Source organism: Rhinoderma darwinii, chromosome 3 (assembly GCF_050947455.1).
Source record: "Rhinoderma darwinii isolate aRhiDar2 chromosome 3, aRhiDar2.hap1, whole genome shotgun sequence".
Classification (NCBI taxonomy): domain Eukaryota; kingdom Metazoa; phylum Chordata; class Amphibia; order Anura; family Rhinodermatidae; genus Rhinoderma; species Rhinoderma darwinii.
This window is the reverse complement of record NC_134689.1, coordinates 156281499-156414410: the sequence shown is the minus strand read 5'-3', so window position 1 is coordinate 156414410 and position 132912 is coordinate 156281499. Positions and strand designations below refer to the sequence as shown.

Sequence of the window (132912 nt, the reverse complement as noted above, 5' to 3'; positions counted from 1 at the left end):
TGAGCTTCACTGATACAGCGGAGATTCTAAAGGCTGCAAGGATGAAAGGTACTATTGAATTTGAAGGAACAACAATATACCTCTATCAAGATATAGCATCCTCCACACTACAAAAACGGAAAGTTTTCCGACCTCTCCTTGATGCGCTACGCGCCTCCAAGACGCCTTTTCGCTGGCTATATCCGTTTGGCCTGGCGATACAAAAATATGGCCGCCAAATCACCATCAGGAAACACGAGGACCTGACCCATGCATGGGAAACCCTGGGTATACCGCCTATGGAAATCTCGCCATGGATGATGGTACCTCCGGAGCTGAAATTACCTCCATTGCTGGAACCTATGCCGTGGAAAGTGGTGGGGAAACTGAAATCACCTAAGAATAAAAAGCCGGCGCTAAGATCTGGAACGATGGAAAATTGAAAGGTACTGCCAATATTGCGGGGACTGTTCTCCACACGGCTCCAGCATTCGGATTGACGGACGTCACCTCTCCTTTCGATTTGGATTCGTGAGTAGGAGCTAGTCACTGTAGCTGGAGAAGATCAAGAAATAGAGTATACTTTGAAGTGACTTTATTGTTGCTATTGTGGGCGATTCTATCCTATCGCTTCTTATTGTTTTACACTGTTCTTACTTGGGTTTTGGCTGGCATGCGGGTTATGCCAACTACACAACTGTTGTTAACAGTTAACTCCCCCCCCCCCTTCCCAGGTACATGCTCTATACATTGGGGCAATACATACCTTTACTTTAATCTCACTCTTCCCCGTATTACAACCCCCCCCCCCTCCTACTGGTGTTCTGAATACTGTGATGACATATATGCTGATGTATACTATCTTTCACCATGTCTGATATTAAGATAACATCGTATAATGTACGAGGTCTGAATACTCCACGTAAACGATACCAGATTGCCCAACAATTGAAAAAAGATAATACTGATATAGCCCTTCTCCAGGAAACACATTACAAGCATAATAAAACTATGGAACTATCTAGGGCTATCTTCTCAAATGCCTTTCATAGCACCTACTCTACTGCTAGCAGAGGAGTGAGTATTTTGATACGGAAAAACTTACCTTTTAAATTACTGTCAATGCAGAAAGACCCTGACGGTCGATATCTTTTTATAAAAGCTCACATTGGTACAGATTTGTTCTCTATAGCCAACTTATACGCACCCAATACGGATCAGATATCGTGGATTATTCAGACCTTAGAGAATTTTAAGTTGTTTGCGGAAGGTGTTAGAATTATAGGCGGGGACTTTAACATCCCACTTAATCCCATTATAGATTCCACTGGCAAGGTTAAAATGTCCCATCGAGCTGGATCGAGACTCCACAGGGTACTTAGAGACCTACAGGTCACTGATGTGTGGAGACTTCTATATCCCACCACAAAGGATTTCTCTTATTACTCTGCAGCACATAATGTATATACTAGATTAGACTATGTTCTGTTGTCGGATAGTCTCCTCCCGATGGTTCTGTCGGCAGGAATAGGAAACCTTCTCCTTTCTGATCATGCACCGGTGTTTGTATCTATGAAGCTAAATAGTGTTCCGAGGGGAGACAGACTGTGGAGGTTGAACAATACGATTTTGAGTGACCCCCAACATTCCTCTGCAATACAGGATAATATTCAGAAATATTTTGATATAAATTCCTCTCCGGATTTATCGGATGTTATTAGATGGGAAGCGCATAAAGTAGTAATACAAGGAGAACTGATATCGCTATGCTCACATATCAAAAAACAACGGTCAGCAAGACTGAACGATCTGTTCTCGAGAATATCTACGCTTGAGACTATTCACAAACGTACGAAAGCAGCCGCAGCCCAGGTTGAGCTTGGGGAGTTAAGGGAAGAGGTTAAAAATGCCTTGAATATAAAAGCTGCTAAAACATTTCACTATACCAAATTTAAACACTATGCGCATGGGGAAAGGGGCAACAGAATCATGGCTGCACTGCTTAAACAACAACATGAGAAATCTTTTATCTCTGAGATCCTGACTTCTTCAGGTGTTAGAGCTACTGAATCGAAGGACATAGCACAGGCCTTTACTCATTTCTACCATGGCCTATATAATCTTAAAGGTGGGGATAGTCCGCAGGGTAACCTGGGGGATAGCACTAGAAAGTTTCTAGATAAACTTAGCTTACCTCAACTCACACAGGAAGATCAACTAGCGCTTACCGCACCCTTTACCACAGAAGAACTTCATAAAATTCTTAAAACAATACCATCCGGGAAAAGTCCTGGCCCAGATGGTTATACGATTCAGTACTATAAGACATTTAGCGGTATTCTGTTGCCCCATTTCACATCTATGTGTAACTCATTGATGGGGGGAGCTCAATTGACTCGCCAATCTTTGGAAGCTCACATCACAGTCCTCCCAAAGGACGGGAAGGATCCAGCACTATGTGGTAGCTATAGACCTATATCTTTACTAAACACGGATCTGAAATGGTGGGCAAAGGCTTTAGCGACTAGATTGGGGAAGCTCCTGCCCAAACTCATTGGCCCAGAACAAACGGGATTTGTGGGAGGGCGTCAGGGTAAGGATAATACTACAAGAGTAGTTAGGTTAGTTCAACACGCTCGCTCGACACACACCCCAATGGCACTACTTAGCACAGATGCCGAAAAGGCTTTTGACAGGGTGAGCTGGCAATATATGGTAGCTACCTTGTCAAAATTTGGGATCCCTATTGAATTCATACAGGCTATATTGACACTCTATCATAATCCGAGTGCTAAAGTCAGAGTAAATGGCATATTGTCGGATTCCGTTCAAATTTCAAATGGTACTAGGCAGGGATGCCCTCTATCGCCTACACTGTTTGTGATGGTGATGGAGACCTTGATACAAAGGATCCGCCAAGATGACAATATAGCTGGCCTGAAGATAGGTCAATTCACGCATAAAACGGCTGCCTTTGCGGACGATCTGCTACTGTTGGTGACTAAGCCGTCTGTCTCCCTTCGGAACATAACACAAGCTTTTACGGAATTTGGTGCAATATCTAATTTTAAAATTAACTATAGTAAATCTGAGACCCTTAATGTCTCTGTACCTCAACAGGTAGTTGCAGCGGTGACGGGAACATCTCAGTTTCGATGGATTTCTACATCAATCTCGTACCTAGGCATTACCATTTCTAATTGCCCATCACAATTGTATACCCTCAACTATATACCTCTAGTAGCGGCTATTAAACGTCAACTAGATTCCTTGAAGTTCCCGTTTATGTCATGGATGGGGCGGAAAAATTTCCTAAAGACTTTTATAGTCCCAAAAATTTTATACCTGATTCAGACGTTACCACTGTGGCTACCAAAATCATTCTTCCTCTCCCTAAAGCGTATATTCTCGAATTTTCTATGGAACAAGAACAGACCAAGACAGAGGCACACACAACTGATTAACTCGGTTAAAATGGGAGGTATGGGACTGTCCGACATACACACATATTATATTGCTAATCACTTGAATAGATGGGTTGAGCTGCAACATCCCTCTCAGACTTCTCTTTATACGGAAGTAGAGAATACTCTTATGCTTAGCTGGGAACAGAGGGCCCTGTGGAGTCTCGCCAAAAGTTCACACCTTGACCAATACTCTAGTATTCTTTTAAAGGGAACCATCCTAGTGTGGCAAGACACACATAATAGATTGAACTTGCTCGGGATGCCTTCACCACATATGCCTTTACGTTTAGTGCCTTGCTATGTACATCGGGATTCTACACTAATACCAGATCCGTGGGACATACCACACCACATGAAAGTTTCCGTCCTGATGACTGATACTCCGCAGAGAAGTGTCCCCACGGTATTTGATAAATTAGGAATAAAGTCTCGTGATTTCCTCTTTAAACACACTTTTATGAAATGTTGCACGGCTATGCTTAACTCCCTACCCATCCAAACATCTCCTCAGAATTGGTTAGATAAGATGCTCATGAGCTCTATACCCCAGCGTAAGATACTATCTACCTCATATAATCATCTGATCTCACTGACTTGCCCACCGACTCCAAGTTATATGGAAAAGTGGTCGACAGACCTCCATATATCATTGACCGAGCCCGAAATTAGATTCATACTGTCTAACGCATTAGGTTTCTCTAGGTGTACTAGAATACAGGAAAGCTCCTACAAACTGTTAACTAGGTGGTATAAGACGCCTGTGGTCCTACATGCTATTGATCAAGAAGTTACGGACCGGTGTTGGAGATGTAACACCTCAAGAGGTACTTATTTACACATATGGTGGAAATGCACCCTTATTGTGCCTTTTTGGCAGCAAATAGAACAGAAAATTAATAACATTTGTTCTACAAACTTACACTTAACACCTGAGTTAATCCTATTGTGGAAACCGACACCCAGTTTTACCCCCAAGAAGCATTGTCTTCCAACCCTGTTGCTCACAGCAGCTAAGCTATTAATACTAAGTTGCTGGAGATCAACAGAACCCCCACAGTTGAGGCATTGGGTGAACAAGGTATCAGAATTAGAAAGACTAGAGGAACTGGCACATTGGGAACTGCTAACTAGAAAGAAGTATCTTAAAATATGGGGACCATGGAAAGACCGGGCAACTTCAATTTGAACTAGGTTAGAGTAATTGTAGGAAAGTAGTTTCTGTATCATACACAATGGGATTAGTATACTTTGCCTTCATCAATATCATAAATAACATCTATGTTAGCTAAATTCAACACCAGTCCACCTTCCTACCCCCCCCCCCTCTCCCGTACCTCCCCTTTCCCTCCCTTCTTGTTGATCAGAAGATATGTAAATCAATATATGTTCCACATTCTTAATGGAATTTACACTGCTCAAGATATGTTTTCACACTCATTTCCTGCAATGATGAAAATCCAAATGTGATTCCTGATGGATGTGAATTTTCTGTACAACATGTTATCATTTTGAATGACATATTTTTGTATGTAATTTTTTTTGGAGAAAAATCAATAAAAACAGTTTTGAAATATAAACATCTCCACATGTTCCTTGTGAGAAAACCTTATTAAAAAATGTGTGAATCGACACAACATATCTGCACAAAGTACTCCGAACTCATCTAACACTCAGCATCCTAAGATTCCCATTGCGCATGCGCCTACATACCCCACTTTGCATATCAAGCATCTCCTGTTTCCATAGAGCAAAGAACGGCTCCCTATTGACTGCGCATGCGCAGGTCCACACTATATTACGCCTGCATCTGTGGAATAGTATGACGGACAGGAACCTCACTATGTTCGACCTTATCTCCAAAAGACCACCCATATCTTCAATCGGATGGGACCAACATATTTCTACATATCAAGATATAAACTCCGGGTATTTGACTAGTAGTGTCTAGACCTCTTTAGTATAATTATATTTAGTCTCACCTAACGGACCTTTCAATATTGGTCTCTATTTTACATTTTTACATTCCCCTATCATCAATGAACCAATCACAGTTCTATATAATATATAGGTCACACTTAGCTACATTGTCACTGTAACCTCGAGATTATTAACAGTCAAAGGTGCAAAAATATGAATACAAGAACACTCTCTCAATATATTATCAACATCAATTAAAGTGTAGCTAAACGTTCGACAAACTTCTGACATGTCATAGTGACATGTCAGAAGTTTGGATTGGTGGGGGTCCGAGCACTGAGACCCCCACCAATCGCTAGAACGAAGCCGCTGAAGCACTCGTGTGAGCGCTCAGCTACTTCGTGTCTGTTCGGCTTTTTCCGGAAAGCCGATGTATCGGAGTACGGGCTCATAGACTTTCTATTGAGTCCGTACACGGATACATTTATTTTTAGTTTAACAATTATTATTTAAGTGATTACATATTGTTTGAATTTGTTAAATTTTTTCACAAGTCAGGAAATCTTATAAATTAGATTCTAATTTATAACATTTCCATGTGCTGGTCACTAGAGGGAGCAGTTCCCAAAATTGCAGCATGGTCAATGTGGTAAAGCAACCTTATTGCTTTATGCTGCAAATTTGGGGTAGACACGCTCGCTCTAGTGTCCTCACACAATTCCCCCTCCCTTATTCTGGCTAGTGGCAGGAGAAGGAGGGTGTTGAATCTTCAAACTTCCTACACTGTGTGCCGCCAGGATAGATACAGTGCTAATCAGACAGTATAAGGGTATGTTCACACGGCGGGGGTCCGTAACGGCTGAAATTACGGGGATGTTTCAGCCTGAAAACATCCCCGTAATTTCAGCCGTACTGGCATGTGCAGGCGCTTGAACGCCGCGTCAATTACGGCCGTAATTAGCGCTGCTATTCATTGGAGTCAATGAATAGCGGCTCCAATTACGGCCAAAGAAGTGACAGGTCACTTCTTCTACGCGGGCGTCTATTTACGCGCCGTCATTTGACAGCGGCGCGTAAATATACGCCTCGTGTGAACAGACAAACGTCTGCCCATTGCTTTCAATGGGCAGATGTTTGTCAGCGCTATTGAGGCGCTATTTTCAGACGTAATTCGGGGCAAAAACGCCCGAATTACGTCCGTAAATAGGCCGTGTGAACATACCCTAACACGAACATACACGAACATAATACACATATCACATACACAAACATAACTTACCTGCTCCTGCCACCGCTGCCACCTCTACTCCTATTCCTTGCGTCTTCCCTTCCTTGAACATATGGCCGGAAGCCGCAGCCGGAAGTCATCATCTGACTGTCCAGCAGCAGCTTCCGGTCCACATGAAAATGGCGCCGGATTTCGCTCTGCTAACGAGCTTTCGTTTTGTTCTGTGTGGGAGCGGCGCATGCGCCGTTCCCACACAGACGGCATACGCTGCAGTGAATGGAACGGCTCCCGTTCGCATTCTCTATGGGGATGTATGTACCGTATTCCATCTCTGTATGTGTCGTTAATCGACACATAGGGTATGTTCACACGGCCTATTTACGGACGTAAATCGGGCGTTTTTGCCCCGAATTACGCCCGAAAATAGCGCCTCAATAGCGCTGACAAACATCTGCCCATTGAAAGCAATGGGCAGACGTTTGTCTGTTCACACGAGGCGTATATTTACGCGCCGCTGTCAAATGACGGCGCGTAAATAGACGCCCGCGTAGAAGAAGTGACCTGTCACTTCTTTGGCCGTAATTGGAGCCGCTATTCATTGACTCCAATGAATAGCAGCGCTAATTACGGCCGTAATTGACGCGGCGTTCAAGCGCCTGCACATGCCGGTACGGCTGAAATTACGGGGATGTTTTCAGCCTGAAACATCCCCGTAATTTCAGCCGTTACGGACCCCCGCCGTGTGAACATACCCATACAGAGATGAAAAAAAAATGGCAGCCCCCATAGAGAAGTAAAAATAAAAAAAAAGTTAAAAGTAGAACACACGAACACAAAGAAATAAATTTTCACTTTTTTATCATACTAAAAGCAATATGATGAAAAAAAATGATTTCATGACACATTCCCTTTAAGGCTGGATTCACACACAGCGTTTTGCTGTGTTTTTCCTGGCCTTTATAATGTCCTTTTTTGCAGTGTTTTTTTAATGTATTTTTTTAGTGCGGCCAGATGTTACATTAACTCCTTGGCAACATTGAAAACAGATAAAAAACACGGCGCCAGAAACTGCAAAATAACGATAAAAAGCCCCAGGGGCAAAGTAGGGTAAACTGCTCACCTAGGAAGGTGGACACCGGTTAGGATGTCATAAAGGTAGGGGAGCTGCTGCCAGGTCCAAACACAAACAAACCAAGTTTGTTGTCGAGAAATAGTATATCCAAGAGAGAAAATGGGACCAAATTGCGGCGCTGCTCAGGAAGGACGTCAGATGAAAGAGGATGTAATAAATAGAATTTATTGATAATGGAGTAGGCTACGCGTTTCGACGCCGGACCGGCGTCTTCATCAGGCCATTGGCCTGATGAAGACGCCGGTCCGGCGTCGAAACGCGTAGCCTACTCCATTATCAATAAATTCTATTTATTACATCCTCTTTCATCTGACGTCCTTCCTGAGCAGCGCCGCAATTTGGTCCCATTTTCTCTCTTGGATATACTCCTTGGCAACATGTCACGTACTATTACGTTGCTGTCGCCAAGGTCTTAAGGCAAAGCCACGTAATAGTACGCGATGATGATGGTGCGGGCTCAGAAGCTGAGCCCGCACCATCGCCAGCGGGTGTCAGCTGTATATTGCAGCCGACACCCTGCTGCATGGCCTGGACTGGAGCTAGTCTTCGATCCGGCCGATTAACCCCTAAAATGCAGCTCTCAAAAGCGAGTGCTGCATCTATGGGGTTTTACCAGCAGATCGAAACCCAGTGATGTAATCGCGAGGTTCCGATTACTACTCCGGGAGACAACCAGCCTAACAATGGCCACCTGTCTGTCAAGTATAGAAGCCTGCACGGTCCCGCCCGGAGCTGGAGTCTAAAAGGCTTCCGTCCCCAGAAACCAGATGGCGCAGGCTCAGAAGCTGAGCATGTGACATCAGCCGCCGGTGTCAGCTGTAATAAAAGGCTTCCGTCCCCAGAAACCAGATGGCGCACTGTAAAAAAAAAAAAGAATAAAAAACTTTGTCAGAATTGCTGGTTCTTGGTCACCTTGCTTGCCAAAAAATGGAAGAAAAGGCGATCAAAAAAAATCGCATGTACCCCAACATGGTACCAATGAAAACTATAGATTGTCCCGCAACAAATAAGCCCACACACAGCTCCGGTGGTGAAAAAATAAAAAAGTTTTGGCTCTCAGAACATGGCGATGCAGAATGTGCAGAGAGTTCCAAAAGCGGATAAGATTGGACACCATTTATCAGTGCGACACCGGCCACATATCTATGTATTATTATTTATTTACCCATTATTATACCCTCTTATTATACTCTGATGTACTCCGCACAGATTACATATGCCCCCACATTATAAACTGAAATACCAGCAATACTGCAAACTGAACTACTACCAAGCAAAATCTACGCTCCAAAAGCCAAATGGCGCTCCCTCCCTTCTGAGACCTACAGCATGCCAAAACAGCAGTTTACCTCCACATATATGGCATCGCCATACCCGGGAGAACCCGCTTAACAGTTTATGAGATATTTGTCTTCAGTGGCACAAACTGGGAACAATATATGGCACTAAAATGGCATATCAGCGGAAAATTTTTCATTTTCACTTTGCACCATCCGCTATGCATTCATTTCTAATGAAAAAACACGTTGGGTCAAAATGCTCACTGCGCCCCTTAATATGCCCTACTTCAGTACTTTCCAAGATAGGGGTCACTTCTTGTGGGTTTGTTTTACTATTTGACCTCAGCCCTGCACTTGTGGGCCAATGCTGTAAAAATCACCAAAATAGACCTCAAATGCTCATGGTGCTCTTCACTTCTGAGCCCTGTCATTTGTCAAGGCAAATTAAAAATTTTCTTGAGGGGTGTAGTTTGAAAATTGAGTCACTTCTTGGGGGCTTCCACTGTACTCCGGTACCTCACGGTTTTGCAAACGCGACATGGCCCCCAAAAATAAAATCAGCAAAATCTGCATGCAAAATAACGCTCCTGCCTTTCTGAGGCCTGCCATGTGTCCTATCAGCAGTTTATGAACACATATGGGGTATTACCTTACTTGGGAGATATTGCTTTACAAATGTTGGGGTGCTTTTTCTACTTTATCCCTTGTGAAAATGAACAAATGCAACATTTTAGTGTAAAAAATTTTGATATTCATTTTCACAGCCTAATTCCACTGAGTTCAGCAAAAAAAACGTGGGGTCTAAATGCTCACTATACACCTCGATAAATTCCTTGAGGGCTTTAGCTTCCAAAATAGGGTCACTTTTGGGGGGTTTCCACTGTTTTGGTCCCTCAGGGGCTTTGCAAATGCAACAGGACAGCCAAAAACTATTCCAGAAAGCGGTTTATTACCACATATGGGATATTGCCGTAATCGGGAAAAATTGGTTTTCAAATGTTGGGGTGCATATTCTCCTTTATTCCTTGTAAAAATTGAAAATGTCCATGTTTTATCCGAAAAAATTAAATTTTTCATTTCACAGCATATTTACACTAAATTCTGCAAAAAACAGTGGGGTCAAAATGCTCACTATACCCCTCAATAAATTCCATAAGGGGTATAGTTTCCAAAATGGGGTCACTTTTGGGGGGTTTCCACTGTTTTCATCCCTCAGGGGCTTTGTAAATGCGACATGGCACCGAAAACCATTATAGCAAAATTTTAAGCTCCAAAAGCCAAATGGCAATCCTTCCCTTCTGTCATGTGTTCAAACATAAGTTTATTACCACATATGGCGTATTTCCGTAATCGGAAGACATTGCTTTACAAATGTTGGGGTGCTTTTTCTCCTTTATTCCTTGTAAAAATGAAAACAATGTATGTTTTATTTGAAACAAATGAAGATTTTCATTTTTATAACTTAATTCAAAGAAATTTAGCAAAAGAACTGTGGGATCAAAATGCTCTCTAAACCCCTAGATTTATTCCTTGGGGGTATAGTTTCCAAAATGGTGTCTTTTTGAGGGTTTTCCACTGTTTTGGCACTACAAGACCTTTTATAACCTGAAATGGTGCCTAAAATATTTTCTAATAGAAAGCAGGCCTGAAAATCCACTAGGTGCTCCTTTGCTTCTGAGGCCGGTGTTTCAGTCTATTAGCACACTAGAGCCAAATGTGGGATATTTCTAAAAACTGCAGATTCTGGGCAATAAATATTGAATTGTGTTTCTCTGGTAAAACCTTTTGTGTTACAGGACAAAATTTATTACACATGAATTTCGGCAAAAAAAATGAAATTTGTAAATGCCTAAAAGGTTAAGACACTTTCTTAATTCTGTTTTAAATACTTTGAGGGGTTTAGTTTTTAAAATGGGGTGATTTATGGGGACTTTCTAATATATAAGGCCTTCAAAGCCGCTTCAGAACTGAACTGGTACCTGAAAAAATAGCATTTTTAAATTTTCTAGAAGATGTGAGAAATTGCTGCTACAGTTCTAAGCCTTGTAATATCCTAGAAAAATAAAAGGAAGTTCAAAAAAATTATGTAAACATAAAGTAGACATGTGAGAAATGTAAATGAGTAACTGTTTTGTGTGGTATTACTATCAGTCTTAGGGTATGTGCACACGATGAGAGGCTTTTACGGCTGAAATGACAGACTGTTTTCAGGAGAAAACAGCTGCCTCGTTTCAGCCGTAATTCCTCCTCCTCGCATTTTGCGAGGCTTCTCTGACAGCCATAAATTTTGAGCTGTGCTTCATTGAGTTCAATGAAGAACGGCTCAAATTACGTCTGAAAGAAGTGTCCTGCACTTCTTTTGACGAGGCTGTATTTTTACGCGTCGTCGTTTGACAGCTGTCAAACGACGACGCGTAAGTGACAGGTTGTCTGCACAGTACGTCGGCAAATCCATTCAAATGAATGGGCAGATGTTTGCCGACGTATTGTAGCCTTATTTTCAGACGTAAAACGAGGCATAATACGCCTCGTTTACGTCTGAAAATAGGTCGTGTGAACCCAGCCTTACAAGCAGATACATTTGAATTTAGAAAAATGCAAATTTTTCCAAATTTCCCCTGAATTTTGGTGTTTTTCACAAATAAATATTGCATTTATCGATCAAATTTTTTCACTAACATAAACCACAATATGTCACGAGAAGACAGTCTCAGAATGGATTGGATACATAAAAGCATTCCCACGTTATTACCACATAAAGTAACCCATGCCAGATTTTAAAAAAATAGGCTGTGTCCACAAGGCCAAAACTGGCTCCAAGGGGTTAAAGGGTTTTTCCCATAATCAATATTTATCATCTATCCACAGAGTAGGTGATAAATATCTGATGGGTGGGGGTCCGACCGATGGGACCCCCACCGATCACGAGAATTACCTTGCCGTTCCTGGGAGCCCCATATGAATGGAGCGGTACTGCGCATGCTCGATCACCGCTCCATTAATTTCTATGGGGCTGCCGAAGATAGCACTGTGTTCTGTCGTGCTGCACCCATCTGTGTGGGACGCGGGATGGCCGCTCACTCTCGGCAGCCTTTTTATTTGCGTCTGGGGTGCTGCTGACTCACATGCACTTGGTTGCACGACTTCAAGACACCTTTAAAATATTATAAATATTAAGGATCATGTTTATCAATTTTATTATCTTTATTATTATTACGTTTGGTTTAGGTCCCACTTCTAGGAGACCTCCGTTTACTTGAATGTTTTTTGAATGTTTTGATCTTTTTTAGATGGGAATCCAATTGATGGTTCTGATGCATTTATTTTTTTTAATATATATATTTTTTATATTTTATTATTGATGGTTTTGCTGGCCAACTGTTTCTTGAAATAATCAATATGTAATTTATTAGTTTGATAGATACTTTTAGTTTGTCATGTTTTGTTCTGTTTTTTTATCATCTTTACCTTGACATTCCCTTTTTGATATCATGTCATGTCACTTCCGTTTATAGGGGTGTCTGTTGCTTAAATTCTAAGTTCATGTGAACACCTGTATGTAGAGTAAATATGAGATCAGATCATATCAAATGCTAGAGCTCAGTACAAATCGTACGGTGCCAACCAGTGAATAATAGGAATTATAATGCAAGGAGGGAGGAGGGAAAGGGGAGGAGGGAATGGGCAAAGGGAGTAAGAAATACACATAGGATAACCACTGGTAAATAGGCACTCGGCTCAGCGTTTTTATAAAAGTATCAAAATTTATTAACAATTAGTTAAAATGTAACAGGAAATAGCACTAGGTGCGATCCTGTATCTGAATGACAAAATAGGCACAACACAACAATCAGGGGCGTAGCTAAAGGCTCATGGGCCCCGATGCAAAAGTTCTTATTGCCCCCCCCCCACAAACTTCTCATGGCCGACGGTCCGCAGCTTTCAGTTGCATCGCTGGGTCTCCTAAGTGACCCAACAATGCAGCACTAGCAGCCGGGGGCGTCACTAAGGGCTTAAAATGTCAGGGGAAATAGCCCCAATACATATGTGTCCGCCCCAACAAAAATGTGTGTATAGCAGAAAGCATAGCATATCTATAGCACTACAACCCTATAAACTATGGATGGGATTAGATACATTGGCTCAGCAGACAGTATCACACATTATAGGATTAGATACAGTGGCTGAGCAGACAGTATCACACATGATAGGATTAGATACAGTGGCTCAGCAGACGGTATCACACATGATAGGATTAGATACAGTGGCTCAGCAGACGGTATCACACATGATAGGATTAGATACAGTGGCTCAGCACAGTATCACACATGATAGGATTAGATACAGTGGCTCAGCAGACAGTATCACACATGATAGGATTAGATACAGTGGCTCAGAAGGCAGTATCACACATGGTAGGATTAGATACAGTGGCTCAGCAGACAGTATCACACATGATCGGATTAGATACAGGACTCAGCTCGCTGACATTGCGGCTCCAGCGCTGGACCCAGGAAAGGTAAGAATAATAATTTTGCTTCTTTATGTGTTACTGATTATTTTTGTGTGTTTGTGTTTTTTTACAGGTTCGGTTGTTGGACTTCGGATTCGAGGACTTCAATGACGGTGTTTTTTTATTCTCAATAAAATGGTTAATGAGGGTTGTGTTTTTTTATTTTAATCAAATATTTTTTCTATGTGCTTGTATCTTTTTAAACTTTATTATCACCGCCTTAGTAATGGCCGCTGGCTGATTGACAACCTCCATTACTAAGGTGGGGCTTAATGTTAGCCGATGCAGAGGCTAACACTAACCCCCATTATTACCCCGGTACCCACCGCCACCAGGGGTACTGGGAAGAGCCGGGTACGAACCAGTACCCGTCCATCTGTAGTGACGGTCAGGCACCGGGGTGGCCACAGGCTGGTAGTGTTAGGCTGGGGAAGGCCAAAAGCAGTGGCACCTACCACCCTGGTAATGCTGCCTGCTGCTGCTGTGTTGTATCTGGCTGGTTATGAAAATTGGGGGGGGACCCGACATCGTTCTTTCCAATTATTTTTTATTTTATTTTTTTTAATTGACGTGGGGTCCCCCCCATTTTTCATAACCAGCCAGATACAAAAAAGCAGCAGCAGCCTAGCATTACCAGGGTGGGAAGGGCCACTGTTTTTGGCCTTTCCCCTCCTGATAATACCAGCCTGCGGCCGCCCCAGTGGCCGCCCATCACTGCAGATGGTCAAGTACTGGATCGTTCCCGGCTCTTCCCAGCACCCCTGGTGGTGGTCGGTACCGGGGGTAATAATGGGGGTTAGTGTTAGCCTCTGCACCGGCTAACATTAAGCCCCGCCCTAGCAATGGATGCTGTCAATCAGCCGGCGGCCATTACTAAGGGGGTAGTAATATAGTTGAAAAAAAAACACAAAGACATAGGAAAATATTTTATTTAAATAAAAAAAAACACACAACCCTCATTAACCATTTTATTGATAATAAAAAAAAAGCCGTCATCGAAGTGGTCCTGTAATCCGACATAGTCCAACGACTGAACCTGTAAGAAAAGACACAGAAAACGATTCGTAACACATGTGTTAGGCTTAGATACAGGGCCCATGTGTGATAGTGTCTGTGGGACCCTGTATCTAAGCCTACCACAAGGTAGGCTTAGATACATGGTCCAGCAGACAGTAATCTTATACAGTATACAGGGTTCAACAGACAGCATCATACAATCTGCGATCTTGTCTAATGGGTCCTCTAAGCCTGCTGCATCATAGGCTTAAAGGGGTTGTGCAGTCCCTAAACATTGATGGCCTATCCTGAGGATAGGCCATCAATAGCTGATGTGTCCGGGGTCCGTCTCCCGGGACCCGCCAATCAGCTGTTTTGAAAGGGGCCGCAGCACTCGTACGAGAGCTGCTTCCCCTTCATTTCACTACTCGCTCACACTGTGAATCGCCGACACCGATTCACAGTGTGACCGGAATGAAGGGGAAGCAGCTCTCGTACGAGTGCTGCGGCCCCTTCAAAACAGCTGATTGGCGGGTCCCGGGAGTCGGATCTTACCTTCCTCTTTAGCCGCAGCGGAAGTTCTGTCCTCTCGATGTTGTGCGCGGCGCATAGCGCTGTGACGTCATGCGCTGCGCACAGCGCTTGACGTCAGGACCTCCGCTGCGATCCGGAACCAGGAAGGTAAGTACAGTCTGTTACTATAGTAACAGGGGCCCGCAGCCCGAGTTACTATAGTAACTTTTTATTGATGTGGTGCGGGGGGCTGTGGGCCCCCCTGGCTTCGGGGCCCGATCGCAATTGCGACCGCTGCGACCCCTATAGCTACGCCAGTGATAACAATACATACAATGAACAAACAAGAATAGACACCACAGGCCTGGCCGGGTCACTAATTAATAGCTCACATAAATCATCTCTACCATTCATAGATAATAATAGTGCAAAAAGTGTATCATAAGATTATAGAATCTAGTATATGAATGTGGTGAACTACAGATAGACCCGTTGAGTAAAGAGTAGTGTGCAGGCCATCCAATCAATCGGTCAGTATATTCCACATAACAATTAGGAATTATATCAACTGTGGGTGTGAGGTGAATACAACCTATTGCTGCACAATATAACTGTATTCATGTACAGTGAAGGAAATAAGTATTTGATCCCTTGCTGATTTTGTAAGTTTGCCCACTGTCAAAGTCATGAACAGTCTAGAATTTTTAGGCTAGGTTAATTTTACCAGTGAGAGATAGATTATATAAAAAAATAAATAAAATAAAAAAAATCACATAGTCCAAATTATATATATTTATTTGCATTGTGCACAGAGAAATAAGTATTTGATCCCCTACCAACCATTAGGAGTTCAGCCTCCTCCAGACCAGTTACATGCTCCAAATCAACTTGGTGCCTGCATTAAAGACAGCTGTCTTAAATGGTCACATGCATAAAAGACGCCTGTCCACAGACTCAATTAATCAGTCTGACTCTAACCTCTACAACATGGGCAAGACCAAAGAGCTTTCTAAGGATGTCAGGGACAAGATCATAGACCTGCACAAGGCTGGAATGGGCTACAAAACCATAAGTAAGACGCTGGGTGAGAAGGAGACAACTGTTGGTGCAATAGTAAGAAAATGGAAGACATACAAAATGACTGTCAATCGACATCGATCTGTGGCTCCATGAAAAATCTCACCTCGTGGGGTATCCTTGATCCTGAGGAAGGTGAGAGCTCAGCCGAAAACTACACGGGGGGAACTTGTTAATGATCTCAAGGCAGCTGGGACCACAGTCACCAAGAAAACCATTGGTAACACATTACGCCGTAATGGATTAAAATCCTGCAGTGCCCACAAGGTCCACCTGCTCAAGAAGGCACATGTACAGGCCCGTCTGAAGTTTGCAAATGAACATCTGGATGATTCTGAGAGTGATTGGGAGAAGGTGCTGTGGTCAGATGAGACTAAAATTGAGCTCTTTGGCATTAACTCAACTCGCCGTGTTTGGAGGAAGAGAAATGCTGCCTATGACCCAAAGAACACCGTCCCCACTGTCAAGCATGGAGGTGGAAACATTATGTTTTGGGGGTGTTTCTCTGCTAAGGGCACAGGACTACTTCACCGCATCAATGGGAGAATGGATGGAGCCATGTACCGTCAAATCCTGAGTGACAACCTCCTTCCCTCCACCAGGACATTAAAAATGGCTCCTGGCTGGGTCTTCCAGCACGACAATGACCCGAAACATACAGCCAAGGCAACAAAGGAGTGGCTCAAAAAGAAGCACATTAAGGTCATGGAGTGGCCTAGCCAGTCTCCAGACCTTAATCCCATCAAAAACTTATGGAGGGAGCGGAAGATCCGAGTTGCCAAGCGACAGCCTCGAAATCTTAATGATTTACAGATAATCCGCAAAGAGGCGTGGGCCAAAATTCCATCTAACATGTGTGCAAACCTCATCATCAACTACAAAAAATGTCTGACTGCTGTGCTTGCCAACAAGGGTTTTGCCACCAAGTATTAAGTCTTGTTTGCCAAAGGGATCAAATACTTATTTCTCTGTGCACAATGCAAATAAATATATATAATTTTGACCATGTGATTTTCAGTTTTTTTTTAAATATAATCTATCTCTCACTGGTAAAATTAACCTAGCCTAAAAATTCTAGACTGTTCATGTCTTTGACAGCGGGCAAACTTACAAAATCAGCAAGGGATCATATACTTATTTCCTTCACTGTATATAGCCCATAAGCCTTGTTGCAAAGAAAATGTAATTGGTTTAAAATGCAATTGGTTACATGAACGTAACATACAAATTTAGACAAGGAAGAGAAGAAGTTAGGATCCAGCGCTGTATGGAATATAAAACGGAAACGATTTCCAAGTTTATTAGTCCTTTTTAAGAGAAATCCAGTAGAGTCCTGGTGTAATGAAAGCGGGTGGTGGTGTCCTCGGAGCCTACGCGTTTCGGACGGCTTCTGCGTGCTTAGACTTGGCTGAGATATGTTTTGAATTGAGCGCGCTGTCAGATTTATATACTGGATCCGGTGGTGCAGCTGATTTGTGATTGTGTTCCACGGTTGTCAAACCTTTGGAACGCAAACCGGAAGTAGAGAGTTTGTGGACCAACAACGATACTTTGGTCTTGTTGTCGGGTATGTAGTTAGTCTCATTATACTTACCTATATTGGGGAATTTATGCACGATCCTTCTGGAGACGCCAGATACGGGACTCTGATTCTTCGACTATCAATGTGCGTTCCACATAGTCACGAGGCCTGAAACGCAAACTATTAGTTACGGACACAACCATTAGTTTAGCATCTCTACAGAAACCCTCATATCTATCACTAACACATACTAAATACAATAAGACAGTTCGGATGTCCATGTCCCACTGTACTAACTACATACCCGACAACAAGACCAAAGTATCGTTGTTGGTCCACAAACTCTCTACTTCCGGTTTGCGTTCCAAAGGTTTGACAACCGTGGAACGCAATCACAAATCAGCTGCACCACCGGATCCAGTATATAAATCTGACAGCGCGCTCAATTCAAAACATATCTCAGCCAAGTCTAAGGACGCAGAAGCCGTCCGAAACGTGTAGGCTCCGAGGACACCACCACCCGCTTTCATTACACCAGGACTCTACTGGATTTCTCTTAAAAAGGACTAATAAACTTGGAAATCGTTTCCGTTTTATATTCCATACAGCGCTGGATCCTAACTTCTTCTCTTCCTTGTCTCCTACCGTGTGCCGACACGAGGATCCGGGCGCTATCAGCGACACACTCCATTGTGTCAGGTGAGCTGGAGGATTCCTCCCCCCTTTCCTATTTTTTATACAAATTTAGAACCAATAGAAATTATTCAATGACATATATCAGATCATATACTCATCGGCAAATAGTGTGGCTTCTGAAGCGTGAATCAGCGTATAGTCGCTAGGTTCCATATATGGTGTCCATCTATTGGTTTGCAGGCTTTATGCTTTACAGCAGTTCGTATCGTAGCTGACAGCCAGGACAAGACCATAGGAGAACCGAGAAGGCAGTGGTAGCTAAAGGGAAACGATTGTCCGTTCCAGTAGAGAGTTCCTTGATGAACCGTATGGTTTACGGAGTTAGTTGGAGAAAGAAAGGGGGATAAAACGAGCCACATGTATGTCGGCCAGATCCCTCAGTTCATCCAGGTCTCGTCGGCATAGACGTAATGCAATTGGATCGTGTATGTGCAGCAAGTAATTCCACAGGTGAGTTTGCACACTACACGGCGTGTGATGTCAAAGAAGGGGGCGTACGCTGACACGTTTCGTCACCACGTGACTTCCTCAGAGCGTACCAACACTATCATTAGTCACCTATTTCAATAGACCAACAACCAATCAGAAGTTGGAATCAACATCATTCGATTCAATTCAATCCTAGGTGCACAGAGTAATCTCGGGTGAGTATACAAGTTTGTTTTTATATTAGTGCTCAGTTTTAGATCATCGTTAAATGGATATCTACAAAAAGGTCATAAAATAAACAAATTAAGTAAAATGGGATTAAAATTAAAAAAGGGGGGAAAGGAAGAAAGTGAAAAAAAAAAGAGATAGGAGAAAAAAAGAAAAATCGAGGAAGGAAAAGGAAAAAAAAAAACAAAAAAACACACACACAAAAGATGCAGGCTGAGTCCCAGGAGTCAAGTCACACACTGGCTACAGTCGTGTGAACAGAGTCCTGGGACCCATACCGCATCAAAGAAACATATGTAGCTTGAGTTAATTGTTCAAGCCCAGGGGATGAATAGTTTTGAGGTTGTAAATCCACATACTCTCCTTTTGTAGCAGCAGCCAATCACGGCTACCACCCCTATTGCCTCTTGGAAGCTGGTAAATAGCCATGAACGATAGTCCCTCTGGTGATTGTTTGTGGCATTCTTTAAAGTGCATGGCTAAGGGTCTCTTCTCCTCTCCCTTCTTTATATCTCTTACATGTTCAGAGATTCTCACCTGTACCTCCCTTATTGTTTTCCCTACATAGATTTTTTTGCAGGGACAATATATCAGATAGACAACCATCGAAGAACGACAGTTGAGGAAATTTCGTACATTGAATTTTTTACAGCCAGTAGAGTCAAAGAACATATTTGATTTTTTGTACAAATTTACATTGAGAGCATGTGCCACATTTAAACATTCCCTTAAAAGGGTGAGTTGGCCATACTGCAACATCTGATCTTCTGAACTCTGAATTATAATTACTATTTTTCACTGGTTGGCACCGTACGATTTGTACTGAGCTCTAGCATTTGATATGATCTGATCTCATATTTACTCTATATCATAATAGTGGCTGTTGCCTCTTTTCTTTCAGATCTTTAGTACTAGTTCCAAAGAAACAACAGTACTATTACTGTTGTTTTTTTGGAAAATTGTAAACCTACTTTAGCGCATTGGATCTTAATTGGAAATCTCTTCCCTTTTTTCCTTTTTCTTATTCCTCTCCTTTTTCCTTTTGTCTTTCTTTCTCTTTCTTCTGTTATCTCCTTCTCTCCCTTCTTCTTTGTCTTTATCCTGCTATGGCATATGTGTTGGATGACACGGTGGATGCTGAGATTACAGCAGCTTTGAATAGGCAATTTAATCAGCACCAGGAAGAAGCCACTCGTGACTTATTCGGGCTGTTTAAAGTTCACCGTAAATTGATATTTAGTCATCTATGAAGAATGTGGGATGTTAAGAGTCTGAGTACATACCTGAGCTCTGATCTGGCACCAAGGGGATTGCGTAGACAGGTACTCCCAGCAAACCATCTGCGTAGTGATGCTTTTATGAAAAAATGGGATAATGAAAGCTTAGCCCATACTAAATGCCTTATGAATTTGATAATAGAGGAGGAAACTGAACAACTTAAGACTCTTGATATGTAAATCTCACAGAGTGTTTGTAAACTAGATGAATTTAAATCTCACCCAGAATTTGAGAAATTAAACATGAATCTTAAAAAGGAGATAGAGACAGAACTCAAAGAGATCTCTGAACGTAAAAAGAAGAAATTCCACAGAGATACTCTGGATTTTGAACGTAATCAAATTTTTTCATATAATATGTCCCCCTTAAATCAAACAGGCCGAGATAAAAACAGAAATAGAACCCAATACAGACAGAGACGTCAAAGTGATGGACGATTGACACAACCTAGATCACCTTCACATGATTATAACACTAGTGACTATACCTCCAGTGATAGGGAGGATAGTCAAGGTAGGATACCCTTGTCACAAGGTAAAACTAAGGTACCAAATACTCATTCAAACCATGTTGGTTTTTTAGAAGAGGCAAGATCAGACGAGGGAAGAATTACACGAGGGAGAAGCCGTCAGAGACACAAATAACTGGCGGGTTAGGATGTGAAAATAATATAATTAATCTTACTGACTTACATTACTTCGGCGCATATTACTTTGCTGAATTGTGGTCTGTCTTTTGTGCCCACTGTGGGAGGGAATGAATTTGAAGTCTATAAAGACATCCAACTATTTGTACGGAAAATCCTTTTGCGACTATTTCATTCACAGAAGACTGAGCACGATTCAGGGAAGGAAAGTGAAGAAAAATATGACCAATTTCTGTATAATCTCACTCCTTGTGAAAAATAAACTCTAGATGCCCTTGAGGAATTACATACTGAATGTCAGATTTTTGTTCCTCTCTATGAACAATCAGAAATACCAGAATTTACAAAATTAAAACCTCCTTTTTTGACTATGCCCCATATTTCCTCTAACAGATATGTCAGGGCCTTCATGGAAGGAGTCAGTCGTGACTTGAGCTCAACTCACTGGGTAGACCCTAAAGATACAACCTTCCATGTACCGAACGGATGGCCTTAAATGAATTACGAGAACTTAAAGGAATTGTCGTAAAACCCAGTGACAAAGGGGGCAATGTTGTTCTCCTGAAAGAGGAATATTATATTGGGGAAATAGTAAAACAATTGGAATCCAAAAATTATAGACAGGTTCAGGAAAACCCTCTGATTGACATCACTAAAAAATGTAATCGGAAACTACCATTTGCTTTCGAAGAGGGGTTGATTACTAACAATGAGCATAAATATCTTAAACTTAAGGAACTTAAGGAACCTAAGATTCTTCCAAAGGTTCACAAGGATAGACAGCTACCACACGGACGCCCAATAATTTCGGGGATAGATGGACCCACAGACAGACTTGGTCAGTTTGACGATCTAAAACTTAAAACCTTTGCGAAAATGTTACTATCATTTGTCTTGGATACTGGTAATATGCTAACTAAATTGTATGATCTACATATCCCCCCTGATTGTCTGTTGGTGGGACTTGATGTCGAATCCCTCTATACCTCAATCCCCCACTGGGCTGACAGATATCGGCCACAATTCACTCATCAGAATGAGTTTATTGTGGATATGTTTGAATTCGTTTTGACTCATAATTGTTTCTGCTTTGATAACAAATATTATCTACACGTGGAAGGCACTGCAATGGGATCATCTTGTGCTCCCTCTTATGCATGCCTCCACCTGGGATATTGGGAATCGGTGGCTGTCTATCCTTGTGAACAATTTAAAGACATGCTTTTTGCTGGCATAGATACATCGACGATGATGTCTTTATGATTTGTAATGGCACAAGTGAGCAGTTAAAGGACTTCGTGGGAGTGCTCAACTCCAACAATTGTAATATTCATCTGACATATACTGTTAGTTCTCAGGAGATCAGCTTTCTTGATGTTTTGATTCGGAAAAATAATGATAAATTGGAAACTAGCACTTTCAGAAAGTCCACTGCGAGCAACACTCTTGCTAGCACAAAGCCACCATCCAAAGTCCCTTACACAGGGCATCCCGGTAGGACAGTTTCTGCGCCTTCGCAGAAACTGCTCTGATTTCAACCACTTTAAAAGGGAAGCCCAAGACCTTGCACTTAGGCTTAAACAAAGGGGATATTCAGGAAAAAGCATCAAAACAGGATACAATACAATAGGGCATTACATACCGATAGAAAGGATATTTTATATTATCAAAGTCAAGAAAAAACAAATGATAATTGTTTAAAAAATATGAATGCAACGTCTAAAACACAAAATAAACTCAGCAAACCGAGCAATGCCCCTGAGTATACCAATGGTCCTAGTGACTAATACGATAAACCAAAAAGAGAAACAAGTCACGACCAAATAATAGAAAAAGTAAAAAAGCCTTTATTAAAGTCAATTTAGACACAAATAAACACATAGACAAAACTATACACAATAAAATGAGCCCTCATAAAAAGATGGAATCAGAACATGAAAGCAGCATGGCCCCCCAGATAGAAAGCCGGTCAAAAGATCGCCCAGGCTGAAAAAGTGCTTGAATTGTAAGTTTAAGGCAAGTGTCAGGTATGGTACGTTTGCACAGATTGGTACAGTGAAATAAAATAGATATAAGTGCAATCACAGACATATATATCACACAAACGGCAGTGTACCTATACCTACAAAGTACAACGATAGCCGGGAGATCAGGACCGGGATACGGGGGGACCACTGCTGCACCCGACGCGCGTTTCGCTGATGCTTCGTCAGGCGTTGATGAAGCATCAGCGAAACGCGCGGGAGGGACTATCGTTCATGGCTATTTACCAGCTTCCAAGAGGCAACAGGGATGGTAGCCGTGATCGGCTGCTGCTACAAAAGCAGAGTATGTGGATTTACAACCTCAAAACTATTCTTCCCCTGGGCTTGAACAATGAACTTAAGCTACATATGTTTCTTTGATGCGGTATGGGTCCCAGGACTCTGTTCACACGACTGTAGCCAGTGTGTGACTTGACTCCTGGGACCCAGCCTGCATCTTTTGTGTGTGTTTTTTCTTTTTTCCTTTTCTTTCCTTTATCTTTCTCTCTTTTTCTTTTTTTCTCTTTTTTTTTCCTTTTCTTCCTTTCCCCCCTTTTTTAATTTGAATCCCCTTTTACTTAATTTGTTTATTTTCTGACCTTTTTGTAGATATCCATTTAACGATGATCTAAAACTGAGCACTAATATAAAAACTTGTATACTAACCTGAGATTACTTTGTGCACCTAGGATTAAATTGAATCGAATGATGTTGATTGCAACTTCTGATTGGTTGTTAGTCAATTGAAATAGGTGACTAATGATAGTGTTGCTACGCTCTGAGGAAGTCAAGTTGTGACGAAATGCGTCAGCGTACGCCCCCTTTTTTGACATCACACGCCGAGTAGTGTGCGAACTCACCTGTGGAATTACTTGCTGCACATGCACGATCCAATTGCATTACGTCTATGTCGACGAGACCTGGATGAACTGAGGGATCTGGCCGACATACATGTGGCTCGTTTTATCCCCCTTTCTTTCTCCAACTAACTCCATATACCATACGGTTCATCAAGGAACTCTCTACTGGAAAGGACAATCGTTTCCCTTTAGCTACCACTGCACTGCCTTCTGGGTTCTCCTATGGTCCTGTTCTTGCTGTCAGCTACGATACGGACTGCTGAAAAGCATAAAGCCTGCAAACCAATAGATGGACACCATATATGGAACCTAGCGACTATACGCTGATTCACACTTCAGAAGCCACACTATTTGCCAATGAGTATATGATCTGATGTGTCATTGAATAATTTCTATTGGTTCTAAATTTGTATGTTACGTTCATGTAACCAATTGCATTTTAAACCAATTACATTTTCTTTGTAACAAGGCTTATGGGCTATATACATCAGGGGTCTCAAGCACACGGCCCACGGGCCGCATGCGGCCCCTGGGGCTGTCATCTGCGGCCCGCGGGACACAGAGCCGCTAGTATCTGCTCTGCTCCGAGACTCTGGAATTCCCTGACATCGCTGTCCACATATGAACAGCGATGTCTGGGGCTTCCCCAGAGCCGGAGTCCCGGGCAGAGCGCTAGTACAGGCTCTGCTCTGGGACTCTGTGGAATTCCCTGACATCGCTGTCCATATATGGACAGTGTGTCAGGGTCTTCCCCAGAGCGGAGTCCCGGGCAGAGCGCTAGTATCGGCTCTGCTCCGGGATGCTGCGGAATTCCCTGACATCACTGCCCATATATGGACAGTGTGTCAGGGTCTTCCCCAGAGCGGAGTCCCGGGCAGAGTGCTAGTATCGGCTCTGCTCCGGGACTCTGTGGAATTCCCTAACATCGCTGCCCATATATGGACAGTGTGTCCGGGTCTTCCCCAGAGCGGAGTCCTGGGCAGAGCGCTAGTATAGGCTCTGCTCCGGTACTCTGTGGAATTCCCTGACATCGCTGTCCATGTTTGGACACACGATATCTGGGGCTTCCCCAGAGCCAGAGTCCCGGGCGTAGCGCTAGTATCGGCTCTGCTCCGGGACTCTGTGGAATTCCCTGACATCGCTGCCCATATATAGACGGTGTGTCAGGGTCTTCCCCAGAGCGGAGTCCCGGGCAGAGCGCTAGTATCGGCTCTGCTCCGGGACTCTGTGGAATTCCCTGACATCGCTGCCCATATATGGACAGTGTGTCAGGGTCTTAACCAGATCGGAGTCCCGGGCAGAGTGCTATTATCGGCTCTTCTCCGGGACTCTGGGGAAGCCTCTGACATCGCTGTCCATACATCGACAATGATGTCAGGGGCTTCCCCAGAGCAGGAGCACAGCTGGAGTCCCAGGAAGAGCCTACTAGCGCTCTGCCCGGGACTCCAGCTCTGGGGTTGCCCCTGACATCTCTGTCCATATATGGACAGTGATGTCAGGAGCAGAGCTGGAATCCCAGGCAGAGGGCCAGAAGCGGCTCTGCTCTGGGACTCCAGCTCTGGGCAAGCCCCTGACATCACTGTGGCAGTACCTACAGAAAGCACTGTGGCAGCATCTACAGAGGGCACTGTGGCAGCATCTGCAGAGGGCACTGTGGCAGCATCTACAGAGGGCACTGTGGCAGCATCTACAGAGGGCACTGTGGCAGCATCTAGCGAGGGCACTGTGGCAGCATCTACAGAGGGCACTGTGGCAGCATCTACAGAGGGCACTGTGGCAGCATGTACAGGACACTGTGGCAGCATGTACAGGACACTGTGGCATTATCTAGGGGTGTGTTGCATTATCTACAGAGGGCACTGTGGCATTATCTACAGAGGGCACTGTGGCAGCATCTACAGAGGGCACTGTGGCATTATCTACAAGTGGGTGTGTGGCAGTATCTGCAGAGGACACTGTGGCATTATCTAGGGGTGTGTTGCCTTATCTACAGAGGGCACTGTGGCCTTATCTACAGAGGGCACTGTGGCCTTATCTAGGGGTGTGTTGCATTATCTACAGAGGGCACTGTAGCAGCATCTACAGAGGACTCTGGCAGTATCTACAGAGGACTCTGTGGCAGCATCTACAGAGGGCACTGTGGCAGCATCTACAGAGGGCACTGCGGGAGCATCTACAGGGGGCACTGCGGCAGCATCCACAGAGGGAACTGCGGCACTATCTAAAAAGGGGCTGCCCAATCTTGACATGTGTGCTAACTGAGCCGCTGGACTGCATTTAGCGACACTTAAACTGGAAAGCTGGAGCACGTGGAGAAATATCTAAAATTTTAAACCTAGCCGTATTATTATAGTAATGTAGTATTATTATTATTATTATAGTAATATAGTGTTATAGTAGTTCAAATAACTAATTGATTAACAATAATTTTGTATTGTATCAAATTTGAAAGTAATGCGGCCCGTCAACTTCCCATTTTTTCTATATGCGGCCCACTTACCCGGCCGAGTTTGAGACCCCTGGTATACATGAATCATGAAGCAATAGGTTGTATTCACCTCACACTCACAGTTGATATAATTCCTAATTGTAATGTGGAATATACTGACCGATTGATTGGATGGCCTGCACACTACGCTTTACTGTCACGATCACAGGGTATGTGGACCCACTAGGCCGCTCCGCCGTAGCGGGGAGGCAGCTGACCAGGTCACAGTCTACACGAAAGTCAATAGCAGATAGCAACGCTTGGGTACCTGAACTAGTCTAGACGGTGGCTGTGGCTTCAGCACGGATGGAGGCCGGTGCGGCAGGTAGCGCCAGACGTGGCGGGCAGTATCCGATGTGGCAGAAGACACTGGACGTGGCAAACGACAGCAGGTGCAGTAGACACGACTCCAACACTGGTAGGCACAGGAACAAGAACAATACGGGATACAGGAACGGGTAACAGGGCACGGGTAACAACTGGAACGGGGAAACACAAAGGGACCATTTGCAAGACAGACTGGGATAGACTAACAATGCTCAGGCAAGAATCAGAAGGCCTGGGGCCTTCTTATAGACCAGGAAATCATGGCAGTTGTTGATGATGATGATGATGATGACGATTTCCTTTGTGCGCGCGCTGGCCCTTTAAGGCCGGGCACCCTACGGGACACAGCAGAACGGAGCGGAAGTGAGTGCTGGCGTCTCCTAGGAAGGAGATGGGGACCAGCGCTGACGGATCCATGGCTGCGAGCAAACCCGACGGCCCGCGGCCATGGACGCTACATTTACTCAACGGGTCTATCTGTAGTTCACCACATTCATATACTAGATTCTCTAATCTTATGCTACACTTTTTTCACTATTATTATCTATGAATGTTAGAGATGATTTATGTGAGCTATTGATTAGTGAACCAGCCGGGACTGTGGTGTCTATTCTTGTTTGTTCATTGCATGTATTGTTATGTTGTGTCTATTTTGTCATTCAGATACAAGATCGCACCTAGTGCTAATTCCTGTTACATTTTTAACTAATTGTTAATAAATTTTGATACTTTTATAAAAACGTTGAGCCGAGTGCCTATTTACCAGTGGTTATCCTATGTGTATTCCCTCCTCCCTCCATATGAACACCTGTATGTACCCGATGAAGAGGTCAGACCGATCTCGAAACTCGTAGTACGTGGAATAAATGTTATTTTAAAGTGATTGACCCCTCTATTCTCCTGATTTAGTGGTACCCATCAGATCCTGCATTTTCTTTCCTTTATTGATGGAACAACAAGTACTGTATAAGGCTTCGTTCACATCTGAGCTAGGGTCCCATTCCAACATTCCGTCAGAATGGAGCCCTGACAGACACAAACGAAAACTGTAGGTTTCCGTTTCCATCACCATTGATTTCAATGTTGACGGATCCGGTGCCAATGGTTTTCGTTTGTCTCCGCTGTGCAAGGGTTTCGTTGTTTTGACGGAATCAATACCGTAGTCGACTATTCTATTGATTCCGTCAAAACGATGGAACCCTAAAACAGACTTTATTTGTGAGAGTCATTGTCTACTGTAAATTTTGATATATATCACGTCTATTTTAGTGTGATTGGTTCAGGGCTAGCGTTACAACAATGATTGGCGGGGGAGTGTTTTATGTGTATTTTTTATTTTCGCATTTTTATACCTTTGAGAGACTATTATTTCTTTTTTTTTACCCTATACTTTTCCACTGTGACTTGCACTGAACAGCATTTCCAGTTACAGGGGAAATCAGCCCTGTTAAGGCAGAGTTCAGATGGGGTGGATGACATTTCATCCCAGGAGACCACTGCAGCTGCGGTCACATGGGATTAAGCATCATCCCAGGAGGCTGGCATCCAGGCCAGCTTCTTGGGATGACGTTTCATCTCATGTGACGGCCATTACAGCCTGTGATTGGTTATCCCAGGAGGCCGGTCTGGAGGAAGAAACACAGACTTCTGGGTAAGAATAAGATTTATTTTATTTTCTTTGTATGAGCTGCTTTTTTTGCAGCAGAATTGATGTGAAACCGCCACAAAAAAATGTATCAACTAATATTTGTTGCAGGTTTTACCTCCCCGTTAAATTCAATGAGGAAAACCCGCAACAAATAAGCAGCGTTTACACAAATACAATTGACATGCTGCGGAATACAATTCTGCACAGCAGGTCAATTTCTGAGTTTTTTCCGCTCAGTATGTACGCAGCGTGTGGATGAGATTTGTTTTATCGCATCCATTTTGCTGCTACTGTATTTGCTGTGGATTTTCCGCAACAAATTCCGTTGCAGAAATGCCGCAGTATTCACGCAACGTGTGAAATTAATCTTATAGTTTCTATTGTCACTGTTCGGGCTCGTCCACACGCTCCGGAATTGCCACGCTTTTTCCGGCCGGGAAAAAACGCAGCAGAATATAGTAGCAGCATAGTGGATGACATTTAACAAATCTCATCCACATGCTGTGTAACATTTCCGAGCCGAAATTGACCTGCGGTGCAGTTTACGGAACGCAGCATGTCAATTCCTGCTAAGGAAAGTGTGCAGAATTGCAGTATTTTTCATAGGAGACATCTCCATCTCCCAACATTGAGAAAAACGCCGCAATTTACGCACCATTTTCTCCAGTAAAAAAAACGCAGTAAATGGTGCGTTTTTGCCGCATCGGAAAACCTTTGACTTTCAACAGAATTGCTGCAGAAATTTTCTCCAGCAATTCCGTTGTGTGTGTGTGTGTGTGTGTGTGTGGCCAAGCCCTTAGGGTTGTGCTAAACTATATGGACAAAAGTATTGGGACACATCTTAATCATAGAATTTAGGTGTTTCATTCAGTCCCCCTGCAACAGGTGTATAAAATCAAGCACTAGGCATGCAGTCTGCCTTTACAAACATTTGTGACATAGGTAGTTTTAACCACTATCCACACCACAACGTTACAGCGCGTGCATGTGCCGGGCTCACCCGCTGTAGTTCTGTTCCTTCCAGCCGCTGTGTTTTTGACACAGCTGCAGTGATGACGTGCCCATATACCCACGTGATCACTGCAGCCAATCTCTGGTCCCAGTGGGTATACGGCACAGGAGCGCTGAGGCCAGAGTTTGGCTACAACGATCGCTGCAATTATGTCAAATCACAGCGGCAGAAAGTAGCTGCGGCACTGGAACGACGTGGATGTTAGTTGAGCAATGTTTTTTTGTTTTTGTTTTTTGCATCCCTCCTACTGTGGCCAATTTTTTCAACAACTTGGAAAACCTCTTTAACCCCCTTAAGGACGCAGCCTAGTTTTGGCCTTAAGGCTCAGAGCCCATTTTTCAAATCTGACATATTTCACTTTATGTGGTAATAACGTCGGAATGCTTAAACCTACCCAAGCGATTCTGAGATTGTTTTCTCGTGACACATTGGGCTTCATGTTCGTGGTAAAATTTGGTCGATATATTCAGTGTTTATTGGTGAAAAATTGCAAAATTTAGAGAAAATTTTGAAAAAATTGCATTTTTCAGAATTTAAATGCATCTGCTTGTAAAACAGACGGTTATACCACCCAAAATAGTTACTAGTTCACATTTCCCATATGTCTACTTTAGTTTGGCATCGTTTTTTGAACATTATTTTATTTTTCTTGGACGTTACAAGGCTTAGAACATAAACAGCAATTTCTCATATTTTTAAGAAAATTTCAAAAGCCTTTTTTTTAAGGTACCTCTTGAGTTCTGAAGTGGCTTTGTGGGGCCTATGTATTAGAAACCCTGATAAAACACCCCATTTTAAAAACTAGACCCCTCAAAGTATTCAAAACAGCAGTTATAAAGTTTTTTAACCCTTCAGGCATTTCACAGGAATTAAAGCAAAGTGGAGGTGAAATTTGCAAATTTCATTTTTCTTGCTGAATTTCAATTTTATTCATTTTTTTCTGTAACACAGAAGGTTTTACCAGAGAAACACTACTAAATATGTATTTTCCAGATTCTGCAGTTTTTAGAAATGTCCCACATGTGGCCCTACTGCGCTCGTGGACTAAATGACAAGCCCTAGAAGCAAAGAAGCACCTAGTGCATTTTGAGTCCTCTTTTTTATTAGAATATATTTTAGGCAGCATGCCAGGTTTGAAGAGGTGTTGAGGTGTCAAAACAGTAGGAATCCCCCAATAGTGACCCCATTTTGTAAACTACACCCCTCAAGGAATTCATTTAGGGTTGTTGTTACCATTTTGACCGCACATTTTTTTCACAGCACGTATTTGAATTGGGCTCTGAAATGAAAAAAATGACATTTTTTCCAATAAAATGTCATTTGTGATCAAAATTTCTTATTTTCACAGGGAACAAAATACCCCATTTTGTTGCCCAATTTGTCCTTAGTGTGGCAGTACCCCATTTGTGGTGATAAACTGCCGTTTGGGCCCATGGGAGGGCTCAGAAGGAAAGGAGCGCTATATGTTTGTTGGAGTCCAGATTTTGTTGGATTGGTTTTCGGGTGCCATGTCGCATTTGCAGAGCCTCAGAGGTATCAAAGCAATGGAAACCCACCAAAAGTGACCCCATTTTGGAAACTACACCCCTCAAGGAATTCATTTATGGTTGTTGTTAGCATTTTGACCGCACAGTTTTTTCACAGCACCTATTTCAATTGGGCTGTGACATTAAAAAAATGTCATTTTTTCCAATAAGATGTAATTTTTTACCAAAATTTCTTATTTTCACAGGGAACAAAATACTCAATTTTGTTGCCCAATTTCTCCTGAGTGCATCAATACCCCATTTGTGGCAATAAACTGCCGTTTGGGCCCATGGGAGGCCTCAGAAGGGAAGGAGCGCTGTGTGTTCTTTGGAGTACAGATTTTGCTGGTTTGGTTTTCGTGTGCCATGTCGCATTTGCAGAGCCCCAGAGGTATCAAAGCAATGGAAACCCACCAGAAGTGACCCCATTTTGGAAACTACACCCCTCAAGGAATTCATTTATGGGTAATGTGACCATTTAGACCCCATAGTTTCTTCACAGAACTTATTTGAATTGGGCTGGGAATGAAAACAAAATTATTTTTGTCAAATAATATGTAGTTTTGGCTGAAAATTTCTTATTTTCACAAGAAACAAAATACCCCATTCTGTTGCGCAATTTGTTCTGAGTGCCGCAATACCCCATTTGTTGTGATAAACTGCCGTTTGGGCCCATGGGAGGGCTCAGAAGGAAAGGACCACCATTTGGCCTACTCGGGATTTTCTAGTGCGAAGTCATGTATGCAGAAGCCCCTGAGGTACCAGTACAGTTGAAACCCGCAAGAAGTGACCCCGTTTTAAAAACTACACCCTTAAGGCATTCATCTAGAGGTGTAGTGACCATTTTGACCGGAGACCTACACCCCATAAACTGTAATGTGGGTTCTCCCGGATATGGCAATACCCTACATGTGGCTGTTATCAGCCGCCTGGACACACAGCAGGGCCCAGAGGGGAAAGACGAGGGGGGATAAGCTGTGCGGAGTGCATCAGGGTAAGTAAAATTGGGGTAAATTATAAACCAAGGGATGTATGATAAATTTTAAAACACTTTCATACAGAGCTCTGGTTATTCGGGACACGTGTCACATTGATATATTGTGTCCTCCCTTATCCCCCTCTTATAGCAGACTTTGCACCTCTTTTGACTTTTTCCCTTCTTGCCAGTTTGGGGAACTTCCCCTGGAAAGTGTTGCCCTGGTACGATGCGTGTGGGCTCGCTTCCAGAAGTACTGGGTGCCCCCCCTTCTTGGTCCCTAAAGATTAGGTTCTTGATAATCACCTCTTGAAATTCCAGGAAAGTTCCCGTCTGGCCTGCACATCGATGTAGCACGTACGCATTGTACAAAGCCATCTATATGATGTTCCCGGCCAGCTTCTTATACCACACCGCATGGCGCTGTAGGGCTTCAGGGCTTGATCTTACAAGTCCATCACTCCCATGTACCTATTGTAGTCCAGGATGCAGTCTGGTTTTGGGGTGGCCTTTCCTTCATATATCCTAAACCTGTAGGTATACCCTGATGCACTCTCACAGCTTATACATCTTCACGCCATACCTTGCCCTCTTACCCGGCAGGTACTCGCGGAATTGAACCCTCCCTTTAAAATGTACCAGGGACTCATCAATAGAAATACACTTCTCGGGGGTGTATGCTTGGGAAAACCGGGCACTGGAACGGTCTAATAGGGGTCTCCGTTTAGACAAACGGTCAAAACTGGGGTAATCTCGGGGTGGGCACGGCTCATTATCAGTATAATGTAAGAAGCGAAGTATTGCCTCATTTATTTATTTTTTTAGGTTCCAGTTCAGTTCTGAAGTTGCTTTGAGGGGCCCATATATTAGAAACCCCTATCAAATACCCCATTTTAGAAACTAGACCCCTCAAAGTATTCACAACAGCATGTAGAAAGTTTATGAACCCTTTAGGTGTTTCACAAAAATTTAGAGCAAAGTAGAGGTGAAATTTACATATTTTTTTTGTCAGAAAATACTCTTTTATACCATTTTTTTTATAACACAAAAGGATTTATCAGAGAAACGCAACTTAATACTTATTGCCCAGATTCTGCAGTTTAGAGAAATATCCCACATGTGGCCCTTGGGCGGTAATGGACTGAAGCACCGGCCTCCGAAGCAAAGGAGCACCCAGTGGATTTTGAGGCCTCTTTTTTATTAGGCACCATGTCCGGTTTGAAGAGGTCTTGTGGTGCCAAAACATTGGGAACCCCCCAAAAGTGACCCCAATTTGGAAACTAGACCCCTTGAGGAATCCATTGTAGTTTTCTTGGGGTGCATGCAGCTTTTTGATCAGTTTTTATTCTATTTTTAGGTGGCGTGGTGACTAAAAAACAGCAATTCTACTATTGTTTTTTTTTCGTTTTTTTTTTACAGCGTTCACCGTGCGCTATAAATGACATATTCACTTTATTCTGCGGGGCGATACGATTACGGCGATACCAGATGTTTATAGTTTTTTTTTATGTCTTATGGCGTTTGCACAATAAAATACGTTTTGTAAACAATCATTCACTTTTTGTGTTGCCTTATTCTAAGAGCCATAACGTTTTTATTTTTCAATCAATAAAGCCGTGCGAGGACTTATTTTTTGCGTAACGAACTGTAGTTTTGATCAGTACCATTTTTAGGTAAATGCGACTTTTTGATCTCTTTTTATTCCATTTTTTGGGAGGTGAAGTGACCAAAGAATTGTGATTGTGGTTCGGTTTATTATTATTTTATTTTACGGCGTTCACCGTGCGGGATAAATAATGAAATAATTTTGTAGTTCAGGCCGTTACGGACGCGGCAATACCAATTATGTATAGTTTATTTGTTTGTTTATATATTTTTATTAATAATAAAGGACTGATAAGGGAAAAGGTGGGATTTTTACTTTTAAATCTTTTATTTTCTAATTTTTACACATCTTTTTTTAACTTTTTTTTCACTTTATTACTTTGTCCCACTAGGGGACATGAGGGCAGGAGGCCCTGATCGCTATTCTAATACACTGCACTACATGCGTAGTGCAGTGTATTAGAACTGTCAGCTACTCACTGACAGCAAGCATAGTGGGTCCTGACGTTGTCAGGACCCACTAGGCTTCCGTCTATGGCATAGCCGGACGCCATTGTTTGGTGTCCGGTTGCCATAGTCACCATCGCCGGCCGCTATCGCGTAGCAGGCCGGCGATGGCAGCTTAACCCCTAAAAAGCCGCGATCTCTATAGAACGCGGCTTTTAAGGGGTTAATCAGCGGGGACACAGCGATCGGTCCCCGCTGTAGGAGCTGTGACAGCTGCTGAACAAGACAGCAGCGTCACAGCTCCTGTATGTGTCGGGAGGACGGCCGAAACGGCCGTTACTCCCGAGACGTACTATTACGGCATGGAGCGCGAACGATACAGCTGCCATGACGTAATAGTACGTCAAGGAGCGGGAAGGGGTTAATGACCAGCTAAATTTCTATGTTTTTGCCTCTCTGACTTTCAGCAGCCATAACTTTATATTTTCATTGATGTGGCTGTATGAGACCCTGTTAGAGCTCCTGCTTAGAGGATGAGCGCTCATCAGCCTGTTCTGCAGCGACGCCAATAGATGTTGCTGTAGTCTAAGGACCTGCCCCACCTGCCGTCAAGACTGTGGGCTGTTGTTAGGGGTTAAAGAGCTTACTGAATTAGAGTGTGGTAATGTAATAGGATGCCATCGTTGCAACAAGTCAGTTTGTGAAATTTCTTCCCTCTTCGATATCACACCATCAACTGTGAGTGGTATTATTGCAAAGTCGAATCATTTAGGAACCACAGACAACTCAGCCAGTAGTCTGGGTTTGGTGAATGTCCTTAAAGGGAATGTGTTGCCAGCAAAACATGTTTTTTTTTTTTTTAGTTAAACAATTAGTGTGTAGGTGAATAAACATTGTTCTAATTTTTTATTTTTTTTTCACGAGTCAGGAAATATTATAAATTGGATTCAATTTATAATATTTCCCAGCACTGGTCACTAGATGGAGCCATTCCCAAAATTGCAGCATTGCATGTGGTAAAGCAACCACATTGCTTTATGCTGCAAAATTGGGTAAAAATCCCTCGCTCTAGTGAGCTCTCAGAATCCCCCCCTCCTTTATCCTGGCTAGTGCCGGGAGAAACGAGGGGTTTGAACGGTCTAACCTCCTACACTGTGTGTTGCCATTTTTTGAGCTAACACAGTGTAGTAGGTTTACATACATTAGTAAACACACACTGAAACATAGAAATAACTTACCTGCTCCAGTTGCCGCCGCTCCCTCCGGTCCATCCGCTCCGTCTGCTGCCGCTGCTCCATGTGCACAAGTCCGGAAGCCGCGACCGGAAGTAGTAATCTTACTGTCCGGCCGCGACTTCCGATCCACAGGAAAATGGCGCCGGACGGCGCGCATTTCAAATTGAACTGTGTGGGAGCAGCGCATGCGCCGTTCCCACACAGCAGCGTACACGATAGTGGACGGAACGGGCCCCGTTCGCAGTCCCTATGGGACTGGAGCTGCCGTATTCCATGTCTGTATAGGTCGTTAATCGACACATACAGAAATGGAAAAAAAAATGGCAGCCCCCATAGGGAATAAAAAGTGTAAAAAATAAAAAAAAGTAACACACAAATTAATCCAAACGTTTTTAATAAAGCACTAACATCTTTAACATATTAAAATTTTTGGTGACACTGTTCCTTTAAAGGAAGGGTGTCACGGGAATTTTTTTTTTTAGATAAATTTGCTTTTAATGTTTTATTAAAAAAAAGTTTCTTTATTTATAGAATATAATTTATAATATTTCCTGACTTGTGAAAAAATAAAAAAGAATTATAACAATGTCTAATCATGTATACACTAACTGTTTAACTAAAAAAAAATAAAAATTTATAGCGACACATTCCCTTTAAGTACATTACCTGCCTGACTGCACTATGCCAACTGTAAAGTTTGGTAAAGGAGGGATAATGCTATGGGGCTGGCTTAGGTCCCATAGTTCCAGTGAAGGGAAATCTTAATGCTTCAGCATACCAAAAGATTTTGGACAAATTGTAGGATTCCAACTGTGTGGGAACAGTTTGGGAAAGGTCTTGTCTGTTCCAGCATGACTGTTCTCTAGTGCACAAAGCAAGGTACATATAGGCATAGTCGGCTGAGCTGTGTGGGTGAGAACTTGACTGGCAAACACAGAGCCAATCTTAACTCCATTGAACACCTTTGGAGTGAACTAGAATGGAGATTGCGAGCCAGGCCATGTGATCCAACATCAGTGTCTGACTTCACAAATTCTCTTCTGGCTGAATAGGCAATAATTCCCACAGACACACTCCAAAAACTTGGAGACAGCCTTTCCAGAAGAGTGGAAGCTGTTTTAGCTGAAAATGGGGAAGCAACTCCATATTAATGCTTATGAATTTAGACTAGGATGTCATAAAAGATCCTGTAGGTGCAACGTGTAGTGGTCACAATACTTTTGTCCATATAGTGTATGTATAGAATGCGTTCAAATAGGCATCTATTCCGTGCATGTGTGCAAATAGGCATCTATTCCGTGCGTGTTCACATATTTGTTGCAGAATTTGTAGGTTTTTTTTGTTTGTTTTTAACTAAAGCCAGAAGTGGATCCAATGCCAGGCAGCTGCTGCAAAAGTAAATAGGATTTTAGGGTGTATAAAAAGGAGATAACCTGTGATTCAAATGTTTTGGTCTCCAAACTGCAAAAAGGATATAGGAGAACTGGAAAGGGGTTCAAAGGCGGGCAACTAGATTATTGAATGGGATGGGAGGTATCTCTAAGGCCCGGTTCCTAAGTAGCGTAAACGCTGCAGAATTTCCGCATTGGAATTCTGTGCGTAAATTCCGCAGCATTTACAGTAGCAGCAAAGTGTATGAGATTTAGAAAATCTTAAAGAGGCTCTGTCACCACATTAGAATTGCCCTATCTCCTACATAATGTGATCGGCGCTGTAATGTAGATGACAGGTTTTTATTTTGAAAACGATCATTTTTAAGGAATTTGAGCAATTTTAGATTTATGCTAATTACTTTCTTAATGCCCAACTGGGCGTTTTTTAACTTTTGACCAAGTTGGCGTGGTAAAGAGAAATACCGTATATGTCGGCGTATAAGACGACTGGGCGTATAAGACGACCCCCAACTTTTACCCTTAAAATATAGAATTTAAGATATACTCACCATTTCGTGCAGGAGCGCTTCACTATGGCCATCGGCGGCAGGACCCAGGACTCTGTCTCTTTGAACTCGCGCATGCGCAGATAGGCTGCTTCATCGCGCGAGATCTGAGGCAGGGAATGAGAGGAAAGGGCGGGCCAGAGCATCTTACAGAGATGTTCCCTGGCGGCTAATACCGGCTTCCCTCAGATCCGTGGCGGATTCCGTGCATCCCGGGAGCCTGTGTACCGAACTGCAGGCTCACAAGGTAACACACAACCTGTGTGTAGACGATATGTAGACTAGGGATGTCACGATACCAGAATTTGGACTTCGATACCGATACTTCGTTTAGTATTGCAATTTCGATACCAATTTCGATACTTTTGCCAACAGTAATAAAAAAAAAATTCTTCCGTTTTCTGATGTGAGGCGCAACGTGTGATGAATTTTGAACGCGCCTCACATTAATAGTAATTGATCCCATCATGTTTCTCAGTCATATTGGGTTAATGTGCGAGGTACATGATGGGGTTAATTACTATTAATGTGAGGAACATGGAGGGTAAATTCATCGCACCTCATGCCTCACATTAATAAGTGAATGAAAGCCATGTTTATTTAATTTTTTTTATTTTAATGTTTATTGTAAAAAAGGTGAAGGTGTATTTTTTTTAAAATTTAACAATACTTTGTTTTTACTTTATTTTTAAACTTTAATGTACTGACATATATCAGATATGTGCCAGTACATTAACCTGTGGATGGATAATACACAGGCAGTTGTTAGGACATACTTGGGTATGTCCTAACAACATGAAATATGGTAAGACAGCCCTGGGGTCCGTCAATAGACCCTGGGCTGTCTGCCCATATATGGTATGGCCCTCGATCGCGTCACAGGAATTCCCTGTGACGCGATCCAGGGGCATCCCCCCTTCTCACTTTCCCCTGAATGCTGCAGTCAGCTGTGATCGCAGCATTCAGGGGAATAACGGCGGAGATGAGAGGTTTCTCTGATCTCCGCCGTTATAGCGCGGGGCTGCGGCTGTGTAATACAGCCATTGCCCCGCTCCTGACAGGAAGTGCGCGCGCGGTCAGCATGAGGTGATGCGGCCGGCGCTGCACTAATGAGCGGCAGTTCAGGCACTGAAGACAGAACATGGGGGTGTTTTGTAGCGCGCCCGCCATGTTCTGTCTCCAGTGCCGCCGCTCATTAGTGCAGCGCTGGCCGCATTGCATCATCCTGACCTCGCGAACTTATCATGACTCAGGAGCGGGGCTGTGGCTGAATTACACAGCCGCGCTCCCATACATTCATGTGTATTATACTGAGCTGTGCGGCTGCAACGTGCATCCCTAATGTAGACAATATCCGGCATATAAGACGACCCCACACTTTTGACATTTTTTTAAGGGTGTAAAAAGTCGTCTTGTACGCCGATATATACGGTAGATCACGCTGACCAATCAGCGTCATACACTTCTCTCCATTCATGTCCATTTGTACTCAGCAAAGCATGATCTAGCGAGATCATGCTGTGCTGTCACATACACCCACATTAACTTTACTGAAGTGTCTTGACAGTGAATAGACATAACCTCCAGCCAGGATGCGATGTCTATTCACACTCCCGAGACTTCGGTAAAATTTGTGTAGGACTTAATCGCTGCACAGCGTGATCTCGTGAGATCACGCTACTGCTGTCATTCATAGCGTGATCTCGCTGTGCAGCGATTAAGTCCCACACAAACTTTACCGAAGTGTCGGGATTGTGAATAGACATCGCGTCCTGGCTGGAGGTGGTGTCTATTCACTGTCAAGACACTTCGCTAAAGTTAATGTGGGTGTATGTGACAGCACAGTATGATCTCGCTAGATCGCGCTGTGCTGAGTACAAATGTACATGAAAGGAGATAAGTGTATGATGCTGATTGGTCAGCGTGATACACTTCTCTTTACAACGTCCACTTGGTCAAAAGTTAAAAAACGCCCAGTTGGGCAAGAAAGTAATTAGCATAAATCTAAAATTGCTCATAACTTCCTCAAAAATGATCGTTTTTCAAAATAAAAACCACTGTTATCTACATTACAGCGCCGATCACATTATGTAGGAGATAGGACACTTATAATCTGGTGACAGAGCCTCCTTAAGGCCACGCAGCGGAAAAACCCCACAGCGTAAACGTTAATAAATTGACCTGCAATGCGGAATTTAATTAATGTCAATTTAAGCTGCGTCTTTGGTGCTTTTCTGTTGCGGGTTTTCCCCATTGAATTCAATGGGGATGCAAAACCCGCAACAGAAAGCTAAGTGTTGCGTCTTCTGCGGCGGAATCGCAACTAAGGGAAAAAATAAAATAAAAAAATACTTGTCCAGAACGCTCTCCTCCTTCCTGCAGTCCGGCATCCTGGGATGACGTTTCATTGCATGTGACCGCTGCAGCCAATCACCGGCTGCAGCATCACATGGCCTGCAACATCATCTTAGGAGGCCGAACTATACTCAGACGACAGGGAGGGAGTAAATATTAAACTTTTTTACTCCCAGCGGAAATGGGAATGTACTGCGGGTCCCAGGTCGGATACACTGCGTGATTTTTACGCACCCGACCAGTGGGAATCCAGCCTCGCAATAAAAGGCTAGAGAAATTGGGCTTGTTTAGCTTGGAAAAAAAGATGCCTTAGGGGTGATCTTATTAACATGTATAAATATGTGGGGTCAATACAAAGAACTAGCTCATAATGTGTTATTTCCAAGCACTCTACAAAGGAGCAGGGAACATTCATTGCTTGTGGAAGAAAGACGTTTCAGACATCTATATAGGAAGGGGTTCTTTACGGTTAGACTAGTCAAACTACGGAATGCTCTACCCCAAGAGGTAGTGATGGCAGATACTATGTCAGCATTTAAAAAAAAAAAAAGTCTAGATTATTTACTGCCAAAGGGCATTGAGGATTATATCTAGTCAAGCAATGAATGATGTGTAATTTAATGAGAAAGGTTGAGCTTGACGGACCTGTGTCTTAACTATGTAAGGAGAAAGAAGAAGAAGAAGTAGTATGAGGCCAAGTTCACACTACCATACTGTTCCGTTTAGGTCTCTTCTGTCAGAGGAAGAGATGAAGTCCAAAACAGAAAATATCGCTTCCATTTGAATTACCATTGATTTCAATGCTAATTCTTTTGTTTCAGATTCATTCCGTTTGCCTCCTCTCTCTAGGTTTCAGGTTTGTTTGTTTTTTCACGGAAGCAAAAGTGCGGCAGGCTGCACTTTTGCTTCCGTAAAAAAAACAGAAACCTATCGAATGGCGGCAAACGGAATGCATCTGAAACAAAAGAGTTACCATTGAAATCAATGGTAATTCAAACGGAAGCAATGTTTTCCGTTTGGACTTTCGTTCTCAACAGAACGGTAGTGTAGCCTAAGTTTTTCCTTTGTATTTCTTTATCCTTTTGAAACCACTGGTTTTGGCTCAAAAATATGCACCAAATATGCAAAGTGTATGTACATAAGTCATCTAAGCATACCTATATGCAGTGACTGTAATATATATATATATATATATATATATATATATATATATATATATATATATATATATATATATATATATGCCTGTATGTCATGGTGGCATTGTTTGAGCACCGTATATTTGCGTTATTGATGTACATTATGTTGCCACTTTGTGCACACACTTACATACCCATGGCAGTGGAACCTCCGCTCCTCCAAGACAAAAAAAGTCTCCTTACGCCCTGAACACGTGAAAATGTTAATACTTGTGTTAATTAAGGTCTCAAGACACCCAGTATAAAAAGTGTTACCAGTAAAGGTGTAAATCAAATAGAATTAATAATTTCTATAAAACTTAAACATATCTATTTTTTTCTAATAAATAAGGACAAGCAAACTGTGTAATCAGTAATTTATTGCCATGCTACAAAATGATGTTGGCACCAATGAAATGACAATTGTCAATATCAAAAAATATATATTTTTATGAACATCTGATAAGCAATATCAGGACAGTAACTGGTGCACCCCAAAATTTTAATTAAACACTAGTAATTCAGGATGGAGCACAGTTTTACTTGACTTTACAATGTTTTCTGCATAGTATCACTTTTCTTGAACCCTTTAGTGCAAAAAAAGAGAACAGCAGCACGTGGCTCTGCACTGTGCTATGTTAGGGATGGCCAACCTCCAGCGATCAGATGGCTTAGTGTCATGGGACAGGCACTGTAACACAGGCTGGCCAATACCATTCTACACACATTTGAGCATTAGAAGGGTCACAGTTCAATACAGTCTCATGGAATGTTTAGTGCAGATATAAATCGAAGGTATCATTTAAAAAAAAAATAATTGTCTTAAGTTTGGCAATGCACATCTACATAACTTCTTTAAAAATAAAAACGGAAACAATTCCAAATTGTCTATACTACCTTTATACAAAGTTACTATTTATATACTTTTAAGTATGAAAAATTTACTTTATAATGCAAATTAGGAACATATAATAATAATCTTACAATATCATACAATGTGATAAAAAGGGGAAATGGTTTTTGGCCTTTATACAAATGTATATATGTCTGCATTAAATAAATGCAACCCTGACATATTGTAACTTAAAATACCAAAACCCCAGGCACAGAACTATCTTCCATTTACAACTGAAAACCTGCAGTGGAAAGTAAATTGCAGGCAGCCGCTCTGGAAAAATAGCCTGAATAGTGCTTAATGTGCAAAATGTAACATGCTATTGTGGGTGTAGCATGTTGTAAGGCTGTAACCCAGCACACTTTAACACAGTCAAAACAGTCGTACCAATGTCGCCAATTCAAAATACTGGTGCGACGAAATTTGGCAAATTTCTGGAATCATAAAAAGTTAGTAGAAAAATACATACTCGTATATAACTTCACACTCATTCGTACTGTAAATGACATCCCAAAAATAAAATTCCTCTGTAGCTTAAAATGGCAACAGCCTAGATGCAAAACGTCAGCAAATGTTTAGTAAGTCAATAAAAGTAAAACTGGCATGTCACTGCAAACCAATAAAATAGGTATAAAAATGTAATACAGCTATTAAACTATACAGTACCTACTACTACTACTGTAGAGTGAACATTATTTTAGGAGTACCTGCTCTACATAAGTTCCCTTTAGACAAAAGCGCATGGCAAAAAAGAAATCTATGAAAACGTGTTAGTGTTTACGATGTAATAAGAATTATTTTTTTTTTGCATTTTTTTGTTTTGTTTTTAAAGAGAAATATGCAAAAAGGTGCAAATGGCTTGAGTCTCACATGGGTAGATCAGTACTGTTGTGCCTCGTCTTTCTAGAAGTACCATCGTCACGTGGCAGTGCTTTCTGCAGGTTGGACATAGCAGCAGTCCTTTCAATGTCTATTACAGCATACAGCTCCGTACGTCTGGTAGGAGTTTGAGGGAGTGGAGTGGTTGGGGTCTTAGGTGTCTGAGGGTTGTCAGAGTCACTACCACCTTCTAAATCAACCTGTATATAATTAAGCTGCCTGTGTTCTAAACTGGGGCGTCTTACTTCAAAATTAAAAACGGTTGGTGTGCAGTCCCGACGCCTAGAGAACTCAACTTTGTGAGCACTTAGTGGAACAGTCACATTCTCGGTGTTCACATAGTTATGCATTGGGTCTAAGTTATTGTGAAAACCATTAAGAGATGGTGTCTTTGGTCCTAAAGGGTCATCTTCCTCCTTGCTGGGCTTTCGGGCTTCCCATACAGGTGGGAGTGATGGTAAATTTTCATAGTTTATTAATGCAGTCCTCCTCTGAGCAGAGTTGTTGATGTTTTGCACATCTGTGGAGATCGGTGGTGGAACACGTCCTCTTCTTGCCCCAGAAGGAGGAATTGACAAACCATTAACATTTTCATATACCATTTTATTTCCAGAGGGTGTATCTCGGCGTTCATCACTGTCATAACCAGTGTCCCACTCTGTACTATTTGGACAGCTACAGCCAACACCTTTTCCACTGCTTTGCTGGTCCTCAAATTTCTCATGTTTCTTTTTTTCCATTAATTGTCTCTGAACAGGAGTTGGTCCTAAAACAAACTTCACACCTTCTTGTTCTATGATAACATGGGGCTCTCGATCAGGAATGGAAACAGGATCTGCTTGGACTTCGCTTTCCTCAGCATTTGAAAGAATTTGCTCAAGTGGCGCTGGTGCGCTGGGTCTTGGATCCTCTTGTACGCCCTCTTGTACGCCAGTTGTGTTCACATACGTGTGCACCTTAAAGAAAACCAGAAGCTATAAGAAGCTTTTCATCACATAATACATATTACATTGAAGTGTCGATTTTAGGGCATCCCTATCTGCCCCTGTGGATTTTCACCAATTTAATGGGTTAAAGCTGCAGCTAAATGTGCATGTTAATACATGGAGATTTTCTCCCCCAGTGCAAAACTGACCCTAAGGAACATTTTTACTGTGATATGCAAGTCAGGAGTGGTTCTTGGTCATATACGAATGGTTTCTACTGCAATCAATAATTGTTCTAGAAATATCCCATTATGGGCAAGTTGTGAATTCACTTACATGGTCTTCAGGAACAAGCAGAGGATGGGTAGACTCCTCTCCTACAGAAGGAAGTCGTGTACTGCCCACTGATGGATGTCTACTAGAAGGATGAGACGCATCACCAAAGGATGGGTAACGTGGGTATCCATTGGGTAAATTTGAACCACTAAAGCCAGGGGCTAAAAAAGGAAACAATGTTTTTTAGAAGATCAATCCCAATACTTGCATGTCTTACAATGATGGCTAAGGTCCAAAAAAAAAACCCCCAAAGAATTTGATAAAAGGTGCAACAAAAACAGTTAAAGCAAACCTGTCAGGTGATTTCTGCAGCCCTATCTGAAGGCAGCCTATAATTAACCCCTTGGTTATCCCATGAATCATTTTCATACCAATAGTTCGGAAATGCGGTTTTGTTTTTAAATATATTCGTTATTCGTAACATCTTGAATTAGTATACATACAAATACTTAAGAGCCATTAGTCATTTGACAATTGTTTGAGCCAATACGATCAGATCTCATTTAATTCCCGCTCTCCTCTTCCCTTATCAATCGCAAAGGAGTAAATAAACATGCATTCTATGCCAAATATTTGTGAAGAGATATATTTTTCCCCGGGGGTTAGATTGTATAACTCTGTCCAATCCCATGTTATCTTTTACCAGCGCCATCCACTCTTCCACTGTTGTCAGATTTTTTAGAAATTGCCTTCTGGCCTGGAATAAAGTTCTCATCACTTCCACCTCTATAATACTACTACCATCAAGTATACATGTCTTTGTATCACACGATAATGTAATTTCATATTTATATTCCAAAACCCAATGCATCTCTCCCTTGTATCTATTTAGGTCAGGCATCATCAGACCAGGGGCGTAACTAGGAAAGACTGGGCCCCATAGCAAACTTTTGACTGGGGCCCCCCCTCTGCTGGGTATCACACACCCCCCCGCCCCTTGTAGATAGTGCCTCCCTATAGATTCCACCACACAGCACCCTCTATAGATCGCACCATACACAGCCCCCTGTAGATAACGCCATACACAGCCCCCTGTAGATAACGCCATACACAGCCCCCTGTAGACAACGCCATACACAGCCCTTGTAGATAACGCCATACAGCCCCCTCTGTAGGTAACGCCATACAGCCCCCTCTGTAGGTAACGCCATACAGACCCCCTCTGTAGGTAACGCCATACAGACCCCCTCTGTAGGTAACGCCATACAGACCCCCTCTGTAGGTAACGCCATACAGACCCCCTCTGTAGATAACGCCATACAGACCCCCTCTGTAGATAACGCCATACAGACCCCCTCTGTAGATAACGCCATACAGACCCCCTCTGTAGATAACGCCATACAGACCCCCTCTGTAGATAACGCCATATAGCCCCCCCCCCCCAAAAAAAACGGCCTATAGTGTGTCCTTCAAAAGACATGTATCCCCTCTCCACAGGATAGGGGATACATGTGTGATCGCTGGCAGCGATAAGGAGAACGGGGGACCGAAAGTCCCCGGAAGTTCTCCATGACGAACCTCGGACTTCCGGCGTCTGCGCAGCTCAATAAAAATGAAAGGAGCGCTGGTCACGCATGCGCACAAGCACGACCGGTGCACAAGTCATTTCCATGGAGCTGCCGACACAGACCCCGGAAGTCCGAGGTTTGTCATGGAGAACTTAGGGGGGACTTTCGGTCCCCCGTTCTCCTCATCGCTGGGCGTCCCAGTGATCCCACACGTATCCCCTATCCTGTGGATAGGGGATGCATGTCTTTTGTAGGAACAACCCCTTCAGTGGCTTCGCGCTGTAGCAGCCATAGCGGCTGCTAGCGGAGCCTGCGGCCACGGGATGGGGCCGTGCCGGCGGGTGGCACGGGTCCCCTCATGCTGCAGGCCCCGTAGAAGTCGCTACGGCTGCTATAGCGGTAGTTACGCCACTGCGTATAGGTTTGTACGGCGTAAAACTACAGCTCCCAGCATGGCCGGAACAATGGTAAGGATATGAGGGGAGATGCGGTTTCACAAAAAAAAAATCATACCACCATCATCTCGCTGCAGATCATACAGTGACTACAGTACTGATTAGAGGCAGAACATTTACATTAAGTGACTCACCGGTGACGTCTCAGATTCTAGTTCTTTTCTTCTCCCTCCGGTGCAGACATATATGATGGATTTCTCCCGGCCATGACCCATTTCTGCAGTTTTCCGTTTAGATGTCTTCAGCTTCTCACTTTTAAAACATTTCTGCACCTATAAACAAAGTTAAAATTCTCAACACATCTAAATATAACTGTCTCTCACACACACACACACACACACACACACACACACACACACACACACACACACACACACACCCCCCCCCCCGTGGCAAGGCGATAGTGCTAACCACTGAGCCACCGTGCTGCCTTACATATAGCTTCCCCTATAGTTAGTGCTCCACGTATAGCCCACCTCTGTATATAGTGTCCCACATATAGCCCACCCCTGTAGACTGTGCACTACATATAGACCCCCCTGTAGATAGTGGCCCACATCCCCACATACAGACCTCCCCTGTAGCTAGTGCCCCACATATAGACCCCCCTGTATATAGTGCCCCACATATAGACCCCCCTGTATATAATGGCCCACATATAGACCCCCCCTGTATATAATGGCCCACATATAGAGCCCCCCCTGTATATAATGGCCCACATATAGAGCCCCCTGTATATAGTGGCCCACACCCCCACATATAGACCCCCCTGTAGCTACTGCCCCACATATAGACCCCCCTGTATATAATGGCCCACATATAGAGCCCCCTGTAGCTACTGCCCCACATATAGACCCCCCTGTATATAATGGCCCACATATAGAGCCCCCTGTAGCTACTGCCCCACATATAGACCCCCCCTGTATATAATGGCCCACATATAGAGCCCCCTGTATATAGTGGCCCACACCCCCACATATAGACCCCCCTGTAGCTACTGCCCCACATAGACCCCCCTATATGTAATTGCCCACATAAAGATGACCCCCCCCCCTGTAGATAGACCCCCCCACTATAGATAATGCCATTCACATTTGTATGAGGGAAAAAAAAATATAAACTTGACATACTCACATGATCCCGTTCCCACGCTGTTCACTGGCGATGCAGACATGCTCTCTTCTGAGCATGTCTGCAGGAGCTGAACGAGCGTCCTCCAATGACGCTGATTGGCGGGGCAGAATGACTTGCCCCGCCTATCAGCACCTTCCAAGCATGGAAGCGGCGCGATGATGTCATCGCGCCGCTAGCCAATCAGTGTCTTTGTAAGGCACTGGATGGTCAGTCACGGAACATGCCCGGCCATTCAGTGCTAATACATGTATTTGGCTGCCGCTAGAACTGGGGCCCCCTCCGGTGCTAGCGACACCTACAGGCATGAGACGGCCTGTGTAAGGCTCGGCGGCGCGGGCCCCACAGTAGCGGCGCTACCGCTGTAGCAGTAATGGCTGCTAGCGGCGCCACCGGGCATTTGGGTGGGCGTGTCGGCTGGGGCACGGGCCCCCTCAAGCCCCGGGCCCCGTAGCAGCCGCTACGGCTGCTACTGCGGTAGTTACGCCACTGCATCAGACCATATAACCCATGTCCGCTTATCAATGCCACATCTCTGGCATTTAGGTGGTCTGGGTATATTGTAGCAAACCTTTTTAGTGTAATATAGTCTAACGTACAGAACAATGGTGGTTTTTTTTTGTTTTTTGTTTTTTTAACATTGAGGGATATTGTATGGATTTACTGAAAGGTAACGTCCCATTCTTCTTGCTCCATCTCTCATACCTTTTACTTGCATATACTGAAATTTTACAGTGTTCAGGAGAGCATATTCTCTTAATTTACTCCCAATTTCTCATACCCGTATTATCCCAGACTTGACTTATTTTTGCGATCCCAAATTCACTTCAAGTCAAACTCTTAAATATATTTCCTTATATCTTATTATTCCGTAAGGTTGTATTCTCAAAAAAAACCTACATTTTTAGCGTTTTTCTCAATGTGTCCCACATTTTCTGGTACAATCCCACCAGTGAATACTTCTTTAGTAACATCTCTGCAATAACCAGATTCGACCATATGAAACAATGTAGATCATTAATACCAAACAGAAATGTTTCCCTTTTAATACACATTTATATTCCATTCCACCAAGTGTACTGACACCCAAAAATATATTTACCAATTAGGATGTGAAATCCCATATTCCTCCTGTGAGGACTGTAGATACTTTTGAGCTAATCTTGACATTTACCCTTCCAAAGAATATCTCCCATTATATCCTCTAATGTACAAAAAGTCTTTTCACCTACCCACACTGGGCTATTCGGAAATAAATATAAAAAAAAAGAAATATAAATATATATATATATATATATATATATATATATATATATATTTTTAAAAAAAAGTTTGCGGGAGGAATAACATTTTTATTACATTATTTGTACCACATAGGGATAAAGGCAACGACTTCCAACGCCATAGTTTATTTTTTTATTATAACAACTAAAGGCTTGACATTGAGAAGATACAAATTTTCCACTAACTTTTCTACATTTATACCCAGATATCTGTGGAAGGAATCCAATCTTCACCATCTGGAACACATCCACCAATCTCTATGTATTACCAGATCATTCAGCTACAACAAGACATCATCCCCATAGAATTACATATTTTCCACCCACGATTCATGGGTCAAGTCCGTAAATACCTTCACTTTCCCTTATTACTGCCAGTGGCTCAATCACCAATGCAAACAGCAATGGAGATTGTGGGCAGCTCGGTCTTGCTCCATTTCTTTTTTTTTTTTTAATCAAAACTCTCAGATTCTTCTATTGGCGTTAGCCCTTGGTCTAGTGTACAGTAACTGGGTCCATCCATTAAAATTCTCTTCCAATTGAAATTTCCTTAAGATATTCCATAAATAATCCCATTTCACTGAATCGAACACCTTAATGGCATCTAGTGAGAGGATTCCCCCTCCAGATTCCAGGTCCCTAAATAGTTTGTTGGTAAACAACCTCCTTATATTTGTCAAGTTTCTCCCTGGGATGTACCCTGTTTGGTCCATATGGACCAGCCTCCTGACTACCTTGGCCAGCCCATTAGCCAATACTTTCACCAGTATTTTAATAACTGAGTTTATCAGCGAGATCGGTCTATATGAACCTGGCTGGCTTCAGAAACATAATAATCACTGCCTCTTCCATAGATGTGGAAGCTGCCCATTAGGCCTTATTCACGCGAACGTGTTTAAAATCCGTCATACGCGCGTGAAAATCACGCGCGTCGCACGGACCTATGTTAGTCAATGGGGCCGTTCAGACAGCCCGTGATTTTCACGCAGCATATGTCCGTTGCGTAAAACTCACGACATGTCCGGTACTTGGGCGTTTTTCACGCATCACGCACCCATTGAAGTCAATGGGTGCGTGAAAATCGCGCACGGCACACGGGAGCACTTCCGTGTGTCGTGCGTGATTCGTGCAACGGTAGATAAAGAAATGAAGGAAAAAATAAAAGCACTTCCTTAATTTGTTTTTCTAAACATCAAAACCGCGTGTCATAAGTATGGCATATGCGTGAAAATCACGCAGCCACGCACCATTCGCTGATGATACACGGAACTGCAACACGCACAAAAACCCTGCGTTTTTTGCACGTGCAAAAAGCATACGTTCGTGTGAATAAGGCCTTAACAAAAAAATCCTCCAGCACCTTCAGGAGATTTGGCAGTAATATTACACTAAACGTTTAAAGAGGCTCTGTCACCACATTATAAGTGGCCTATCTCCTACATAATCTGATCGGTGCTGTAATGTAGGGAACAGTGTTTTTTATTTTGAAAAACGATAATTTTTTAGCAAGTTATGAGCAATTTTATATTTGTGCTAATTAGTTTCTTAATGCCCAACTGGGCGTTTTTTTTACTTTTGACCAAGTGGGCGTTGTAAAGAGGAGTGTATGACGCTGACCAATCAGCATCTAGCGAGATCACGCTGCTCTGTCACATACACCCACATTAACTTTACTGAAGTGTCTTGAGAGTGAATAGACCTCAACTCCAGCCAGGACATGATGTCTATTTACACTCCTGACACTTCTGTAAAGTTTGTGCGAGACTTAATCACAGCACTGCGCGATCTCGCGAGATCACGCTGTGCTGTCATTCACAGCATGATCTCGCTGTGCTGTGATTAACTCCCACACAAACTTTACAGAAGTGTCGGGAGTGTGAATCGACATCGCATCCTGGCTGGAGGGGATGTCCATTCATAATTTAAAAGTAGTATCTTGCAAAAACCTCAATTATTTTGTTATTTTCTCAAATATTTTGCTCCATGTTAAAAATAGCCCTCATATAGTTAGAATCCCTTTGAGCATTAACCAAGTGAGACAGCAAATGGGCAGATTTATCTTCTTGAAAGATCTTTAGTTTAGAGTAGAATAACGTTTGATTGTCCTGTTCCAACTCCCAGTCTCTCAAATTCTTGTTCCTTGGGATTTCTACTGCTCCATACATCCAACCACCCTATATCTAAAATCAGTTTTGAAAATAGGATAGCAAGTGTATCACCAGGTTTACCTCCTTGTGTTCTCCTATCCTTTAGGCTATGTTCACACGGAGTATTTTGCCGAGTTTTTTGAGGCGGAAACCGCGTCGCAAAACTCGGCAAAAACGGCCCGAGAACGCCTCCCATTGATTTCAATGGGAGGCGTCGGCGTCTTTTTCCCACGAGCAGTAAAACTGCCTCGCGGGAAAAAGAAGCGACATGCCCTATCTTCGGGCGCTTCCGCCTCTGACCTCGCATTGACTTCAATGGGAGGCAGAGAAAGCGTATTTCGCGCTGTTTTATGCCCGCGGCGCTCAATGGCCGCGGGCGAAAAACGGCGCGAAAATTGCCGCGAAAATCGGCGTGCAGGGAGAGGAAAATCTGCCTCAAAGTTCCAAACGGAATTTTGAGGCAGATATTCCTCCCCCAAAATACTCCGTGTGAACATAGCCTTATTTGGCACAACACTGTATTGAAATCCACAACCAAGTGGAAGATATATAGTAGCCGATGTGCATCTCTGGAAGTATAAAAAAACAATTCTCTTTTCGTTGTCCACCCTGCTAGAGAAGCAGTTACGGTAAATAGATTTATGAGCCATTACCGATACACTAGAAAAACTAGAAAAGCATTCATGATATTCCTGGTTCCACCAATTTCTTTTCATCAGACTTTTTCCACATTCAGGAGGGGATTCCTGCACGCAGACAATTGACTGGAGATGTGCCCTAACTTATGTGAAAACCCCAAGTCTCTTCAATTTATCTACCACTCACCTCACATTAAAATGAGATTACCTTCGCCATATCTACTGGAGAAAAAAAAAAAAAAAGAAATGTACCCCTGTGAGATTGTGACCCCCATTCACCCCAAGCTAAACACTCCCCACAAGTTACTCTGAAGGGAATCTATAACTACAGTCTTGTAGATTTTTTTTTTCTTGCGAACCGCTTTGCGAACTAATTTATTTTTAACCCCCAACTAATGAGTCTATCCAATCACTAGCCTCCTTCGGATTTAGAAAAAAAAACTTCTTTGTTTTCTACAATGACAAAGCAAAGTTTTGCTGGATAGAATAGTAGATATTTCATTTGTTTCTGCTGAAGTCTTCTCTTAATCTCAATGAATATCTGTCTATCCCTGTGAATCTCCAAGGGAAAGTCCAGGAAGATCATTATTTTCTCATTGTTGTACGTAATATCTATCCTCTGACTTTATGAATCACCACCACGCGTCCAATTGAGGTCAGAAATCTTCCAAAACACAGGTAGCTCACTGGGTGTCATGGCGTTAACGGCATCCTGTGAGTATTCCATACAACTGGACTACCTGTGAAATGCAGCCAATGACATGCAAGCAAAGACTGGAGGAGATGTATACCATGGTGGTAATGTACCACCTGGCACCGGGTTCAGGGATACATTTTGGCCTTTTGAGAGTTGTGTTATTATTTTGTACCAGTGCTGGACATATATTTTAAGTTACATTATTTTACGTTCCATATTGTACATTTGTTAAAAAAAAACAAAACCCAGAACCAGTCAGAATAGGCTTCTTTGTCAAAGATCTAAAAAAAATATAAAGAGTCGGATTGTGCCCTTCATAAGAAAGGGGTCTTCTGGAAAGTTCCATATATTTTACATAGCGTCTTTATTTTTCAGCCGATGCAGTTGTATGAGGGCTTTTTTTTTTGCGGGACGAGTTGTAGTTTTTATTGGTACCATTTTGGAGTAGATGTGAGGCAGGATTCGCAGAAAATAGCAATTCTTGAAGGGTTTATTGAATTTTTTACGGCGTTCACCCTGCGGGTTAAATAATGTAACAACTTTATAGTTGGGGTCGTTACGGACGCGGCGATACCAAATATGTGTAACTTTTTTTACTTTTTGTAAGGTGAAAAAGTGGGTTTTTCAGTTTTTTGACTTTTTTTTTTTCTTAACTTTACTAGTCCCACCAGGGGACTTTACTATGCGATAATCCTATCGCTTTTATAATACACTGCAATACTTTTGTACTGCAGTGTATTAGTGCCTGTCCGTGTAAAACGGATAGGCATCTGCTAGGCCATGTCTCTTGCATGGCCTAGCAGGCATAACTAGTGGCAGACCTGGGGGGCCTTTATTAGATCCGCCGGCTGTCATAGAAAACCACAGACACCCTGAGATCTTACGCAGGATACCGGTGTGGTGAGAGAGGGAGCTTCTTCCCTCTCTCCAAAACCACTCCGACGCGGCACTCGCTATTGAGCGCCGCATCTGAGGGGTTAAACTGGCAAGCTCGATACGGATATCGATCTCACCCGTTCGAGCCGGGCTGGTAGCTGAGGGCTGGGAGATTTAACGGCTTCCTGCTCTGTTTATTTATTCTGATGCAGCGCCGTGAAAAAGGCATATGCATCAGAATAAAGCCCATTAGTGGCCGCCGTGAAAAGCGTATTGGTGGTCTCCAACGGGTTAAGTAACCACAGGCTATTCTTGTGACACTCCATTTTTTATTAACGTAGGTCACCAACCAGTCACATGCAAAATGGCTCTATGCTGGTATACAAAGTATTTCTGGATTGTCGAAGTCAATATCCACCTCTATTACACAGTGGGTGATCCAGATCAACTTGCAGCAGTTCAGGAAACAAATGTGTAATTTCCACAAATAACTTATACCCGCGCTGATTATCCACACAGTTTAATAAAGAATTTATCTCCATATACACATTCACAACCGCACTCTGGTCTCCCATTTACTCAGTTGCAGGGTTGCACTGAATCCAGCCCTTTTTCACACTGTACTAAGCACCCGTATGATTTTAGCCCAACCACCTGTTCACCAAAATTCATCCCCGACACTTTCTCTTGTTGAGATGTTAGAACATTATACAGTGTGAGGACTCACTGTTTAACAATTTAGATTCCTATTACAGTGATCTTAATTTCCACCTCTACCGCCAGTCTTGTGCCTATGTGGCGCATTACGGAAGCCTTTTCAAGTTCCTATTGTCAAGAGTTTCCGTAGTTGGAAGTCCCAAGTCTGCTTCGCCTTTGCCGATGTTAGGCTATGTTCAGACCTGCGTTACTACTTTCTATTGCCCTACTCCATCAGAGGAGCAGAACAAGGGAAAACTTGAAGCGACGTTTCGTTGCACCACGGACCCCACCGGCACTTGACGGAACCCATTGACTTTAATGGGTTCGGTCAGCCTTCTGTCGGGGTGTCCGTGGTTTTACTCGAAACAATAGCGCAGCATGCTACCGTCTTGCTTCCGGTAATCTCTGCCACATTTGCGACGGAGGCCCCTGACGTAAGCCTCCAACGCAGATGTAAGCAGAACCATACTCTGTGTAGCAATTTGGTGTAGCTCTACTATCCTGACTACTGGGGTGTGAAGCCCCGCTGTGCTGCCGTTCCCTGCCATGCACCAACCCACAAGGCACGCTTAGTTACGGTGCGGAGTAGAGAGCATAGCGGATGTCACTTCAGCCTACACTTGTCCGCTCAGATGACTGCCCTCCCAATGCTGTTAATAGCAATTTAAGCATTTTTTGCATTGTACATTTTGGGGTGGTGACTGCCTCCATGTTGGTTGTGCATGCCTCCCATCTGTCCAAGGCTGGTATTAGAATGAAGCTCGTTCCTGCCCACCCCGAGTTCATTTGGAGGCCTAGGCTCAGGAGAGAGGCGAGTCTGTTAAGCCTAGAGATCCATATTCAGAGGTGACCTTGTCGTGGCAGATGGGCTAACACAATTTGATCAAAATGTGCGCTACGAACCACATATTTGTAAATATAGCAGTAATGCAATATGAAATATCTCATGCAATTCAATGTTTGTGGGTGCTAAGATATACACAGAGTATTCCTAGAAGCCACCGAGTCCTGCTTACGCCGCGCACACAGGCTGACTGACAGATGTATCAGTTTGTATACAAAGAGTGCTGTCAATCACTGCGTGTGGGGGCAGGGTAAGCAGGACTCTTACTGACACACCTAGGAGTCCGGTCAAGATTTACTCTTGTTTTTACACAGAAATAAAGCACTAAAATCAGAGCTTAGCTTCCATCCCTCGATCATGCTGCTCTACAATAACGCTGCAGAAATCAACTTACATGTTCTCTTTATGTAAGCACTGAATGTGAACAGAAAAACAAACAGATATTGGAGAAGAGAGACCTATATTACAGAACAGAGTTATTAGCATAGGGAAAATTACTTAAAATTCAGGGTTACTTGCCATCCATTCAAATGGATGGGTGACATAATACATGATCACACCAAGTCTTTCAGGCACGCTTTGCAACCCCCCCGGACTCTATAATGTCCATATGCTGTAATTAGCCATAAATGCTGTATGGGACATCCACTTTAAAGTGATGGTTGAATTTTAATTTACTTAACAAAATGTCCATATTGATTTATGTGTTCTTGGATTGCACAGAACAAAGGCCAATGAAAAATACTAAACTACGAAAACCTACTTGTTGGAGTGCGTGGGGTTCTTGGCACATCCAGCTCAGTTTGAGGATTTCTTTCAACCACTGGTTCTTCCACAACACTTATACTATTATTCTGCATAATTTCTTGCAACATATTAAACAGCTCTTCAGCACGAGCACATTTAAATGCAAATATTCCTAAAACAAGAAAAACAAACACATTAACTAAAAGACAAATTACACAATATATTGTGGATTATCCACAACACTACTGTCCAACTAATGTGACAAGAAAGAATGAAAACAAACACACTAAACTATTCTGCATCAGGAAGGCACTAACACAAGGTACAGATTGTCCAATACATGAGGATGCAAAAACTATATATTGGGGGGGAGCAACTACCCCCTTTGTACAGGCCTCTAGGAACGATGGGAGGAAAAGACAAACAGTACAAAGGAGGCATTGATATTGATGTACATTGCCTCTTTGGACAGCAGAGGGAGCCCAACTTACCAGTACCAGCAAAGACAACCAAGTGAGGTCCCAGCATTGGATTGCTCTTCCTTTTGCAAGCATTAAGTTAAAATTAACATTCTGATTACTACTGGTGTTTTGCGGAGAGTAGCGGCCTTGACTTAGACGCGGTTCATGAATTAAAAACCAAGCCCTTCACTTTATAAACCGTGATTTTGTTATTGTATACATTATTTGAGCTATACCACTGCAGACATATATAATATTTTAACCAAATACTAAAGGTTTCTGTATAATAATGGTCATAATATACATACAGTATACATATATTTATTTGGGGCTTTTTTTATGTGTAGTCTGCTGCCTACAGTCAGTAGACTGGACTACAGAGAGTTGCACATAAGGAACCAGTTAAGTCCTCTAAGTAAAGTAATTAATTTACCCATTGAGGTCTTGTTCTGCTTTATCAATAAGAGGTACTTTCATTTGTGCAAGTGTCCAAGTTTGTACAGAAAACCGGAACATACTCTCCACACACTTCACAAGTGCCATCAGCCTGCAATATTAGCACCATATAGGACTGGTCCACAGATTCATAGCTTAAACCAAATTCTTAGGATCTGGTTCCTTTTGCACCAGGGCCAGAGATGTCCAGCATTCCTTTATTCCTACCATATAATGTACTGGGAAACGGGGAAAAATATATATTTGCGGGCTGAAGTTGAAAAAAAAAAAAAAACCAGATTCCTACCATAGTTTTTTGGGTTTCGTTTTTACGGCTTTCACCACGCGGTAAAAACGCCAATTTAACTTTATTCTGCGGCTCAATACGATTACGGGGAGAACAAATTTATATAGGTTTTTTAAAAAAATATATATTTTACTACTTTAAAGAAAGAATTGTTTTGTTTCAACACATTCTGAGAGCCATAACTTATGTTTTCGTCGTTTTTATTGGTACATCTCACTTTTTTGATCACTAATTTTTTTTGTTAGCACTAAGGTCACCAAAAAACAGCCAACTTAGTGTTTTAAACGTATTGGTTTTTTTTACGCCGTTGGCCGTGCGAGTTAAATAATGGTATATTTTAATAGTTCAGACTTTTACGAACACAGCCATAACAATTTCGTTTTTACATTACTTTAAAGGAAAATTATTATTTTTTTTCACTACTAACAACTTTATTAAACTTTTTTTTTTTTTTTTTTTACACATTTTATTGGTCCCCCTAGGGAACTTGAACCAGCGATTGTTAGAAAATAATATCTAACTATGTTTCTAATCGTTTGATACTAATGTATTGAAGTATATTGTCATTTTTACAGGCTTCTGTTAAGCCCTGCCAGAGGTACGACTTAACAGAGGAAGGGGGGGGGGGGGGGAAAGAGAGCTGTCGAATGGGCCCTTTGCGCAGCCCTCAGTGCAGGAGCCCGCTTCATACTTCTCCCCCTACAAAATGATGTTACGGCATGCCATGGTGCGTCAAGGGGTTAAAGGTTTATTCCCATTTTAGGGGTTATCTGGGTTTCACTTTTTTTTTTTTACAAATATCTGTCAGTGCCAGGAATGAACAAAAACAAGCCGTACACACCTATCCCTTGCCCCAGAGATGACACACCGACAGCACTCCAGGTGATTGTTTAAATGCAGGCAGCATGTGACTGATGCAGCCAATCAGAGAGACGTGTTGTATTTCTAGATTCATGACAGAAACACGATTAGGCCCCATGCACACAGCCGTGCCCTTAATCACGGCCCGCAGCCGCCCACACTGTCGGGCTGTGCTCCCATACAAAGTATGGGAGCATGGCCCATAAAACACCAAAAAACAGATATGCTCCATAATTCCCGACATAATACTACGGCACTGACACCTATCCGTAGCGATACGGAAAGGTGTCTGCGGCCAACCAAACTGAATAGAGCCGTAATTACGGCCAAATTTATGGTCGTGTGCATGGGGCCTTCGTAACCGCTGAGCCCTCCGATTGGCAGCAGCGGTCACATGCTATGTGCACGTAAACAATCACCTGGAGCGCTGCCAGAGCAGCAGTGCTGAATCGCCAGGGGCAAGTATAGGTGAACCAGATAACCCCCTTTAACTTTAAATAGTGTACAGGCTTAACAATTTGCCCAACAGAAAATTGTCAGAAATAAGAGCACAAAACAAAATAAGCGACATATACATACAGTCTGAAGAGGGGGGAGGGATGAAAAACAGATTACCCGATGTACAAAGCACAAAGAAGTCTCATGACTTGGAGATAATTGAAGGTTGCTGTGACTTCAGACCACTACTTCTCCGCAGTGGCAATATGGGTGATGCAGTAGTCCGAGATGCTTCCTACATTGTGTAATTTGACGTCAGAACGATTAAGTGATGAAGCAGACGGGCACAGCTGGTAACGTCAATCAACAGTGTCTACCCACCCACTCCATTCTGTGGTGGGGAGCCAAAGTAGACAACAGGATGCAAAGGAGGGGAGGTGAGTTTTGTTTTAACTTGCCAATGTTTTAAATACCCCAGGGAGGCTCAAACGAAACAGTTTTATTTCTATTGGACAGAACCGTAAAGTCCGATCGTCAGAAAAAATGATTTACTATAGTAAAATCTTATAGGGTTCAAAGATAATCCAGCTTATTACTAACCTTGTCCAGTCTGACAGCGTCGCCCACTTTCAAAAGAAAAAAGATTAGAATCGTATCCATATCGACGCAGGCAAAGGTAAGGCCATTTAACAGAGTCCCGCTTCCGTGTATACAAGATGAGCTCATTTTCTGTTAGCTCCATTACACCAGTGCCCAGCTCATTACCATCATCATCCACATTAATAACCTGTGGCAAACAAGAGACAACAAGGAAATATTAGCCCTGCCTTTATTCACTACATGACAAACACTGCCTAGAGTCATCCGGCAGGCCTAGCATGCATGGTAACTTATGCATGAACAAAAGCAGCGTCCAGAACTTCACTGGTCAATGGTTCCCATGAACCCTTGTCCACTGACATTCAAAAAGCTACAGGTATAGCATAAAATGATTCATGTAACTTCCTGTTCACAGAGACCAATACAGCCTAAAAAGGTTTACTCAACTTAAACATTTATCACTTATCCATAAATGTAAATTTGGTGGGAAGCCAACCACTGCGTACCCACCCATCATTTAAGGGGTTGTCCCACAAAGGATATCACCTAGTCACAGGAAAGGTAATAAAAGTCTTATTGGATGTGACCCCACAATCACCTTCCTCTTCACTGCATGATCGCAGAGAAGAGGAGTTAGAATAGAGCGAGGTCACGAATGGGCACTGCTGCTCTATTCAAGGTCTACGAGGCCAACAGAGTACATTTCCGTCAGCCTCAGACATTAAATGGAGCGGCAGGGAGCATGCGTGACCCCCGTTTTAGTGGAAGATCTTATATGCAGCCACAAAATTCGTGAGTTGTCCATATCTCATCAGTGGTATAAGAGGATTGTAATATGTATATGTACCATTACCTTAAACCTGTTTTGGTGGTTATCTTGGAAAGTTTCTTTATCTGGACAGCTACAACAGCTACCCATTGCTTCTTTAGGAGACCATGGGATCACTACAGAGGCAAAGAAATAAAATTACAGATTATTATTTTTATCCTTATGTTATCAAACTGTAATAAATATAGAGGAAACAAATTTTTACAGCCGCAGACAGTGAAGCAAATATATAGATGTGCTTTCCAGTATTATACTGGTATGAAGAGGCACCAAAAATGTATAGTATGTGATGTGCAATGCAGTTATCAAACAGCGGGGGCTCTTTCTTTTTTTACTCTGCTTACATGTAAGATACTTTAATGATGTCTTTGAACGCTCAAGTGGTCAGCACTGGGTGCCCTGCAGCTCTGGGGTTGTGTGTTTTTCTGCTCTTCCTGCACTTCTTGTGGGACTTTTTCTGGGTACTCTGGCTTCCTCCAACACATACAGGTCATTTACCTTCCAACTAAAATCGGCTTGTATGTGTGTTAAGGATACTAAACTGATGTGAGACGTACACGTAGAAGTGGTGTGCACACGGCCGATCGTGGGAATTACCGTTAGCTATTTTAGCACACATTCCTGCGGCTTTCAGCGCATGGCAAGTGCAGATGAAGCACATTTAAGCCATGTGATTCACATGTACATGACGCACCGCAAAACCACAGCAATTCACATTAAAACTACAGGCAGTATTTGCCGCACAGTTACCAGCTGTATGGCACAAACGCTGCGCGTATGGACAACGTCTCCAGCTACATTCACATGACAGTGAAAAACGACCGTGTGACGGCAGTTTTTTTTTTTTTTTTAACGCCCGTCACACAGCCGTTATCTCAACAATGGAGTTCTATGGGTGTATTCATACGGCCGTTTTTTTAACGGCCTGTGAACATTGGCCGTCAAAAAATAAGACGTCCTATTTTTGGTAGTTTTCACAGCCAGACGGCTCCCATAGAAGTCAATGGCTCAGTTTTTACCGGCCGTTTTTCAGGAAACAATCCTTGTAATGGCCGTTTTAAACGGATCCTGGCCAACGGCTCCCCGCACACAGAGCTACTTTGAGCGCTGAGCGCGAGGAAGCCCTTGACATTACTGTGCAAAAAAGGACAGTGAAGTCAGGGATTTCAACAATGGAATCCCCGGCCAGAGCATCGCAAGATCTCTGACCGGGGACTACAGTCTTGTAGATGGCACCTCTCCATGTAGATAGCACCCCCTGCCTGAAGATAGAAAGCCCCCACATCCACCGTAGATCGCTCCACTGTAGATCCCTGTTGGAGCGGAATCCCCGGCGGCCAGACCCCAATCTGGCAGAGTATTCTGCTCCTGGAGAAGCCCTCAGTGTCACTATCCATATATGCAGTCAACAGTGCAACGTTTCAGCTGCTCAATGCAGCCTTTGTCAAGCTTGACAAAGGCTGCATTGAGCAGCTGAAACGTTGCACTGTTTACTGCACTGATGGTAGAATAAACCCACTTTTCTGACGACATCTGTTTGGAGTGCTGCCTCTCTTTTCTACTTCTGGTTTGGACATTGTGGGATTTAAAAGTCAGATCTGGGCCATGGAGGCTTCTTTTGTTCTGCTCACACTCGCTTTACTATCCATATATGGACAGTGACGTCAAGGGGTTACTCCTGGAGCGGAATCCCCGTCCATGTAAAAAACGGACGGCAAACGGCCATTAAAAACGGACAGACGTGCTGGAAATTGATGAAAATTTAGAGACACACTGATGCAAAATGGCCATGAAAAACTGACAGTTGATCGGTTTTTAATGGCCATTTTATTGCGAAAATCACACACAGCACACTGACCCATTGATTTCAATGGGGCCATTCCCACATGCAAGAGTTTTCACGCAGCGAGAGTCCGTTGCGTAAAACTCATGCATGTCCTATATTGGTGCGTTTTTCACGCACCGAACGCCCAATGAAGTCAATGGGTGTGTGAAAACCACGCAGCGCACACAGACGCACATCCGTGTGCGGTGCATAATTTGCGCATCAATTCGATTGAAAAAAATAAATAAATAAGTGCTTTGCGAGTGCGTGAGTAACGCATGCCACTCGCAATGCACTCTGATGCATAACGGACCAGATTCGCGTGAATCTGATACGCTCGTGTGAATGTAGCCTTAATCATCTCAACACTATTGATAAATATTCAGCAGTGAGTTTATTAGTACAAAAAAAAAAACATTTTATGATGCAGCTCACAGTAATTATATTTTAAATTGATACTAGCAAAACAACATTAGCAAGCAAGAAAATATTACTAATCATAAACAACTTACATAGATCTGGCCATTAATCTCCCTAGCCTCTGCTGCAGCATTAGGACGTCAATCTCGTACCATGATAGCATACCGTGTCAGTTTTTAAGCAGCCTTTTAACCTTAAGGAAAAAACACAAAACACAAGAAAATCAGTGCTTAGCAGACGGCTTGCTGGCAATATGTTTCACATTAAACATGATCCAAGGAAGCATTTTAGTGGCATGTTCCAAATATCCTCTGCATGTCACTTCCCCGCCATCTCCCTGCCAACCCACACACAAATTCCCAGGCTCTTCAAGTTTTCATAAACCCTAGGTGCAACACAGGCCTCCCAAAGAGTTGTTTAACAGATTTTTATTTTCTCTAGTAGCAGCATCTCTTGTATAGGTGTAAGACGTTAGGTTAAAGTTTAACCCGTTCGTGACCGCCCATTAGAGTTTTTAAGGCGGCCACTAACGGGCTTTATTCCGATCCAGTAGCCTTTTTATGGCGCTGCTTTGGAATAAGTAAACAGAGAAGGGAGCAGTTAAATCTCCCTGCTCTCAGCTACCAGAGGTAGCTGAGGGCTGGGAGCAACCCTGCTCGAATTGGCGAGATTGAAAAAAGTATCGATCCCGTACGTTTAACCCCTCAGAGGCGGCGCTCAATAGCGTGCGCCACATCTGAGTGGTCTTAGAGGGAGGGGGCTCCCTCCCTTACCCCACCGACGCTCATGATCTGCGATAAGATCGCATGGTGCCAGGGGCCTAATGAAGTCCCCCAGGTCTGCCTCTAGTTAAGATGCCTAACAGATGCCTGTCCAATTTGAACGGAGAGGCAAGTTACACATATTTGGTATCGCCACATCCGTAACGAGACCAACTATAAAGTTATTACATTATTTAAGCCGCAAGTCGAACGCCGTAAAAAACAAAAAACAATGCAATTGACTTTTTGTGTGAATCCTGCCTTAAAAAAAAAAAAAATGTGATAAAAAGTGATCAAAAAGTCGCATATACTCCAAAATGATACCAATAAAAACTACAAGCCGTCCCGCCAAAAAAAAAAAAAAGCCATCATACAACTGCATCGGTGGAAATATATGAGAAAAAAAAAAATGCTATGGCTCTTAAAATAATCGAGACACAAAAACAAATAATTTTTTTAAAAAAGTGTTTTTTTACTGTGTAAAAGTACTAAAACATACAAAATCGATATTAAATTGGTATCGTTGCAACAGTAACAGCCGGCTGAATAAAGTTAGTGTTACTTATACCACATCATAAACGCCGCAAATTTAGGATGCAAAAAAGTGTGGCGAGATTGCTGTTTATTCCTATCCCCCGCCCCCCCCCCAAAAAAAAAAGAAGCTCATAAAAGATAATCAACAGATCCTAAGTAACCCAAAATGGTGCTATTAAAAAATACGTGTCCCGCAAAAAACAAGACCTTATACAGCTATGTTGACGCAAAAATTGCTTGGTCATTAAGGCCTAAAATAAGCTGGTCATGAAGGGGTTAATATAGGAACAAAAAGTTGTAGTCATCACAAAAAAAAAAAAAACAGAGACTTTATGTAAAGGGTGGGGGGAGGGGACATGGAAAAAAAAAAAAATCTAGTAAAAAGTATGGATTAGCAATAAATTAATTACATAAAAACCTGCTAGTCCTATGCATGAAATAACTCAGCAAGAAAATATTCATCCACCTACACATGAGTAAACATTCCCTGGGACACGGCCTAGACACACACACACACTGATTTGTCTGTTCACTCTTCTTAAAGAGATATTGCACAACACTTAAAAATGAGAAACAAAATGTGTGCATACATACAAGTTACGGCAAAACACAGCTAGAAAATAAAATCACATATCATTACTAGCATTAGAGGTCTGCTTTTCAACTACTGTATTACCAATATATAGCAGCATTTACAGAACACACACTACTAAATAGAGACTGGCCCACCCAAACCTGAGCAGAAGCCGATATGCAAAGAATCAAGCTGAGAGTAAGAGAGTTGCCCAAGTAAATACTATAAAGCAGCACTCATTTCAACAGTGCCAGTAAGTTGCAATTGTTGGCAACCAAATAAAAAAAATGTTCTTTATTTTACTAGATTCTATAGTTTACAGAAAATAGAAGGCTGTGAATACGAACAACATCTAAATTCCATGAAAAGCTTAAAAAGCAACTTAACTTTCAAAAAAACTTAGTGTAGCTAAACGTTCGACAAACTTCTGACATGTCATAGTGACATGTCAGAAGTTTGGATTGGTGAGGGTCCGAGCACTGAGACCCCCACCAATCGCTAGAATGAAGCAGCCGAAGCGCTCGTGTGAGCGCTCAGCCGCTTCGTGTCTGCTCGTCTTTTTCCGGAAAGCCGATGTATCAGAGTACGGGCTCATAGACTTTCTATTGATTCCGTACACGATACATTTATTTCCGGAAAAGGCCGAACAGACACGAAGCAGCTGAGTGATCACACGAGTGATTCAGCTGCTTCGTTCTAGTGATTGGTGGGTGTCTCGGTGCTCGGACCCCCACCAATCCAATCTTCTGACCTGTCACTATGACAGGTCAGAAGTTTGTCGAATGTTTAGCTACACTTTAACATGTCAGAAGCTTTGATCGGTGGGGGTCCGAGCACCGAGACACCCACTGGTTGCTAGAACGAGGCGGCAGAAACTATGAAATGAGCGCAGTGCCGCTTAGTTTCTGATAGTCTTTCCTTGGAAAGCTGAGCGAGTGGTGTACAGGCTCAATAGAAAGAATATGAGCCCATACACCGCTCGCTCAGTTTCCAATCTGCTTCTGCGGCTTCGTTTTACCGATCAGTGGGGGTCCCAGTGTTTGGTCCCCCAACAATCAAAACTTCTGATATATCACTATGATAAAATTGAGGACAGCATCCATATGGCAAAGGTGTAAAAGTGTTTTATTAATACATCCCAAATATAAAAACAGCTGTTTATATGTAATGTGTTAATAAAACACCTTTGCCATATGGATGCTGTCCAAGTTTTTGTACCAATAGTCCGTCCGGATGGGATTTCTGGACATGGAATTTGCATCCTTTTGAAATCGAGGTGGAGATATTCCGATCAAGTGAGTGCTGTGGATAACTTGTTTACCTTGTCACGTCAAAAGTTTTTTGAAAGTCTAGTTACACTTTAAGTCCAGGATCTCACACACATTTTTTATGCCGTTTTTGACTCAATTTCCTTAATTAAAAAGTTAGAATTTGATCCAATAGGAAGGAAAGGAATGATGCAAGACATGCGGTTTAAAGAGGCTCTTTCACCAGATTTTGCAGCCCCTATCTGCTATTGCAGCAGATCGGCGCTGCAATGTAGATTACAGTAAAGTTTTTATTTTTAAAAAACGAGCATTTTTGACCAAGTTATGACCATTTTTGTACTTATGCAAATGAGGCTTGCAAAAGTCCAAGTGGGCGTGTTTAAAAGTAAAAGTCCAAGTGGGCGTGTATTATGTGCGTACATCGGGGCGTTTTTAATACTTTTACTAGCTGGGCGCTCTGATGAGAAGTATCATCCACTTCTCTTCAGAACGCCCAGCTTCTGGCAGTGCAGATCTGTGACGTCACTCACAGGTCCTGCATCGTGTCGGACACATCGGCACCAGAGGCTTCAGTTGATTCTGCAGCAGCAGCATCGGCGTTAGCAGGTAAGTCAATGTAGCTACTTACCTGCAAACGCTGATGCTGCTGCAGAATCAACTGTAGCCTCAGGTGCCGATGTGTCCTCGCTCGTCTGACACGATGCAGGACCTGTGAGTGACGTCACAGATCTGCACTGCCAGAAGCTGGGCGTTCTGAAGAGAAGTGGATGATACTTCTCATCAGAGCGCCCAGCTAGTAAAAGTATTAAAAACGCCCCGATGTACGCACATAATACACGCCCACTTGGACTTTTACTTTTAAACACGCCCACTTGGACTTTTGCAAGCCTCATTTGCATAACTACAAAAATGATCATAACTTGGCCAAAAATGCTCGTTTTTTAAAAATAAAACGTTACTGTAATCTACATTGCAGCGCCTATCTGCTGCAATAGCAGATAGGGGTTGCAAAATCTGGTGACAGAGCCTCTTTAAACGTCTGACTATACCCTTAGGATATATTCAGACGAGCATGCCCGATTTGCACGCGTAAAAAATAGTTTTTCCTACATTTCAGGTCAGCGTGGGTTGCGTATTGCCATCAGCATGCGTTGCGTGCCCCGTCACCCACGTCTGTGGCTTTTCGCGATTTTCACACACAGCACACAGACTGGTATTACGTCCATCTGAATGAACCCTTAGGGTTTTACATGGGCAGATTATAGGAGCAATGCTTGTGGTTACAGGGAGATAAGTTATTTTTTTTTAATCATTAATTTTTTATTATTCAACAAAGAAGTCTAGCAAGTTACAAAATACTAAATTTGTACACTTATAAAAGTACAAAACTGTACAATCAAGGACAATGAAGGTATTCAAATAAGAACAATTGGGGGAAGGTAAGGGAAACAAGGGTAGACACCAAGGAAGTATCTGAACATCCAATAGCATGTTAGACAGGCAAAAGAAAACAACAATATCCATCATAACAACCCGACAAGGAGATGGGCTCCCCCTCCCCTCAACACGGGAACATATCTGTCCACAATTGCCACTGGGCCTTAAAACTACTCAACCTAGCCTGTCAGGGTGCAAAACTTCTTAACCGGTTAAGGACTAGGCTGTTTTACAGCTAAATGACCAGAGCAAATGTCACAATTTTGCTATGCGCTTCTTTAGATGACTATAACTCTGCAGGTGAATAAAGTTCATCTTTGAATTTTACACTCTTTTTAAAGGACAGATAGGGCTTTGTTTTAGTGGCATTTGTCAGTATATATCATTTTTATTTTTCTCTCTTTTTTTCTCTAGTGGGCAAAATTTGAAAAAAAAATGCAAGAATTTAGCAATTACTTCAGTTTATGATCGCATTCTTCACACACAGTATAGACCACGGACAAAATTCATCTCCTTTCACATTCTTCCACTTCTCCCGTGCATGGGGATACCAAATATGTGTGCTTTATTCACTGTACGGGCATGTGCCAGGTCTTGGCATAAAAGGAGGCTTTTTGGCATTTGATTTTACAGCAGCATACTGTTTTCTGGGGGTCTAATGCTGCTGAAACATTAGAAACACCCCATAAATGACTCCAGTCACACAAGTAGATCCCACAAGGTTTTCTTCAAGGGGTTTATCATATTTTTAGAAAGTGCAGTTTTCTTCTGAAAGTTTCTTGAATAAGATGGAACAAAATAAAATTAGCAATTTTTTAGCAAAATGCGTCAGTTTATGATACCATTTTTCACACACGGCATAGACCACGGCCAAAATTCATCTCCTTTCACATTCTGCCACTTCTCCCGTGCATGGGGATACCAAATATGTTGGCCTTATTATCACATAGAGATGTAGGAGGGCGGACGATAGAAGAAGCTTATTTCACAAATCACCTTTTTTCAAAGCTGGTTTTACAAAACTCAGAGTTTCTATAAGGGTATGTGCACACACACTAATTACGTCCGTAATTTACGGATGTATTTCGGCCGCAAGTAGTGGACCGAACACAGTGCAGGGAGCCGGGCTCCTAGTATCATAGTGATGTACGATGCTAGGAGTCCCTGCCTCTCTGCAGGACAACTGTCCCGTACTGAAAACATGATCACTTGGGGGAATGCAAGTGATGAAATGTCTGTCAGTCGCTTGACATCCTCAGACTGGGGGCATTCTCTGGTGTCCTGAACGTCAAAAATGAGGCCTTCAATAATTTTCTCTGCTTCTTTTTATTTTATTTTTTTTATAGAGCACAAATAAATTGTGGATTGCCACCTGAAAGATAAATGGCCACTTTTTTGTACAAGGCTGTAAAACCTGGTCGCTTAAATGCACACCCCGCCCCCCATGTACATGTTATATTCGGACACGCTCACTGGTTTGTGCTTGTCCGATGTTGCCCCTCTTTCCCTCTCTGCCACTGTTCCTGCGGTATGAATCGTGCTTAGCACATACACATCTTTGCGATCCCTGAACTTGACCGCCAGCAATTCTTCAGATGCATAAGCACAGGAGTCCCCCTTTACCATGCGCTTCCCCACTAATTGCTGTGGAAAACCAATTTGGCTTTTGCGCATGGTACCACATGCCCCAGTCCTTGCAGCGTGCAAATGCCTTAACAGGGGCACACTGGAATAAAAATTATCACAGTACAGGTGGTACCCCTTGTGAAGCAGAGGCTGCATTATCTGCCACACGATCCAGGCATCCAGTAACATCTATTGTGCGGTCAAGCCCTTCATAAATTCTGAAGGCAGTGGTATATCCTGACCCGCTTTATAAATTGCGTGTTCTGCAGTTTCAACTGCGTCAGGGATAACGTCCCCTGAAGATGAACCTGAAGTGACGCTATCAACGTCACTGCCTAAAACAGGTTCTATCTCTGACGCCATCTCTGATGCGGTCTCAGACTCATACCATGATACGCCATGCTGTGGTCAGTGTCTGATAGATATTCTGGTCCATATTGGTAGTTCCATGTTATGAAAATAATTATGCAAAAAATGCCCTATGTATAGTATTACTAAGAGACCTGTTCACACATAGCATTTTGACCAAGGGATCTGGTCTCAGCAGAACTCAATTGTTCTGATTAGCTGCAGCTCACAAGCTCTGGAGGGTTTAGAGATTGGCCCCAGATCAGACTAAGTGGAAAAATAGAGAAAGAAAATATAAAAATAAAATATAAATAAAAATCAATATAATGGATATGGGATGATATGTGGAATATAACCAATTATAAATGTGGCCAATAGGCTTGTTTAGCATAATATATTATTATTTTATTTTTAAAGAGATTATGTATTTAAATAAAAAGAATAATATTTAGAAGTGTATATATATGTATACGATTATGATGGTAAGATCATTGGTTGTATAGGTTTTTTAACCATTTTTTATGTATGTAAATTTATATGAATTTAAAATGTTATGCGGCTATATAAACTTGTTAATTAGACACGTCACACATGCCCCAGAGGAAGCCGGAAGGGCGAAACCCAGGGTCGGGCGAGAGTGTTTGGCGTGCCGCCTAGAAATTTTAAAGATTTTTACCTACCTTGATGCTTTTATTTCTTGTTACCTCTGTGAGTATGGATTAACCCCTTAGTGACCACTAATACGCCTTTTTACGTCGGTCACTAATGGGCTTTAGGCTAGGCTGATGCCTTTTCACGTCAGCCTAGTCTAAGTCCTGCACGGGTCTCTCGTGCAGGCAGGAGCCGGGGCTCTGCTGTCTGATGACAGCTGAGCTCCTGCTCCAACGCCCGCAATCGAAGTTTACTTCGATCGCGGCCGTTTAACCCGTTAAATGCCGCAGTCAATAGCGACCGCGGCATTTAACTTTGTTTACAGAGGGAGTGCGCTCCCTCTGTCACCCATCGGCGGCCCGCGAATGCAATCGCGGGTCTCCGATGGGGTGTCATGGCAGCCGGGGGCTTGATAAAAGCCCCCAGGTCTGCCCTGGACATATTCCTGTTAGGACGCGCCGGAGGCACGTCCTAACAGATTGCCTGTCAGATTTACGAAGTATACCAGAGCATTATAGCAGCGATCGGAATATCGCACAGTAAAGTCCCCTAGTGGGACTAATAAAAGAAGTCATCAAAGTGAAATAAAGATTATTAATAAAAAAGTACAGTAAAAAGTGGTTTTATTTAGTAAAAGTGTAAAAAAAAAAGTACACATATGTGGTATCGCCGCGACCGTAATGACTCCATTAATAAAGTTAATATGTAATTTAAACCGCAAAGTGAACACCGTAAAAAAAACGCAAAAAACCATGGCGAAATTGCAATTTTTTTCCATTGCCCCCCAAAAAAGTCATAATAAAAATGAATCAATAAGAGCCATGCACCCCAAAACAGTACCATTCAAAACTACGTCTTGTCCCGCAGAAAACAAGCCCAAAAAATCACTACATTGATGGAAAAATAAAAAAATTACGGCTCTTGGAAAGCGACGATGCAAAACCAAATAATTTTAGTTCAAAAGTGTTTTTATTGTGCAAAAGTCGTAAAACATAAAAAAACCTACATATGTGGTATCGCCGTACTCGTACCGACCCATAGAATAAAGGTAACGTTATTTACGTCGCATAGTGAACGGCGTCAATTTAAAAACGCATAGAACAATGGCGGAATTTCAGGTTTTTTTTTATAATCCCCCCCCAAAAAGGTTAATAAAAGTTAATATAAAAATTATATGTACCCAAAAATGGTGCCATTAAAAAGCACAACTATTCCCGCAAAAAAACAAGTCCTCATGCAGCTATGTAGACGAAAAAATAAAAACGTTATAGCTCTTTGAATGAGACTATAGAAAAACGAATAAAATAGCTTGGTCATTAGGGCCTAAAATGGGCTGGTCACTAAGGGGTTAAACTTGGCGTGGAGCAATCTTTTTGCAGAGGGTGTTGCACTGTGTGTCTTCCTTTTTTCATCTATTGGAGACATAAGATCCTTTTCCTACCCGGAGTTCTTTGAATGTGGAGAGACACGATAAGAAGCTTGGTGGAACTACAAGGATAAGAATTACCATCCACACCCTCATTGGATTGCGGATTGTCCACTGCATTTTTCTGGGAGAGAGTCCATACTGAATATTGGACCAGTGCCGTCTGAGCGGTAAACGTAACTATACACATACATACATATATATATATATATATCTCTCATTTAGGGTATTTGTTGGATCATACCCAATTTAGTTTTGCCTGCTCCGGTCTGAGAGAGATACTGTGGGTATTTGAGCCAAGAGAAACCACCATTATATTTGTATGCCTCCTCAGCGCTAAAGAAAAACCTCCTTGCCATAACGTCACTAACACCAAACAAACTTTTTTTTTTTTAATAAACACACAAACTAACAGAGAGATAGAGATATATAGATATATATCTATAGATATACACTACCGCCAACAAAAAAAATAAACCGCTATTGAGATAGAAAGGTAGATGGAAAAAAAGATAGATGGATAGATTGTATAGATAGAAATCCATCTATCTATACAGAGAATGTATTATAATGCAACACTGTATAATTTAATTTTCACAGTATTCTTCTGGCAGCAATTCTCTCAAGTCTCTTCTTCTCCTCACACTGAAACAATGTGTGAGGAGAAGAAAAGAGGCAGGAGATTTGCTGCCAGAAATTCCAAAATAAAAACAAAATGTGATCGCTGTTTTCACATCAGATTGGTCCCTGATACTCTGCCCAGTGCCCAGAGCGGTTAGTAACAGCGTGGGCACAGGGATGTGTGAATGAGATTGCGTGCACACTATATTTACATAGGAATGCATGTGATCGCTGTGATTGGTTGTCACAGCGATCACATGTTCAGGGACCAAAAGATTGGCCCCTGACACTCTGCCCAGTGCTGTTAGCAATAGCCAGGGCACAGGGCTGTGTGCATGTGATCGTGCGTGCACACTCTGAAGTGCCATCGTAATTAGTCTATACGGCGGACTTCAGAGACCCTGACCACTGGCCGTAAAAACACAGTCGGGTACCTGTTAAGGACGGAGCCCCATTTTTAAATCGGACGTGTCACTTTATGTGGTAACGTTGGAATGCTTTTACTTATCTGTGATTCTGAGAAAGCTTTTTCGTGACTGGTCTGTTAGTGGGAAATTTTGGTTGATATGTTTATTTAAAAATGAATAAAATGTTACTCTTCATAGAAAAATTATAAATACAATTTGGAAAAAATGGCATTTCAACTTGAAATCCTCTGCTTCAAAAATGGATAATGATCGCACACAAATTAGTAAAAAAATAAATAAGAAATCAGATTAATGTAACGTCTTTATGCAGTGTATGGGCACTACATCAGGCTTTTTTTTACATTTTATTTTCTAGGACATTGTGAGGATGTATTCGGACGTTGCTGGTGAAGTGTGGTTAAAACCACATCAAATAACTACATTTGAAAAACATTTGCGTTTATTTACGGGAAGGTGTTTGGGCTGTAGAAGTGTACGGCAAAAGATTTACGGTCAGTGCTTCCATACTTTGTATAGGAGCACAGGTCAAAAATTTGGGCAGCTGACCGCGGCCGTGCCCGCAATCACAGCCCGTGATTACGGGCACGGCCATGTGCATGGTGCCTAAGGCCGGGTTCCCATGTAGCGTAAACGCTGCAGAATTTCCGCACTGGAATTGCAGTGCGGAAATTCTTCAATATTTACAGCAAAGTGGATGAGATTTAGAAAATCTCATGCCCACGCTGCGGAAAAACAGCATAAACGTTAAATTGACTTGCGGTACGGAAATTAAATCCGCAGCATGCTAATTTATGCTGCGTTTGCGTTGCTTCTTTGTTGCAGGTTTTCCTCATTGAATTCAATGGGGAAGCAAAACCCGCATCAAAGTGTTGCGAATTTTGCGGCAGAATCACAGCGATTCCGCCGCAAAAATCGTAAGTAAGAAAAAAAAGCTATATACTTACCCAGAATTCCCTGCTTCTTCTCCAATCCGGCCACCTGGTATGACGTTCCATCCCATGTGACCAATGCAGCCAAACCAGCTGCAGCTGTCACAATGCCTACAACATCATCTTATGAGGCAGGACTATGCACAGAAGAGAGGGAGGGCATTGAAAATTCCTCCTAAAAAATTGCACCACAGTGTGGTGCAGTTTTATGGACGGAATGTGCTGCGGATTCCAGGTAGGATACGCTGGCTGCGTATCCAACCCGTGGGAACTCGAACTAAGGGTATATTCCTACAGAGGCAACGGAGAGATGGGTCCAGCGCTTATTAGAATTTAAAAGGAAGCTGTTTCCAAGTTTTATTGATCTTCAAATTTAAAAGGATTCCAAGGTAGGAGTCTTAGTGTGCAAAATAGGGGAAAAAAATCAATCCTGTAGTAGAGCCTACGCGTTTCGAACGACTCTGGCGTTCTTAATCACACTGCAGCCATGATTAAGAACGCCAGAGTCGTTCGAAACGCGTAGGCTCTACTACAGGATTGATTTTTTCCCCTATTTTGCACACTAAGACTCCTACCTTGGAATCCTTTTAAATTTGAAGATCAATAAAACTTGGAAACAGCTTCCTTTTAAATTCTAAGGGTATGTTCACACGTAGTCAACAAAAACGTCTGAAAATCCAGAGCTGTTTTCAAGGGAAAACAGACCCTGCTTTTCAGACGTTTTTTTACCAACTCGCATTTTTCGCTGTGTTTTCACGCCGTTTTCGCGGCGTTTTTTACGTCCGTTTTTGGAGCTGTTTTCATTGGAGTCTATGAGAAAACAGCTCCAAAAACGTCCAAAGAAGTGTCCTGCACTTCTTTTGACGAGGCTGGATTTTTACGCGTCGTCGTTTGACAGCTGTCAAACGACGACTCGTAAATAACAGGTCGTCTGCACAGTACGTCGGCAAACCCATTCAAATGAATGGGCAGATGTTTGCCGACGTATTGTAGCCCTATTTTCAGACGTAAAACGAGGCATAATACGCCTCGTATACGTCTGAAATTTGGCCGTGTGAACATACCCTAATAAGCGCTGGACCCATCTCTCCGTTGCCTCTGTTATCCATATCGTGTGCCGACACGAGGACCCGTGCGCTGTCAATGACACCAACCATACGTGCCAGGTGAGCTGGAGGATCCCTCCACCCTTCTTTCTGTATATTCCTACACACAGGGGAACATCTGTAGCAGAATAAAAAAAAAAAAAAATGCAGCTAAATCTGTCACAAAAATCCGTACCGTATCCGTGCTCATGCAGCATTTTTTTCACAGAGGTTTCACCTGCGGATTTAGTGTAAAAACATTGGTTATAGCAAAATATATGTGCATCTGTGGATTTCCAGTGGTTTTTACTGCATTTCCGCTAAGTAAACGGTATAAAAATAAATAAAGAAAAATACAGAAAATCTGTTGCGGAATTTATGCTCCCCATATAAAGCCCAGTTCAGCATTTTTTGGTGCAAATTTTGACACGGAAACATGTCGGAGCCAGCGCCAAAAATAGGCCGAAATCTCCTCCCATTGATTTCAATGGGAGGTGGAGGCATCTTTTTCCCAGGCGGCTTTTAAGCCACTTGCGGGGGAAAAAAGTGGCATGTCCTTTCGTGGCCTCCCATTGAAATCAGAGGGAGGCAGAAAAAGTGTTTTTTCGCACACAGTCCTCAATGGCCACGGGCGAAAAACGCCACGAAAAAAAAACCGCAGGCAAGACCAAACCAGCCTCAAAATTCAAGAATAAAATTGAGGCCAAGTCTATAGGCCAAACACACAGCATCTCCACACAGAACCCGCAGCATAAATTTACATGCTGTGGAAATGAAAGTCGCACCGCAGTACACTTTCTGCACCACTTTTCTGCAGGTTTTTCCGCAGCGTGGGCATGAGATCTTCTAAACCTCATTAACTGTTCTGCTGTAAATGCTGCAGAATTTTCGTCCAGGATCCCGTTGCGGAAATTCCGCAACGTTTACACGATGTGGGAACCCAGTCTAAGGCTTGTACATTTAATTGCAGTTTTTTTCCCATTTTCAACAAAGTTTGCAAAACTTTTTTTTAGCACCAATTGCATTTTTTTTAAATGGCATTCATAGGAGGTACCTATATATCAGAAACCCGTCATAAATGACAGCATTTTAAAAAAAAAACTGCACCCCTGAAAGTATTCGAAACAGGAAGATTGTTAACCCTTTAGATGTTTCACAGGAATTAAAGCAAAGTGGGGGACAAAATTTAGAAAATTCCTTTTTTCCTTTGCAGATATTAAATTTTAATCTATTCATATTAGTAACACAGCAGGTGTAAACAGAGAAAAACTCCAACATTTATTACCCAGATTCTGACGTTTTCAGAAATATCCCATATGTTGCCCTACTTGACAAACACAGGCTCATTTGTGAAAACATAAGAAACTATACAATTTTTTTTAGACTTGGGCCGTTAAAATAAAAAAAATCCAGTTTTTCCAGTAATATGTAGTTTTAATTTTAAAATGTGTCATTTCCGCAAGAATTCAGGAGAAAAATCACCTAAAAAAAAAATTGATGGCCAATTTCTCCTGAGCAAGCCCTTGGGTGGTCATAAACTGCTGGTTGGATACACGGTAGGGTACAGAAGTGAGGGAGCGCCATATGGCTTTCGGGGCTCAAATTTTGCTGGAATGGTTTTCAGACACCATGTCACATTTGCAAAGCCCTTGAGATACCAGTTCAGTGGAAACCCCCAAAATAGTGAAAACATTTAGAAAACTACACCACTATAGTAATTCATCTAGTAGTGTAACTACCATTTTGACCCCACAGGTGTTTTAGCGAACTGAAATTGTAGTTAAATTACAATGCTACGTTGTTTTAAAGAGGCTCTGTCACCAGATTTTGCAACACCTATCTGCTATTGCAGCAGATCGGCGCTGCAATGTAGATTACAGTAACGTTTTTATTTTTAAAAAACGTGCATTTTTGGCCAAGTTATGACCATTTTTGTATTTATGTAAATGAGGCTTGCAAAAGTCAAAGTGGGCGTGTTTACAGTAAAAGTCCAACTGGGCGTGTATTATGTGCGTACATCGGGGCGTTTTTACTACTTTTACTAGCTGGGCGTTCTGACGAGAAGTATCATCCACTTCTCTTCAGAACGCCCAGCTTCAGGCAGTGCAGACAGCGTGTTCTCGAGAGATCACGCTGTGACGTCACTTCCCCAGGTCCTGCATCGTGTCGGACGAGCGAGGACACATCGGCACCAGAGGCTACAGTTGATTCTGCAGCAGCATCGGCGTTTGCAGGTAAGTCGATGTAGCTACTTACCTGCAAACGCTGATGCTGCTGCAGAATCAACTGTAGCCTCTGGTGCCGATGTGTCCCGACACGATGCAGGACCTGGGGCAGGAAGTGAGTGACGTCACAGCGTGATCTCTCGAGAACACGCTGTGTGTCTGCACTGCCAGAAGCTGGGCGTTCTGAAGAGAAGTGGATGATACTTCTCGTCAGAACGCCCAGCTAGTAAAAGTAGTAAAAACGCCCCGATGTACGCACATAATACACGCCCACTTGGACTTTTACTGTAAACACGCCCACTTTGACTTTTGCAAGCCTCATTTACATAAATACAAAAATGGTCATAACTTGGCCAAAAATGCTCGTTTTTAAAAAAAATAAAAACGTTACTGTAATCTACATTGCAGCGCCGATCTGCTGCAATAGCAGATAGGGGTTGCAAAATCTGGTGACAGAGCTTCTTTAACTCTAATTTGTAATTTTCACAAAGACAATAGGAGAAAAAGTGCCTCAACAACAGTTAGACAATTTCTCCAGAGTATAGCAACACCCCATACGTGGTTGTAAACTGCTGTTTGGACACACGGCAGGGCTCAAATGGAAAGGAGAGCAATCTGGTTTTCAAAGTGCAGATTTTACTGAAAAGGGCTTGTCCACACGTAACGGAACTGCTGCAGAAAATTTCTGCAGCATTTATGCTAAAGCTAGCAGACAATCCGCTGTGGAAAAACGGCACCATTTCCTGTGTTTTTTACTGCAGAAAATGGTGTGGATTTTGCTGCGTTTTTTTCTGTCTGAGACCGTGAGATCTCTTCTGAAAAACGCAGCAATTCAGTCCACTTTCCACAGAAGGAATAGACAGTCTGCAAAAATAAAAATGTCAAAAAAAAAACGCACCGCAGGTGAATTTCGAGATGGAAATTTTTACATGTGTGGATGAGATTTGTTAAATCTCACCCACTATGCTGCTACTATATTCCACTTCATATTTTCCATCCAAATTCCGGACAGAAAATACGCTGCAATTCCGTAACGTGTGGACAAGTCCAAATCGTTTTTGGACGCCATGTTGCATTGCTCTGGAGGTATCAGTACAGTGGAAACCCCCAAAAAGTGACCCCATTTTGGACACCACGCCTCAAGTCATTTATCTAGAGATGTATTGAGCATTTTGAACACGCATGTGTTTTGTAGAAATTAGTATGCAATGGATGTTGCAGTGAAAATTGAAATTTTTACATAGATCTACCATTTTAGTGTCGAAAACGTTGTGCCTAGCTCATGCCACTGTGAAAAGAAAGCTCTCTAATTATTATTAGGCGTTTTCTGATTTTTAAAACAACCTACACATGGCCTTAATCTTTTACCTGTATACGACAGGGCTCAGAAGTGGAAGAGAGCACTATGCGCATTTGTGGTCTAATTTGGTAATTTACACTGCATTGGCCTACAATTGCATAGGTTCTGATGTGAAATTAAAAGCCCAAAGTAGTGACCCCCTTTAAAAACGACACCCATAAAGAAATTCATCTAGGGGTGGTGAGCATTTTGAACCCACAGGTAAAAGCACGCAGCGTATCCGCCTTGTGCGCCGCAGGGAATTCCGAGCTTAAAACCGCACCAAACTGTGATACAATTTTTCGCCCGGAATGACCCCTGCACTAGCAGTCCAGCCTCCTGGGATGAGGTTTCATCCCATGTGACCGCCGCTACAGCCTTTGATTGGCTGCAGCAGTCACATGGGATAAAACGTCATCCCAGGAGGAAGAAACAGACCTCAGGGTAAGTATAAGGGCTTATTCAGATGAACGCAGAATACATCTGTGTGACAGCCATTAAAACAATGGCCATCGCATGGACGCATGTATTCCAATAGGGCCGTTTTAATGGACCACGTGAAGGGTCCGTTGAAAGATAGAACATGTCTTATTATCTTCCGTTTTCACGGATTCCTCCATAGGCTCAAGTCTATGGGGAGTCGTGAAAACGGGATCCACGCGGACGTGGATTTTTTATGCCCAGGCCAGAGTTTTCAGGGCAGGTGTCACACTGAAAAGTTATCCTTTGATTCAACTATTGAAAAAGCATAGTTGACAATACAACTGCATTAAAAACAAAGCTTATGCCATGCTGTATAAGAGGAGATTTTGGTCAGGGTCCACCAAGCCCAAGAAACGAACAGCACGTAGACATCCGTTATTCACGCATCAGGCGCTAAATAAAGGCAGAGAAGAAAAGACCCGTAAAACCATTTGGTGCTCACAGAGGAGACACAGACGAGAAAAACGGACGACACATGCAAACGTCACTGACGCGACACGGACAATCACATGCATGAAAAACGACCAGGCTTTTGCAGACACCAATCGGACAATTAGGTGACCTCGGCCTTACAGACCAACTTTACTGGTGTAAATACTCCTTAAGACCATAATTGATGACAGTATAGACAAATATGTTGTCTATAAGTGTATGGTGAAGGTATCAAACAAGCGGTGAGGACTGAAGGCCCCAAGACACATGCCATAAATCAATAGAAGCCGAGCAGGGCAATATTAAATACCCTTTGGAAGAATTAAACCATAAAATATGACGAGCATGGTGTGTGGCAAGTTATTAGATGTTGTAATACACAGCCTCTCTCCAAATGGATTACATGTCTTCTATGCCTCAGAATCTAAGGGCTCACCCTACATTTTCCCCTTAACTGCCCAAGTAACCCCAGCAACACGCTCCTTTTTATATGGGCAGCAAGTTTCTTTAAGAGATTCCTTGGCAACAGAAATTTCTCCCTCTCTTTTTAAAGTGGGAAAGGTCTTTCTCTTTAACTCCCACACTACTTATGTCAAACTTCAAGCAACATTTGTGCAGGGTGGAGTGAGAGGGACAGAAGGTTCACATCAAAGACGAATCCCACTTATATAAAAGAATGAAGTAGCTAGCCTTAGTCTACAGGACAAAGGAGAAAAGACTGCAACGCTTGTAAGGAGCACAATGCGTTTAGTACAAGAGAGTGAAGTAAATCCTAGATTTATATTAAATACACATACACCATGAGCAAAAGGAAATATTTTTGCAAATTCTTTTAACTTTTTCCAAATAAAGATATGAATGAAAAAAAAAAAAAAAAAGGAAACAAATGCTTATGCTTATTAATTATTCCATGCAAAACTCCCAAAGCAATCATGGTGCGGAACCAGACGTAGGAGGGACCTATGTATGTAAGCCAACAATCTTTAACTGCAGCCACTGTCCTCTATAGAGACCAGTATTTGGAAACCACATCATTATAGAGATTACAACACAAAATTGGCCTCATTCACACATTGCCGATTTGATTAGTATTTTGCATCAGTATTTGTAAGTCAAAACCAGGACTGGATCATAAAACAGGGGAAATATATACTATAGATTTACACTTCGTCACATCTACTACTGATTTTGGCTTTAAAATACAGATATAAGATACTTAACAAATTTTAAATAATGTGAATGAGGCCTAATTCTAGAGAAATCCGTTCCATAGCTTTCCCTGGCATGAATCGTCACTAAGCAGCAGGAAATCAGCACATTTGAGGCCTCAAAACTGCTGATCGCATGATATAGGGGAGGGCATTGTAATGTTACCTTTTGATTCCCTCGCCTGGCAGATGCAAGTGACACTCTGCTCTGAGTGACAACACTAGTGGCTAATCAGGAGACAGTTGGACCGTCACTCAGAGGAGAGGGGCAGGGCGGTCAGCGTGCATTGAGGAAACTCAAGGAGCACTTGCACATTAATTCAAAGTCTAGGGGAATACAAAAACAAGTGCAGCATTTGGCTCTTCCCATCAGTCCTATAGACCTTGAATGGTGCGGCACGCGCATGCACAATTACCGCTCCCTTTAGTCTCCTCCTCACTGCAGGGGAGGTGTGCTGTGAGGAGAATCTGGGACTCCGGAACCCTAGTTCTCGCAATCAGTCGGTGTCCTTGCGGTGGGGGCTTGAGCGATCAGACAATTTTTAACGACCCTGTGACTGGGTGATAATTGTCGATGCTGGGACAACCCGTTTAAGGGAAAGAATAAACTGCCTTTTTTTAGGCACACCCCACCCCCCCAAAAAAATGTAACTGATCAGCAATGAGAAATACGACCATATAAAAATTTGAAAAATACTACATTTAAATGTGATCCTTTTTAACCTGCTGAGTAAGGCTTCGTTCACATCTGTGTCAGGACTCCATCCATGGGTTACATTGGTGCTTTCCGTCAGGGGAACCGTCGTTTTGACGGAAGCACTAACGTTGTCAACTACAGTATTGCTTCCGTCAAAACGAAACCCTTGCACAACGGAGACAAACGGAAATAATTTGCATCAGATCCGTCACCACTGAAATCAATGGTGATGCAAACGGAAACCTATGGCTTCCATTTGTTTCAGTCAGGGTTCCGTTCTGACGGAAAGCTCAGATGGAATGCCTGAACGAAGCCCTGACGCAGATGTGAACGAAGCCTAACTTAAAGGCCCTTTTACACGGGCCAATGATCGGGCAAACGAGCATTCATACAAATGCTCGTTCCCCATCATTGCCCTGTGTAAACAAAGCAACAATCAGTCAATGAACAAGCAAACGCTCACTCATCGGCCGATCGTATCGTTTACTCGGCAGAAAAGATTATCTTTGTCGGCAGCACTACTCCCTGTGTAAACAGGGAGACGTGCTGCCGACATGATAGAAATGTATGGGGACGAGTGATCATAGCACGATCAACGGGCGGTCTCATTACTCGGCGCTCATTACAGCCAAAACTGGCCGGTGTATAAGCACCCCTACCTGCTGCAGCATAAAAGACAACTACTCTTTATGCCAAGTATAGATTAGTCACAAAGAAGTCTGCCCCCATTCCATACGTGGGTTTTGTCCAGCAGAGTTCACCTGTAAACTTCTTTCTAAAGCACAAGATGTTTTATAGATAGACTGGGGGTGTTTTACCAGCTTGGGGGATCAGTGCCTACGAGCTTATATTTCTCTTAGGCTATGTGCACACACACTAATTACGTCCGTAATTGACGGACGTATTTCGGCTGCAAGTACCGGACCGAACACAGTGCAGGGAGCCGGGCTCCTAGCATCATAGTTATATACGATGCTAGGAGTCCCTGCCTCTGCAGGACAACTGTCCCGTACTGTAATCGTGTTTGCAGTACGGGACAGTAGTTCCACGGAGAGGCAGGGACTCCTAGCATTGTACATAACTAGGATGCTAGGAGCCCGGCTCCCTGCACTGAGTTCGGTCCACTACTTGCATAAATATAAAATTGCTAGTTGCTATAAGTTAGCCAAAAATGATCGTTTTTAAAAAAAACGTTACTGTTCTCTACATTGCAGCGCCGATCACATGCAATAGGAGATAGGGATTTGATAATCTGGTGACAGAGCCTCTTTAAAGCCAGGCTCACACACATGCAGTTTTGATGCCGTTTATGGCTACATTTTTCTTTAGCCAAACACAAGAGTAGACATAAAATAAAAGGAGATGTATCAGTCTTTTTTGCATCAAAACAGCATGTGTTTCCAGTAAAGTGTTTCCCATTATAATTATTCAATATTGAGTATTTCACACCCCACATTCAATTTTAAGGGTATGTTCACACAGAGCGGATATGCTTAGTAAAAGCACATAGCATATACGCTCTGGTCACTGCAGGGAATTCCGGCCGAAAAACCACACCAAATTGTGGTGCAGTTTTTCGGCCAGAATGTCAGCTGCAGAAAACTGCGCATAAAAATGAAAACGTTTCATACTTACCCGTAGCCATGGTGAAACGTCCGCCCTCCATTCTGTAGCCCGGTCTCCTGGGATGAAACCTCATCCCAAGAGGCCAGCATGGACGAAGAAGCACAGAATTCTGGGTAAGATTTGCGATGGATTCACAGATTCTCCGCCACAAAAATCGCAGCATCTGCTATTTGTTGCAGTTTTTACCTCCCCATTAAATTTAAAGGGGAAAACCCACAACAAAAAAGCAGCCATTACGTAAATATAATTGACATGCTGCAGATTAAAAAAAAACAAACAACAAACACACCGCAGGTCAATTTGAGATTTTTTCCCGCTTATCATTTACACAGCGCGTGGATGAGATTTCCACAGTATTTACACTACGTGTGAATCCGGCCTAAAGGCTCAGTTTGCCAAGTACTGCCTGGGCAGTGGCACATTGCAACCAATTAGGTTGCAACTTTCATTAAAATAAAAATAGGCCTCTAAAAAAAAAAAAAAGGAGCTAGAACGCCGATTGGTTACTATGGGCAACTACTCCACTTTGCCTATGCTCAAGTTTTGATCAATTTCCCCCATAGTGCGCTATGTGCACACACGTTGGTAATGCTTTACCTCAGGTATCTTCTAACTTAGTCGTGTAATCCTTGATAAGTGATAAACCACAATTCAGACAATTTCAGTGATGTTTCGGTGGATACCAGAAATAGTTTTGATGCCGTTGTGGGTTCCATTCCGATAAACAATATGCAGTTTTACACACAGCTTTATGTCAAATAAAACTAGTTGTACCGACTCTGTGGTAGAGTTTAGCCGTTTTCTGCCATTCATTCCTGCCCCACAAAAAAAATCTATATATGTATAAAACAAAAAATTGTATACATGTAGCTTTTAAAAAAATAAATTGTATGTACTTTCCACGAGATCACACCAAAAAGTCCTGAGCTGCGCACTCCCACAATGATTGGGCCAATTCATGCGTTTACAAAGCGTGTTTTCTGACCACCCACCGCACAAAGAAGACCACACAGCTCTTGTGCATGAGGGAAAGGAACTACTTCTGCAAGTACAAGAAAAGAGAACTGTGAGCTATTCAAGCCTCATTCAGTACAGCCGAGCTGTACCAACCCCTCTCTGTACAATGTCTTAAGAGGCGCCAAGACTGTACAGTGAAGAGTCAGAAAGCTCATTCAGCAAACGTCAGAAGCAGATTCCATTTCTTTAACAGCAGACGGGTCTAAACCAACTGAAAATTACGCTAGCTCTCTACAGAAGCATTTTCATGGTAAAAAAAATCCCCAGTGTACACCACAATTCCTCCTCATTTCTCAATATTAATACTGGGAAATAATCTAAATGGACACAAGTAGGCCAGGTTCACAACAGTGCCGTTTTTAACGGGTCCTTTTTAGCAGGTTGTTAACCAGCTTTCCCATACTCCTGAATGGAACGGCACATCTGCCAGGTATCATTTTTAGGCCATGTTCAGTTTTGTTTGCAGACAAAAAAAAAAAACTGCCTCAGAATTCCTTCCGGCATTTTGAGGCAGATTTTAAACTGCCTGCACTTTTCTCGTTTTCTGCTGCGTTTTTCTCCCACGACTATTGAAGTGAATGCATGGACGGCAGACAAAAACAGCGAAAAACACTCATAAATTAGTGCCGCATATTCTTGTGCCTCCCTTTGATTCCAATGGGAGGTCAGAGAAAGAAACCACGACAAGAAGAAAGGACATGCCATTAGACAGGACATGCCAAATAAAAAACCACCTCTGCATCCGATTGAAAGCAATGGGGGCGATTTCAGCCATTCTTTGGCGCAGATTTAGACGCAGTTTCCGCGTAAAAAAAGACTCAGGTATTCCCATGTCGGACATTTATGGCATATCCACAGAATAAATGTTTGGTAGGTGCGGGTCCAAGAGGTTGGATCTGAATCTATTTCAAGAATAGGACCCCCAACACCCAGTCCTACCTTCTGCCGTTGGGCTTTGACCAGGTTTTCCAGAAACAGCAGAGAACGTTTGCTACGCGGTTTCCATTAGTCCCATAGAACCGAATCAGAGTTATGTAAACAGCATAGCACAGCGAGCCACACTCTTTCTGTAGCTCCAGAGTTCTGAAAACACCATAGCTCGCTGTGCTACGCTGTTTCCAGAACTTCTATTCATGCCTATAGGAGTCCCGGAAACAGTAGCAAAACGCTCTAGGCTGTTTCCAGGAAACCCAGTTAAAGAGGCTCTGTCACCAGATTTTGCAACCCCTATCTGCTATTGCAGCAGATCGGCGCTGCAATGTAGATTACAGTAACGTTTTTATTTTTAAAAAACGAGCATTTTTGGCCAAGTTATGACCATTTTTGTAGTTATGCAAATGAGGCTTGCAAAAGTACAACTGGGCGTGTATTATGTGCGTACATCGGGGCGTGTTTACTACTTTTACTAGCTGGGCGTTGTGTATAGAAGTGTCATCCACTTCTCTTCACAACGCCCAGCTTCTGGCAGTGCAGACACACAGCGTGTTCTCCAGAGATCACGCTGTGACGTCACTCACAGGTCCTGCATCGTGTCAGACGAGCGAGGACACATCGGCACCAGAGGCTACAGTTGATTCTGCAGCAGCATCAGCGTTTGCAGGTAAGTAGCTACATCGACTTACCTGCAAACGCTGATGCTGCTGCAGAATCAACTGTAGCCTCTGGTGCCGACACGATGCAGGACCTGTGAGTGACGTCACAGATCTGCACTGCCAGAAGCTGGGCGTTCTGAAGAGAAGTGGATGATACTTCTCATCAGAACGCCCAGCTAGTAAAAGTAGTAAAAACGCCCCGATGTACGCACATAATACACGCCCAGTTGTACTTTTACTTTTAAACACGCCCAGTTGGACTTTTGCAAGCCTCATTTGCATAACTACAAAAATGGTCATAACTTGGCCAAAAATGCTCGTTTTTTAAAAATAAAAACGTTACTGTAATATACACTGCAGCGCTGATCTGCTGCAATAGGGGATAGGGGTTGCAAAATCTGGTGACAGAGCCTCTTTAAACCCCAGCAGCAGAAGGTAGGACGGAAGTCAAGGGGCCCCGTTTTAGAGTTATATGTGTGTCCCATAGGTGGAAGCTGCAATAATCAGACATTAATGGCATATCCTGTGGATATAGCCAGAAATGTCTGACATGGAATACCTCTTTAATAGGCAAATTTACTATAAGACTGCAGGAAAACTGACTTTTTCCCAGTTGAAGGTGGGGTGCGCTGCGATATAGCTACCTGTATAGCACACCATGGTCTCATGTACATGGCCGTTTTGCGGCTAAGTATTATAGCGGCGCATGTGGCCTTATTGTACGCTCCTCCATACACCTACAATTTCATATAAAAACATGAAGGAGGCTTTTTGTTCTGTCAGATACCAAGCAAATTCAACAGAAAAAAAAATAAAAAATTGTGGCACGCTCCATCGGATGCCTTATGTACAGAATCTCTCTTCCCTAGAAACACTGCTTGTAGGGGAGAATACAGACATGCAGTAGACTCCTATACGCGGTTCAGGTAATTTTCTTCACAAACATGTACAGCCCCTTCTGACACTAATCTAAGCTTTCACACGCCTACACCCAATATAATTGTTTTTACTGTGCCAATGGGTGTTTTCTGCCAAGAAACATTCGCCACATAGTGTAGAGATTTAAAGGAGAACTGAGGGAAAATGTGGTATAGACATACAAACCATAATAGTGATGCACAGGTCAATGTATAAATGTGAAAAATTGGTTTTGTCTAGTCACATAAGCACGTGGTCTTCACGTTATGGAACATTCTGTGGGAGGCTGAAGCACAGGATGGAAGTCATGTCTATTTGAGACCATAACTGATCATTTCTTTATAAAGTAAAGAAATGAATACAGTTGTACAACACTGGATAGCAAATCTGATGCAATGTATAGTGTAATACATGTGGATAAGGTTTCCAAAACCCCATCTACACGTAGATGAGAATGTACCACATGTGGATTTTTCAGTGGATTGCGCGGCAGATTTGAAAACCCCATCCACATGTATTGCAGCGGATTTGCGCTGCTGTATCTGTACAGCAAATCTGACACAGCCAAGCATAGCCATATTCCAAAAATTATTGTTATTATATAGTTATTTTCTTTAATGAAAGGTAATGGTTGTTTGTGACGAGCTTTTCTCAGCACAGAATTAAAATATACAAAGCACATACAATTACCCATCCTGGTCCAAGGTAAAAAACACAACATCTGCCATAGAAGTACGGAGCAGACTCACGGGCTGAGCCCCTTCCATATGCTGCGTGTGTCAGCTTTGTATTACTCTGATCCCAGCCGTTTAGCCACTTAGATACCGAGGTCAATAGCAACTGTGGCATCTGTTGGATAAATATTGCAGAGTATTGTACCAGCGATCTAACTAACTAAATGGGGTTGATTTTGCAGCAGGTGCATGGATTTCTTCAAGTTCCATTTAGACTAATGGAACGGATTTTCAGTTGCTAAAATGTATGAAACAAAATCTGCATCGTGTGCAGGGGGCCTTAAACAGATTACGAGAGACTTATGGGTCTGGAGATGCACACAGCAGTAATATAGCTCTGTACAACCGGAGAGGTGTACAGAGCCATAACACGCCACCCATTGTACTGTATGAAGCCATATTGTACCGCTGCATGCCTACAATTACATATGTAGCATGCTCCATCAGATTCTGGCAGACGCAGAAACCTGGGTTGCTCTCTTAGGACGCCTCACCACTAAAAGAAGTCTCAAGTATTTTGGCCACTCTTTGGGTACCATGAATTCAAAAGAGTCATGGCAGTACAAGCAACTTACAACTTAGTTTAAATTAAAAAAAAATTATAATAAATACGCACTATATATATATATATAAATATATATATATATAAAATGCTTAAAAAAGATCCTTAAAATGAATATCCTTGCTACAAGTCGATCAGTTTCTCTGCCACAGTTCATTACTACTTCACCCCCAAGGCTTCTTTAACTCACGTTTATGTTTATTCCTAGAACTCACACCAAAAAGGTCAAGAGAGCTAGCGGCTTCTGGCAGTTACAATTTGTGAATTGTTCCAGCTCTGCGGCACTTGAGAAACACATTTGGCACCGAGCGAGTCTAAGGGCCGAGTGTTTAAATAAGCCCGGAAAATACAGAGTCTCACTTATCCCCTGGCCATTTGGAAGGTCTCACATCACATGCCGTATGAAAAGCTTGCATTCTTTGCTGCTCCTGGGATATGTCCAAACCCTGACATTTTGAAGGAGGGGTGCGTGTTACAGATGGAAGAGGCAGGTACGAGGCCAATTTTCACCTATCAGCCCCCCCCCCCCCCCCAGATAAACGCTGACCTGCGTGGCTGTGTTCAAGATAAATATACAGCTGACAGAACTGAAAGCCTATGAGGTAATGTGAATAAATAACGGCTTGACAAAACATAGGCTTTCCTCTGTTTTGCCGAATACATTTAGCCGACATCCAAGATATCATGTGTAAAAAGAGTTTGTGAAATGGCTCCTTTTTACTCTAACTGCAACAAAAATAAACGATTGGTTGAGATTCCAGAGGCAGTTACAAGAATTTTAAATAAAAAAAAAAGAATGCACTGGGGCATAGAGTAGTTTTACATTACAGAAAATATTTTACTTGAAAACCTAAAAGCAATGCAAACTGCAGTTCTGATTATCATCTCGGATCCTGGTGCAGAGCGGCCTTCAATGGCAAGAATACATTATCCTGGCATTACAAGAAAAGTTCAGAGACCGCACTGATCAGCCCAGTCAATGAGGAGCACCTTATTTAACTACAAGCAGCTTTGTTACATCATCGGCTATGCACACACTGGAAATCATGTCCCCTAAGGCCTCATGCACACCAACGTAAAAACGCCTGTAATTACGGGCCCAAAGACTTCTATTGGCCACGGGTAGCTTTTCGTATGTTTACGGGAAGGTGCCCGTGCTGTTGAAAAATGTCCTATTTCAGGCTGTAGTTACGGCACGGGCAGGCCCATAGAAGTTTTTGGGGCTACCGTAATTACAGGTGGCTACGTGTGCACCCGTAATTACGGGAACGTTGCTAGGCGACGACAGGGGATAGTCACTGTCCAGGGTGCTGAAAGAGTTAACTGATCGGCAGTAACTCTTTCAGCACCCGGAGAGTGACTACCGCTGGAGTTAATAGTATTAAAAGTTAACTTACCTGCTTCTTTCGCCAGTCTGGCCTCCCGGGATAACGTTTCATCCCATGTGACCGCTGCAGCCAATCACAGGCTGCAGCAGTCACATGGACTGCCGCGTCATCCAGGGAGGTCGGACTGGATGTCAAAAGAGGGACGCGTCACAAAGACAACGGTACGTATGAACTTCTTTTACTTTCAATCGCTGCGGAAACCCTGCCAAAAAGGGCTGCCCTTTCTCTCTTTCCAGCACTGATAGGGAGAAGGGGCTACCGATTAGTGCAGAGAAAACGGGTCGGTAAATACGGGTGGAATACTGGCGACACCGGACCAGTATTTACGGGCACGGCTCCGTAAATACTGGTTGAATACGGGTCGAATACGTGTGACAGAGGACCCGGAGGAAAAAAAATAAGTTTGTGTGCATGAGGCCGAAGTCTGTTCAGCCGTTTGTTTTTGTCTAAGTTTTCTCCATTGTATTAAGAATATTTTTTTGCTATAAAACAATATTAAGAGGTTTTCCCATCACAAAGTGATGGCATAATAATGGGATAAGCTATCACATTCTGATCAATGAGGGTACAATTGCCAGGAACTCCACCAATACTAAAAATGAAGAAGCAGCGCTCTGGGGCTGTGTGGTACATCTCTGCATAGCAGCGCTCCCGCACTCCTGCTATTCCTGGAAACTGCAGCACAGCCCCATACAAGAGTATAGGGCTGTAGTATCCCTGCACAACCAGTGGAGGGAAGTGCTAATGTGCCAGAGAGAACTTTGAAGGGGCTACAGCGCTAAACCAGCACTGCAGCCCACTCATTCTCAGGATTGTTGGGGCTCTCAGAAGTTACACCCATACGATGAAAAAAAAAATAATGCCAAACCCTAGTGATATGCAATAGATTTCTTCGATAAAGAAAACCCCCTTAAATTAAAACCGGAAGGCAGTTTCTACCATTGAAGGAATAGGGACATCAGATTTTTCATCCATAATTTTAAACAGTGAAATCAATAGGCTGGTCGATGGAAAAATAAAATATATGTCATACTTTATTCATATGAACAGGGCTGAGTAGCCATTCCAGACACAGCTACTGGATTCATGGACCATGGCACTTCACCCCACCTAATACATATTGATGGCATATCCAAGGGAGTTTGTTTTAGGGTATCCTGCCAATCGTTGGCTGTCCCATTTTTACTTCGGATCAGTAGGGATCACAGTAGTCAGATCCCAACCGATCACACTATTTTATGGTATATAAACTAAGATTTCAGAATCTGGTTGCTATGGATTACAGAGTTGGCTTTTAATATGCACCAAGTGATTAGGTAATTTCATATATAAATCACTGTGAAAGTAGGGGCTGGTTCAGGCAATACATGTTTGTGTAAAACCCTAAATTATATTTACTTTGCTAATGTGAAACAACAGTAGAGGTATGTAAAATATGTGCCAGGCATTACTATAAAACATGAAACATTCCAGAATATAGAGCGGAATTATTATACTATGCAGATTCTAACCACAATTCTTGTATTACGTTTAACATGAAACAACTGACTTGAAAACAAGGACTATATGAGTCAAAACGTCAAGGGATTGGGACAAGCCTCATCTTTAGCCAAACCAGAGATGGAAACAGACCATGCCAGAAGTCAATTGAGACAAACTAGTTTTTCACAGCAACTACCTGAGTTTTGCTGGAACTCCTCAATTCAAATTTGTACCTTTAGCAGCCAGACAGGTTTAAAAAAATAATTAAACAGCACCCTGGTGCTAGATTATAGCCACATTAACTACCTGTGTCCTGGGATTTATCCAATCTACTATTGCATGTGTTTAGAATAAACTGTGGATGTTCAGGGTTTTTTTTTATGGCTATGCCCATGATTGTCAAAAAGAGCAAGCGACTCAGATGTCTAGGAAGCTCTGTGCAAGTGCACCGTCAATCTGAAGGTAACAAGTGCACCCATTTAGCAGTTTCGGTAACTTTCTTAAACAAAGGACAGTGCATGCCATCCCATACAAACTCATCCTTACTGTACCGAGTCGTGCGGGAGGACCGGGATCCACCATTCTAACGATCAGTAGTGGTACCAGTGGTTGGAAACCGCATTTAATTTTGAGATCAGGGGTCGTCCATACTCATCCAGTCGCTGGTCATTTAAGGTCTGGAAAACCGCATAGCTCGCTGTGCTACGCTGAATCCGTAATCCACACTACAGGGCACTATAAAGGCCCCCTAAACACGTTGCATATTAGAAGAGGAATATAGTACCAGCCATATAGAGCAGATTTGAACAATTACAATCTACATGATGTGGAATTTTTCTGCCCGAAAATTGCCCTATGGTGCAAATTTTTAATTCTGCAGCATGTCTATTTCAGCTGCGGATCTCACCCCATTCAATGACAGGGCTGAATCCGCTGTAAAATCGGCATGTACATGTGCATGCAGTGTAACTAAGGATACACATACAATGGACTTGTTTTGCCGTTTCTTCATTGAAAAAGGTGAAACCCGCTATGAACATATATAACAGGATGAGATCGCTGCGGTTTTGAAAATCCACAGCATGTTTTGATTGCAGTGTGGAAGATGTTCCACAACACGTGGATAAGTACTCAAAGTAATCAAGAAACATAAGTATAACCGACTGATGCCGCCAATAAGAGCCCTCAGCGGTGATGTGTCGTATTCCTGGCATGAACACTCAGATACGCAACCGGGAATACTGAGGCCTCTTATTGGCTGCAGCGGTCACATGCTACCCACATGCAAACAAACACCAGGAGGATCAGAGTAAAAGCGCTAGATCACAAAAGGGAAAAGAATAGGCGAGTACTGACTTTTCTTTTTATTCAGGACACTTGCAGCTACCCTTCTCCCCTTGGTAGTCACATCTGCATTCTGCGGCTCATACAAGGTCATGACACCGAGCAACACAACCTCATCAGTGCTGCGTCACATAGAACGTCCGGACACTGGCCAGTATCAGTACGTTGTATGAGCCATACCATTTTAAGAAGGAGTGGTGAGGTGAGCATACATTTATTTTTTATTATTTATTGGCCAAAAGGGAGGTGAGGTGGGTGGGACGACGACAACTTACTGGGTCCGGCACGAGCTTCACATAGGCCCCACAGAGTGAAAGCTTCCACTTTAATTTCAGCCAGTTTACTGGCGTAAGTTATAATAAAATTTGTAGGGCTGGTGTGCCTTTGGGAAGCTGCGCACCTTTTCACAAAAGCGTTAAGGGCAGCATAAAATAAAAAAAATAAAAATGGGGAAAATTTGCAATTTACACCACAAATTGCAACTTTTGGGCCCTTTTGCAACTTTTCTACACCAGAAAAGTTGATAAATTCCCCCTTAAGTCTTTCATATGAAGTCAGTGCAAGCAAGAAAAAAAAAAGTGATTGTACATAGCGGAGGGATTGGTAGGATTGCATTTTGAAGATCATTTTGCATTGAGATTTATTGCCAGTTAACGAGTGCTGGTCCAAAAAATGATGTATGGCAGATTATTGGAGCTACTGATCAAATGCTGTGAAGTCCTCTGTAACGTCTATGAAACACTTGGTGCCTGAACCACGTTTGATAAAGTCCTCTTGAGGCTCATGCTCAGTGGTGCATTCCACATCTTTACAGAAAAGCACTGAGACACTCTACAGGGGAGACCATTGTCAGGGGGCCGCCTGGCTAGCTTCCATTCATCACATCATGAAAACTCATGTCAGTATGGCCAACTAAGAGTCCGGCTCTGCCTATTTGCAGGCTACTAATAGAGTGATCTACTTTACAAGTCCTCAATATAATGCTGTTCAGTACAGGTATTTCTCTTCGCATGTATAAATAGCTTTTAAAAAAAAATGCATTACCAAAAGTTTTTATATACAGGATGATTCAAGGATGGTGCAAAATTATAGCCTTGGTATTGATAACTGATAGAACAGAACACAAATTGATTAACATGAAAAGACACGATCTATCCAAGTTTTAGCTATACACTATAAACGTTCAAAGTGATTTCCATTGGTGACATGACAGATGTCTAGGCGGTAGTCCGGTTCTGTCCAGACGCGTGCCAGCATATCCTCGGTTATTGACTCCACTGTTTCAGTGATGCGTCGTCTCAGGTCTGGTGGCTAGGGAGGCAGATACACAGAATCCTTGATGTAGCCACACAGAAAAAACCCACAGGGTGTTAGATCTTGCGATCATAGGAGCCAGTGCAACATTGGTGAATAGTTGTTTCCATCGTGAGCATAACCCATTCCTTTAACATGTCCAGCGACAGTATCCTTGGCAAAAAAGAAGGGACTGTAGACTACACACACGTTTATTTTGGGAGAGCCCCTCATGGCTTTTCTGAGCCCCAAATTCTAATGTTGTGGCGATTGACCTTCCTACTGAAGTGAAAGGTAGCCTCATCACTGAATACCGGCCTGTCAGTGAATTCGTCCTAATCCAATCTGCCCTGCAATTCAACGCAAAAGTCACGTCATTTTGGTTTGTCAACTGATTTCGGCTCCTGAAAACATTTTTATAAGATACGCCATACCATGGTTTGTGGCACTTGTAGTTCCTTACTAGTAAGCCTGGTCGACTTTCAGCCTTCAGCTGCACCAATCCGGAAGGTCCAGCTAATTTTATACTTCCTGAACCAGCAGCCATGCATAAAAACCAAATGAGGACAAATTAGAAATATAGTAACAGAAAAGAAGGGGGAGCAGAGAGAAAGGAGTAGGGAGGGAGGGGAGGAAGCTGACCTCACACACGTCTAGGAATTATACTCAGGAGGCCATGATAGTCCTATACTCCACTGATGATTGAAATCGGATCCACTCACGCCACGTTTTGAGAAATTTGGCATGAGCCCCTCTCATGTATGCCGTGAGATCCTCCATTCTCATGATCTCCTGAATCTTACCGAACCACATGCCCACTGTTGGCGGACAGGTTTGTCTCCACAACACGGGAATACATGCCCGAGCGGCATTCACCAAATGGCGAACCACCGAGCGTCGGTACGTAGATAAGGGGACATCGCACAAATGGAGCAGGAACAGAGCCGGAGAACACGGAAGGGGGAAGTCCGTGAATTTAGAGGAAATGCGCCACACCTCCGACCAAAGTATGTTTGTATTTTTAAAGCCGCTGAATACCCTTACTATCGCGGAAAGAGTAAGTTCACAGGTAGCGTAAATACTGCTGATTTTTTGTTGTGGAAAATCCACAGCATAGTACAGTAGTAGCAGCAGAGTGGATGTGGTTTGAACAAATCTCATCCACTGCGTAAATAAGCGGAAAAAAACGCTCAGAAATTGACCTGCGGTGCAGTTTATTAATCCGCAGATGTCAATTTTATGTGCATAATCGCTGCTTTTTTGTTGCAGGTTCTCCCTATTGAATTCAAAAGGGAGGTAAAACCTGCAACAAATAAATGTCATCCTATGTGCCCGCTGCAGGCAATCCCAGGCTGCACCGGTCACATGGGATGAAAAGTCATCCCAGGAAGCCCGTCTGAAGGAGGTCAGACGGGGATTTTTGTTTTTTTGCTTCTGTTTTCCGCAGCGGACGGAACTCCCTGCGGCCGCCAGGGCAGATACGCAGTGTACTTCGATTTGATCAGAATACTGCTTAGATGAGCAATCAAGAAAAGCCTGGAGTGGACAAGGCCAGGATCACACAGTTTTGATGCAGTTTTTTAGTCAAAGCCAGAAGTGGATCCAAAAGGAAGGAAAGGTATAAAGAAAAGACTGATGGAAGGAGGTGCAAGCCCATGTTTGGATTTGTCGAGAAAAAAAATAAAAAAACGGATCCAAAAACTGCCACAAAAAGGTGTGTGATCCTAGTCTAAATGGGACTAAACAGCCTGCAATGTATGAGCACATATGCAGGCTGCAAAAGACAAATGCTGCAAAATGTTACAAAAAATTAAAAAAAAAATCTTCATTTGGTTTTTAAAACACAAAAAAGGTATAATGCATTGAAACGGAGACGTAGTTCACATACGCCGCTTGATAAACAGGATACTTTGGATAATGATATCAGCGGTTTTTATGGATTACACTATTCCAGAAGTTTAAATACTCAAATATTGCAGACAGCCTCACAAATACCTCACTGAGAATAGGGACCAAATTAAAGAGGCTCTGTCACCAGATTTTCAAACCCCTATCTCCTATTGCAGCAGATCGGCGCTGCAATGTAGATTACAGTAACGTTTTTGTTTTTTTTAAAAACGAGCATTTTTGGCCAAGTTATGACCATTTTTATATTTATGCAAATGAGGCTTTCTTAAAGAGGCTCTGTCACCATATTTTGCAACCCCTATCTGCTATTGCAGCAGATAGGCGCTGCAATGTAGATTACAGTAACGTTTTTATTTTTAAAAAACGAGCATTTTTGGCCAAGTTATGACCATTTTTGTAGTTATGCAAATGAGGCTTGCAAAAGTCCAAGTGTGTGTGTTTAAAAGTCCAAGTGGGCGTGTATTATGTGCGTACATCGGGGCGTTTTTAATACTTTTACTAGCTGGGCGCTCTGAAGAGAAGCATCATCCACTTCTCTTCAGAACGCCCAGCTTCTGACAGTGCAGATCTGTGACGTCACTCACAGGTCCTGCATCGTGTCGGCCACATCGGCACCAGAGGCTACAGTTGATTCTGCAGCAGCATCAGCGTTTGCAGGTAAGTCGATCTTACCTGCAAACGCTGATGCTGTTGCAGAATCAACTGTAGCCTCTGGTGCCGATGTGTCCGACACGATGCAGGACCTGTGAGTGACGTCACAGATCTGCACTGTCAGAAGCTGGGCGTTCTGAAGAGAAGTGGATGATGCTTCTCTTCAGAGCGCCCAGCTAGTAAAAGTATTAAAAACGCCCCGATGTACGCACATAATACACGCCCACTTGGACTTTTACTTGTAAACACACCCACTTGGACTTTTGCAAGCCTCATTTGCATAACTACAAAAATGGTCATAACTTGGCCAAAAATGCTCGTTTTTTTAAAAAATAAAAACGTTACTGTAATCTACATTGCAGCGCCTATCTGCTGCAATAGCAGATAGGGGTTGCAAAATCCGGTGACAGAGCCTCTTTAACATGGGCACTTTTAGTTACCAGTATATTGTTAATTTTCTTCTACCATATTTGTATATACTGGCTAGGGCTGGGCAATTATGACCTAAATCAAAATCACGGTTAACTGAACATGTAACCTCGATTTCGATTAATGAATGGTTTTGGCCACACCCCTTTTTACATGCCACTCCGCTATATGCATGCTACACCATTGAATATATATCCCCTGAGCCTGGTGTATACTACTGTATATAATATACCCCCTGACAGTATATTACCACCATAGTGCTCCCCACACAGTATAATACCCCATAGCTCCCCCCACACATCATAATGCCCCTATAATTGCTCTTCACACAATATAATGCCCCTATAGCTGCCCTCCACACAGAATAATACCCCCCATAACTGCCCTCAACACCATTTTCCTGCACTGCTACTTCTGTTAATCCTCCAGCAGCAGTTTGTGAGCGGAGTGTGTGCCGCCCCTGACAGAGCAGGACCACCGAGCAGCTCCTAATATCGTCACACAGGCTTCACATAGAGCCTTAGTGGCCCAGTGTGTCGGAAGCGAACCAGAGTCATTAAGAGCCACCAGGCGTTCCCATGCTAGCGGCTTGGAGTTTAAAGTAGTACATAAGAAGTTCGGGTTTCAGCAGCTTCTGTGTTTCTCTCTCCTACTCTGCGCCATCCTACCCCCTTCATTCTCCATAGACTTCTATGGGCAGCATGTAACCTGGTCTTTCAGAGAGCTGATAGTCACAACATCGCATATATTTTGGAAAGAAATACTGCTTATATAATCTTTGGAAAATTCATATAAGAGAATAGTGTTATAGGGGTTTTCCAGCAAGAAGAAAACGACGGCTTATCCGCAGGATAGGCGAACAATATCTTAATGCTGTGGGTCCCACCCTCGGCACAAACGCTGATCAGCTGTTTTGAAGGGGCCGCAGTGCTCATGCAAACCCTATATTCCTTACTTTCTCCGTACTGTGAATGGCAAGGACACAGCCTAGATATTAGTCTTTTCCAATTCATTTAAAACAGTTGATTGGCAGGTGTGCCGAGAGTTGGACCCTACCGATTAGATATTGACGGCCTATTGTGAGGATAGGCGATCAATTTCTTCTCACTGGAAAACCCCTTTAAACAACATTATATACACATTAGTGTAAAATAATGAACACAGAGCCAAATAGCACACAGATACCACTACTATGCAATGCCTTCATAATGACAGACTACATAATAGTCCGTCATACAGTAAATACATAATACTAGTGTTTTTCACAGCTTCTTTCTGCATCCTCCTGCTCCATGGCTCCTCTGTAGCTTCTCTCACTGGCATAATTTCAACAACATTCCTATTAAAATTAAAAAAAAATGCGAGCCTTGAATTGCCCACACGATTTTGTAGGTAAAAATCAGTTTGACCCACAAAATCTCACGGGCATGAAAAGGGTTGTCCACCTTCGGACAACTGATGACCTATCCACCAGATAGGTCAGCAGTAGATCGGTGAGGGTCAGACACCCGGACCCTGCACCGATAAGCCGCTCCGGTGGCCTGCGGGCACTGGACGTTGTGGCACATAATGCTATTACGGAGCCCGGAAGCAGTTAGCTCCGTACATAGAATAGGGGCTGTGCTGCAGCTCTGCTCCTATTCACTTGTATAGGAGCAGAGCTGCATTAGTGCAGCTCGGCCGCTATTTCGTGGCCGGAGCCAAGTGCTTCCGGCATGTACCTCCGGTGCACGGAGGTACCGGACCAGCTGATCTGTGCGGGGCCCGGGTGTCGGACCCCCACTGGTCATATACTAATGACCTATCCGGTGGATAGGTTATCTGTTGTCAGAAGGTGGAAAACCCCTTTAACAGTCAATCTTAATGGCTGCACTGTTTTGCTGATATAACTGACATTTACCTTCAAAATCTTAGAGTAAATTATGAATCGGTTTGAAAACCTGCCCACCGCATGCGGGCATGGTTTATGGACGCCACTATGTGGGACCCTACCAGAAGAGTTTTCAAATTCCCAGAGTGGCCCCTTATTTTACCAATTACAAGCTTTATTTTAAAAGCAAAATATAAATCAACTATGGTGTACCTGATTACAGGTTGGCTTAGGGCCAGTACACACAGTTTATTGACGCGGAAACCACGTAGGAAAACGTGCCAAAAAAAGTCAGAAAATGCCTCCCATTTATTTTAATGGGAGGCGGAGGATTTTCTTTTCCACTAACCGCCTCGCGGGAAAAAGAAGCGACATGCCCTATCTTCGGGCGTTTACGTTTCTGACCTCCCATTGACATCAATGGGAGGCAGAGAAAACCGTGGCAAACGGCGTGCAGGCAGATCAAAATCTGCCTCAAAATTTCAGAAGGCATTTTGTGGCAGAATTTCCTGCCTGCAAAAAACTGTGTGAACATAGCCTTACAGTGGTTGTCTAGTCATAAGAAATTGATGGCCTATCCTCAGGAACGAAGGAGTATGAGCAGGTAAGGAATGAAGGAGAAGCACAACTCAAACGATCGCCATGGTCTATCCAAAACAGCTGATCGTGGGGGTGTCAGTAGTCGGAACCCAACTGATCAGATATTGATGGCTTATCCTGAGGGTAGACCTTCAATTTCTTATGACTGGACAACCCCTTTAAAGGAGCACAAAATCTAGTGTATTTTATCTCTCACTTGCTGTGCAGTTAAAGAGGCTCTGTCACCAGATTTTGCAACCCCTATCTGCTATTGCAGCAGATCGGCGCTGCAATGTAGATTACAATAACATTTTTATTTTTAAAAAACGAGCATTTTTGGCCAAGTTATGACCATTTTTGTATTTATGCAAATGAGGCTTGCAAAAGTCCAAGTGGGCGTGTTTAAAGTAAAAGTCCAACTGGGCGTGTATTATGTGCGTACATCGGGGCGTTTTTACTACTTTTACTAGCTGGGCGTTCTGACGAGAAGTATCATCCACTTCTCTTCAGAACGCCCAGCTTCTGGCAGTGCACAGACACACAGCGTGTTCTCGAGAGATCACGCTGTGACGTCACTCACTTCCTGCCCCAGGTCCTGCATCGTGTCGGCCACATCAGCACCAGAGGCTACAGTTGATTCTGCAGCAGCATCAGCGTTTGCAGGTAAGTCGATGTAGCTACTTACCTGCAAACGCTGATGCTGCTGCAGAATCAACTGTAGCCTCTGGTGCCGATGTGTCCTCGCTCTCTTCCGACACGATGCAGGACCTGGGGCAGGAAGTGAGTGACGTCACAGTGTGATCTCTCGAGAACACGCTGTGTCTGCATTGCCAGAAGCTGGGCGTTCTGAAGAGAAGTGGATGATACTTCTCATCAGAACGCCCAGCTAGTAAAAGTAGTAAAAACGCCCCAATGTACGCACATAATACACGCCCACTTGGACTTTTGCAAGCCTCATTTGCATAAATACAAAAATGGTCATAACTTGGCCAAAAATGCTAGTTTTTTAAAAATAAAAACGTTACTGTAATCTACATTGCAGCGCCGATCTGCTGCAATAGCAGATAGGGGTTGCAAAATCTGGTGACAGAGCCTCTTTAAGTACAAGTTATTAGCTCCCTGTAAGCAGCAATTTCCGGAGAGAAGTGGACAGTTGAGTTCTTCAATGTGATTACCAACCGGAGTGAAATGTCTGTCCTCATCCATGACTACTTTACTTCTCTCCAGTAATGAGAATTCCAAAAACATTTACCTATCCTAAGGTTAGGCCACCAATATTAGGGTATGTTCACACGGCTTATTTTCAGCCGTTTTTCAGACTGTAAACGGACGAAAAATCTGAAGCAGTTCACCTCCAAACATCTGCCATTGATTTCAATAGGAAAAACTGCGTTCTGTTCCGACGGGGCATTTTTTTCTGTGGACGTTTTGAAAAACGACTGCATAAAAAAAAACGCCTGCATAAAGAAGTGCATGTCACTTCTTGAGACATTTTTCACGGACTATAGAAAAAAAAAAAAACGCTTAAAAAACAGCCATAAAAAAAGACATGAAAAACTTGAGTTGCTTAAAAAAACAAAAAACTTCTGAAAATCAGGAGCTGTTTGCCCTTGAAAACAGCTCCGTATTTTCAGACGTTTTCTGCTAAGCGTGTGAACATACCCATAAAGTCTGGGGAACCCCTTTAAGTATGCCTTAACAGCCCGGTCCGATAACAGCCCTTCTGTCCTTCAATGGACCCCCAGGCTTTCTGTTTATACAACGTACGGACCCAGAAATTCCGTCACCACCCCAGTCTCTCCCTTTATATGCCACAATCAGTGTAAATAACAGCATATAAAAGGGTAAAACGATAGAGCTCAGAGGTTTCGCTGATCTCAGCTGTCAGAGCAGAGCTGTGTGTTACAGGCATTGCCCCGCTCCTGATCACGTGGTTCACAGTAAGGGTATGTTCACACGCACCGTTTTCAGACGTAATTCGGGCGTTTTACGCCTGAAAAAACGCCCCTAATACGCCTACAAACATCCGCCCATTGCTTTCAATGGGAATCACGATGTTCTGTTCCCACGAGCCTTTATTTTACGCGTCGCTGTCAAAACACGATGCGTAAAATGACGGCTCGTCAAGAGAAGTGAAGGACACTTCTCGTGACGTTTTTGGAGGAGTTTTTCATTGAAAAACAGCTCCAAAAACGGCCGTAAAAAACGAAGTGAAAAACGCGAGTTGTTAAAAAAACGTCTGAAAATTAGGAGCTGTTTTCGCCTGAGAACCACTCTGTATTTTCAGAAGTTTTTGCTCACTGCGTGTGAACATACCCTAACAGAGCATACTTGGTCATGTGTCGGCAAGTAGTTAAAATGTAGCCGCCCCAATCGCTTGCGGCGATCAAATGAATTGCCATCAATGCAATGCATGGACGCGCTGGGTCCACCAGAGAGGGTGCTGCTCTTACAGAACAGTTCTCCGTTCTGACACATAGAAGGGGGTTCCCACTCTTTGACATCCTTATGCCCTGATAAGGCATATGGACAGAGGTTATCATGAGACGACCCATTTAAAACGGTTATACATTAAATGCCCCAAAAAATGTAAAATAAAACTTTTTTTAATAATTCTACATTTCTAGATGTTCAAAATAATGAGGAACGGAGGCAACAAACATCCATGTTGCTAAAAGTAAAACTCTAGTTTAGAAGAAAATCTGCAGATTGTCAAAATGTTAACTTTTCTCCTTGGCAGCTAAGGCACAGCACGGCTCATGGACATGGCAGTATGAAAATACTCAGCCAATAAGCAATTTGTAAGAATGTAAATACTCACTTTACACTATGAAATATTTGTGAAGATACTTAAAGAGGCTCTGTCACCACATTATAAGTGGCCTATCTTGTACATGATGTGATCGTCGCTGTAATGTAGATTACAGCAGTGGTTTTTATTAAGAAAAATGATCATTTTTGACAGAGTTATGACTTATATTAGCTTTATGCTAATGAGTTTCTCAATGGACAACTGGGCGTGTTTTACTATATGGCCAAGTGGGCGTTGTACAGAGGAGTGTATGACGCTGACCAATCAGCGTCATACACTCCTCTCCATTCATTTACACAGCACATAGCTATATCGCTATGTGCAGCCACAAAAACAGTGTCCTGACAGTGAATATACATTACCACCAGCCAGGACGTGATGTGTATTCAGAATCCTGACACTTCGCTAACGTTTCTGTGAGATTTACAGCAAGTCAAGCGTAATCTCGTTTTAAATGACAGTTTACAGCGTAATCTCGCGAGATTATGCTCGCCTTGCTGTAAATCTCACAGAAACGTTAGCGAAGTGTCAGGATTCTGAATACACATCACGTTCTGGCTGGACGTAATATATACTATCAGGACACTGTTTTTGTGTATATGGCTGCACATAGCTATATGCTGTGTAAATGAATGGGGAGAAGTGTATGACGCTGATTGGTCAGCGTCATACACTTCTCTACATAACGCCCACTTGGCCAAAAAGTAAAAACACGCCCAGTTGTCCATTAATAAACTCATTAGCATAAAGCTAAAATAGGTCATAAGTCCGTCAAAAATGATCGTTTCTCTAAATAAAAAAACACTGTTATCTACATTACAGCGCCGATCACATCATGTACAATATAGGGCACTTATAATGTGGTGACAGAGCCTCTTTAAATAAACCAGGCACTGAACTTATCACCGACTACATCAATTTCCATCTATTGTAACCTATTAGGAAATAAACTGTAAAAAAACAAAAAAATCTGACACTCAAAATGAAGTATGAGAGGAAATAAAAAAATAAAAGTTATGCTTTTATTTAAATTTAAAAAAAAGCATACACTGCCAACTTTGCCAGCGACAGATACTGCCAGGGTATTTGGTAAGACAATGTGGCATTCACATCCACAACCTAATCATACTAACCTGCAGAAAATATACAAGTTCACCTGTGATCATAAAAAGAAAACGGATAAACATCAACCTCAGCGTTATTGACATGAAACAGTAGTCCGCTAAATAAACTATGCATTACTAGAGAAATTCACTGGGGTAGAAATTACTGCCCAATATTTGTACAGCGCCATTATACTCGACATCTATAAAGATGTTATAGAACATAAGATACATTACTTAATAATCACTTCACATAGAGACACCAGATACATCTCAAACACGGCCTCTGTGGTATTTTACACAAGTACCACCAGCCAGACACTCCATATAAAAAAACCTGTGGTTTACGAATTGCTATTCACACCATGCATTGGGCCTTTGTGCGACGGTCCTAATGCAAGACTTCGGACAATGACACACAAAAGAAACGCAAGCAGGGATTGGTTGATAAACCCTGAACTGCTCTCAATGTCCAGGTGAGCACCCAGCCCTATAGGCGACCAGGGTGAGGCAAAACATAGCAACCATGCCAAAAACTATACCCTGCACAATGACAACACTGACAAGTCATACAGGGGTGGACCCAAAGTCCACAGAATTAGCAGCCAGTCATGTCTGATTATGTTTAACAATAAAAACGTAGACGACGGTAGAAAACGCCACAAAAAGTAACATTGGCTCTTTGCTGCCCTGGCGCTGAGCAAAGTCACACAATCCCTTGAAAGAGAACGGGTATCAAACAGCACAAGCGGCTTCTACAACACCGTAACAAATGATACACAAAACGTACCAATCTAAAAGAAAAATACACAGGGAGAAAGAGTAGTGTATTATGGATAAAACATCTAATAAGTCACTCAATGTATTTAGGTTTATGTCAATAAAGCTTAATCATATCTCTGCTTAATGTCAGTGAATGGGGAGAGTTTGCTACAATGTATTAGTGGTGGCAAAATGTATCAACCTGGAGGAGTTCAGGCTATTTCACTGACAGAGGATTGTCTAGACTGGATATAATTGTAGCAAAGGTAGGTCTGGACCGATTTTCACCCTTTGGATACCATTACTTTCCCATTCACTGACAGCAAACAGACCTAAAAATTGTATAAAAAAAATAAATAGATGCTCCATGCAACTTTACGTCCACCATTACATGGCATAGCAAATGTTCAGCAAGCAGAGATAGTGAATAGAATAAGTTACTGCTCATAGAGAGAGATTACATGTGCACATAAATGTTTACTACGTCTAACTGACCCCAGCTGGTCAAACTGCCAAATACACACACCTACATGAATTTAAAGCACGTCTTACTTTAATAGAGCTTATGAAAATGGATAAGGATATGATGTGATCACATGTGAATGCTAACTATAAGCTATATTGCTATTTACTGCAAGAATTAAAAACATTTCATGAACTTCCATAAACTAAACACAGAACGTAAAGCATATCACCGCAAACAGCTGAGCCCTTGCAACAGTGCCGTATTTGTAACGAGGATGACGTCATGACGGACTATCAGATGTAAGCATGTATCTCGTAAATCAGAGGAGAGAGAAGCCAACACAGCCTAAAACCCAACTGGTTCAAACAGCCAGCCTGGCAGCACAGTGCACCACCCCACTACCAGCAATGCTCATGGGCTCCACTGGTCCAGGCAGGAGTGCAGAGAGCAGCCATGTTCCCCTCCCCGCGGCGTCTATCCAGTTTGGGCTGCGTGATACGAGAAGTAATCCCGCCCCTTCTTTCTCCCAGTTACTCACGGCTCTCCATAGGGGACCGGGGAGGCTCCGTTCACTGCCGAGACTCTCTCCCCGGGCTCCAGGCCGCCAGCTGGACTGACGCTGCTTGCTGTGCGCAGATTCCAAACGCTACTGCTTCCGGGTCACACGAACAGCGGCCCCGGTTACGCGCACAAACCAGCTGAGAACGACTCGAGGACGCGCACTTGCATTGTGACGTCACTGGTTGAGAGTGAGAGAAGGCGCGACAAATGACCGCCTTCCCTAAATTTCTTAAAGCTACAGTACCACACGACCCTGGAGAGATTCGAGCCTGAGACTGATTTTAATCACCTCCACAATAAACTATAATATATAATACATACATGTATTATTATTATATGTTTTTACTCTGCAAAGTTCGTTGACAATGTTTTTTTTGTTGTCTTCAAAATATATTGGCAATTTCTTTTCTGTTAGAAAAGTCACACCTGGAACTACTGCGGAGAACTGTGTGGCTGTGTTTTTCAACAGTAGGGTTGCCGCCCACCACAGGCCCACTCGGTATTAACAGAAGACTGGTGCTGTTGTAAGATAGCCGCAGTGGGGTGTAGGCATTGCTTTACGTTCCGTCAGGAATATTGCAACACAAGAGGCAGTTGAACAAACAAGGCTTTATTCTCAGATTCAAGCTCTTGGGCTCTGTTCACATTTGTGTTGTTATTTCCAGTTTTCTATTCTGTCATAGGAACAGAAAACAACGTAAGCAATTGATGCCTCGCAGCAACGGCGTTCGACGGAACCCATTGACTTGGCTATTTTTTGTCCTGGACTTTTGACGGAATCTGCGGTGGAAGCTCCAGAAGGAGATGTGAACACCACAATGGCAGTATAAGGGCTATTTCACACCATTTTTTTGGCGCTTTTTTTGATGTGGAAACAGCGCCAAAAAAACAGCTGAAATAGCCTCCCCTTGATTTCAATAAGAGCCGCAGGCGGTTTTTTTTTTTTCCCCACAAGTGGATAAAAATGCTCGTGGGAAAAAAAACAACATGCTCTTTCTTCCCGCGGTTCCGTCTCTGATCCACCATTAAAATCAATGGGAGGCAGAGAAAGCGTTTTTTGCTGCATTTTTAGCCCGCAGCGCTCATTGGGCGCTGCCGAAAAATGCAGCAAAGAAAGTGCAAGCAGGTCAAAATTTGCCTCATAATTCCTGAAGGAATTTTGAGTCAGATTTTTTCTGCCTGCAAAAAACTCTGTGTACATGGCCTAAGGAACGTCTCTGTAGCAAATAACATTGCCTCTCATTGCATGGCTGGAACCCAGTAGCGGAATCTGTCTTATAGACCTGGGGTCATTCACACGAGGGATGGTGTCGTCCACCCTCACCGGTCTGTGTGGGTGTATAAAAGATGGCTGGACCATTGTACTGACCAAGCACTTTTTTACATTTTATGTCTCCCTTATTTCCTCATAAATTGTAAGCTCTTGCGAGCAGGTTCCTCACTCCTCTTGTATGAACTGTTAATTAGTTTTGTCCCTATGTAATGTCTGATATTGTCTGTACATGTTCCCTCTGAATTGTAAAGTGCTGCGGAATATGTTGGTGCTATATAAATAAAGATTATTATTATATGTGATACCACTCTGCTGCCCTACACAGTCTCTGAAAGTATCAGGTGCTCTACCGTCACGCCTCTGTCGACCTGGTATGGACCCTGTGTCTTCCGCTCTGAAGAAAGTCTGACTCCTCTTTGTCAGACTCTAGATCCTGCGTCAGCATAGAGGCTTCTCGCTAGTCACAGGGCACACTTACCTTGGCACATGCCCAACTATACTTCTGCCGCCAACTAACCTCTTATATATTGTCTACAGCACCTCCCCAGCACATTGCGGCACTATCGCCATTCAAGGTTCCCCCAGCAATGGTCCTTGTTAAAGTGACAGACACTTCCATGAAAAAGGCAAGCAAGCCGCCGCAGCCGCTGTCATTCCAGCGATAATAACAGAAGGTTGCCCGTTAGTTGCCCTGCCAGGCCCCCTGCCCAGGACAAACAACTCCACCTAACAGTAACATACAGTATTAAAAGCCAAAAGAACAATTCATACAGTGCAACAGTTTAATACACATAAACATAAATGTATAGAACATGTGGTCATTCGTCACCAACAACAGAATATACACCTATGGTAACTCTTACACCTCTCTGGGGTTTATTAGGTGCCACACTCGGTACCTACCTGCTCCAAACAGTCAATTGCCATCAGTAGAGAGTTCCTAGGGTAGCCTGGCAGTGCCACCTCTCCCCAACAACCTTACCCTGGATATCCAAAATGCCCGGTAGAAGGCCCCAAATTGCAAAATAATTCGGTCAGTCTTGGGGCTTAGGGATCTAGGCGAATGTTTAAATTGGGCTGGTATTGCATGCTCACTATATGGCCGTGACCCTGCAGAGCTGCATATATGTACAGGCAGTCGCATACGACATTGCTCAGCGTGGAGTAGCAGTGGGCTTCTGCCTGGTTGATCCTGCGATGCCAGCCACTGCTGTCTTTCTCCTAACACCTCATTGGGCAACATCCCGACACAGCAGCGGCTCCACTCTAACCCAAGAAGCAACCCCATCAACCTCCTTCCTGTGTCATCCACATTCACAAAGCTATACCCCATTTCTGTATTAAACTTGCCAACTGTACCTTTCTGCGGAGCGCCATGGCCAAATTTCCATGCGGATTGACCACCCACTCCCAGACAGTCTTTTCCATCTGCACACGCTGCTCCTCCGAAACTCTCACCACACTGCATTTAGTGTTTCCACTGCCTCTCACTTTAGGTCTCAGTTGGTTTTGCTGGGGCTGGCTCTCCTCAGTCCACATCCCTGCCATCTGCTCGCTCAAGGACTTTACCAATGCTCCAAAATCCTCAGGGGGTTCAGTATCAACCCCAGGTCATAGTCTCTGGTCGCAACAACCCTGCTCGCAGCAAGTTGTAAAATGGCCAGAGTGGGGTGAAGGGCAGGGTTGCCAACCTCCACTTCAGACATTTCTGGACAACTGAGCTAAAATTCACGGACAGACCAAAATTTTTACGGACACATTACAAAATCGTTGCCTGCACAGTGTGCTAGGAGTCACTCCCCAATCACAGCTCCGCTTGTAGCTTTCCCCCGCTAACTTAGGTGGTGTTTTCCCTGATTAGTCGTTCACTTTCCTTTTTTTTCTCCATCCGGCCCAGACCACTGTGACGACTTATTCCAGCCACGACTCGTCTCTGCAGAATTTGGCACACAGACATGTTGGTTTCTCACTTTTCCAGCACCTCCCCACCTATACCCCATCCTCTAAACAAATGCGTAACCCACAGTGCCCCAGATGGTAATAATGATCCCTCAGTGCTCGACACAATAAAAGTGCCCCCTCAGTAACCATGCCCCATGCAGATAACACCACACACAGTCCCTCTTGTAGATAGCCACACAGCTCCCCCTTGTAAATAACGCCACACAGCCCCCCTTGTATATAGCGCCACACACAGCCCACCCCCTGTATATAGCGTCACACACATCCCCCCTGTATATAGCACCACACACAGCCCCCCCCCTGTATATAGCGCCACACACAGCCCACCCTGGTAGATAGTGCCACACAGTCCCCCTTCTAGATAGCGCCACACACAGCCCCCCCTTGTAGATAGTGCCACACAGCCCCACTTGTAGATAGCGCCACACACAGCCTCCCTTGTAGATAGCGCCACACAGCCCCCCCTTGTAGATAGCGCTACACACAGCCCCCCTTGTAGATAGCGCCACACAGCCCCCCTTGTAAATGGCGCCACACAGCTCCCCCTTGAAGATAGCCACACAGCAGCCCCCTTGTAGATAGCCACACAGCAGCCCCCTTGTAGATAGCCACACTCAGCACCCCCCCATCCCTTGTAAGTAGCGCCACCCCCTTCCCTTATACTTAGTGCAAACAGAGCGGAGAGCAGTAGCCTAACGCTGCCACTCTCCGCTCTGTCTGAGACCAGAAAAACGTTGGTTCTCACCGCCTGGCTGGAACCCAGCAGCGGCATCTGTCTTATAGGCCTAGGGGACACTCATGTGGGTCATGCTTGCGTCAGTGACAGACCCTCCAATCTTTAGTAAGCTCCACTAGGGGAGGTCACAACTTTCTCATTTAACTACATGTCAGTTTCAAGGGAAGCAGCGGATTTGAAGCAATGAAACAGAAGAACAGCGCTATGGCCACTATTCATATATATTATGAAATCAATCAATACTGAATTTTGGATCTATTGTGAGAGAAAGAATTACAGAGAGTGGGGGCTGCCCGTAGCTGTGCTTGGGAGAAGGAGCAAATAGGTAAAAGAGCGATGTATATCAGAATATTAACAGAGAGGCGTCTGGGGTATCTGATATGTGTAACGTCTATGGCCACAGCCCATCGTTTTGACTTAAACCTCACAGCCGTGGCCATGGACATCTTACCTGTGTGCAGCGTCGTCCTCCTGTGAGGCACCGGCACTCACTTCCGGACATCGAGACTGTCTCCGGAGGGGGCGCGCGCCCACATGTGCACGGTCTTAAAGGTCCAGTGCGCGCATTTTGCAGGAAGTCTGCAATCTAGCCCAGGATGCCCTGGGCTATAAAAAGGGCTCTGCCCTCTTGCCCTTTGCCAGAGTATTGTTTGTTACCCATAGTTTGTCGTGCTAATGGTCTCCCAGTGTCTTCCAGTTTCCCAGTGTACCTTGTTCCTGTATCCAGTACCCTGTTTCCATGTTACCCAATTCTAGTACCGTGCTGTGCTGTTGTCGTGCTGTGCTGCAGTCTACGCTTGTTTTGCTACACCTCACATGACGTCTTCCCGCTGCCTGGTCCTGGACGTGCCTGCCTCGCTACTATCTACGTTGCCTCAGGTATCCTCACTGAACTATTTAACTCTGTACTTTACCTGTTTGGCCAGCTGCCATCCCGCTACGTGGTACGGCCCAGTGGGTCCACACCCCGCTTCGTGACAATATGGGCAGAAATGCAAGAAGGGGATTGTGAGTAGATTTCTAGGTAAAACACAATGTCTGGAGGTTTATCAAAACTAGTGCCAGGTAAAAGTGGAGCTGTTGATAGTAGTATCCAATTAGATTCCAGCTCTCTTTGAAAAATTCTAGAGGCTGAAGTAAATGTTGCGATGGCGGATGGGTGGCGGAATTGTTTATTTACATAGTAACCTCCATACTAGGGATGCACGATGCATCTAAACTTCGATACTGTCTCGATACTGTGCATCCCCAAACGGTTCGATACCGTTATTTCATGTATTTCGATACTAAGCTGTGCGGCCGCACAGCTCAGTATAGTAACACATGAATGTATGAGAGTGGGGCTGCGGCTGTGTAATAGTCATTGCCCCGCTCCGGAGTCCTGACAAGTGCGCGCCGTCAGGATGATGCGATGCGGCCGGCGCTGCACTAATGAGCGCCGGCACTGAAGACAGAACATGTCGGGCGCACTGCAAAACACCCCCATGTTCTGTCTTCAGTTCCTGCGCCGCCGCTCATTAGTGCAGCGCCGGCCGCATCACCTCATGTGCGCGCGCACTTCCTGCCAGGAGCGGGGCAATGGCTGTATTATACAGCCGCAGCCCCGCTGGCGGAGATGAGAGAAACCTCTCATCTCCGCCGTTATTCCAGTGAATGCTGCGATCAAAGCCGACTGCAGCATTCAGGGTAAAATGAGAAGGGGTGCCCTTTGGATCGCGTCACAGGGAATTCCTGTGACGCGATTGAGGGACATACCATATATGGGCAGACAGCCCAGGGTCCATTGAAGGACCCCAGGGCTGTCTTACCATATTTCCTGTTGTTAGGGCATACTGAGGTATGTCCTAACAACTGCCTGTGTACTATCCGTACACAGGCTAATATACTGGCATATATCTGATATTTGGCAGTACATTAAAGTTTAAAATTAAAGTAAAAACATAAAGTAATATTAAATTAAAAAAAATACACATACACTATTTTTACAATAAACATTAAAATAAGTCTCAATACATAAAATATACACATATTCTGTATTGGCGCGGCCGTAATAACCTGCACAACTATTTTTTTGCCTCATTTATGATGTGTACGCTGTAAAAAAATAAAATAAAAACTGTTTTTTTTCACTTATTATTGTGAGGCACGAGGTGTGATGAATTTAACCTCCATGTGCCTCACATTAATATTAATTAACCCCATCATGTACCTTACACATTAACCCATTATGAATGAGAAACATGATGGGGTTAATTACTATTAATCTGAGGCACATGGAGGTTAAAAATTCATCATCATCACACCTCGCGCCTCACGTCAGAGAATGGAAGAACTTCTTTTATTACTGTTGACAAAGTATTGTTTTGGTATCGAAATCGCAATACTACATGAAGTATCGGTATCGAAGTCCATATTCTGGTATCGTGACATCTCTACTCCATACAGGCATGTGTTTATCTCATATTTCATAGAGTATCCTGCAGTTTCAAAGCTGATAAACAGCATATATATTTTTATAGGGACTTTTTCTCATACTATTTCTCTATGTCTTCTTTGGGCATCTTCCATTTCCACCAAAAATATACAACACCTCAAATGGGAAAGGAGGTTGCTAGAGCAGAGGATGATGACGTATATATCCAACATCTATTTTCTTGCCAATGGTTACCAAGTCTAGATAACAATTTCATATTTATATTCCAAACAATGTTTCCTATTTGGGAAAATGAATGTAGGCTATTCGGCAAGCAAAACAGCCCCAGACTCAGCCAGATGGAATAAAGGGAGGGAGTATATATGGAGCATTCCTATATTTACATCCATAATTTTGGAATGGGATGTCCTAAAAAAATAAATAATATAGGTCTGATTGTCAGGTGTCCGCATACTGTATATATGTATACATACCCTATATGACAGATGTATTTTTGGGAAATGTGGCCTTTTTATTGAAGGGGTGTTTTTACATCAGAGTGTGTGAAAAATTTGTCACAATTATTGTTCCCATTTAAAATTGAAGTTTCTTTTTTGTTTTTTTAAAGTGTTGGTAACTATGAATCTACATTGTGTACTGAACATAAAGTTGGAACATTTCCTAAATCTATTTTTTTGAAAATAAAAGTGCCTCTACAAATGCAGTGGTACTGTGCCAGACCATGCCCAAATCACATGTAGATGATTGAGGCCTAAAAAATATAACTGGTCCCAGAGAAAATCTGCTACTGTACATCATAAAATGCTTACATTTCAGGAATTTCAAGTCTCTACATACAGTTATTGTAGGCAGTAGTACAATATATTCCTTGCTCACCGTGCAGTTGTCGAGAATATTCTCGCAGCTGTGTGCATGGTTATGGAGGGGGTGTCAATATTCTGCAGACAGTCTGTATTGGATAATTAATTAGCAAAATGATGCCGTCTCTGTCTGGGACTGCTGGAGCAATTCTGGTGCAATAGGATGCACCTTTTATGGTCTGATCCTGTCCGGAATATGTGTGTCTTGGCAGGTTTTTACCACTCTGCCGTCTCGGAGTTCTGTTTACACTTGTTGGCAAATAGTTTTTGTTAAGTAGCCTCCAGGCATGAAATGATGAAATATACGGCATGATTGATCATTCTGCTGTACAGTATATCTGATGCTTTTTGCATTATAGTCTGTGGATACAAAATAATTGTTCTATTGAATAGATAATGCATATGGCAGTTTTTCTAAACCATTATGATACAATACTGGTCCATTTAAGACGCACAAAAGAACTGGTAGTACAGGTTGGTAAGCAAAGTTTCTATAATCCTTTTGCCCTGAGTTACTCTGCTGTAAACAGATTTACATCTGATTTCCAGGTGTGTCATGAAACATGCACAGTGTTTGTACAGTGTTTTGGTGTTTGTGGTAAAAATTACCTGAGTATACATCAGTCAGCCATAATGTTAAAACCATCTGCCTAATATTAAGTCCCCTAATGCCGCCTAAACAGCTCTGACCCGTCGAGGCATACTCCACAAGACCTCTGAAGGTGTCCTGTGGTATCTAGCACCAAGACGTTAGCAGCAGGTCCTTTATCCCCTTAGGCCTCATGCACACGACCGTGGTGTTATTCTGGTCCGCAATTTCCAGGACCGTGTTCCGTGGAATGTCATCCGCAGTTCATCCGTATGTAGTCCGCAGTTCATCCGTATGTAATCCGCAAAAATGCGGATGAAAAAAAAAAAGAAAAAAAAAAAGGACTTTTAAACAGGATGCCAAAAGCTTGGTCAAACCCCCTAAGAAGGTCACATGATCGCTCTGGAGCCATTTCCTGCTGCATTTTCCCTGATCTTTGCTTTGTGCGAGTTCAGTGAGATTGCGCTGCTGATATAGCTGTGGTTTTTGTCAGTTTACTCACTGCGAACATGTCTTCGGATGATGTGGATGATGTACTCCTGTACTGGCTCCTCTCCAGGCGATTTGGACAGCAACCACCAATGCTGGACGAAGAACCGAGGAGGAGGAGGAGATATTGGGTTCACCCCATTATCTCACAACGGCTTAGGAAGGGGCATTTTAACATGCTGTACTCAGACCTGCGGCAGCACCCGGACAAGTTCCTCAGCTACTGCCGTATGTCCGTGCAAACTTTTGACTGTCTGCTGGCGGACCTTCGTCCTGGACTGATCTTCCAGGACACCACCATGAGACGTTGCATTTCTCCAGAGGAACGCCTGATCGTCACTCTGAGGTAAGAAAACCTAAATCCCCTTCTACGACATGTCTCTACCCTGCAAACAATATTAGTATACTTGTCCCCTGTTCATATTGCCGCCTTGCCACCGTGTTGCAGATATTTTTCCTGTCTGTGCATATTTTGATATATATGTTTTTTTTTTTTTTACAGATTTCTTGCTACCGGCAACTCCTTTGCCTCGCTACATTTCCAGTTTCTGCTGGGGTGCTCCACTATTTCTAAGATTGTCAGGCTTACCTGCGAAGTCATCTGGCAGCGACTTCGAGCAGCAGTTATGCCAAAGCCCAAGCCAGAGGACTGGATTCGGATTGCCGATGGCTTCTTCCAATCAGCACAGTTTCCCAACTGTGTTGGTGCGCTGGATGGTAAGCACATCCGCGTAAAAAAGCCTGCTCACTCAGGGTCTCAGTATTTTAATTATAAGCAGTTTTTCTCGGTGGTGCTGTTGGCCTTGGCTGACAGTGACTATCGGTTTATAATTGTCGATATTGGGGCCTATGGAAGCTCTGCGGATGCTGGCATCTTCAGGGCTTCCAGAATGGGTGAACGGCTAGCATCTAACCAGCTCGACCTTCCGGAACCTAGACAGCTTCCAGGATCTACAGGACCACCAGCACCCTTTGTCATTGTGGGTGATGAAGGTTTCGGACTGTCCCCTCACCTGATGCGTCCATTCCCTAGGCGTGGCTTAGATGAACAGAGGCGCATTTTTAACTACCGCCTTACACGTGCAAGACGGTATGTGGAGTGCGCCTTCGGAATTCTAAGCTGCAAGTGGCGTGTGTTCCAGAGCTCCATTCAGATGAATCCTGAAAATGTGACAAAGGTTATCCAAGCCTGTGTTGTCCACCACAATTTTCTGAGGATTCATGAGTCGGCAGTGGACGCAGAGCTGAACCATTTCTCTCCTAATTACATCCCTTTGGACTACACACCACATAGAAGACCTGGAGTGTCTGGACTGGCAGTCCGTAATTTGTATACAGACTATTTTGTATCACCTGAGGGAGCAGTTCCTTGGCAAAGGGATGTGCTTTGTCTGCCAAATTAAAATTTGAGAGGGACTGTTGTATTTCCGGTTTATGTTACAAATGTTAGTAGTTAAAGTTGCAGTAGTAGAGTAGGGACTCGCAAGAGAATGAGGACCCTTGACGCGGGTTGCGAGCTAATGTATTTCTGTTTTTTTTTTTTTAATTCTTTATTAATTAAAAAAAAAAAAAAAAAAGCGATTATTTGCATTTGGCAGAAATGCAGACCAATACCTCATTATGTTTTGCAATAATAATAAAGACAAACACATAATTAACTATAAACGTATTTTATTTCTTGCATAAAATAGTGTCAACAAACATAAACAAAACTATGTTATATAAGTAAATTATAAATTGTAGAAGGATTGCGAAGGTGCAGGTTCATGATGTGGTCGTGGAACTGACTCCCCCTGCTGCATGTGCCCATACTGTTGCTGAGAAGGTCCTGGCATGCCATAAACTGAACGATCGACACTGAATAGCGGCATTGAGTCTACATATGACGGATGCTGGATGCCTTGCGCGGTTGCTGCAGGTGCTGGAGGGACACAGTTGAAGGTGCTTGCATCACACCCCCGTCTATGAAACTCGATGGCCTGATGCATTGCACGTGGGTCAGGATGTGTCGCAAATATTTCCACGACTTCCATTAGTGCTGTTTGGCACCTTATCTGTCTGGAAATTGGCACTCTTTTAAGAATATTAGAGAGAGCGCGACAGAAGGTGCCCTCTTCAGTTTCAGTAGCTCTTTTCTCTAAGTGCTCTAATACACGCAAGTCGACTTCCTGCCTTGGCTCTGTACGTGTTGGACCTTTGGCAGAACGTCGACATTTACCTCGGGGGATAATTTCTTCCTCCGCGGCACAGACTGGATTATCCACTGTTGTTGGTTCCGCTGTCACAGGAGTGGAAGTGGACCTAGCAGTCCCCAAAGCTACGTCAGGCTCTTCAATTTGAGTCTCATCAGAGTCTTCTTCTTCCTCCAGATTATCCTTGGTTCTGTTTGAAAATGAAAACATAATGTTAGGGAATTTTTGTAGTAATTTAACGTCATGTCTACAGCTGGGCAAATACACTATGTATGCATCACTACATGCAGAGCCCTAACTAGGAAAGACAGGGCCGCATAGCAAACTTTTGACTGGGGCCATCCCTCCACTGGGTGTAACCCCCCCCCTTGTAGATAGTGCCTTTTTTGCTGCCCCCACCCCTGTAGATAACGCCATACAGCCCCACACTGTACACTGTATGGCATTATCTACCGGGGTACTATATGGCGTTATCTATAGGGGGACTGTACGGCGTTATCTAGTGAGGGGGATGTATGCCGCTAACGCCATACAGGCCCCCCTCCCCGCCCCCCGGACAAATGCCACCTATAGTGTGTCCTATAAATACATGCCTTATCGCTGGCAGCGATAGGGTGAAGGGGGGACTGAAAGTCCCCTTAAGTTCTGTCGTCTGCACATCTCCCAAAAATTGAAAGGAGCGCTGGTTATGTATGCGCACAAGCACGACTTTGGCTCCATTCATTTTGACGGAGCTGGCGAAAGTACGAGGTTTGGGATGGAGAAGTTCAGGGTACTTTCTGGCCCCCGTTCTCCCTGTCAATGCCAGCGATCACACATGTATCCCCGATTCAGTGGTTAGGGGATACATGTCTGTTGTTTAATGTCAGAGCGGGGAGATACCTCCCTGCTCAGCCGTAGTGTTCAGTTGCGTCCCGCTGTAGCCGTCATAGCGGCTGCTAGCGGAGCCTCCGGACATGGTGGAGTCCCCTCATGCCGCGGTCCCCGTAGCAGTCGCTACGGCTGCTACAGCGGTACTTACACAACTGGCTACATGGGCAGACTACAATGGTCAAAGTATATAAGCAATACTTACGGGCCAACCTGCATTACATCAAGAAGAAACGAAAGTTGTTTGGTGTACATGTATGGCTTTTTTTTCAGACGTCCGTCTCCGCTCTTCCCCTTGTCATTTATCTCACGCTTGAATTGGTCTCTGCACGTGTTCCAGCGTGTTTTGACGTTTTCGACTATGATATAAAATAAACCAATCACAGATCAACATTTTAGAAGAGTACATTACTAGATATTAGGAAATGTGGTTTATTATATGAAAATGATGCCGCAAACAAATCTGCACCTACATTTGCATATTTGACAGGTAATTCCGACGTTGCAGAAACTACAGCAGACTTGCCACGTTTTCCATGTGCCCACACGACAGCGTCCGTAACGGCTGAAATGACGTTGCTGGTTTCAGGAGAAAACATCACCCGTAATTTCAGACGTAAAGGCATGTGCTGGCGCTTTAACGCAGCGTCCTTTACGGACGTAAATGATTTTCATAGGAGCCCATGAATAACGGCTCCAATTATGGCACAAGAAGTGACAGGTCACTTCTTTGACGCGGGCGTCTATTGACGCGTAAATATACACGCCGCTTGAACACACAAACGTCAGCCCATTGCTTTCACTGGGCAGATGTTTGTCAACGCTATTGCAGCGTATTTAGCGTGCGTGATAGAGGTCAAACACCCACTAATTACGTCGGTAATTAGTGTGTGGGAACATACCCTCATAGTGACATGTCACGTTTTGATCGGTGCTGTTCAGAGCCATGAGACCCCCACAATCTCACGTGCACTTCTGCAGCTTCATTTCAGCGATTGGTGGGTGTTTCAGTGATCCAACCGCCAAACAAAACGTCAGGCATGTCATTATGACATGACAGGAGTACTCAGAAACCGCATCAAGTTGTGAAACTTACCCATGCGCTTCTTTTGCACTTTAGTTGCCTTCTCCCACTCAGGATGCACCTCACTGCAGACCTCCTGCCAGGCAAGATCTTTCATATTCCTGTCTGCATATTCTTCCACCCGCTTATTCCACAGACAGGGCTTGTGCTGGACCAGGATGATTAGTTTCTCTACGTTTATTGAAGCCATGCTGCTCTCTGCTGCTCTCTGCTGCTCTCATGCACTCCAGACTTCACGACGACAGAAGTCATTTCCGGTCGGCGCCTAGCAACACTTCCGCAAATCCGCAAACTGCGGATGACACACGGCGGTGTATCCGCAATTTCCACGGGCCCATTGACTTCTATTGGCATGTCCGCACCGCATTTGCGGCCCATAATAGGACATGTCCGGAGTTTCTGCGGCACGGATGTGCGGACATGCGGAGACCCGTGAAAACACGGATAGTGTGTATGGGCCCATAGAAATGAATGGGTCCGCAATTCTCCCGTGGATTTGCGGGGGAATTGCGGACGCAAAAACACGGTCGTGTGCATGAGGCCTTAGAGTATGTTCACAGGCACTGTTTTCAGACGTAATTCGGGCATTTTACGCCTCGAATTACGCCTGAAGAAACTGCTCCATTACGCCTACAAACATCTGCCCATTGCTTGCAATGGGTTTTACGATGTTCTGTTTTACGTCTCTGTCAAAATACGGCACGTAAAAAGACGCCCGCGAAAAAGAAGTGCATGTCACTTCTTGGGACGTTTTTGGAGCCGTTTTTCATTGACTCCATTGAAAAACAGCTCCAATAATATCCGTAAAATACGCCGCGAAAAACGCCAGTTGCTACAAAAACGTCTGAAATCAGGAGCTGTTGTCTCCTGAAAACAGTTCCGTATTTTCAGACGTATTTTACTAAGCCGTGTGAACATCCCCTTACCGCTGCAGCTGGTTTTAACCTTCACAAAAGTGCCTCATTTTTCAAATATGACATATGTGGGAATAACTTTGTAATGCTTTTATTAATCCAAGCGATTCTCAGTTTGTACTTTATGTTAGTGGTGACATTTGGTTCGATACATTCAGTGTTTATTTATGAAAACACCAAAAAATGTTAGAAAATTTTAAAACAGTTTTACATTTGAATTTATTTGCTTCTAAGACAGATAGTCATACTACATAGTCATACAGATAGTCAGACCACATAGTGACCATAGTTACCAGTAGTTACGAATTAACATTTAACATATGGCACAATTTTTTAAACGTCCTTTTATTGTTTTTGGACGTTAAAAGCTTATAAGTTTAACAGCAATTTTTCAAATGTTTAAGATAATTTCCAAAACAGAATTTTATAGGAACCAATTCAGTCCCGAAGTGACTTTGAGGGACCTATATATTAGAAATCCCTATAAAATCACCCTATTTTAAAAACTGCACCCCTCAAAGTAATGAAAACAGCGTTTAGTAAATGTGCCATTTCTTTCACCATTTCAAAGGAATTAAAGGGGTTTTACACATTCTTAAAAACTGCCTCTGGGCACCGGAAGTTTTGAATGGTATGCAGTAGTTGGAGCCGGAAGCAGATGGCTCCGACCACTGCATAGCAGCCGTTCAGCATAACTGTGGCTCTGCTCCTATTCATTTGAATAGGAGCAGAGCAGCAGTGCGGCAGCTCGGCCTCTATTCTTTGACTGGAGCCATCTGCTTCCAGCAACATCGTCCAATGCACGGTGCAGGGTTCGGGTGTCGGACCCGCACCAATCATATACAGATGACCAGAGGCGTAACTATAGGTTTAGCCTAGGGAGGGCGAAAAAACATCTGCGTGGGCCCAAACCATGTTTAGGCTGGGTTCACACGACCACATTAACGTCCGTAATGGACGGACGTATTTCGGCTGGAAGTCCCGGACCAAACTCAGTGCAGGGAGCCGGGCTCCTAGCATCATAGTTATGTACGACGCTAGGAGTCCCTGCCTCTCTGCAGGACAACTGTCCCGTACTGTAATCATGTTTTCAGTACGGAACAGTAGTTCCACGGAGAGGCAGGGACTCCTAGCATCGTACATAACTATGATGCTAGGAGCCCGGCTCCCTGCACTGAGTTCGGTCCGTCCATTACGGACGCTAATGTGGTCGTGTGAACCCAGCCTCACAACTACAGAGGTGCATGCGGCAGGGTCAGATTTAAGTAATCAACGTAGTTTGCTGTGTTACTCTGTTTCTGTAGAAACTTCCAAAGAAGTGAATGGGTGTTACAGAAACAGCGCAGCATAGCGAGCTACGCTGTTTACGTAACTTCCATCACGTCACAGTATAGTGCCTCCCAAACACATAATACCCTCATAGCTGCCCCCACACAGGATAATGCCCCTATAGCTGCCCTTACACAGTATAATGCCTTCATAGCTGCCCCACACAGTAAAATGCCCCTTTAGCTGCCCTACACAGTATTATGCCCCTAAAGTACCTCCCCACACAGTATAATACCCCTATAGTGCCCCCACACAGTATAATGCCCCCATAGTGCCCCCACACACTATAATGGCCCTATAGTGACCCCACACATTATAATGCTTCCTAGCTACCCCCACACAGTATACAGCCCCATAGCTACCCCCACAAAGTACAAGGGCCCTATAATGCCCCCACACAGTATAATGCTCCCTAGCTGTTCCCACACAGTATAATGCCCCCCATAGCTCCCCCATACAGTAAAATTCCCTCATAGCTGCTCCCACACAGCATAATGCCTCTATAGCTGCCCCCACACAGTATAATGCCCCCATAGCAGCCCCACACAGTACAATACCCCCTTGCTGCTCCACACAGCATATTGTCTCTATATCTGCCCCTATACAGTATAATGCCCCACAGCTGACCCTATAAGGTAAAATTCCCCCAAAGTGACCACCCACACATTATAATGCCGCCATAGCTGCCCCACACAGTATAATGCACCTATAGCTGCCTCTATACAGTATAATACCCCTACAGCAGCCCCCCACATTAAAATACCCAAATAGCTGCCCCCTCGCTGTATAATGCCCTCATAGCTGCCCCACACAGTAAAATGCCCCTATAGTACCTCCCCACAGATTATAAGGCCCCAAAAGTGCCTCACACACAGTATAATGCCCCCACACAGTATAATGGCCCTATTGTTAAGGATCTGCCAGGCACAGCTTCTGTATCCACGCCCATAGGTAATCAGTCTGCACCTGCTTCTATGTCTGTGAGACTGACTCCATCTTCCACCACTCAGGATGGCAGGCTTAGGAGTGGGAGAGCCTATCACAGCCTGGCCAGACGGAGCTAGCTCCCGCCCTCTGTCTACTTATACCTGCCTTTCCTGTTCCTCCTTGCTTGTGATTCTTCTCTGTTGGTTTCCTGGCCCTGCTGCAGCTTCTTGAACGACTTGTCCCTGCTTCGTATTGACCCTGGCTTACTGACTACTCTTCTGCTCTGCGTTTGGTACCTCGTACACTCCTGGTTTGACTCGGCTTGTTCACTACTCTCCTGCTCTACGTTTGGCACCTCGTGCTCTCCTGGTTTGACTCGGCTCGTTTACTACTCTTGTTGCTTACGGTGTTGCCGTGGGCAACTGCCCCGTTTCCCGTTGTTCTGTGTTTCCATGTCTGTTGTGTGTCGTGCACTTATTGAGTGTAGGGACCGTCGCCCAGTTGTACCCCGTCGCCTAGGGTGGGTCGTTGCAAGTAGGCAGGAACTGAGTGGCGGGTAGATTAGGGCTCACTTGTAAAGGATCTGCCAGGCACAGCTTCGGGGTTAACTCCCATAATTAATCAGTCAGCACCTGAATCTACATCCCTGAGACTGACTCCAGCTTCCACCACTCAGGCTGGCAGGCTTAGGAGTGGGAGAGCCTATCGCAACCTGGCCAGACTCAGCTAGCTCCCGCCCTCGGTCTATTTAAGCCTGCCCTTCCTGCCCCTCGGTGCTTGTGATTCTTTTCGTGTGGTTTCCTGGCCCAGCTACAGCTCCTCCTATTTTGATCCTGCTCCATACAGACCCTGGCTTACTGACTACTCTTCTGCTCTTCGTTTGGTACCTCGCACACTCCTGGCTTGACTCGGCTCGTTCACCACTCTGGTTGCTCACGGTGTTGCCGTGGGCAACTGCCCCTTTCCCTTGCTTGTATTCCCTTGTATGTTTGTCGTGTTTGTCGTGCACTTACTGAGCGCAGGGACCGCCGCCCAGTTGTACCCCGTCGCCTAGGGCGGGTCGTTGCAAGTAGGCAGGGACAGAGTGGCGGGTAGACTAGGGCTCACTTGTCCGTTTCCCTACCCCCCGTCATTACACACTTGTCTGTTTCCCTATCCCTGTCATTACATAATCACAAGCCATATACCTACTCTACCCTGGTCCCTCACACCACTATGGACCCCTTTGAGACCCTGGTTCAGCAAATGCAGGGTCTTTCCCTACAGGTCCAGGCCCTGGCTCAGAGGGTCAACCAGCCTGATGCTACCATGGTACCCCTCACCTCACCTCTTGAACCCCACCTCAAGTTGCCTGACCGGTTCTCAGGGGACCGGAAGACTTTTCTCTCCTTTCGGGAGAGTTTTAGGCTCTATTTTCGTTTAAAGCCCCACTCCTCAGGTTCTGAGAGCCAGCGGGTGGGTATAATTATGTCCCGGCTCCAGGAAGGGCCCCAAGAATGGGCCTTCTCCTTGGCTCCTGACGCCCCTGAACTTTCCTCCGTTGATCTTTTCTTTTCTGCTCTCGGACTCATTTATGACGAGACTGACAGGACTGCCTTTGCCGAGAGTCAGCTGGTGACCTTACGTCAGGGTAAGAGACATGTTGAGGAGTATTGCTCTGACTTTAGGAAGTGGTGCGTAGCTTCTCGGTTGAATGACCCTGCCTTAAGGTGCCAGTTTAGGTTGGGTCTGTCGAACGCCCTGAAAGACCTGCTAGTTAGCTATCGCTCTTCTGTCTCCCTAGACCAGGTTATGGCTTTAGCCTTGACCGACGTCTCAGGGAACGACAACGTGAACGTTTATGTGTTTTCTCCTCTGACTCCCCCATGATGCCTCCCGAGGTTCCGTTGCTTCGTTCTTCCACGGACCATGCATTGACTACCGTAACTTGAATAAGGTCACTGTAAGGAACCAGTATCCCCTTCCTTTGATTCCTGATCTCTTTAATCAGGTTCAGGGGGCCCAATGGTTCTCTAAGTTTGATCTACGGGGGGCGTATAACCTTATCCGCATCAAATAGGGGGAGGAGTGGAAGACTGCGTTTAACACGCCCGAAGGTCATTTCGAATACCTCGTCATGCTCTATGGGTTGTGTAATGCTCCCACGGTCTTCCAGAATTTCATAAATTATATTTTAAGAGATTACCTGGGGGTATTTCTTGTAGTGTACCTTGATGACATACTTGTGTTTTCCAAGGACTGGTCCTCCCACATTGAGCATGTCAGGAAGGTGCTCCAGGTCCTTCGGGAAAACAAACTGTTTGCGAAGACCGAAAAATGTGTGTTTGGGGTGCAGGAGATACCATTTTTGGGTCAAATCCTCACTCCTCATGAATTCCGCATGGACCCCGCCAAGGTCCAGGCTGTGGCGGAATGGGTCCAACCTGCCTCCCTGAAGGCGTTACAGTGTTTCTTGGGGTTCACTAATTATTACAGGAGATTTATTGCTAACTTCTCGGTCATCGCTAAGCCTCTTACGGACCTCACTCGCAGGGGTGCTGATCTCCTCTGCTGGCCTCCTGAGGCTGTCCAGGCTTTTGAGGTCCTTAAGAAGTGCTTTATCTCGGCCCCGGTGTTGGTTCAGCCCAACCAAATAGAGCCATTTATCGTGGAGGTTGACGCGTCCGAGGTGGGAGTGGGGGCTGTCTTGTCCCAGGGTACCAGGTCCCTCACCCATCTCCGTCCCTGTGCCTACTTCTCCAGGAAGTTTTCGCCCACTGAGAGTAACTATGATATTGGCAACCGCAAACTCTTAGCCATTAAATGGGCATTTGAAGAGTGGCGCCACTTCCTGGAGGGGGCTAGGCACCAGGTAACGGTCCTTACCGACCACAAGAATCTGGTTTTCCTAGAATCGGCCCGGAGGCTAAACCCGAGACAAGCTCGATGGGCGTTATTTTTTACCAGATTACATTTTTTGGTTACCTATAGGGCTGGGTCTAAAAATATTAAGGCTGACGCACTGTCGCGTAGCTTCATGGCCAGCCCTCCTTCGGAGGAAGATCCTGCTTGTATTTTGCCTCCAGGTATAATCATTTCCTCTATTGAGTCTGATTTAGTCTCCGAAATTGCGGCTGATCAAGGTTCAGCTCCTGGGAACCTTCCTGAGAACAAGCTGTTTGTTCCCCTGCAATTCCGGCTAAGGGTACTTAGGGAAAATCATGACTCCGCACTATCTGGTCATCCAGGCATCCTGGGTACCAAGCACCTCATTGCCAGAAACTATTGGTGGCCTGGGTTGCCTAAAGACGTTAAGGCCTACGTCGCCGCTTGTGAGGTTTGTGCTAGGTCCAAGACTCCCAGGTCCCGACCAGCGGGCTTACTACATTCTTTGCCCATTCCCCAGAGACCTTGGACCCATATCTCCATGGATTTTATCACCGATTTGCCTCCATCTCAAGGCAAGTCGGTGGTGTGGGTTGTAGTAGACCGCTTCAGTAAGATGTGCCACTTTGAGCCCCTCAAAAAACTACCCAATGCTAAGACGTTAGCTACCTTGTTTGTCAAACACATCCTGCGTCTCCATGGGCTCCCTGTCAATATTGTTTCTGACAGAGGGGTACAATTTGTTTATTTGTTTTGGAGAGCCTTCTGTAAAAAGTTGGAGATTGATCTGTCCTTCTCCTCTGCCTTCCATCCTGAAACTAATGGCCAAACCGAGAGGACTAATCAGTCTCTAGAACAATATTTAAGGTGTTTTATCTCTGACTGTCAATATGATTGGGTCTCATTCATTCCCCTCGCCGAATTTTCCCTTAATAACCGGGTCAGTAACTCGTCAGGGGTCTTCCCCTTTTTCTGTAATTTTGGGTTTAATCCACGGTTCTCCTCCGTTTCACCTGGTAGTTCCAACAATCCCGAGGTAGAGGTCGTTCATCGGGAACTGTGCACAGTCTGGGCCCAGGTTCAGAAGAACCTAGAGGCGTCCCAGAGCATACAAAAAACTCAGGCAGATAGAAGACGTTCTGCTAACCCCTTGTTTATGGTCGGGGATCTGGTGTGGCTATCGTCAAAGAACTTGCGCCTTAAAGTCCCATCCAAGAAGTTTGCTCCCCGGTTTATAGGGCCGTACAAGGTCATTGAAGTCCTCAACCCTGTCTCCTTCCGACTGGAGTTGCCCCCATCTTTTCGAATACACGACGTGTTTCATGCCTCCCTCCTTAAACGCTGCTCCCCGTCCTTGGCTCCCTCGAGGAAACCTCCTGTCCCCGTTCTCACCCCTGAGGGGGTAGAATTCGAGGTGGCCAAGATTGTGGACAGCAAGATGGTCCAAGGCTCCCTCCAGTACCTGGTCCATTGGAGAGGATACGGGCCTGAGGAGAGGACTTGGGTACCCGCCCGGGATGTTCACGCTGGGGCATTGGTCAGGAGGTTCCACCTTAGTTTCTCCAATAAACCAGGTCCATCTAGAAAGGGTCCGGTGGCCCCTCATAAAAGGGGGGGTACTGTTAAGGATCTGCCAGGCACAGCTTCTGTATCCACGCCCATAGGTAATCAGTCTGCACCTGCTTCTATGTCTGTGAGACTGACTCCATCTTCCACCACTCGGGTTGGCAGGCTTAGGAGTGGGAGAGCCTATCACAGCCTGGCCAGACGGAGCTAGCTCCCGCCCTCTGTCTATTTATACCTGCCTTTCCTGTTCCTCCTTGCTTGTGATTCTTCTCTGTTGGTTTCCTGGCCCTGCTGCAGCTTCTTGAACGACTTGTCCCTGCTTCGTATTGACCCTGGCTTACTGACTACTCTTCTGCTCTGCGTTTGGTACCTCGTATACTCCTGGTTTGACTCGGCTTGTTCACTACTCTCCTGCTCTACGTTTGGCACCTCGTACTCTCCTGGTTTGACTCGGCTCGTTTACTACTCTTGTTGCTCACGGTGTTGCCGTGGGCAACTGCCCCGTTTCCCGTTGTTCTGTGTTTCCTTGTCTGTTGTCTGTCGTGCACTTATTGAGTGTAGGGACCGTCGCCCAGTTGTACCCCGTCGCCTAGGGTGGGTCGTTGCAAGTAGGCAGGGACTGAGTGGCGGGTAGATTAGGGCTCACTTGTCTGTTTCCCTATCCCTGTCATTACACCTATAGTGCCCCCCACACAGTATAATGCTTTGTAGCTGCCCCCACACAGAATACTGCCCCATAGCTGCCCCACAAAGTATAATGCCCCATACAGTATAATGCCCCCATAGCAGCCCCCCCACACAGTATAATGCCCCATAGCTGCCCCCACACAGTATAATGCCCCATAGCTGCCCCACACAGTATATTGCCCCCATAGCTGCCCCATACAATATAATGCCCCCATAGTGCCTAATAAAAAAATAATAATTACCCATCCCCATTCCCACGATGAATGGAGAAAATCCCTCTGCTCCTCCGGTATCTCAGTGGGACTGGGACCACCTCCTCCCCTGCCAGCTACGCCTCTGCTGATGAATTATCCGGTGGATAGGTCATCAGTTGTCAGAACATGGAAAACCCCTTTAAAGAAAACCTTTCACTAGCCCGTACATGTACAGCTGAATGCACCATGTTATAGGCCCTGCTGCACAGACCCTGCGGCACTTTAAACTACCTGTCTAGCCTCCTCCGTTTTTTATATGTCTGTGCCGTTATATTTGGTGCCCGATATGTAAATTAACCCCTGTACTTTCAGTGGGGCATTTCTTTTCATGGAAAGGGCAGGGGGGACGTGATACTTAGGGCTCTGACACTGCCCAATCAGCTACGGAAAGTGTTAGAGCGGCTTGTGCTGTGTGCTCTCTCGCGAGATCACACAGTCCTGTCATCACTGTCTGACAAGAGCTGGAGAGAGGAGGAGAGCATGCGTCCGCGCGCACGTGCGCACACAGCTCCGCCACCGTCACGGAACAGAAGAGGAGAAGAAGAATGTGAACTCAGTGTCGCACTGATAAATGGTATCCACGTCAGTGATGTGAGGTCAGGTGACTCAGGCCTGGTCAGGGGCGGATTGGGAACTTAAAGAGGCCCTGGAATTTTTTTTTAAAGTGGCCCCATGTTGTGGGTGGGTCTAAATTGGCAGCAGGCGGGGCTAACCCCCTTTTTCACAATCGGTGGTGGTTCCAGTGGTGGGACCCCCATCGATCAGACAATTATCAGCTATGCTGTTATTATCGATGATTGTGGGAAAACCCCTTTAATAATATGATTTACCTAAAATAGCCGGGTGGGAATCCTCTGTGGCATTACTGAGCTAGTAGGCAGCAGCCAGCCAATATAGTGCACGGTAGCAAGAGGCACAGACCAGCTGGGAGCGCACCACTGTATTAGGGGGTCCTTGCCTACTACAGTGGTGAGTCACTGCTCTGACTCTCGTTTTTATGAATTCCAATCTATTTATTATATTCATTTTGTCTCCACTGTTCCACGCTTCAGTAGTCATTACCCAATCTAGTTATTATATGGATTACGTCTCCACTATTCCACACTTCAGTAGTCCTTACCATTGGGAACTTTCCTGCAAATGAGAGGCGCAATCCTAGGCTATGTTCACATGGAGTATTTTGGGGGAGGAATATCTGCCTCAAAATTCCGTTTGGAACTTTGAGGCAGATATTCCTCTCCCTGCACGCCGATTTTCGCCGCAATTATCGCGCCGTTTTTCGCCCGCGGCCATTGAGCGCCGCGGGCATAAAACAGCGAGAAATACGCTTTCTCCTGCCTCCCATTGAAGTCAATGGGAGGTCGAAGGCGGAAGCGCCCGAAGATAGGGCATGTCGCTTCTTTTTCCCGCGAGGCAGTTTTACTGCTCGCGGGAAAAAGACGCCGACGCCTCCCATTGAAATCAATGGGAGGCGTTCTCGGCCCGTTTCTGCCGAGTTTTGCGACGCGGTTTCCGCGTCAAAAAACTCGGCAAAATACCCCGTGTGAACATAGCCTAACAGTGTCCCATCTAGGAATACTGTTATGCAGCAGCTTCTGTAACTGTGAAATAAATAGGACGAAAATCAGTCATAATCGATTTGATCCGATTTTTTCAATTTTTTGGTAGGCAAGATGAAAAAACAACATACATGTAAAAAAGGCATTTGGTTAGGCAAAAAAGTGATTTTTTTTACTTAGAATTTTTTTTGCATAGCACTTTATTGAATTGTTATTTACAATATTTATTAGTTCCACAAGGGACTTGAAGAGGCCATAGTTTGATCAGTGTATTGTGCTTTTCAGTGTAAACCTATTTTGGCACTTAGACTAGAGCGCTGTAAAAAATTAAGTGCTGTAGCCTAAAGCCCCTTAACCCCTTAGTGACCAGCCTGTTTTGGCCTTAAAAGGGTCCCTCCAAAGTTACTCTCCCACCCCATCTAACATAAGGCGGGGAGAGCCGTAACTGCACGCTGGGCAGTGCAGTTACTGAGGCAACCATACGACGCCCTGTGAGTATAGTGCATAGGTCCTAGTAATTAAAATAGGACCCATGCATGTTACTCGCTGGGTGGTCAGGTGACTGGACTTCTCCACTCCAGGGCCCCCACTCACTGACTGGCCTACGCACTCAGACTGCCGCATACTCATTCACTAGTAGTGAATGACAGTACTTGGCTCCATTTGCCCTCCTCCTGCTACTGACCTAAAGTTTAGAAACTTAGATCAGGCCTAAATCTAAAAATTTAGCTATAGTGTAGACATAGGACCTATCAGAAACGCATGAAGTGAGGTCAGTTGACTTAAATTGGTTTTCCCATCAAGGACATTTATGATATATCCACAAGATATATCAAAAATGTCAGATAGATGTGGGTCCCAGATCTATCTCTAGAACGGGGCCCCCTAAACTCCGTTCTACCTCATTGTGTTGTGGCTAAAGCGTGTGATTCCTGACCATGAATAAGAAAACAGTGTACCTCGCTAAGCTACACTTTTTCCTAAGTCCCATAAAACTGAATGGTAATTCGGAAACAGCGTAACTCGCAGGCTACTCTGTTTCTGTAACTGCCATTCACTACTATGGGAGTTACGGAAACAGCGTTTTCTTATTTATGGTCGGAAATCAGCCGGAACATGGAGAGGTAGAATGGGGTTTAGGGGACCCCATCAGAATGGAGTTTAGGGTACCCCATTCTAGAGATAGGTGGGACTAGCATCTATCTGACATTTATGACATATCCTTAATACCTCAAGAAAAGTAGTAGGACAACAGCACACGTCTCCAGATCTTCAAAGTGGTTTTATTGTCAAAACATCCACGACAAACAGGCAACGTTTCGACCCATAGAGAATGTAGGGTCTTTGTCAAGCCTAACATTGTGTCTAAAAACATCATCCTTAAGTAGGTGAATACAAAAAATCACATGGTACATTTCAGCCTGTGAAAATCATGACATTAGTCTTAATGACATCAATCAACTTGTTACATAATAATAAAATGTGTATAAAAACGACATACAATACATCTTCAATCAGCAGTTGATATACACACATCAATCATTGTTCTGCCAATGGAAAACGAAGAAGGGAAGTTCACCACACTACAGCTCCCAGCTCCGATCCTAGGACGCTACTGCGCATTGTAAAGGATTTGCCAGACACAGCTTCTGTGTCGACGTCCATGGGCAATCAGTCTGCACCTGCTCCTATGTCTGTGAGACTGACTCCATCTTCCACCACTAAGGATGGCAGGCTTAGGAGTGGGAGAGCCTATCACAGCCTGGCCAGACGGAGCTAGCTCCCGCCCACTGTCTATTTATACCTGCCTTTCCTGTTCCTCCTTTGCTTGTGATTCTGCTCTGCTTGTTTCCTGGCCTTACTGCTACTGCTTGTACTACTCATCCTCTGCTTGTTATAGACCTTGGCTTTCTGACCACTCTCCTGCTCAGCGTTTTTGTACCTCGTTCACTCCAGGTTTGACTCGGCTCGTTCACTACTCTTGTTGCTCACAGTGTCTCCTTGAGCAGCTGCCCCGTTTCCCTAGCTTCTGTGTACCCGTGTCTGTTTGTCTGTCTTGCACTTACTGAGCGTAGGGACCGTCGCCCAGTTGTACCCCGTTGCCTAGGACGGGTCGTTGCAAGTAGGCAGGGACTGAGTGGTGGGTAGTTTAGGGCTCACCTGTCTGTCTCCCTACAGTGACTCCCTTCTCCCTTCTGACTCCCTAGATCAGGTTATGGCTTTAGCAGTACGACTTGACCGACGTCTCAGGGAACGACGACTTGAACGTTTTTGTGCCTTCTCCTCTGACTCCCCCATGATGCCTCCCGAGGTTCCGTTGCTTCGTTCTTCCACGGAAGACTCGGATGTACCTATGCAACTCGGGGCCTCCGTGTCCCCCCAACAACGTAGAGAGTTCTGCAGGAAGAATGGTCTCTGCTTCTATTGTGGGGATGACAAGCATCAAGTGAACACCTGTCCTAGGCGTAAGAATAAGCAGCCGGAAAACTTCCGCGCCTAAGTGATCATCGGGGAGGTCACTTGGGCGCACAGGTATTTCCCATAAAGATGCAACGTAATAAAATCTTGCTTCCCGTCTCTTTTGGTGGTAGGTCTGCTACCGGCAGTGCCTTCGTGGATTCAGGGTCTTCTGCTAATATTATGTCTGTGGAATTTGCTATGTCTCTAGCTATGCCATTGATTGATTTGCCTAAACCTGTCCCGATAGTGGGTATCGACTCCACTCCTCTTGCTAATGGTTATTTTACACAGCAAACCCCTGTTTTTAAATTCCTTGTTGGCTCCATGCATTTGGAGCAGTGCTCTGTACTGGTGATGCAGGGATTATCATCCGATTTGGTTTTAGGCCTTCCCTGGTTGCAGTTGCATAATCCCATGTTTAACTGGAATACTGGGGATCTTACCAAATGGGGTAATGAATGCATGACGTCATGTTTTTCTGTTAATTCTATTTCTCTCCCTGAGGAGGTGAACACTCTACCTGAGTTTGTTCAGGACTTCGCTGATGTTTTCTCTAAAGAGGCCTCCGAAGTGTTACCTCCTCATAGAAAATACGATTGCGCAATCGATTTGGTACCAGGAGCTAAGCTCCCTAAGGGTAGGATATTTAATCTCTCTTGTCCCGAACGTGAAGCCATGAGAGAGTATATCCAGGAATGCCTGGCCAAGGGTTACATTCGCCCCTCTACTTCTCCGGTAGGTGCTGGCTTTTTCTTCGTAGGGAAGAAGGATGGTGGTCTTAGGCCGTGCATTGACTACCGGAACTTGAATAAGGTCACTGTAAGGAACCAGAACCCCCTTCCTTTGATTCCTGATGTCTTCAATCAGGTTCAGGGGGCCCAATGGTTCTCTAAGTTTGATCTACGGGGGACTTATAACCTTATCCGCATCAAAGAGGGGGATGAGTGGAAGACTGCGTTTAACACGCCCGAAGGTCATTTCGAATACCTCGTCATGCCCTTTGGGTTGTGTAATACTCCCGCGGTCTTCCAGAATTTCATAAATGAGATTTTAAGAGACTACCTGGGGGTATTTCTTGTAGTGTACCTTGATGACATACTTGTGTTTTCCAAGGACTAGTCCTCCCACATTGAGCATGTCAGGAAGGTGCTCCAGGCCCTTCGGGAAAACAAACTGTTTGCTAAGACCGAAAAATGTGTGTTTGGGGTGCAAGAGATACCATTTTTGGGTCAAATCCTCACTCCTCATGAATTCCGCATGGACCCCGCCAAGGTCCAGGCTGTGGCGGAATGGGTCCAACCTGTCTCCCTGAAGGCGTTACAGTGCTTCCTGGGATTCGCTAATTATTACAGGAGATTTATTACTAACTTCTCGGTCATCGCTAACCTCTTACGGATCTCACTCGCAAAGGTGCTGATCTCCTCCACTGGCCTCCAGAGGCTGTCCAGGCTTTTGAGGTCCTTAAGAAGTGCTTTATCTCGGCCCCAATGCTGGTTCAGCCCAACCAAATGGAGCCATTCATCGTTGAGGTTGATGCCTCCGAGGTGGGAGTGGGTGCTGTCTTGTCCCAGAAAAACAAGGAGGACCCCTAGTGGTTGGCAGGGATATATTAACAATAAAGAATAGAGTGCCTAGGCACAGAGTCCCAATTTCCCAACCACCATAGGAATAGTATCAGTTAAAATGTAACTTTTATTAATGTATCAAATGGAGACAAACAACAGACAAGCAAGAGTTAAAATTGTGTTCAAAAGACGGCCAGTGTGAGTCACAGAGGGTAGAACAAATGTATGCAGCACATCGCCGTGCACTGTGTGAGAGACTGATTCGGCAGCTGCAGACTGCCGTAACAAGAATACAGTCCCACACTAGTAGAAGGGATCACTGGACCGTCAGTGAATATTAAAATGGCGAAAGCCCCCCCGACATGTTTCGCTGCACAAGCAGCGTCCTCAGGGGATAATTCGGGGCTAATGAGCGCGCGTTCGACTTCCTGCTCCTCATATAGACTAGTGCTCATTACGTGCAATAGCATCATCTCCATCTACTGCCAATCACACAGTCCCATACGACGAGCCTCCATGCTGCATGAATGACATGGTCAGTAACCAATCAGACGCTAAACCTGCGTCCAATCAACACGCGTGTCGCGCGCACGCGTGTATAGTTCCAAATGAATGATTGTCATATCGCGGGTGCCCTGCATGTAAGGTGAATGACACCATGGATAGCCAATGAGATGCCGTGAATCAAGGTCCAATCAACGCATGCATAACGCGCATGCGTATAGTAGTCAAGGCCGGTGATTGTGATACTGCCGAGATCTTCCATTCATATCATAAGTGAGGAAGATAGTGAGGGACTGTATTATGACAGGGCAAAGCAATCAATAGGATTGGAAACAAGAGGGCTATAGCATCAATAAAAGGAGGACGTAAATGCAGCTATTCACCACCATATAGGAGTTATCAATGGGCATAGACAGAGCACATATGTCAATAGAAATAGCGGGCAGAGGTACGGAGAGAGCAGGAATAGAAACTTAGGTTGTCTGTCATATTAGTGACATCAAGACGGTGACACTGTAAATGCTTAATAAGCACTATATAGTATAAATGGTCATACGTCAGCAATTCATTATGATTCAGAATTAGTGTATTGTAAGCTATCAATCTGACAGTGATATCATGCTGTAAAAGTATATCTCTGTAAATAGGCATATTTCTATATTTCTATAAGAAGGCCATAAAGGTGAAACCTTCATTTAGACCATTGGGGCTGAGGGAGTTCAGCCTATATATCCAGCGGGCTTCTTCCTGTAAAAGCCTCCTGTCTAGGTTCCCAGCCCTAGGACCCAATTTTACCTGGGTGATGCCCCAAAATTGGAGGACCTTAGGATCGCCCTCATGGAAGGATCTCACATGTCTAGAGAGGGAAGTGTCCTCTTTCATGTTTATGGAACTGACATGTCTCGAGATCCTTCTCCTAAGTTGTTGGATGGTCTTGCCAACATATAATTTGGGGCAAGGGCATCTAGCGGCATAAACAACGCCACTACTCTGACAATTAATGAAATGTCTGATGGTAAAGTTATGACCGTCTAGGGTGTTGGTGAAATGCACGTCAGCAATTCATTATGATTCAGAATTAGTGTATTGTAAGCTGTCAATCTGACAGTGATATCATGCTGTAAAAGTATATCTCTGTAAATAGGCATATTTCTATATTTCTATAAGAAGGCCATAAAGGTGAAACCTTCATTTAGACCATTGGGGCTGAGGGAGTTCAGCCTATATATCCAGCGGATATTGACTGACTGTTCATCACGCATGTTACATTATCTGTTAGAATTTGAAAAAAGAGACTTCAGTAAAATAAGTATACAATTGGAGAAGGAAATTGCGGATATACAAATATTCAGCTCAGAGCCTGAATTCATTGACTGTGAATTTAAATTACAAAAAAATATAGAACATTTACAGAAAGAGATAAAAGAAAGAAAACATCGTAAATATATACGTGATCGCAGAGACTTTGACACAGGACAGGTATATACTTACCGTTCTCGCACTCCTGCTCCATTTCCCAATCGTGCTCATAGATCTGAGGATATCTCAGAGTCCGACGTGTCTGGGACAGACGACTCCAGACCATCTTCGGACGATACTAGGTTGGGAGCAAAACGTAAAATTAGAGGGAATAAGTATAACCCCTCTAAAAGAACACCTACTGTGTCTCAAAAATTCACAGCATCATGCTCCACTCACAGTGGACCACGTCCAACCTCTTTTACATCATCAGCATCTTCCTTGGCTCGTCCCTCCTTTACGACCATGACCACGAATATACCATCAACCCCAACTACTATGGGGACCATTTCAAGTGTAGATGTTCTAGGAAGAAACCCTATATCCACATCCGCCACAAGCTCTTTGATGAGCGGTCCTCCGAATGCTTTCCCTTTTTTAGGGATACACCATACTCCTTGGAACCAGCCCAAATAGCACAACAAGTTAATTACACCTCAGACGATTTACAGATCTGCAACCTTTCCTCCTTGCAGTTAAGTCATCATCAAGAGACACTTCTACGCAAAGGTCTCTCTTACACCCCTACTTTTGCTTTTGATGAGTTCTCCTGGGTCAAGGATATTCATCTTTTTGCCAGGAAGCTGGCATTGCATAAATATTTTAAGACCAAGACCAATGATGGACACCCAATGGATTCCAACGAATGTAGGACTCTACAAGCCCTTGAGGCCCTATCTGAGGAAAACGAATATAGAATCAGCTCAGCTACTGGTCCTTTCTCTTCCTTGCGTCCCAGATCAAGGATGACCCCTCCCTTTGCACAATATGCACATATTGACATTTTTGTCAAATTAGTAAGTTCTGAACTGGGGAAATTAAAAGCTACAAAACATGGGACCAACGACAATCTTAATAAAATGGAACAGAAGGCACTAGATACATTATGTAACAACAATGAAATTATCATAAAATCCTCAGATAAGGGTGGTAACATCGTCATCATGGATCGTTTCTATTATACATCCATGGTATATAAATTACTAGATGATAGATCCACATATACCATCTTAGAGAAGAACCCTACTAATCGTTTTACATCTGAATTACGCTCCTTATTGGATGATGCTAAATCCAGGGAACTCATTACTCCGGACGAATTTAAGTTTCTGTACAATCCCACCCCTACCATCTCAACATTTTATGCACTCCCAAAGATTCATAAAAATACTAGACCAGTGCCTGGGAGACCCATAGTTTCTGGAAATGATAATCTTACACAGGGCATCAGTACATATGTCGATGAAATGCTGGCACCTTTTGTCAAGGCCCTACCTTCCTTCTTGAGGGACACAAAGGACACCCTCACCAGAATCCAGGGGATCAATGTCACTGACACTACTTTAGTTGCCACTGTTGACGTAGAATCACTTTACACCAATATTAAGCACGATTTGGGTTTGAAAGCGGTACAATATTTTTTGAACACTAAAGGGATACAATTTCAGGCACATAACACTTTGATACTTTCTCTTCTCAAATTTCTACTCACTCATAATTATTTTTTATTTGATGGTAAATTTTACCATCAGGTTAAAGGTACTGCTATGGGCACAGTTTGCGCACCCACCTATGCAAATTTATTTTTGGGGTGGTGGGAAGACACTTTAATTTTTAATGAGGACTTACTTTTTTTCACATGTCACATACTATTCTGGGGGAGGTATATCGATGATATACTTATTTTCTGGGATGGTGACACTACACTTTTTCTTGATTTCATGGATATACTTAACCACAATGACATCGGTATGAAATTCACTCACCACATTAACAAAAACACCATTGATTTCCTTGATCTTCAGATCTCTCTGGATTCTGGTGGTGGCGTCCACACTAACATTTTCAGAAAAGAGACCGCTACCAATGGTTTTCTACATTATGGTAGCTTTCATCCACCATCTCTCAAGAAGGGAATACCAATCGGACAATACCTTAGGGCTAGAAGAAATTGCTCTGAGGAACACACTTTTAAGCTGGAGTGTGATGCCCTTTTTCATATATTTTTGGCAAGAGGTTACCCTAAGAAAACCCTACATCGAGCTTATGCAAGAGCTAGAGCTACCCCAAGAGAAGAACTACTCTATGGAAAGAAAACTAATATAGTGGAAAAACATGACAATTCCACCATTAGATGTATAGGGAACTTCGATGTATGTTCCTCTCAGATCTCCAATATCCTAATGAAGCACTGGGCAATTCTACAGTCGGATCCAGATTTAACAGATGTCATCCCAAATACTCCAAGCATCACCTATCGACGTGGTAGGAACCTTCGTGAATTCCTTACACGGAGTCACTATTCGAGACCTACTGTCCCTCGTGATACGTGGCTGTCGTCTCCTACT

The 132912-nt window shown here is 43.7% G+C and overlaps 1 protein-coding gene across 2 annotated transcripts; it reads right to left on the bottom strand.

Annotated features, from left to right (window-relative positions):
* Positions 1-40890: 40890 nt before the first annotated feature.
* On the bottom strand, positions 40891-102056 carry FRS2 (fibroblast growth factor receptor substrate 2). 2 transcript variants are annotated; one of them, XM_075856936.1, is made up of 7 exons: positions 101905-102056; positions 60851-60951; positions 58538-58629; positions 57685-57871; positions 54599-54754; positions 43558-43718; positions 40891-43251 (listed from the first exon to the last, which is right to left on the bottom strand). In XM_075856936.1, the coding sequence occupies exons 3-7, from the start codon at positions 58601-58603 to the stop codon at positions 42283-42285; spliced, it is 1539 nt and encodes a 512-aa protein (XP_075713051.1). In that variant the 5' UTR covers positions 58604-58629; positions 60851-60951; positions 101905-102056; the 3' UTR covers positions 40891-42282. The 2 variants fall into 2 exon arrangements, with proteins under 2 accessions (XP_075713051.1, XP_075713052.1); XM_075856937.1 differs by lacking the exons at positions 58538-58629; positions 60851-60951; positions 101905-102056 and adding an exon at positions 55074-55123 and having other exon boundaries at positions 57685-57765.
* Between the last annotated feature and the right edge of the window lie 30856 nt (positions 102057-132912).

Coding starts and splice junctions, on each gene's coding strand:
- FRS2 (XM_075856936.1), bottom strand. CDS start 58,603: ATGGGTAGCTGTTGTAGCTGTCCAGATAAAGAAACTTTCCAAGATAAC. Junction 57,872..58,537: donor ACCACCAAAACAGGTTTAAG/GTAATGGTACAT, acceptor TGTTTGCCACAG/GTTATTAATGTGGATGATGA. Junction 43,719..54,598: donor AACCCCACGCACTCCAACAA/GTAGGTTTTCGT, acceptor TTCCTTTTTTAG/CCCCTGGCTTTAGTGGTTCA.